Source organism: Pteronotus mesoamericanus, unplaced genomic scaffold, assembly GCF_021234165.1.
Source record: "Pteronotus mesoamericanus isolate MK-2021 breed Mesoamerican mustached bat unplaced genomic scaffold, CSHL_Meso_final contig_61, whole genome shotgun sequence".
In the NCBI taxonomy this organism is placed as follows: Eukaryota; Metazoa; Chordata; class Mammalia; order Chiroptera; family Mormoopidae; genus Pteronotus; species Pteronotus mesoamericanus.
In genome coordinates, this window is record NW_026555217.1 from 139,090 (window position 1) to 283,268 (window position 144,179).

Genomic DNA, 144,179 nt, shown 5'->3' on the forward strand with positions numbered 1-144,179 from the left:
GGCAGAAGCATAAAATTGAGTAAAAATTACCTCTTCAAAAAATGGCCTTGGAAGAGCTGGACATATACATGAAAAAAAAAAAAACCCTGAAATTTGACCACCACCTGATACCATACACAAAAATAAACACAAGATGGATAAAAGACAAATATAAGTCACAACACAATAAAAGTCCTAGAAGAAAACATAGGCAGGGAACTCTCAGACATCCCATACAGCAATATTTTCACCAATATTTCTGCTAGATCAAGGGACATAAAGAAAAAATAAACAAATGGTATTTCATCAAAATAATAAACTTTTGAATGGCTAAAGGAAACATCTGCGGAATGAAAAGGGAACCAATTGTATGGGGAAATATATTTGCCAATAATACAGCAGACAGGGGTTTGATCAACAAAATATAGAAAAAACTCACACAACTCCAATCTTGGAAGGCACAAAGTCCAATTAAAAAATGGACAAAGGACCTGAACAGGCACTTCCACAAGGAGGACATGCATCAGGCCCAGAGACATATGAAAGGATGCTCATCATCACTAGCCACCAGTAGAGAGATGCAAATGAAAACCACAATGAGCTATCACTTCCCATCAGGCAGCATGGCCATCATAAACAGATCAACAAACAACAGGTGCTTTCAAGGTTGTGGAGAAAAGGGAACCCTAGTCTACTGTGTGTGAGAATGCAGACTGATGCAGCCACTGTGGAGAGCCGTTTGGAATTTCCTCAAAAAGCTAAAGATGGAACTGCCTTTTCACACAGTGATTCCACTGCTGGAATTATACACTATGAACCTCAAACAACAATTCAAAAGAATGTATATGCCCCAATGTTCATAACAGCACAATTTACAATAGCCAAGTGCTGGAAGCAACCTAAGTGTCCATCACTAAATCAGTGGATTAAAAAATCATCATATATTTACACAATGGAATATTATGCAGCAGAGAGACAGAAATAGCTATTACCCCTTGCTACAGCAAGGATGTAACTGGAGAGCATTGTTATAAGTGAAATAAACTGGGCAGTGAAAAGCAAATACCATATGGTCTCACCTGTAAGTGGAACCTAATCAGCAAAGCAAACAGGCAAGGGAAATATGACCAGCCACATTGAAAGAAAGAGGAAACCAATTGAGATGGGAGGGAGGCAAGGAGGGAGGAGGATAGCGAGCAGGGTAAGGGGAGGGACAGATCAAGAAACAGGTGTGAAGGACACTTGGAGGAAGCCAAGTTGGGGAAGGATTGAATGGGGTAAGTGAGGTGGGAGGGGCAGGGGAAATGGTGGTGGGTAAACGTAGACTAATGTATCTTAAAAATATTAAAAAAGGAATAAATTTAAAAATAAGTAAATTAAACATTAACTGTGACTTTATTAAAAAAGAAAAATAAAAAAAAACAATGTTCCATTTTTACACATTTTATTGTTACATTGGATGTTTACAGATATATAGAAATCTTCAAGACTGTATAAAATTTGGATATAATTTTTTGTAATGTTAACATTTATAGCATTAACATTTGTAATGTTAAGATTTCTTGAAGTGCTGCTACAGAGAGGAAAGTTTCTTTGCCAATCACATAATAATCAGTTCTATAACCATGCCATTTCAAGTTTCTTTTCCATTGCTTAGGGACAGTTATTATTTGATCTTGAAATTGCAAATCTATTATATCTTCAGAGAGAGTCAAGGAAAGGATATGACATATTCTAAACACTTTAACTTTGGTAATAAATATTCAGATCACAGATTTTGAATGAAATAGTGATTACTAAAACTTCATGGGATAACTGAACTTATAGAAATATTGGCATATAGTTAACACAATCAAAATGGGTTATGGGACAGAATGAACCAAAGATTACTGTAGTTGTGTTACTATTGATGAAAGCATTGCTAATTTTTAATACTTTTGATTTTCAGACAGAAGAAAACTTGCATTTTATTTAATCAGTTTTGTAAATGATACTTAAATAAACAATATTGAGACATTTTTATTTTTCTCCTAGTTTGGTCTCTCTGGAATTGAGAAAAAGCCTGGTCACTTGTTTATTCAGAATGTTCGTCGACGTGTTCCTAGGCAAAGAGTTCAGATCGCTTTCCTGAGAGATAGCAAGTAAGAACCAAACTTTAGGAGGACCTCAAGAAGTTAATGAACTCACCCCAAAGTAATAGGCATTGTAGGTAAAGCCTAATAGCTAAGAGGTGGCTTGGTCTCTGTGCCCTGAGGAGTAACTGAAGCCCCATCTTGCATTTCTTTTCAACATTCCAGCATAGCATATTAAAGAGAGCCTCCACAATCAATTGGTTTTCTTATTACGTTTATGTAATAAGTAACCTGGCTAAAACAGAAACTAAACTTAATGCAGTAAATGGATTAGTATTAGTTTGGCTTTTTGATAAAAATTAGGGTGATTCTCCATACAGAAATTATGTTTCAGTAGACTGTGTACTACAGAGTTACAGACATTAAACTCTACTTCAGTGAAATGCCCTTAATGTTTTACTTTTTCTCATATGAACAGAAGTAGGTCCTAAAATTTTCTGGCTCCTTCTTCTATTATATTGACATTAATACTATAATCTGACTCCTCCAGGTTACAAGCTACTCTTAATCAAGGAACACTAACTTTAGACACCATTGCAACCTGCTTCCGTGCCCAGGCCTCATCTCTCATGCAGCTGAGAACAAGGGGCTCTTGGCTCTGAAGGAATATGATATCCCTCTACAGCAGGAAGCAGTTGCAGAAAACATCTAACACCATTTCCCCCAAAAGGAGTCAGAACCAAAACTCTTGTGTGGGATATAGTCAAAATCAAAGCAAGAGAAAGAAGAGAGATACAGAATTCTTCCATGGGAGAATGCTCTTGTGCCTAACCGCAAGCATAAGAAAAAAAAATGAATATAAAAAGGCACATAGGCAGATGGTAAACAGGAATGAAGACTCAGATGACGAGGGAGGCTGCCCCTTGGGCTCCTCTGAACGTCTCACAAACCATTAGTATTTCTCCACAGGAGCCTCAGATATACTTAGGACACACGTATTACCTATCAAAAACCAAATTGTATATAAAAACAGACTTGGTCATATCAGTAATGAGACAAATGCAGCAAAATGCCTATCTCAAACCATTAAGATGATATATCAGAGATTTAAAATTATCACAGAGCTTTCTCTACTTGCCTGATATACCATCCCTCTGCTGTAACAGGGCTTGAATTTTAAATTGCCTACCAAGTAACATGTTTCCTCAAAGGCAATAGCTTTCCCTCAGGTCCCACTGCCACATGCACTTGAACTCCAGTTGTTTGTAACCTGTTCAGGGAAACCAAGAGGAGACCAGTTTTCTCCTGAGAACCACAAGGAAGCAATTAAAACAGTTTTGGCAGATGGCACTTCAGGGCCATCGATTAACATTCATCCAAATGGCATGAGACCTCCCCCCCTCAAAATACCAGCTCCCTCTTATGTGATGACTGTTAGTCTACCCCAGGGATAGGAACAGGTGTGAGTCTGTGATCTTAGGGGATGGGACTCCTTAGTGTCTCTCCCTGAATGAGCACTTAAGGAACGTTGTGATGTCATAGACTGTGCTGGAACCTGGAACACCTGTCAGCTCTTGACTTTGCTGCCAGAATGTCATCTGTGTGATGATTGACCAGAGACAAAGACATAAAATTTCATTCTTGACTCCCATGGGTTCAGACTTCTCAGAGCTCACTTCCATTGTTCAGGCATATGGGATGTCTTAAGCCTTTCTGGGCACCCACTAGAGTCTGAATCCCAAAACCTGAACATCTACAGCATTCCCTGATGGTGCCTCCATGAATATGCCTCATTCAGATGACAAGGAGACTCCCAATGTGCCCCTTGCAGAAATCACAGTAAATAGCAGGGATCCTTCCAGGAGCATCTCGCCTGCCCCTTCCTTGCAGTGCATCTGGTCTCTTGAAACTTTTCCCTGGATTTCTGATGTGCCCCTCGCAACATCAGTCCGGGTCTATGTTCCTTGATTGAGTGTGAGGAAGTTAGTGGAACCATCACCCTGACTTATCCTCATCCCAGTCTACCCAACACACATCTAGGGTTTCTGACACACTCAGGTACAGATTAAACACACTGAGCCTCTTGCACAGTAATACAAGGCTGTGTCCTAGGACATCAGATCATTAATCTGCAGATATGCCATGGTGACAGGGGTGCCCATGAAGTAGAACGAGCATTCTGAGAAGCCCTGGGCTACATGGGTTTTCCAGTGTTTAGGCTGATAAAGCCCATGTACTTCAAACCAACTCCAGGGGCCTGCCACAGAACATAACTTCTGGGTATGTACCCAGAACCTTTACAGGAGACCTTCACTGAGGCCCAAGGATTCCTCCCCTCAGACTCCAACTATTCCAGACACACATGGGAGAGGGCAAGTGTGCAGAGGAGGTAGGGGTGGGTGGGAAGACCTCTTGACTGTCCCATGTCCCCTCCACAACCCCGGAACAGAGAAACCCCTTACCTGTAGCAATTGGCACCAGAAGGAGGGCACTAGTCCATGGTGAGGGGCTGTGCCTTGAGGACTCTGTAAGGGAGGGTTAGCTGTGGGTGATGCTTTCAGGGCACAGACAGGCCCATATTTAGCCTAGTCTACCTCTTCCCATTGGCATAGTCATGAGGAAAATTACTTCATACATGATTATCAACATCCATCAGAGAGAAGGTAGAAGACACAGGGAACATGATCAATGGGATGATCAGTGTTCAAGTCTGAATCTGTTATCTGATATGTTTCCCAAGCCAGGCCCCTGAGCTCTGTGCAAACAAAGCTCCTCCTACAGAACAACAAGCCCCATAGGAGAAGCTCTTCACTGAGAACCCACCTCAGTGGCACACAGACCACCTGGACCAGTTCTGGGCTTTAATATGTGTAGGTATTTTCTCCTGGATCAGGGTCACCAACTTCTTAACTTTCATATATAAAGAAGCCATAGATATACACTCACTGACTGTGGCCTCCTCTTGTAATTCAGTTTTGTAAATGCTCTAATAAGATTAGATATTTAGTCACATAATGTCCAGACCTTTTTTAGATGTTTTAATGAAATGAAGAATCCCCAGTCCCTCAAGGGAAATGCCTCCCCAGTTTCCTCTCCACCTGCTCCTGAGGCAGCCACTCTAAGATCAAGGGACCTGTTTGCACCCTGCTGCCCAACCCCTGCCCTGCGAAGGGAAGGACTTGCCTGGGCTGTCAGGGCATGGATTTCTCAGTGTCTGTCATCCTGAAGAAAAAACTGAACCCTGATTTCAGGATGCTCCCTCAGGGACACCATGTGTTTAGACAACTCAGGATGAAGAGAACTGTTCTCATTAAACCCCAGTGACTCTGAAGGGAGCCCCATCCCTGGACACTGTGCAGCCACCAGGGATCCAGTTTTCTGGAGCTGCCAGGTGCACTGCCTCACTGATATCCCTGAGTCCAGAAGCTCTCAGTAGCCTTGACCGACACTGACGCCCTCAGCTTCATCTGCTCGCAAGTCTCAGAGAAAAAAACACGCACACACAGTCACACACACACAGACATGGAAATTTTTCATTGTAGTGACCTCAGGTCCCCTTATCCCCAGTTCCTAGCACAGGGGCAGGGTCCTGACTCATCCTCAAATGAGGGTCTTACTTTGATGACAGAAATAGAGCAAACAGATTGATGTGAGGACTGGAGAGTGCCCACCCTTGTGGTTTCCTATCCAACCAGTACCAGGAACTCGCAGACACCATGGTGAGAAGGTCCAGGATTTCTTGGGGAGGTTCAGACCCAGGGTTTCCTTTCGCACTCACTGTAGCCAATACTGACATAATTTTTAGGTGTAGGGTCTCCGTGACATACAGTGTACAGGTCCCCATTCTCAGAGGGCACTGGCTGAAGCCTCAAGGGCAGTGACACAGTGGACACTGGACCAGGGTCGCCCCAGGAGCAGAAGCAGGTGCTGATGCAGGAATAGTGAAGGAAGAACATTGGTCCTGGCCTGTCAGATTCTGTGGGTAAATGTCAGTGTTGTTTTCCAAGGCTTCCTCTGGTGTCCCGAGAGCCCCCTGCAGCCCAGCCTCCATGTTTCCTGCAGGGAGGTTTGTGTTTGGTCTCTTGCTGACTTCCCCTCACTGTGTCTCTTGCACAGTAATACACGGCTGAGTCCTCGGTGCTCACAGAGCTCAGCTGCAGGGAGAACTGGGTCTTGGACATGTCTCTGGAGATGGAGATGTGGCTCTTGAAGGACAGGTTGTAGTTAGTGCTTCCACTATAACCTATGTACCTGATCTACTCCAGCCCCTTCCCTGGGGGCTGACGGATCCAGTGCCAGTAGGTATAAGTGCTTGTGATGGATTCACCAGAGACAATGAAGGTGAGGGAGAGGGTCTGTGAGGGCTTCACCAGTCCTGGGCCCGACTCCTGCAGCTGCACCTGGGACCTGACACCTTTGGACAAAGATCATCAATACCCTCAGTCACGTGCAGTCACCACCATCTCATAGACCTGTTTATGATGTTGGAGACACTCACCCTGTAGGGGCTGTCAGCAGGCACAGAAGGAGACCCAGCAGTCTCATCTTATACACACAGGTCAGCCTTCCCCAGAGGTTCAGTTCTGTGTGAGGCGAGAGCTGTGATTGCTCACAGCCCAGGAGAGGATTTAAGCTGGAGCTGAGACAGAAATTTGCATGTGGCAGACCTTCTTCTCATAAGTGGGGAGATTCTGAGGCCACTGTCCTTCTGTGATCTGAGAACATTTCTTTTTTTGTACTTGATGCTGTCGCTCAGGAATGTGAGAGCCTTGGATTATGAGTCAACTTTGATTCATGCTAATCAACATCCCTCTTTTCTAATTTTAGCAATTAGAACAGGACTGGATGAGGGAATTACACAGTTTTAATTCCTTAGATTATTCAAGTGGACATTAAATCAGTTTAACATTATGCCCAAACATACTTCAACATCCAAGGAAACACATGAAGTAGACACATCTTTCCCAAATCGGACAATGATAATTCCATATGAAAAAGATCTTTATGTAAATTTTCAAATAAATATATTGCAAAATAAAGAACACCTTCTCCCTTTCCCTGGCTGTGGCCCTCTGTGTGCACTGAAAGAAGTACAACCCTGTGAACAAGTCAATAATATTGTAATAACTATGTGTGTAGCCAGGTGGGAAATGAAAATATAAGGCAACCACATCATAAATTATATAAATGTCTGAGAACTCTGCTGTTGGCTAGAAACTCCTATAAACTATTATTGAATGTCACCTGGGATTTTAGAATAAAAAGGGAACTTACCCAAGTGCCATAGAGCCTAAGACAAGTGAGTGGGGCAGAGTTCCAAAGGCAGGAGGCATGACTGAGTTGAGGACTGTGCTCACACATTTCATCTTTATAGGGAAAACAGAATATCCTGTAGGTTTATTAGAGACTCCCATTAAGAACCTTGACTTTGTATTATTTCCTGGTGGTTAAAACTCTAGTAAGCAAACAGGAGGATGCTGTGACTCTTTATTATAAAAATCTGACTTGATGTATGACCTCTTCTGTTCCTTCCATTGATTTTATCCTCTTTGTGATAAATATTTATGTCCTCATTGTGTGTGTGTTTGTTGTCAACTGGGACACCCACATGAAGGTGTTGTGGGTTTCTCTGACTTGTGTGGTGTCATCTATACTATTCTGTGAGGGTTACATCAGGTTAATGACCATCACCAACAGTCCTTCCTCCTCTGGCTTTGGGTTCATGAGCCTCAGTTGCCAGCTGTCCAGTGTGTACATGCCCTACTGCTGGTTGCCTTGGACCCAGAACTGTGTGGGGCTGGGTCACACTGTTTGCTCCAGAAGAGCCTCCGCCTTGTGTTCACATGGGAATATTTTCTTCTTGACAATAGACATGTCTAACTGAGAGGATTCAGAGGTGAGCACAGAATCAGGCATCCAGAGAGGTTCCCTGTGGAAAACTGTTTCAAGCAGAGGAAACCACAGAGGAATCCAGCCCAAACTTCCGGCTGCCCCTGCTCCTAGGACGGTACTTCTCTTCAGCGACAATGAAGGGCCCCCAGGGGTCACAGCCTTGCCTGCAGGAGGGACTGTGTCTGAGCTCACACTGACCTTCCCTCACTGGATGTCTCACACTATGACTCGTCCATGTCCCTGGCACTCAGGCTGCTCAGTGTTAAATAAACTTGGTTTTTGTAGGCATACCTGCTGATGCTGGGTTAGGATTTCAGTGTTGTGTTGGAGTCTCTGCTTCCAGCACCCCTTAGAGCACTGACCACTGTGGTCATTTCCCTGAAAAGTGATGGGTCGAATGCACATCATTGCTCATTACAGAGAATCCAGAGACAGCCCAAGTGAGGGAGAGGGTCTTTGAGGGGTCCTGCAGGATGAGCCTGACTCCTGCAGCTGCATATCTGATGGGGCAGCACAGGCCAAGGCACCTCAGTCCCTGTCAGTCCTGTGCAATTAAAATACCCCAAGCACCTATCTGAAATCTAGGACACTCACATTGGGAAGCTGTCACCAGACACAGGATGAGACCAAGGGGTCTTATCAGCCTCTAGAGCACAGCTCTGCCTTCACTGGAGACCTCAGTGCCACATGAGGGGAGAGCCGGGATCCCACTCAGCATAGGGGAAGGTAGACCATGGAGCTAGAAGAGATACTTGTCTGTGGGTCAGCCTTTCTAGTACAAGTGGTAAGAGAAAGACGTGGGGCACCCCGGTCAGTCTGGGACCTCTGTGGGGATGCCTCTCCTCTTGAACTCACTCACCATGTGTGTCAGGGACAGGGGGTCAGCTGGTTTATAAGACACATTGGAATGAGGTCAAGAGTCATTCTCACTTTTCTGGGACTAAGAAGAAACACTACATTGATAACTAGATGACACTATGAAATCCTCATACACATTCCACACAGATTCAATGGGATTATCACTTATTCAGACAGTTTCTGCAACACAACACCTAAGGATGTCTAAAATTACCAAACTTTTATTGTAATTTTATATGGAAATAATGTATGCAATGGTGAAAAATAGTAAAAAATAAAACAGTCCACTTTCACCATCACCTTTTCTTTATTTATGACGTTATTTTTATCTGAGTAACTTCACACCACGCGCAGGCTAAAGTCGTGAATTTTTATTTTTGTAAAATGTTGTTACTGTCTACAGCTCCCATAGTAATCTCTTACCTTATGCACAACCATACATCTTAGCTAATTATGCTTCTGCACCACTGAGAACACGTTACATGTTCAAATAACCATGGCAGTAGCTTCACTGAGCTGTTCTCTCAGTATAGTGTCGTTAGTGTGGTTGGGATTTGGAGAGAGGGAAATGAGAATAATTCCTAGCATAGGTTTGTTCACAGGAAATTGAACACTTTATCCTGATAGGAAATCTTCATTCCCAGCCTCCTCTAGTCCTGCTTCTGGGGATGGTCACTGTGCTCAGAGGGTGCTGGGCCCTCCCTCAAAACACATAATGTTGTTAATGTATAATGGGTACATTCTTCCATTAGACTTATGATTGGGAAACTATTCTTTGTGCAGGCTTGTCTCTTAGCTTCTTAATGTAATTTGTAGAGGTTTGGTGACACATGCATTTTTAATTTTATTAAATGTCAATTCATCACTATTTTAATAGCTTATTTACTGCATGTTTTTAAGAAATGTCCTTAGATATCAATCAGCCTCCACGTCCATGCTGATTGGTTTACAGCAGCATAACGTCTAGAACATGCTGTGTTTCCAGGAGTGGATGTTGCTGGAAAATTACCCACAAATCTGGGAGGAACTTTGGAACTGGTTTTGGGAAGGGTACTGGACTTAGTTTGATTCACATGACAGAAGTGTTCCTGAATTCCATGTTTCACAGAGTGGTACTAGCCATATGGGTTTAAAGGCTTCCCCAGGAAGTACTGGCAATGAATGAGACAAAATATATCATCTTAGAAAATATCTAAATATTTATGAACAAGGATATCATTGCATTGTAGACCTTCAAGGAGAAAGAACAAACTGAGCAGTGAGGTGATGTTCTATCACTGGGTCTCAGAGACACTGCGGAGTTACAGATTCATGGAGCAGGTGGAGAAACTGTTGGTTTACAACTACCTGAAAGTCCATTTATACAGTTTCTCTCCACATAGACATTAATAAAAAAACATATAAAAGTATATATTAGAATACAAGAAAATAATTAGTGAAATAAATATTATGTATAATAACTCTAATTAATTAGGATGTCTCTGGTTGTTTGAACTATGGTTGGTAACTAAATTTTTATGGTACAGTGACTTTGTCTTGCTTGATTAATTTAGAGATCTTGGGATCCAATGATTTTCCGGGGTCATATGCGAGTCTTACTATGATAAGTGCTTATTTCATGGGAGGCAGAGGGAGATGTGACTCCAGGAGATGAAAGAAGGGATGTGACCACTGATGTCAATTGATTACGTGAGGTTGTGGATTAAAGAGGAACAGGTCATGGGATAAGGGAACAGTTCTAGAATCTGGAGAAGACAATCAGATCCCTGTCTGAGTTTGTTCTGGCTGTTGTAAATGCACATCATGGACTGGGAAGGAAAGAAAAAACAGCATGTGTGGTCCTCAGACCTGCAGGCTGGAAGTCCACCGTCCAGGAGCCAGCATAACAGGGACTAAAATCTTATACCACTTGACTTACACCCCTAAACCACTGATAAAAAAGAAAACAAAAGCACGTGCTGACAGGTTCTTTGTAACCGTATCACAAGCACCAGAGTTCTGAGTCCTGCGTTTAGAGGATACGACCTTGTCAAACACTTTGCATGATACTGATTGCACAGCTGCAAGATTTTGGCTGCAGTGATCACCTTCAGGGCAGTCTGATTATAGATGCATGCCAGGACCAGCAAGGGCACTGCCTGCACATCCATAGCCTCTTCCCTGATCTCTTTGTTCTCCTTGTCTCTTCCCCTCCTTATAAACCATTCTGCCTGCAATGAGATGTTAAGAAGGGACTTCAAACAAAATATGCCTTTCATTACAGCTTTTAGTGAAAATACAGTCCAGTATGTTTCACAAGCAAGGCCTGTGTTGTGCTGGCTGAGTTCCAGCTGCTTGTGACAGGTTGGCCCAAAGACAAAGATTGCAGGGAGTTAGGGTTACAGGAATTTACCCAGAAACTGTCTAGAGCTCCTTATCCCACTGACTCTCCCTGCTGTCCATCTCCTGGAAGCAGGTGTCTTTAAATACTTTGCTGTAGAAAATAAATAAACCTCTGAGAGTTGAAGGACACTCAACTGTGTAAAGTCCCTTGTTTTCAAAATCATGAATCCCCCGAACCACCACTTCAATTCTTTAAAACATCCGTGAATCAATAGGAATCAATAGGTGCGGCATGGCAGTAAGCATGGCTCGGTGAGATTTCAGAAAATTCCCAGATCTTCAGTGTGGTATTGGGAGGGCACTTTATTGTTCTGGATTATGGATTTCTGAATTATGATTATTTGTTGTGTTTGAAAGTCACTTCGGTTCTGTTTGGGTGTTCTGAGTGAGTTACTGTCTGTCTAATGCAAAACTTTAGGTACAGTTGTTCTCTGTTTGCTTTCCTATTTTTCAAGGACTTGTCTTGTTCTTGCTGTTTTGTTCCCCATGAGAATCCTCTCTTCTTGTCATCAGGGATTTTGTGCCATTTAAAATTTGTGAAAGCCATTCATGTTAAGGTCCTACCCCACCTTTTAAGAGGAAGTACTTTGTGAGTTCATTTTGCAGGAGGTTTACCTTTGCATAAAGTGCTGAATTTCAGTTTGTAAATGGGTGGCTGGTCTGAATCCCATCCGAGAAGTCATTAGGTCACCTTTTAGCTGACTGGTCAGCTTACAGCTGTAACTCAATGACCAATTAGAATTTCTTTGTCGAAGGTCTGATAAATGGAATAAGATATATTTGGTGGAAGCTTTCATGGAGTTACATCATAAGGATGCTACTCAGAGAGTATGTAATTTGATGGCTCAAAGGGTGAGGGGAATCACTACCTTCCCAGACTGTAGGCTCAGGTAAAAGAAAATAAATCTTTTAAACATTCTGAACCATCCCCCTGGAAGGGTGGGAGCTGCTGTGATCTTGGGGACAATGAAAATTATTGCCACCCCCTAAAATCTGTGCAGGTGCAGAACCAGATGGGACAACTGACCCATTTCCCCTTGGAGAGGAGAAAAGGCACTTTTTGTGTGTGAAATCAATGCCCACTAGGGCCTAATATATTTCCCCCTCTCCTCCAGCCTCCTTAAAGTTGTCAAAGAAATAAAAGAAGAATATCTGGTAGTTGCTACTAGTGTTAATAATACTGTTGATATGTAAGGTAAAAAGGGAACTATCTAAAATGTTGGTTTTCATTATCGCTGGGTTACAAAATAATTTATATTAAGGAATACATTTGTTTCAAAGGGCAAGTTGGTGGAGAAGTGAATGGATCACATTGACCTCCTCGCAGGACCAATATGGAATTACAAGTAAATACTGCAAAAATCACATGGAACTAACAACTGAACAAAAGCAAGAGAGGAGCCTTATAACCTCAGACAGACAGACAGAAGAATCAGCTTTAGCACAACCTAATTGGTAAGAAGTGTGGTAGAGACTCAAGAAGGTTGATGGGGTGTCCACATGCAACAGTGCCAGAAGGACATTTAAATGGCCAGTTGGATCCTCCTGAGATGAGTGGGTGTAAACCATAAGCAGTGACCCCTAGCCTACAATACCAGCGCCCAAGGAGTACAGAGAAAACAGCCATCTGTGAATAGTGACAGTTTTGCTCTCTGCCAGAGATGGTCATCTGGAAATGCAAAGAGTAGTTTAAAGGGCCAAGACATAAGCTTTAAATTGTAGGCATTTATCATGGTCCCCAGCAAATTCAGGGGCAGAGTGGGCTATAGTGGCCTGAGGAAAAACTGGGGAACTAGGCATTGGGGAGAGACCTGAGGGAGTAGCTGGTGAGATCCTGGTGTTGACTCATCCCCATAGGGCAGCTGTAATCTAGCTCAGACAGGCCACTCTCTTGAGTGACAGCAGCATGAGAGGACACACTAACCCCACCCCATGGAGGGACTCTTTCCTCCATTGTGATGACTAAGCATGACTGCTGAGTGCAGAGTGACTAGATGATCAACTGGAGGAAACAGCCCAAGACAGTAGATTACTGTCTGCCTGGATCAGGTGGGGTCAACATCTGACATCATAAGAGACAGATCCGGTGGAAGGGGGGCAGCTATCTCCTAACATAGAAGTTCACATGGAATAGTCTGGAACTCAAGACAGATCAATTTAAGAAGAATTTAATAAAAGAAGATTATCAAAAATAATGGTAGTAAAAAGAAACACCACCCGATCAAAAGGAAAGGAGGCATTCCCAGAAGAGAAATAAAATAAATATAAAGAAGTAAACCATCAGATCTGAGATCAGAACAATGACTCTAGAAAAGCTCAATGAACTCAGTGATCTCAGGGAGAATTACAAAACTACAGAGATGCTGTGAGGAACTTACTGCAAACTATATCAGCATGAAAAAGTACATAGATACTATCAATAAGAGTCAACAGGAAATGAAGAATACAATTTCTGACTGAAAGAACAGAGTAGAAGGAATAAAAAGCAGGCTAGATAAAACACAGGATCAAATCAGTGAGTTGGAGGAAAATGTAAAAAACGTTCCCAGAAAGAGCAAGAAAATGTAAGGAGACTCAGAAAGAATGAAGAGGCATTGAGGGAAATGCAGGACAACCTGAAACATAAAAATATCCGTATGATAGCAATACCAGAATAAAAAGAGGATGAGGAAGGGATAGAGAACCTGTTTGAAAAAGCAATGATGGGAAACTTCCTTAATTGTAGGAGAGAAAAAATTACACAATTCCAGGAAACATTGAGGGTCTCATTCAAGAGGAACCCACTGAGGCCCACTTCCAGACACATCATCATTAAAATGGCACATATGAAAGGCAAACAGAGAACCCTAAAATAAGCAAAGGGCAAAAAGGTAGTAACAAGTAAGGGAGCCCCAATATGGATAGCATCTGACTTCTCAACAGATACACTGCAAGCCAGAAGGAAATGGCAAGAAATATTTCAAATACTGAGACAGAAAGGCCTGCAACCAAGACTGCTCTACCCAGCAAGGCTCTCAATTAAAATGGAAGGCAAAATAAGGACTTTCCAGGACAGAAGAAGGCTAAAAGGATACACCTCCACCAAAATAGCATTGCAAAATATGCTAAAGGGACTGCTTTAAGATGAAGAAAAAGAGTCTACGAATACCCAGTTCCTTTCAGAGTTGGCAATACTTGATATTACCAATATTTTAAATATTTATTGATCTGATTGTGACAATGATGTATTCTTTTAACTGCGCCTTTATTATTTGTTGAAATTAAACCAATTTTTGTATATTTCTTGCTTATTTCTATTATTTTTAAAAAGCTCTAAATGACTTTTTGGTATTCTTCATCCATGTTTTAATTCAATGTTTATATAATCTTTTCCCTAAAAAAAAAATCTCAACAAAACACAACAAAAAACAAACTATTAAACTTTTTTTGGATGTGTTGCAAATACTTTCCTATTCCATTACTTGTCATTTAACTTTTTTTATATGTATATTACTCTATAGTCTGAAGTTTAATATAGTCATACTGTCAATATTTTACTTCATATTTTCTGAGTTTGAATATATTACTTCACGATAAGAAAAATATTAATTTGTATCTTCTAAAATTACACAGATTTTATATATTGATTTTAACCCACCTAAACACTTCTTGTATAATGTTTGAAACTGGGCTCTATATTTGTTTTAATTCAAGTAATAATGGTCCATAAATCTTTTTTTGTTGAATAAGTCTTATTTTCCTCATTAATTTGAAATATCATTTTTAGAGAGATATATACATTTACTTCTACTATGATCCTTATATTTCATGGATCTACTTGATTATTATTTTACTTGCTGAGAATGTATAATGGATTTAATTTTTAAAATATTTTAATGGATTTTGACATTTATAATATAAATAAAATCAATGTGAAAGGAAAGAAGGAAGGAAGGAAAGAAGAAATAAAGGAAGAGAGAAAGAAAGAAAGAAAGAAAGAAAGAAAGAAAGAAAGAAAGAAAGAAAGAAAGAAAGGAAGGAAGGAAGGAAGGAAGGAAGGAAAGAAAGAAAGAAAGGAAGGAAAGAGTCCTACCTTTTGCTACAGCATGGATGGAACTGGAGAATATCATCTTAAGTGAAATAAGCTAGTCAATGAAAGACAAATACCATATGATCTCACCTATAAGTGGTATCTATTAAACAAAATAAGCTAAAGAACAAATTAATCCACAGACAGGGAACCATGGAGCAGATTGAACGTTACCAGTGGAGATTGGGAAAGAGGACAATGGTGTAAAGAAGGGGAAGGGGCTAGACAAAGAACATGTATGAATGAATAGTGGACATGGACAACAGAGTGGGAATTGACTGTGGGAGTGGGGAGTGGGGTTAGGATGGATGGAGGGGAACAATGGGGAAAAACTGAGACAACTGTAATAGAACACACGAGTTAAAAAAATTTTAAAGAGAAATCAAAAATAAAAGAAAAAGAAAAAATATTCATAAATCGATAAACGATATGCATCACATAAACAAAGGGTAGACAGAATCTTGTTATAATTTCAATAGATGTGAAAAATCATTTTTTAAGGTACGACATTCATATGTGAGAAAAACACTCAGCAAAGTGCTTGTAAAGGGGGCTTACCTCAACATAATAAAGGCTATATATGGAAAACCTACATCCAGCATAACACTCAATGGACAACACCTAAAAGCTTTCCCAGTAAGATCAGGAACAAGACAAGGGTATCTGTTTTCACCACTTCTTTTCAACATAGTATTGGAAATCCTAGACACAAAGATCATACAACTAAAGAAATAAAAGACACCTAAATTGGAAATGAGGAAGTAAATATGTTACTGTTTGCAGATGACATGATAGTGTACCTAGAAAACCCCATTGATTCCACCAAAAAACTTCTCAATCTAATAAGTAAATTTGGCAAAAAAGCAAGATACAAAGTCAAGATTCAGAAATTGAAGGTATTGTTGTACACTAACAATGAATTATCAGAATCAGAAATCAATAAAAAAGTCCTCTTTGTTATAGCAACAAGAAAAATAAAGTACCTAGGAATAAATTTAGCCAAAGAGGTATAAGATCTGTACTCAGAAAACTACACAACAATGAAGAAAGAAAATAAGGAAGAAAAAATAAAAGGAAGCATACAGTGTATTCATATATTGGTAGAATTAACATCATCCAAAGGCCCATACTACCCAGAGGAGTTTATACATTCAATGCAATCCTTATTAAAATACCAAGAACATATTTCACAGATATATGACAAACATTTCACAAATGTATATGGAATCATAAATGACCCCAAATAGCTTCAGCAATTTTTAGAAATGGGAACAAAGTAGGAAGGATCACAAAATCTGTCTTTAAAATATATTCCAAAGCCCTTGTAATCAAAACAGTCTGGTACTTGCATCAGAACCGACACATAGACCAATGGAACAGAATAGAGAGCCCAGAAATGAATCCATGTCTCTATGGTCAACTGAATTTGACAAGGGGGGGGGGTTATTAAATGGAGTGAAAATAGCCTCTTCAGCACATTGTATTAGGAGATCTGGACAGCTATATTTAAAAAAAAATGAACCTAGACAATCAACTTACACCATACAAAATAATAAACTTAAGTTGGATAAAAGACCTGAAGGTAGTTTGCTTCATCAGAAAAGTCCTAGAGGAAAACAGGCAAGAAACTCTCAGATATTCCATGCAGGAGTATTTTCAACAATATGTCCCCCAGAACAAGAAAAATAAAGGAACAAATAAACAAGTGGACTTTCATCAAAATAAGAAGCTTCTGCACAGCTTAAGATAATATCAGCAAAATGAAAAGGGAGCCAAAGCTATAAGAAAATATATTTACCAGTGATACTGAGACCAGTGTTTGATCTTCTTAATATATGAAGAATTCACATGACTCCACTCCAGGAAGACAAACCATCCAATTAAAAAATGGGCAAAAGCCCTGAACAGACACTTCTCCAAGGAGGGCATATGCAGGGCCCTGAGAAATATGAAAAGATGCTCATCACTAGCCATCAGAGAAATTAAACTTAAAGCCACAATAAGATACCACTTCATACTGGTCTGAATGACCATCATAAAGAAATCAACAAACAGCTGCTGATGAGGTTGTGGATAAAAGGGAACTCTAGTCCACTCTTGGTGGGAATGCAGACTTGTGCAGCCACTGTGGAAAACAATTTGGAGTTCCCTCAAAGAACTAGAAATGGAGCTGACTTTTGACCCAGCAATTCCATTGCTGCAATTATACCCTAAGGATCAGAAAACATCCATTCCAAAGAACCTATGCACCACAATGTTCATAGCAGAATCATTTACAATAGCCAAGTGCTGGAAGCAACTCAGTGCCCATCAATAAATGAGTGGATCAAAAAGCTATGGTACATTCACAGAATGGAATACTAAGCAGCAGAAAGAAAGAACCGCTACCCTTCGTGATAGCATGGATGGAACTAGTCAGCATCATGCTCAGCAAAATGAGCCAATCAGAGAAAGACAAATGTGATCTGATCTGACCTCTAGGTGGAATGCAATGAACAAAACAAGTAAGTAAGAAAAATATAATGAGCATCAGTGAAAGAAAAAAACAACACGGCAGTAATGAGAAGGAAGGAATAATGGCTGGTAATTGGAAAAAGTGGGGGAATGGTCCAGATAATTTGAAGGAATAGAATACTAAAATGTCCATAGATCTGAGTTTCTTAGTTCAGCTTCTTAATCCAAAGGACCTGGAATATGAGTTTGAATCTGTTAATAAATAGATCTAGTACTTTATTTGAAATATGTCTCTTGAAAATAGGAGTGTGTTTGCCAGTAGGAGAAAAACAGTTTCTAAAAGTTATGTAATGTTTATAAAAGGATCATTAAAGAATGGTAATTATTTTTAGTTGTCAATAGAAATCATGGTTTCCAGGATTTAATAATTCAAATTAAGTTAGATAGAAATTGTATGATTTGATAATAGACGATACAAGGTATGAACACACTTCTTGAAGAAATAGAAGACGATGACTTGTTTTATTGTTGGTTATTTGTAAGTGAATTTTTAAAAGCAAGTTTAAAGGGAATATGTACAACACAGAAAGTCTGTGCACATCACATAGAGTTTATGAAATTAAAGGTCTGTAAAGGGGATCATGGAAGGAAATTAAATAATTCAGCTGTAACATGAATTGTATTAGGTAAGTGAATATAAACTACAAAACTAAGCTTTTTTTTTTTTTTTTGCTTAGTCCTTCTTCAGTCTGTTACAAAGAAAAAAACTTTTTCACTTTTATAGAGAAAGGATATATTCTATACTTGTTGAAGAAATGTATGTGTTATGTTAACCAAGTACTTGATTATTTAAAAACACATTTTGTAACAAGAAAAGTTGTGCTATCTTGTTTTTATCTTTGATACCTTTATTTTAACAGTTTGTAAATATTTTATAAATTAATATTTTCATAATAATATATAATATTTTCATCAAATGCGTTTGACAGACTTGCCACATTTTAGTTTTATTTTGAAGTTAATAAATTTTTATTTAAGGAATTTCATGTTCCGAGTCCTTGGTTCCATATGTGGTTGAGTCTTAATCCTTTTTTTGTTTAATCTAGTTGGTTGCCATGACAGTTGGTCCCCAATTTTTTTAGTTGAGGTTCTTTGATCTCCACTTGTACATGGACATACTGCAAAAATCTATGTCCATGTACAAGTGGAGATCAAGGAACATATAGCAAGGACTCATGGACAAAACCAAAGAGGAAGAGCTGAGAGAGGGAAAGAGGGAGGGGGCAAGGGAAAGTGGTGGGGGGAGGCAGAGACAAATGTATTTAAAAATAAATAAACAAAGAAAGAAAAAAAATTAAAAGAAAAACTAATGATGAATTAGGGCAACTGTTTGTCTTTAACATAGTGTGATTGGGGAGAAGTTTCTTCATGCCTTTGTCCTGAGGTCTTAAATTGTTACATTGAGAAGTTGAATAAAATAGTTCTATGTGGTTAAAAAAAAAATTCCCACCTGTAATTGTTGGGGCCAAATTTCCTCAAGCAACTTACTTTAGGACCACAGTCAGAGCAGATGGGCCTTCCAGGTTTCTCAATTTCAGACGCTCTAAACGTGAGTAAGTTCTTGCCACATTCAGTCCTGAGCTACCACTCCCTAAAATAGTACAGATCTCCAGGATGTACAAAAACATCTAAGTCCAAATGTTGTGTTTTCAACATAAAGCCCTTGATATTCATATTCCTATCTCCTTTTGAGGCTGTTCTGTCTTCTGTCCAGTGTTTTTGCACTTTGATACTCTCTTCTTAGACAAAGCAGCTTCTTCAGTATATTCTTGTTCTAAATATACATTCTTCTTTGGTAATTCAGAGCTCAGTATGAAGTCATTATTCACCAATTTGATATCACATTCATCATGTTCAAGGTTTGCTGCAACCTCATCCTCTCCTACTGGGTCTTCAATAAGAGAGATCCGCTGTCATCCAAGTATCTATACCTACGGCTACTAAGGTCATCTTTTTCTAAATCTTCAACAACGTTCATCTGCTTCAAGAATTCTTTGAGGTGGTATTCATACTTCAGTTTTTCAAGATGGTTGAAAAATCCTTTTGCCACTGCTTGCTCAAATGTTAAAATTTTTTTCGAAGGTAATGGTTTTCTTCCATTCTCTGATTCTAAAAACAGAACCTGGGGTCTGTTATCTTTAAAGTGTTTCTTACTTATTTGTGACATAGTGTTTTTACTTCCTTCTGGTCTTCCCCTTGTTCTCCCTGTTGGCTTATATTTCCTCTTTTTATGTTTCTTTTTCTTGAATCTTTCAAAAATAGCTTTCAAAGTCAATGGTCTTGCTTCTAAAGATGAGTCACATAAAGATGAATCTCTTGCTTGAACACTATCAAGTGAACTAACAGTTTTTAACAGGATTTATTTGCTTCCATTTAGGTGAGTAAGGAACACATTGAGTTAAATAAGCTGCTACCAGAGAAAGAATTATCACTTTGATTTTCAACTTCCATAGCTGGATCAGATGCTGTTATATAGTCCAGAGAATCCACTGCTGATAGGTATTCTCCCAGTCCTTTTTAAAACTTTTCTGTCACTTGTTCTTTGCTTTCACCAAATTTATCTACAACTGCGCTGAAGAAAAATGCATATTTTAGTTTTTAAGAAATTTTTATTGACCTAAAATTGATGTTCGGTCATTCTAATGAGTTTTTGGAATGTCACACATATTTGTACTTTTATGAAGAAGAATTTTTGAACCAATTAGGCTTCTTTGATATGCTTAGCATACATGAGAACTTTTGTCAAATACAGAAATAGTAACTATGTTCTATTTATACACACATATTTTATTATTAAAATGGATGTTTAGGTTATATAAAAATTTCTAAGAGTCTACAAAGTTCTGATATAATATAATTTGTGGAGTTATCTCAAAATGTTGCTACAGAAATTAAAATTTCTTTGTTCATCACATAATAATCAGATCTATAACCATGCCAGGTTTCTTTTTCTGTCACTTATGGACAGTCACTCTTTGATCTTGATGTATTTTAAAATATGTTACATCTTCAGGGAGATCCATGGAAAGGATATGACATATTCAACATCCTGCATTTCTAAGAATATATCTTCAGGTCACATTGTTTGAGTAAGATAAAGATTACTAGAACTTCATGGAATAACTGGATTTACAGAAGTATTGGCAAATACTCAACACAATCAAAATTGATTATGGAAGAGAATGAACTGAAGATGATGGCAGTTTTGTCACTTTTGGTGAAAATATTGCTAATTTTTAATACTTTTGATTTTCAGATACAAGAAAACTTGCATTTTTAAAAAGCAGTATGGTAAATTATACTCTAATAAGCAATATGGAGGCAATATTATACTCAGGTCTCGCTGCCAGATGCACAACAACTCTAAATGGTTTTAATCTGTTCAGGGGGGCACAGAGGAGACCAATTTCCTCCTGAGATCTACATGCAAGTATTTATATTTTGCTTCTAGTTTGATCTCTTTGGAATTGGGTAATGGCCTGGTGACTTGCTTATTCTGAATGTTCATGGAAGACTTGCCAGGCAAGGAGTGGAGGTTGCTTTCCTGACAGATGACAAGGGAGAACCTCAAGGAAATTTGGAGGGCCATAAGAACTTAGGCAACTCACCCAAAGTTCTAAGTATTCTAGGTAAAGTCTAATAGTGAACAGCTGGCTTGGTTCCTGTGCCCCATGGTCTAATTAAAGCTCCATCTTGTAATTTCTTCTAAGAATCCAATCAAGCACATTGAGAGAGCCTACAGGAATCACGTGTTGTTCCTGTTGTGTTTATGCCAATAACCCAGACAAATGGAAACTGAACTTAATGTAGTAAATAAATGAGTCTTAGTTTGGCTTCTTGATAAAAATGATGTTGAATCCACATAGAGACATTATGTTTCAACAGATTCTGTAGTACACAGTTAAAAACATTTAACTCTAACTCAGTGAAATGTCTTCAATGTTTTAGTTTTCACTTATGAACAGAACAGGATCCTAAGTTATTCTGACCTCTATTTCTTTAATATTGATATTAGCAACAGAATGTGACTCCTCCCAGTTACAATCCCTACTCCTAATCAGAGATTACCAATCCTAGGCACCACTGCAATTCAGAGCATGAACGAAAGCCCAGGTACAGACTTTCACCAAGGCAGAACACTCAGGTGCCTAGAAATAGGCACATTAAAAAGAAATGAATATTAAAAGGCACATAGGCAGATGTTGAACAGTGATGGAGACTCAGACAATGAAGAAGGGGCCCCAGGGCTCCTCTACACACCTCACAACATATCAGTATTTCTTGACAGGAGCATCACATACAGTTGGGACACAGTATTCCCTATCAAACCCAAAGCTGTGTATGAAAACAGACTTGGACATAGGGGTAATGAGACAAATGCAGCGAAAAGCTTATCACAAACATTAAATTGCCACATCAGAGACTTAACATTCTCACAGAGCTTACTCTGCTTGCATGCATGTGCCATCCTTCTGCTGGAACTGGGCTTGCCCTGTAAATTGCCTACCAAGTAACACATTTCCCTAAAAGCAGCAGCCTTCTCTCAGATCTCACTGCCACATGTACAACAACTCTAAATGGTTTTAATCTGTTCAGGGGGGCACAGAGGAGACCAGTTTCCTCCTGAGATCTACATGCAAGTAATTAAAACAGTTGTGGCAGATGGCACTCCAGGACAATCAATGTTCACACAAATGGCATGAGACCTCCTTGGAGAAATCCCAGACAATGAATACATCTTTACATGGACTCTATTACTCTGGTGGGGAGAAGCTGCACATCAGCATGTACTTCAGAATCTCTGCAAGACTTTAATCATCATAGCCAATAAAATGGACACCTCACCTGCTCATGGTAAGAAATGATGGGACTCTCTAGATAAGTTGTCTTAGATAATGAATTTGCCTTAGAATCCATACCAGCAGAACGAGCAGGAGTTTCTGTGATCATCAACGCCTCTGGTTGTTCTTCCATTAGCACATCAACCTAGACGGAAACGAGCATCTCCAGAATTGTACTTGCTTTCTGGCATCAACAAACAGTGGATCACTGCATCCATCTCTTTGAATGAACTCCAGGTTAGATTATGAGTCTATTTTTATAGATGTTCCAGGGATTCAGGTCCAAAAAGGAGGAATATTTAATTTAGGTTTACCCATTTTTCTCTTTATAATGTTTGTTTGTATTGTTTCCCAGATCCCTATAACTTGTTTTGCCCATGTCAAAAATGTAGTATCTGATCCACAGTGGCCTCTAAATAATGCATTTGCTTTTGGCTCACATAATTTTGATTTCCAATAGACTCAGGTTTTTCATTCTTCCAGAAGAATCAAAGGACATCGATAGCTCTATATATATGAAGGAAAATTTGACAATGGGAAATTGTAACATGGAATGAAAACTTTTAAACTGCCAAAACTTACCATGAAGTATGATTAAATTAAGATGTACCAACCAAATTATAAAAACTCACTTATTGACAGTATTTGCAAGCTTATAGCAAGTGCTACCAGTTCAAGCCCTGCTGTAAATGATACAACTTGACCACAGATTTGAGTGACACAGATGGCACACTACAAAAATTTACCTCGCACCAAACAGTTCTGGAATGATGGCAGTAAAGGTCCTTATTGAGACAAGCAAAGCACTAATTGCACATCCACAGCCTCACCCCCATGATCCCTTTAAGCTTTTTGTCACTCTAGATCCCTATAAAAACTGTACCTGCAGTGAGTGATGTTAATGGGCTTTGAGATGTGCTATTCCATCTTCCTAATTGCCAGCATCTGAATAAAACTCTCCCTTAAATCAGCTCCTGACACTCAAGTATGGCCTTTTGAAGTGTCAGGTATGTGGGTCTGCATTTGATTACATTTCATCGTGCCTTCTGGTGAGGGCCCCCATCCTGGATCACATCAGGCATTTCCAGCTTGATCAACACATGGAGAAAGGGGCACACATCCCCTGGGCTCCTTGAGAAATACAGAAACCTCTTCATGGGACACACTCCTGACCTAATAATCCACTAAAGCCTCACTTTTTAATATTTTTCTCTACTAGGATGTGGAACTAAACATATAAACTTGAGGGAGGCAACACATGTAGTCATGTGACAGTACTGACCTAGCGCCTCTGGGTTAAGGGTCATCCTGCCATCACCTTGATGTCTGTCCATTGAAGAAATTTCATGATTAACCTTGCAGGTCACACAGGAATAAATGTGACTTTATTGTAGCCTCTGGTCTGCCATGTGTGATTCCACTGTCACAGGAATACTGAATGCACAGGATGTGGTCTCCCTTTGTCAAAGACGTCCCCAGCCTACTGCCTTTTATGTGATGACCATTAGTACTAACTTAGGGACAGGGACACATGGGGGGCTGTGCTCTCAGGTGAGGAGACTCCTTAGAGTTTCTCCCTGAGTGAGGACTGAATGGATTCTGTGCTGTCATAGACAGAGCTGGATCCTGGACCATCTGTCAACACTCAACTTTTTGGTCACAATGTCATGTATGCAATGATTGGCCAGTGACAATGACATAGAATTTCATCCATGACTTTCATGTATTTACATTTATCTGAGGTCACTTCCAGTGCTCAGAAATAAGGAAGCCTTAGACCTTTCTGGGGAGTCAATGCAGTCCAAATTCCAAATCCTGCCCCCACCATCATTACTAGATGGTGCCTCCAAGAACATCTCTCATTCAGAAGACAAGAAATCTCCCATTGTGCCCTTTGCACAAATCACAGTAAATAACAAGGGTCCTTCCAGGAACATCTTCCCTGCTTATTCTGTGTTATGCATCTGGTCACTTGAAACTTTTTCCCTGGATTTACGATGTGCCCCTGGCAGCATCAGTCCTGGTCTCAGTTTCTTGACTGTGTGTGAGGAAGTCAGGGGGACCATCACCCGGTCATCTCCTCAGCCAAGTCCACCCATCCCTCTTCTTAGGGTTTGCGACACACTCAGGAAGTGGGTCATCACACTGAGTCTCTTGCACAGAAATACAATGTTGTGTCAGAAGACTCCAGACCATAATTCTGCAGATATGCCATGGTAATAGGGGTGTCCATGAGGAAGAAATATTCTGAGAATCTCTGGGATGTGTGGGTTTTCCAGTGTCTGTTGATCCAAGCCATGCATTGTGGGCCCTCTCCTGGGGACTTTACTACCCAGAATACAGTGCAACTTATGGGTATGTGTCCAGAAGCCTTGTAGGAGACCTTCACTGAGGCCCCAGCATTCCTCCTCTCAGCCTCCAACTGCACTGCACCAGATGCACCTGGTAGTGGACAAATTTGGAGAAGAGGGAGGAGTCGGTGGAAAGTCTTCTTGATTTTCCCTTGTCCCTCCTCAAACCAGAAGCAAAAGGACCCCTTGTCTGTAGTAAATGGCACCAGCAGGAGGGCTCTCTAGCATTAGCCCATGGTGAGGGGCTTTACATTCATGACTTCTGTAGGGAAGCATGTGGCTGTGGGTGATGCTCTCAGGGCACAGAGAGACCCATATTTCACCTAATCTACCTCTTCACATTTGAGGAAAAATACTTCATATGTGATTACCTGAATCCATCTGGGAGAGGGTAGAGGGCCCAGGGAACAGGATCAATGGGAACATCAGAGTTCAAGTTTGAATCAATGTTATCTTATATGTGTCTCCTTCCAGGTCCTTGAGCTCTGTACACACAAAGCTCCTCCCACAGAACAATGAACCCCACAGGAGAAGCTCCTCACTGAGAACCTAACTTAGAATCACACAGTGACCATCTGGACCTGTTCTGGGCTTTAATGCTTTTAGATTTCATTTCCTAGATCAGGGCCTCCAGTTCCTTAACATTCCAATATAAAAAAGTGTGGGAATACCCTGACTGTGGTTCCCTGGTCTTATTCAGTTTGGTAAATGCTCTGATAGAGACAGATATTTGGAGTCACACCCTTTACAGACTTTATTTTAGATTTTTTTTTGAAAGATGAAGACCCAGATCCTCAGGGGACATGCCTCCTCAGTTCTCTTTCCAAGTGCTCCTGAACCGTCTGCCATGAAGTCATGAGCCCTACATGCCACCTGCTGCCAATCCCATGCCCTGCAAGGGAAGGTCTTGTCTGGGATGACAGGGCATGGAGTTCTCAGTGCCTGGAACCCAGAAGTGAAAACTGAGCCCTGACTTCAGGATGTTTTCTCAGGGATATCATATGTTTAGACAACTCAAGATAAAGATAATTGTCCTTAGCGAACAGCAGTGACTGCAGGGAGCCCAACCCAGGGCACTTTGCAGCACCAGGGAGCCCCTTTGCTGGAGCTGCAAGATGCACTGGCTCGGCTGACACCCCTGAGTCCAGAAGCTTTCTGAGTGTTTAAGGAATACTGATGTCATCATGTTCAACTACTTGCAGGTTCCGTAAAAAAAAAAAAAAAAAAAAAAAAAAAAAAAAAAAAAAAAAATATATATATATCCCTGCACTTGGCCCTTATGTCAATGCGCCTCTACTGTTCATTAATCGCCCACACAATTTTTATGGTGATTAACCCAGGTCCCCCTTCTCCTCTGTTCCTAGCACAGAGGTAGAATCTCATTCTCTTCCGAACTAATGGAGGGCGTGCCTATTTTGATGGCAGAACAAAAGCAAACACAATTGATGTGAAGAGTGGAGAGTGCCCACCCTTGTGGGTTCCTGTTCACCAAGCAACTGGAACCAGCAGAGGCCATGGTGAGAAGGCCCTGGTTTGTCCTGGGGAGATTCAGACCCAGAGTTCCCTTGTCCACTCATTATATCCAATACTGACTTGATTTTTGTTTGGAGGGTCTCTGTAACCTATAGGGTACAGGTCCCCATTCTCAGACTGCACTACCTTAAGCCTTGTGGGTAGTGGCACAGTGGACACTAGACTAGAGTCTCCCCAAAATAGAACCAGGTGCTGAGGTGGGAATAGTGCAGGCAGAACATTGGTCCTGGCCTGTCAGAGACTGTGGGCCAGTGTCAATGTTGTTAACTACGACTTCCTCTGGTGGCCTGAGCCCCCGCTGCAGCCCAGACTTCCTGTTTCCTGCAGGGAGGTTTGTGTCTGCGCTCTTGCTGACTTCCCCTCACTGTGCCTCTTGCACAATAATACACAGCCGTGTCCTCGGTGCTTATGGAGCTCAGCTGCAGGGAGAAATGGTTCTTGGACCTGTCTCTGGAGATGGAGGTTCGGCTCTTGAAGGACCGGCTGTAGTGAGTGCTTCCAACATAATTTATGTGCCCGATCCACTCCAGCTCCTTCCCTGGGGGCTGACGGATCCATCTCCAGTCATAACCACTGGTGATGGAGTAACCAGAGACAGTGCAGGTGAGGGAGAGGGTCTGTGAGGGCTTTACAAGTCCTGAGCCTGACTCCTGCAACTGCACCTGGGACCAGACACCTGGGAACAAAGAGCATAATTTCTTGTGAGCCATGTGCAGTCACCACCATCGCATAGACCCGTGTCTGACTCCTGAGACACTCACCCTGGGGGGCTGTCAGCAGGCACATGAAGAGACCCAGCAGTTTCATCTTCTATACACAGGTCTGCCTTCACCACAGTCTCAGCCCTGTGTCAGGAGAGCTGTGAGCCCCCACAACCCAGGAAAGGATTTAATCTGGAGCTGAAACAGAAATTTGCATGTTGGTATCTCTATTCACATAAGTAGGGGAAGACTGAGGCCACTCTTCTTCAGTGTCCTTAGCACATTTCTTTTCTTAGACTGGTTGGTGTAGGTCAGGTATGGGAGAGTAGTTGGGTTATGTGTCAACTTTGAAACATGCCCATGAACTGCCATTCTTTCTATGTTGAACATTTAAAGCTAGACTGATGAAGGATCACATTATTTTAATTTCATAAATCATTCACATGGATCTTAATATAGATTAACACTATACCCCTAAACATTTTTCCAAGTCCAAAGAAACACATAAAGTATACACAGACTTTCCAGATTAAATAATCATAATTTCTTATGAAAAAGAATTTGATGTGAATTTTCATGTATTAACATTTGAAAGTAAACAACAGTCTTTCCCTTGCCCTGGCTGAGGCCCCTGTGCCTGCAGGTGGCAGAGCAGGTGCAGCTTCTGTCCCAGTGCACTCCAGGGAATGGGCCATGCAGTTAGAACCTGCTTCCCAGAGTACAGCTGAGACCCTGCAGCTGACACAGGTGTTCCACAAGATGTGTCCTTCCTTTGGTCTCAGCTTCCCCAGGACAGTGCAACCTGTTCCCTCAGGTGAGCTGCTCTGGACACCTGCCAGATTCCTAGACCACAAGGGGCCCTGAGATCTGGAGTCAGCTTCTTCCAGAGAAACACAGACACCGACTCTGGGCCAGCAGGTGTCCTGAGGTGCTTGAGGAAGATGGGACCTGCTTCCTGGTCACAGAGGTCAGTTTGGAATCTGCCATTTTCGTATTCACCTGAAAGCCTGGAGACAGATTTGGAGATGTCCTGGGAAGGTGGATCATAAAGGCCAAGGTAACAGATGAAGGGAAACCAAAGTGCAAACTAGCTATACCTTTTATTCAAACATTTAAGAGAAGTGAAACTCATGATGGGACTTAACAGCCTGGTAAACGCTTAAAACCAGCTTTGCTTGCCTGAGTGCTCAACACTCTCCATCCACAGAAACTCCCCACTGCAGTGACTGTCATTTAACAATGTAAAGCAAGGCCTGGTGCACATTTGACAGATTGAGGGCATCTAAGGATCATCTGAGAGATTTCCTCAGGTGACAAATGTTTCAAAAGATCCCCCCTTTGTCGGCAGGAGTGGTGAGAGTGATGAGTGGTTGTAACCTCGTAAGATCGAGGTAGCATCTGTGAAGGAGATGGCAATGCTGTCCTCTAGGAGCTAGGGGATCTGCCAGGAGGGATGTGGCCAAGCTGTTGTAACCATATGATGGAAGGGGAGGTGGAAGCCAAGGGAGAGAAGCTGTGACAACACCTCCTCCAGTGACAGCACACCTGTGCCCCTGTGTACACCTGGGTTCTGTAAATAATTCCTGTCCCCTCCCCAACATGGAGGAGAACTGAACCCCTATTTAGGACCCTGGTGAGCCCCGTGTGTCCTCACCTGCCCCAGGAGCCCTGAGAAGGGACATGTCCTTCCCCAACACCTTTCCCTGTGATGCTGCCCAGAGACACATTTCAGGTGGGCACCTGGGTATCTCTGTTTCAGTTTTCTAGGAGCTTTAAAGACTGAGACCCAGGTAAGTGAACCTCTTGAATATCTTGTCATTTTTCTCACTGACTTTCCAGGTAAAGTGCTCAGAGGATGGTGCAAAGTGAAAATTCATGAGGACAAAGTGTCTCCTGAGAAAGTTGGGTCCATTCTGTGTGACATGGTCCTGTGTGTGGTGAGTGTCCTGGACTGTCGTGCATCCTGATGACTCACACTGCTGAGTCTGTAAGTAAGAAAGTGCTGGGCACTAGTGACATGACACCCCCATCACATCTCCCTCAATGAGGCCCCAGGTCCTTGTCATCTCCTGCACCCTTTCAGGATGTGTTTCACCCATTGTCCTTTGTCCCACACCTACACTTCTCACACACCTCTCAACCCAAGGACCCCTGTAGCCCAGAGTCCTGGACCAGGCTCCCCCTCTCCCCAGGTTACATTTTCCTGGAAACATTCATAGAACAGTCCTACCACTTCTGAGGATTTTACTCCAAACATTCACCAGACTAATTAATTTTAAGTGCACAGAGTGATGTTAAACACATTCAAAAGATTCTGCAACCTGTCACCTTACCAATCGAGAATTTTTCACCATCCCAAACTGACCCAGTGGCCTTTAAATAATAACTCCCCATCTCCTGACCTCCAGCCCAGTTACCATTTCCACGTTCTGCCTCCACACACTTGACCCTCCATCTCTCACAAACCTGGAAACACACGGCCACTGTGGTGCTGAGAGTGGCCTCTTCCCCAGACATTGTGTCCCCAAGTCTCATCTGTGCTCTTGTATTTGTCTGTGTTCTCTTCTTTTGAAGGGGACATGGTATTTTGTGGTGAGTACAGAGCACATCTTGCTATTGAGTTTCCTCTATTTGCTTGTAAACAGGTGATTTTCCTATTTCCCTGATCAGAGAGTAAGATGTATGGCAGAAGGAAAGCTGACAACAAACTCAAGTGAAAGGGGTCAACATGTGATCACCTGAAATGGACAGAAAGCTCCTGTGACCAGAGGCTTTGCTGAGGTAGGTCAAACAGTAGCAATTTTCATAATGAGCTCAGGGTATTCTGTCATGGTTTCCAAACCACCTTGGTAGCAGCAGAATGAGGACAAAGGGAGGGAGGGACACAGCCTTAGTGACAAGGCAGGGCTGATGGACCCTTCATCTGACAGGAACCGTGTCCACCTTTAGGTCACATCTGACTCAGCCTGGGGTCCCTGGGAGGGAAACACATCCTGCCCCTGCCCAGTGTCTCTGAGGAAATAGGAGACTGAAAGAAAAGAGGTTCAGGGTAAATGGAGGAGAAATGGTATGTGAGGGTCACAGAGGAGTCTCAAGGTTAGTTCCAGACCAGGGACATAGACCTGAGATGCAGGAGGTGCCCATGTGTCCTGGGAGCTGGAGACAGGACCAAAGCTCATGTGGGATCTCCAGTTCCAAGGCCCTCAAGCAGGAGGGTTCCATTTGTCCCCTGAAGCTCTTCAGTTGCCAGTCAAGGTCTCACACATTAGGAAGGGTGACGAGTCTCGCCCAGTTCACTGATATAAAATAGAGTCACAGAGTCTCAGCTGGTGTGACCATTTTGATTCCGTCAGGGCACATGCTGAGGTTGCTGCCACATCTGTAGCAGGGAACATGCAAGAAGCAGTCATTCATTGCTTAATGTCCAACCATGTCGGGGAGAGGAAAGTGGCTCACTGCTCCCCAACAGTCAGGGGTCGTGGCAGCACTGATCATTCACACATGTGATGGTGTGTGCCGTGTGGGGAAGATGGTGTGACTCAGCACATGGATTCAGAACTGCAGGCTTAAAGCTGCACTGTAGCAGGGGAATAATCCTCAGTTGGGGCTTAGTGTGAATTTGTAACTGTTTTGTTTGTCAACACAAAAGTACAGACAGTACAGAGTTAGGGACAAAATAAGACCCTGGATGAGAAAGTGACCTTATCTGCTTTTAAGTACTTTAGCCCCTTCCCTGGTTCCTGGCAGTCTCAGTGCACATGGGAGCTACTGAATATGAATCCAGAGGCTGGGCAGGAGAGTCTCAGAGACGCCCCAGTTTAAAGTGTCTCTCTGACTTTATCAGCTGCACCTCACACTGAAAACCTCAAACACCAAGACATCTTTGTCAATTCCTGCTTTCCTCCTTTTTTTTTTTTTTTTTGGATGAGGGAGGGTAAGAAATTCAAGACACATAAAAGGAAGCAGGAATGGCCCCAAGGGACAAAAGGAAGTGAAGAAATGAAGGACCTTAAGGGAAGCCCTTCCTCAAATCCCCTGGGAACCAGCTTCTGAGCTGAACCCCTCCTTTTAATTGCACTGACACCCCTGGTGTCCTGATCCCCCCGTGGTGACATTGATGTCCCTTGTGCTCATTACCAAGCCCAATGGCTCTGATGTCCTCTTCTCTCATGAGCACTCCCTGGTGGTATCGATGTCCCTGGTGCCCGCAAGGCTCCATGGTGACAGTGCTGTACCTTGTGCACATGAACGACCCTGAGTGTCACTGATTCCCCCGTGTACTGAGCAGCCCCTGCATCTCCACTGTCTTGTATCCCTCCATATCTAAAGGTTTTCCCACATAAAAGTATTTTGGCCCTGAATGGCGGGGCTCATGATGACATGTAAACCATAAGGTCACAGGTCAGGGCACATGTCTGGGATTACATCCAGGTTCCAGTTGCTGATGAGCTAGAGGCAATATCTCACATGTGGACATTTCTCTTCTTGTCCTCCCTTCTGTCACTTTCTTGACACAATATATAAATAGGCAGATAGAAACCCCCTGGTTCTCCTGAGCAACCCTGGTGTCATGAGCACCCCCTGCATCCCAGCCCCCATCTCTGTCAGGGTGGTTTGTGCCTGGGCTCACACTAACCTCCCAGCTGACCTCAAGTTCCTTGGCCACACCCTGTCACTGTTGCCTAGTCCCCTCAGCTGCCTCACCCAAGGTAGGTTTTCTCACTGTCTCCTGGCAGCGACTGGCCAGGGCAGATGGTTGGGCCCTGGCTTCTCTGAGGATCCTCCTTTTTTCCATTCCTACTGACATTTATCCCCAAGAGGGGACATGAGGCTGGCAAAGGTATTGGTCACTCTGAGGATGCCCTTCTTGCCTCTTGGGCTCTGGGTGGCATGGACCCTGTCCAGAATTCTCAAGGCTGTCCCTTATGAAGCTCCATCTTCTCCAAGGTAGTTAGACCAGGAAGGAGCTGCTCCATGACAAAGGTCTTCAGACAGTGGGCTGGCTCTCCTACAGCCTGAGTTTTGGGGGCCAGAGACACGTCATCCACAAGTAGAGCAGGATACTGGTTTGGCCACAACATCTCGTGATGATGAGTCAGGCTGACCAGGGAACCTTGCAGGTGGATGACCCCTTTGTTACTCTCGACTGTTACTACTTCAGCTCCTCAAAGATGTTCTTCTCTCCGTGGTCACCATGGACACCTATAGGGCTCTAAAATGTACATTGATGGTGGGTGACCTGACCTATGATATCCAGACCCAAAGGATTCCAGAAGTTTGGACATGTGGATTCTCAGATAGTGGCTGACACCACCCAACAGGACCCATGTATACATTGGGGGAAAAAAAAAAAAAAAAAAAAAAGAGGCCTCCCTTGTTCTCTCAAGTGACTGCCAGTCAAGCATCCAGGCTCAGCAATGGCATCTATACAAGCCACCCAGGAAGTATGAGAGGATGTCTCCTGAGTTTCTACTCTGTACAGCAGTGTGTTATAATGCAAAAATCTTGGTAAGTCTAGATAGGTTATTTGAGTCCATGTTCCAAAGTATTGCTCTAAGGCACTACATCAGTCAGCATCCTAATCATGTGTAATGTGAGGAGTCCAACCACTGTGGGTAACTAAGTGGTGCCAGGGATCATCTAGCCTAGAGTACAGTGGTCAGACATTTATACAAGTTGTGATATGAGGTAATTCCGTGCACTCCTTGCAGCCCAACCCTCCTGTCTCCCACAAGGAAGATTTCTGGGCTCACATTGACTCCCCCTCAGCTTCTCTCACAAAGTAATGCATGACTCTGTCCTTGGTCCAGGATGCCCATTTGCAGGGACAGCACGTGCTTGACATTGTCCCCGAGAAGTTAAATTGGCCTTTCACAGAGTTGGCATATTGTGTGGTACTTCCATCCCCATTAATCCCTGAGCCTCACTCCAGCCCCTTACCTGGTTCCTGGCAGTCTCAGTGCACATGGGAGCTACTGAATATGAATCCAGAGGTTGGGCAAGAGAGTGTCAGAGACGCCCCAGTTTGAAGCATCTCCCAGACTTCATCAGCTGCATCTCACACTGGAAACCTCAAACACAAAGACATTTTTGTCAATAAACTGTCCCCTGTCCACTATTTCTCCCAGTCACATCCACTCACATATTCAGTGTTTCTCATTCTCCATAAATTACCTGTTAAAATAGGGACAAGTAATACCCAGCTGAGGCCAAGTACCATGGTGAGTGGTCTATGTCCTGTCCTCAACATGGACTGGGGACACCCTGATATCCTGGGCTGGGTTCCTGTCCCAGAGCTGCAGGTTTGGGGCTGGTCTGCTTTACCTCAGTAGAGGGACCCTATCTCCATGTCCTCCTACTATATAGAAAGCTGTGACATTGGCTAAAGAAATGACGACAAGGCCTTAGTGTGTGACTTGCCCAAGGGTATATGTTTGTTAAGAATTACTCCCCAGCTTTGGGCAGTTTGGCTCAGTAGGTTGTATGTCCTTCTGTTACTGAAGGTTGCATATTTGTTCCCAGATCTGGAGACATATGATACACTGTCTAGGCCTGAATGGGAGACAATCTCTCTCTCTCTCTCTCTCTCTCTCTCTCTCTCTCTCTCTCTCTCTCTCTCTCTCTCTCTCATAACCATTTCTATCTCTTCTCTCTGATAGCATTAAAAAAAAACTTCTATTGAAGAGAAAAAGTAACATATGAAAATAAAAGAATTACTTTCTACACATGTTTCTGTTCTCTCCACAGTGACCCAACTGCTCCAGGGGACTTTGTCTTGCTTGATTGACTTAGAGATCTTGGGATCCAATGATTTTCCAGGGTCATCTGTGAGTCTGATTATGATAAGTGCTTATTTCAGGAGAGGCAGAGGAAGGTATGGCTACAGAACAAGAAGTGATGTGACTATTGATGCCAGGTGGCCTATTCTAGGCTGTGGATAAGGAAGAAGAGATCATGGGACAAGGAAAGTGGATCTAGATGCTGAAGGAGACTATCAGACTCCCTGTCTGAGACTCTTCAGCTTGCTATAAATGTGTGTCATGAAATGGGATGCAAATAAACAATGATGTTTACGTTCCACAGTCATGTAGACTGGAAGTCCACAGTCCAAGAGCCAGTATAACAAGGAATTACATAGTATATTCATCTGACTTAAATATGAAGTAGATTTACAATGAGATGTACTAAACCACTGATAAAAATAGTTCATATCCTGACTGTTTCTTTGTGAGCATATTGCAAGCACCAGCATACCTTGTCCTGCTTCTACAAGATATGGTCTTGACCACAACTTTGGGTGATGTTGAATGTCCGGCGGCAAGAATTTGGCTGCCACCAAACACCTCCAAGACACTCTAGTCATAGATCCATGTCTGGACCAGCAAGGACACTGCCTGCACATCCACAGCATCTCTCCTGATCTCTTTGTTTTCCTTGTCTCTCTCTCTTCTTTTAAAACCTCCTGCCTGCAATAAGATTTTGAAAAGGGCCTTGAGACAAAACCTGCCTTTTGGTAACATTTTTGGTGAAATAAAAAGAAGAATATGTCCCACTCAGCAAGGCCTGGGATGCCCTGGCTGAGGATCCAGCTGCTTGTGACAGGATGGCCCCAAAGTAAGGATTGCAGAGTGTTACCCAGGAATGTCTACAGCTGTATATGATAGTGACTCCCTGATGTGCCTCTCCAGGAATCAGCTGCCTTAAAACACTTTACTAAAATAGAAAATGGGATACTTGGGAGTTGAAGTACTCCAAAATGGGTAAAGTCCCTCGTGTGCAAGAGCATGAGCTCCCAGGAACACCACTTGTGTTCTTTGTAATATGTGTGACTACATAGGAATCGATAGGTGCCACATGGCAGTAGGCATGATTCAAATAAATTTAAGAAAAATCTCAGTTCCCCAGGGTGGGATTTGGAGGGTACTTTTGATGTTCTGAATTATTCATCCATGGGTTATGATTGGAAGCACTCACCTGTTCTGTTTGGGAGCTCTGTGTGAGCTAGAGTCTCTGTAATGAAACATTTTAGCTCCAGGTGTTCTCTGTTTACTTTCTTATCTTTCAAGGGCTTGGCCTGTTCTTTGCTGTTTTGTTCACCAAGAGAATCCTCTCTTTGTTATCTGGCTGTTGTGCCATTTAAGAATTTTGAAGAACATTCGTGCTAATGTCTTAGTCCTTCCTTTTAGAGGATTTATTTTGACAATACTTTCTATTGGAGTTTTAGTTTTGCCTAAGATGTTGTTTTTGATATAGTTTGGAAATGGGAAACTAAGTCTGGATCCCACCAAAGAGGTCATTAGGTCACATTTCAGCTCTGTGGTCAACTTAGAGATGTCCATCAATGACTAATGACAATTACTTTGCCAAAAGTCTGATAATTAGAATAAGATCTCTTTGATGCAGGCTTTCATGCTGTTACATCATAAGGATCCTACACAGAGAAGATGTAAATTAATGGCTCAAAGTGGGTAAAGGACTCTCTCCCTTCACAAAGTTTAAGTTCAGAAAGAAGAAAACAAGTTAAGTCTTTTAAACTCCGTGAATCATCTTCCTGGATGGGTGGGAGCTGTAGTGGTCATGGAGCAATGAGAAAATTAATGCCACCCCCTAAATCCTGTGACATGTCCTTGAGCTCTGTGAAGACAACAGTCCTCCCACAGAAGATCAAATCCCACAGGACAAGCTCCTCTTTGAAAACCCGCATTTGAGTGACACAGAGACAACATGGACAATTCTAGGCTTTAATACCTGCAGGTTTAATTTCTCGGATCAAGGTCTCCAGCTTTTTATCATTCAGATATGAAGAAGCCATTAGAATTCTCCCACTGACTGTGGTTTCCTTGTCTTATTTAGTTTGGTAAATGCTCTGATAAGGTTAGATTATTACAGTCACACCATACCCCACCCTTATTTTAGATATATATTTTTTCTTATGAAAAGAGGAAGACACAGGTCCTCAGGGGACATAACTCCCCAGTTCTCTCTTCATCTGCTCCTGCAGCAGCATCCCTGAGATCATGGGCCCTACATGCCACCTGCTGCCCAAACCCTGCCCTGCAAGGGAGGGTGTTGTCTGGTCTGACAGAGCATGGACTTCTCAGTGTCTCTTGTCCAGAAGCCAACACTGAGCCCTGACTTCAGGATTCTCTCTCAGGGAAACCATGTGTTGAGGCAAGTCAAGATAAATAGAATTTTCTTTAGTAATCCCCAGTGACTCAGCAGGGAGCCCCAACTCATGGCACTGTGCTGCCACCAGGGAGCCCCTTTGCTGGAGCTGCCAGAAGCACTGACTCACTCAGAGCCCTGAGTCCAGAAGCTCTTGGTGGCTTTCAGAATACTCATGACCTCAGGGCATCTGCTTGCAGGATCCACATAAGTATCCCCTGAACATAGCCCCAGGGTCAATGTACTTCTGTTGTTCAATAAATCACAAATAAACAAACACTGTGATAAGTTTCATGGTAATGACCCCAGGTTCCACTTCTCCCTAGTTCCTAGCACATGGGCAAGATCCCAAATCTCATCCATGCAAATGAGGGACCTTTTGTGAAGACAGAAAGAAAGCAAATAATATTGACATGAAGACTGGAGCATGCCCACCCTTGCGGTTTCCTGTTCCACCAGTACCTGGAACCTGCAGAGTCCATGACGAGAAGGTCCATGCATGTCCTGGGGAGGTTCAGGCACAGGGTGAATTAGTCCACTTATTGTAGGCAATACTTGCCTGGAGGGTAGTGGCAGAGTGGACACTGGACTAGAGTCTCCCCAGGAGCAGAAGCAGATGCTGATACAAGAATAGTTATTCACAAGGTTGATCTTGCTTGGCATGTCAGAGACTGTGGACCTGTGTCAGTGTATGTTTCCACTGTATCCTCTGGTGTCCTGAGGGACCCCTGCAGACCAGCCTCCCGGTTTCCTGCAGGGAGGTTTGTGTCTGGGCTCTTGCTGACTTCCCCTCATTGTGTCTCTTGCACAGTAATACACAGCTGTGTCCTCGGTGCTCATGGAGCTCAGCTGCAGGGAGATCTGGTTCTTGGAGGTGTCTCTGGAGATGGAGGCTCGGCTCTTGAAGGACGGGCTGTAGTAAGAGCTTCCACTACTAGTTATATACCCGATATGCTCCAGTCCCTTCCCTGGGGCCTGGCGGATCCAGCTCCAGTAGTAACTGGTGATGGAGGATCCAGAGATTGTGCAGGTGAGGGAGAGGGTCTGTGAGGGCTTCACCAGTCCTGGGCCTGACTCCTTCAGCTGCACTTGGGACCAGACACCTGGAGACAAAGATCATCAGTCCCGGTCAGTCACGTGCAGTCACCACCATCCCATAGACTTTTGTCCAGCTCTGACATACTCACCCTGGGGGGTTGTCAGCAGGCACAGGAGGAGACCCAGCAGCCTCATCTTCTACACACAGGTCTGCCTTCCCTAGAGACTGAGCCCTGTGTGAGGAGAGAACTTTGAGCCTTCATAGCCCAGGGGAGGATTTAACCTGGAACTGAGACAGAAATTTGCATGTGGTGGACTCTAGTCTTATAGGTGGAGATATACTAAGGCCACTGTCCTTCTGTGCCCTGAGCATATTTCTTCTCTTGGACCTGATGACATAAGTTATGTGTTGGTGACTAATTGGGTTATGAGTCAACTTTGAATCATGCCAATGGATAGCAATTCTTTCTTTGTTTAACAGTTAAATGTGGAGAGAGTGAGGGATCAAATTATTTCTTTTTCATAGACTATTCAAGTGGATATTAAAAACAGATTAATATTATGGCCAAACATCTTCCCAAGTCCAAAGGAATACATGAAGTAGAGACACACCCTTTCCAGATGGGATAATCATAATATCATATGAAAAATAACATAATGTAAATTTTCATGTAAAAATGTTGTAAAGTAAAGAACCATCTTTCCCTTGCCCTGGCTGAGGCCCCTGTGCCTGCAGGTGGCAGAGCAGGTGCAGCCTCTGTCTCAGTCTAGCTCCAGGGAATGGGCCACGCAGGTTAGGACCTGCTGCCCAAATCCAGCTCAGACTCAGCAGCTGAAACAAGTGTTACACATGCTGTGTCCTTCCTTTCATGTCAGTTTCCCCAGGGTAGTGCAGACCTTTCCCAAAGGGGAGCCTCTCAGAAGGCCTCCCAGGTTCCTAGACAACACGGAGCCCCGAGCCCTGGATTCACATTCTCCCAGAGACACACAGGAACTGACTCTGGACCAGCAGGTGTCCTGAGACATGTGAGGAGGACAAGACCTGCTTCCTGGTCACAGAGGATCAGGTTGGAACTTTCCATCCCCGTGTTCACCTGAAACCCTGAGGAGTGATCTGGAGGCTGATGTCCTAGGAACGGGACTGGGAGCTGATGAATGTCCAGGTGACAGGTGGAGGGAAGCCAAGGTGTCGAGTAGATGTATCTTTCATTCTATCACTAATGTGAGCTGGAATACATTATGGGATTTGACAGCCTGGCTAATTCTTAAAATCAGGTATTGCACAATCTTCATCCACAGAAACTTCCCACTGGAGTGCCCACTATTTAATAGTGCATGGAGAGGCCTAGGGCACATCTGATGGACTCAGAACTCACTTGGGCCAGACGTGACTTTTTCTCAGGTGACAAATTACTCAGGAGATTCCCCATTTGTCAACAAGAGAGCTGAGAGTGACCAGCATGAAGGAAAATGAGGTGGGTTCTGAAGGAGAGAATCACTGAGAGCAGCTCCAATGAGCAGCACACCATTGCTCCCGGTGACACCTGTGCTCTGCAACCCACTCCATCTTCCATGAATGTGGAGGAGGGGAACTCAGTCCCAACCATGCCCCTGGCCATCCCAGTGATGTGTGTCGTCACCTGCCCCAGAGGGACCTCAGCCTGGGCATGGCATCCCCTCCCTCACATGTCCCTGTGAAGCTGCCAAGAAACACATTTCAGGTGAGCACCTGGGTGTCTCCATGTCCCAGTCTCCAAGGGGCTTTAGAGACCATGATCCCAGATAAGTGGAACCTGTTGAATGTCTTGTTTTTCTCGCTTCCATGTCAGGTGAGAGCAGAGGGAAGTGTTAGGTACCTGACTGGGGGACACTGAAAAGCAAAAATTCATGAGGACAAAGTGTTTCCAGAGAAGGGAGGGTCCATTATGTGCAGCATAATCCTGTGTGTGCTGAGCATCATGGTCAGTCATGTGTCCCCACTGCCATCTTACTGACACCATGGCACAGAGTGTGCTGGGCCCTAATGAAATGCCACCCACATGACATCACCTTCTAAAAGACACCTGGGCACATGTAATGCCTAGTACCACATCAAGACTTGACTTACCCACTGTCCTTGTCCCCACACCTCCGACTCACACACTGCTCTCACACCACGGACCCCCATGGACCAGAATTCTGGATGAGCCTCCCTCTCTTCCCAGATTCTATTTCTCTGGAAAGACCCATAGGAAAGCCTCACCCCTTCTGAGATTCTTGCCCCAAAGTGAGCTCCTCTGAAAGCCTTTTATGTCATCCCTGGTGTCACTAATGCATCTCATTCTCTCAAGGCCCTCTGGTGACAGTGATATTCCTGGTGCTCTTAGTGTATCATGGTGACACCAATATCCCCTTGTGCCCTGAGTGGCCCCTACATTCCAGCTGTCCTGTCTCCCTCAGGGAGGTTTGTGTCTGGAGGGCAAGAGAGCCGGTCTCCCTCAGTATCTATAGAGTTACCCACAGAAATTTACTTTAGCCCTGGCTGGTGTGTCTCACAAGGGCGCAAAAACTGAAAGGTCACCAGTCAGGGCACATGGCTGGGGTTACATCCAGGCTCCAGTTAGGGGTGTGTGAGCCCCAACATCTTGCACATGTATATTTCCATCCCTCTCTTTCTCCTTCTCTCCCATTCTCCCTAAAAAACACAATCTAAAAATATTATTTTACAATGTAATATAAAATTAATGAAAGTAAAGTTTTTATTTCATATTGTTTAGAATTCCATATTTCTTCCACTCAAGATAGGCAACTCCTATAGATTTTACAACCAAAATTTCCCACAAATGCAATATCCAGAGGAAACCTTGATGGATCAACACAGTGAGGGGACATGAGGAGATAAAGTTGGGGCAGGTGACTGTGCACAATCTTACTCAACCTCCCTGCTAGGACTGGTCATGAAAGTTGAGTGGGGAAGAGTGAGCAGGGCCCAGGCCCATGGAGCTCAGGGTCTAGGTCAGATTTAGAAAGAATTGGGCCTGGACCTGGCAGTGGGTCATGTTAAGGGTCATTTCCACAACCATCCAGTGAATGAGGGGCAGGATGATAACATGGGCAGGAAAGGCAGAGGCTGAGGGGGAAAGGTCCTGGGGGATGATCACAGCCCTGTAGTTGAGGCGTGCCTATAGAAAGAAGAAGATGGATGAATGCATTGTGTGCATGTTGGCGGCAGGAGCCTGAGCTCATCACACAGGGGCCTGGATGGGGATGGACCCCACTCTGTGGGAAACATTTCCAACCATGGGGAAGACAAGAGCATTCAGGTGGTTCTTTGTCATTAAAGGAAAAAGGTACAAGGGATCTCGGTGAAGGAAAGGTCCCAGGCCCAGGATGGACTCTCATCTGCAAACAGACAGCATCATATCTTCCTTTGGTATATGAGTGAGAATGTGGAAAATGAGAGTCACAAAGGCAGAAAAAGTGTCCCTGATGCAGCTGAGAATTTTGACAGGAAATCCCGCTCCCAAGGGGAAGCCCCTCCCTTCCCCACCAGGCCCAAACCTGTTCCTTGGGGATGGCTTTTGTGTTGCAGGTAGTGCCAAGAGATACTCTGTGCCCTGAGCACCCCCCAGTGTCCTGAGCACTCCCTGCAGCCCAGCCCTCCTGTCTCCCACAGGGAAGTCTCTCTGGGCTCACATTGATCTCCCTCAGTTTCTCTCACACAGTCATACACGGCTGTGTCCTTGGGTCCCAGGTTGTTCATTTGCAGGGACAGCACATTTTTTTAATTGTCCCTGGAGAAAGTGAATTTTCCCCTCACAGAGTTGGCATATGATGTGGTACTTCCATCCCCATTAATGTCTGAGACCCACTCCGGCCCCTTCCCTGGATCCTGACAGACCCTGTGCAAGCGGGAGCTACTGAGGATGCATCAAGAGGCTGCGCAAGAGAGTCTCAGAGATGCTCCAGTCTGATGCCTCCCCAACTCCACCAGCTGCACCTCACACTGGACCCAGAAAAACACAAAGACGTCCTGGTCAGTAATCTATCATCTACCCACTGTGTCTCTAAGTCATATCCACTCACATACTCAGTATTTCTAATTCTCCATAATTACTTCTTAAAATAGAAACAAGGAAAACCCAGCTCAGCCCAAACTCCATGGTGAGCTGTCTGTGCCTTGTCCTGAACAGAGACCGAGGACACCTGGGAATCCCAGGCTGAACTCCTGTTGCAGAGCTGCAGAGCTGGGGCTGGGGTGCTTCCCATCGTAGAGAGACTCTATTTCCATGTCCTTCTACTATATAGGGAACTGTGTGTCTGGCCAGTGACATGAAGGACATAGCCCCAGTGTGTGACTTGCCCAAGGGCACATGCCTGTTAAGAATTACTCCCCAGCCTGGACAGTTTGGCTCAGAATGTTAGACTCTAATCCTGTTACTGAAAGTTGAAGGTTCAATCCCAGATCTGGACACATATGGCCCTCTGTTTAGGCCTGTGTGGGAGACAACCAACCTCTCTCTCTCTCTCTCTCTCTCTCTCTCTCTCTCGCTCTCTCTCTCTCTGATTCTGTCCCTTCCTTTCTCTGTGATAGTAGTGAAATAAGCCCTCTTTTGAAGAGAAAAAAATAATAAAATAAAAATAAAACATTGCTCCTACATATATGTTTCTGTTCTCCACAGCTGCCCAACTGTTCCAGGAGATGGGTGCACGACCTAAGGGAGTAAACTGTCATGAATGGAGAGAGAATTAAGATGAGAGGTGTTTTTGAGTGTCCCCAGTAGTGAATATACCATAGAAATCAACCCTCATGACTAGAGGAGGCAGGAATTTCCATCTGACCCTATTTCCCCTACAAAGCTATCAGACTATGAACTAAGAACAGAGTGTGGCCCTAGAGCACAGGAACCAGTGTTGGAGGAGGTGAAGCAGCTGTGTGGATCACTGGGGACAGAAGTATGAATGCCACAGGGAAGCAGGCAGTGCTCCTGTATCATTCCTTCAGTGGAGTTTTGTTCTGAATGTGCAGTAGTCTCACTGTCTCACTTTTGTTTTTATTTTCTACACTCTGTGGAAGAATCAGTTTCAAACCTCCTTCATTCATTTTCATGTGTGCACATGCCACTGGGAAAGGCTGTCATCTGGTTCACTCGAGACGGGTGTCACCTAGGCATGAAACCCATGTTGCATGGATCAGTGTGCAGAACTGGGAAGAGATCCTCCAGGTACATGGATGGTGGGATAAAGCAAGCCTAGGGCCAACCCTGCAGCGCTCTTGTTGTTTTTTTTTTTTTTTTTATGTTGTGATTTTCCTCCTCATGGAAGTAGTTCAAATTGTCTTCTTTCACTCTCTTCAAAAATAGCTTCACATAGTCATCTAGTCATTGATATATTGGATTGGCCAAAAGTGTGTTTTATCTGTAACATGCCTCATGTAGTGCTTAATTGTCTTTAACTTCATTTGAAGTAATTTTGTTAGATTGTGTTGCGACAGCTGTCATATAAGCATGTATTTGGGGAAAAAAACATCAAAATTGGTGAATTTTTGTGTAGTCACTTTCATAATGAAAATGAAGAAAAATGATACATTTCCAGCAGGGTGTGCTACATCATTTCAAGGAAAACAAAAATGCAAAAAAAAAAAAAATTCTAAAAGCAAAAAAAAAAAAAAAAAATTACCATGTATGGAGGAAGTGCTGTGACTGATTATATGTATCAAAAGGGTTTTAGAAATTTCTGGTGGAGATTTCTCACTGAATGATTCTCCACTGTTCCATTGACCAGGGAAGGTTGATAGCAATCAAATCAAGACATAAATTGAGAACAATCAATGTTATACCATGCAGGATATAGCCAGCATAAAAGAGTGCATTTTATTTTATAGAAAAAACAACTAAATTGACTTTTTTGCCAACCCACTAATTTGAACATTATCTCATCTTCTGTACTAGGCAACAAAAAAGGAACACAATCTTATGATTTGGGGCAATTTGGATGGACCTAGAGGGTGTTATGCTGAGGAAAACAAGTCAGACACAGGAAAACAAACACCATGTGGTCTCTCTTATATGTGGGATCTATAGACCAAAAGAAAGGAACAGCTTCATAGAACCAGATAACAGACCCGTGGTTTCTAAGTGGGAGGGAGCTGGGAGCCTGGTGAAAAAAAGTAAAGGGACTAAGAAAGGACACATTGGCAGTTACAGATACCACCGAGGGATGTAAAGTACAGCACAGTTAATAAAGTCCATAATATTGTAACTCTGAGTGGTTCCATGTGGGGACTGTATATATTGGACAATCACAACAAGCTGTATAAATGTCTGGGAAATCTGCTATAGAATAGAGACTCCTATAATATCATACAGAATGTCAGCGGGAATTTAAAAATAAAAAAGTGAATTAAGTGAAATGCCATGGAGTCCAAGGCAAGGGCATGGGACAGAGTACAAAAGGCAGGAGACATGGCTGAATCCAGGACTGTGCTCACACATTTCATCTTTATGGGGGAAATTCAGAGCACCTTGTAGGTTTTTTAGAGACTCTACTGAGGACCTTGACCTAGTATTACTCACTGGTGGTTCATAACTCAGTAAACAAACTGGGGGATGTTATAAGGACTTACTGTAAAAATCTGACTTGGGGAGGGCCCTTTCTGTTCCTCCCAGTGATTCCAACTCTGTGCATGATAAATACTCCCTGTCCTCTTCGTGTGTGTGTTTGCCTTCAGCCTTTGACATACACATGAAGCTGTTGTAAGTTCCTCTGCCTCAGTGTAGTGCCACATACACTAGGAGCTGTGAGTGTGATGCCAAGTTCCTGGTCGTCACCACCAGGGGTCTTTTTTCTCTGGCTTTGGGTTCATGAGCCTCTGTTGCTGGCTGTCCTGCACACTGACCTATGTGAGGTTGGGCCACACTCTTTGCTCCAGAAGAGTCTGGCCTTTTGGTCACATGAGAATATTTTCTTCTATGCAAAAGACATGTCTAACTCAGAGAATTCAGAGGTAAGCACAGAATCAGGAATCCAGAGAGATTCCTTGAGGTAAACTATTTCAGGCAGAGGAAACCACACATGAAAGCAGCCCAAACCTTCAGCTGCACCTGCTTCTGGGATGGTCCTTGTGTTCAGGGCCACCAAAGGGTCACCAGCAGCCACAGCCCTTCCTGCAGGGAGGATTGTGTCTGGGCTCACACTCCCCTCCCCTCACTCTATGTCTCACACAGTATGTCACGGCCCTGTCCTCGGTTCTCAGGCTGCTCATTTTTAAATAAACTAGGCTCTTGGAGGTGTCACGGGTGATGCAGAGGCAGGATTTCAGTGTTGGGCTGTAGTCTCAGCTTCCTCAGTTCCATGGAGCACTGACCCACTGCAGCCTTTTCCCTGGAACCTCACAGGCCAGTGAAAACCATAGCTCGTTAAAGAGAAGCCAGAGACAGTGCAGGCGAGGGAGGGAGTCTTTGAGGGCTTCTTCCCATGCTGAGCCTGAGTCCTGCAGCTGCACCAGGGACAGGGCATGGGGACGGTGAGCATTTGTCCTTTTAAGTCACTTGTTGTCACCACCACCCCATATACCTATATCTGATGTCTGAGAAGCTCACCTTGGAAGGCTGTCACCAGGCACTTGTTCAGACCCACCAGTCTCCTCTTCTTCTAGAGCACAGCTCTGTCTTCCCCAGAGACCTCAACCTCATATGAGTAGAGAACCAGGAACCCCCACTGCCTGGGGGAGGGTTTGCCCTGGATCACAAGGAGGGATCTGCATGTGGGGCCACATTTCCCATGTAATTGTGGGAGGACTGAGGTCAGGAACCTGGGTCATTCTGGGTCCTCTATGTGGATGCTTCTTCTCTAGAACTCAGTGAATATATGTGTCAGAGACAAGGTATCTCCTGGTTTATGAGACATTGGAATTACATCAGAGGAAGGCCTCACCTTTCTGAGCATAAGAAGCTGTACTGGACTAGATGAGCACAGGACACTATTAAAGTCTTATGCATCTTTCTTCAAATTCAAAAAGTATTACCGTTTGGTCTGACAGTGTCTGTAACCCAACACTTAAAATCATCTAAAATTACCAAATTTACATCACTCTAATTTTATATGGAAATGATGTATACCTTGCTATAAAACAAAGTTTCCCCCTCCCTTCCCCCTTTTTTTTTTTTTCTTTTAATATTTTTTCTTTAAATTAATCTTTTTTTAAAAATAAAACAATCTAGTTTCAATATCATTGTTTCTTTATTTATGGCATTATTTTTTATCTGAGTAGTTTTACCCCAAGCACAGGCTACTGGGAGTCCTTTTTTTTTTTTTTTTCTTTAAAGATTTGATTGGGGCTATAGCTCCCAGTGCAAGCTCTTCACTTATACATGTCCATGGCATAATATAGAGACACTAAAACCATTCGCATGTGTACACTGATCATTATTTTTAACTTATAAATAATGTGTATTCTATTACAGTTGTCTCAGTTTTTACCCCTTTACCCCCATCCAGCCATTCCACCCCCACCCCCAACACCCATAGTCAATTCCCACCCTGTTGTCCATGTCCATGGGTCATTCATACATGTTCTTTGTCTAGCCCCTTCTCCTTCTTTCCACCATTGTGTTCTTTCCCCATCCTCTCTGGTCACTTTCAGTCTGCTCCATGTTTCTGTGCATGTGGTTTATTTTGTTCATTAGTTTATTTTGTTGAATAGAGTCCACTTATAAGTGAGCTCATATGGTATTTGTCCTTCATCAACTGGCTTATTTCACTTAATATTCTCCAGTTCCATCCATGTTGTCACAAAAGGTAGGAGTTCCATCTCTCTCTCTCTCTCTTTCTTTCTTAAAAGCAGATTGATTTTATTTATTTTTAGATGTCAAAGTTAATTATGAAATATTAAAAAAAATTAAAACCACTATAAAATCTCAGCAATTAAACCATCATAACATCAGCACGGAAATAATCAAATAGATCAATGAAATATAATGAGCATTCTACAGACAAACATAGATATCTAACAACATAATATATGATTAAGTTGATATTTCAAATCACTTGGAAAAATAAGTCTTATTCAACAAATAAGGTGCACGGACCACTATTACTTGAAATAAAACAAGAGCCTTATTTCACACATTATACAAGAAATATTCAGGTGGGTTGAAACTCAATATGTAGAATCTAAGGAGTTTTAGAAGAAAATAGAACTAATAATTTTTATGACCTCAAGTAAAATATTTAACCCCAGAAACTATAAGTTAAATATTGACAATATGACTATATTAAACATTTAACTCTATAATAACATACATATAAAACATGTTAAAGGACAAGGAATAGAATAAAGAAGTATTTGCAACACATCTAATACACGGTTAATAGGCCCCCCCTCCCCAGGATAAAAGTTCTACAAACCTTTAATCAATAAATGGACAAAACATACCAAAAAGTCATTTAAATATTTTTAAAAATAATAGAAATAGACAAGAAATATACTAGAACAAGTTTAGTTTCAGCAAATAGTAAAGGAACGATTAAAATAACATCATCACAATCAGATTAATGAGTATTAAAAAGTTGGTAATATCAAGTATTGGCAACTGTGAAAGGAACTGGGTATTCATAGAAACATTTTCTTCATAATCTTCATTTTCTTCATAAAGCAGTCCTTTTAGCAAATTTTGCACTGCTGGTCTATTGGAGGTGTACTCTTTCAGTCTTCTTTTGTCTGGGAAATTCCTTAGTTCGTCTTCCATTTTAATTTAGAGCCTTGCTGGATAGAGCAGTCTTGGTTGGAGGCCTTTGCTTCTCCTGACTTGAAATATTTCTTGACATTCCCTTCTTGCTTGCAGTGTTTCTGCTGAGAAGTCAGCTGCTAGTTGTATTGGGGCTCCCTTATATGTTACTACCTCTCTCTCCCTTGCTTGTTTAGGTTGTTGTTTGTCTTTGATATTTGTCATTGTAATGATAATGTGTCTTGGAGTAGGCCTCATTGGGATCCTTTTGAATGGGACCCTCTCTGCTTCCTGGATGTGTGTGCCTTTTTGTCTCCTCCCATTAGGAAAGTTTTACATCATTACTTTTTTCCAACAGGTTGTCTATCCCTTCCTCATTCTCTTCTCCTTCTGGTATCCCTGTTATATAGATATTATCATGATTCAGGTTGTCCTGCATTTACCTCAATGCCTTTTCATTCTTTTTGAATCTTTTTTCATTTTCTTGCTCTTTCTGGGAGCTTTTTTCTACCTTACCCTCTAGCTAGCTGATTCAGTCATCAGCTTCATCTAGCGTACTTTTGATTCCTTCTACTGTGTTCTTCAATTCAGAAATTGTATTCTTCATTTCCTCTTGTCTCTTATTGATAATTTCTATGTCCTTTTCCATACAGATATAGTTTGCATTAAGTTCCTCATAGTTTCCCTGTAGTTTTTTGTAATTCTCTCTGAGCTCACTGAATTCATTGAGTTTTCTTAGAACCATTGTATAGAACTCAATATCTGATAGTTTGCTTTCCTCTATCTCATTCAGTTCTGTTTCTGGAGATTGCTCCTTTCCCTTAGAGTGGGGCATATTTCTTTGTCTTCCCATTATTTGTGAGATTCTTTTCTTTTGCTTCTGATTATTATGTTTATCTATCTTGGTTTCCTGACTTTGTGGTGTGAACTTCTATGGTTGGAGACCGCTGTTTTTACTTTCTGGATCTGCCTCTGATGATGTCAGATGTTGACCCTGTCTGACCTTAGACAGTCTCTTGGAGACTTCCAAGAACCTTCTGTTTTTGGCTGTTTCCTTCAGCTGTTAATATAGTCACTCTGCACTCAGCAGGCTGCCTTATACAGTTAAGGGTGGGGCAGAGTGCCTCCTGGGAGTGAGGTTATTGGGTCCTCTCCTGCTGCTGCCATATGGGGGAGGAGCCTGTACTGAAATACCACTGGCTACTCTCTCTGTTCTCTGCCCAAAGCCTCCACCCCCATTTTCCCCTCAAGTATCTCCAGACCACTCTGTACCCCCTTTAGCCAGGGATCTACCGCCTGCGGCTGCCACTCTACATTCAGCAGGCAGCTTAGGCCACACAGGGCAGGATGGAATCATGCCTGTGGGTGAGGCTATTGATTTTTTTGATGCTGGTGTCATTCATTGGGAGTTGTCTATGCCTGAGAAAGATGCTGCTGCTTCATGGGGGATGAATCAGCACGAATGTTCCACCAGTTACTTTCTCAGTTCTCTCCCCAAAGCCTCCTTACCCATTATCTTCTCATGTGTCTCTAGCCCACTCTGCCCCCGCCTTTGCTGGAGAGCACATGTTAAGTGGCTGCAAATAACAATTTATATGTTGGTCCTTTAAACAGTTCTTTGGGTCTCCAGCTGCCCATCTCTGGCAGAGAACAACCCTACTGCTTTTTGCAGCTGGCTCTTTTCTCTGTACTTTTTGGGCTCTGGTATTGCAGGCTAGAGATCCTCACATTTGGTTTAGACTCCGCTCTTCTCAGGGGGATCCAACTGGCTATTTCAATATCCTTCTGATGCTGCCACCCATGAGTGCCCTGCCCACCTTCTCAGGTCTGTACCACTCTCCTTACCAGTTAGGTTGTGCTAAAGACAATTCTTATGTCTCCAAGGTTAAAAGGCTCCTCTCTTGCTATTGTTCAGTTGTTTGTTTCAGGTGATTTCTCCCTAAGTTAGTTGTAATTCCAGGTTGTTCCTGGGAGGAGGTCAGTATAACTTCCACTTACTCCTCTGCCATCTTGAAAATAAATCCACTCCTGTTGTTTTCCATGCCCTGTAAGTGGCATCAGTCAGTGTATTCCAAGTGTCACAGAGTAAATTGGTCTGGTGTGTGAACAGTTCTACCCAGAGCAATCCAGTCATAAGGGGCCATTCGATAGCCATCACTGATGGCAGAGATAAGCCCTAAAGTATAGGGTGACTGAAGTCCATTGTCTTTGATGTTCTTATTTAAATCTTTATATATTGTAAAAGGCAACAGCTCATGGGCAGGCTCTCCAGGTTTCTTAGTGACAACAGGAATAGCTGACAAAACCTTTCAATCTCCTGCTTATGTAGGTTCCTTAAGACACTGCTGCATCATAGTCATAGTCTGTGTAAATGTCAGAGGAGAATCTGAGGGAGGAGGAGGCAGAGGTGGTAAATCTTCCTGCATGTTGTCCCAAAGCAGGGCAGAAGGAGGGCTAAGAGAGGAGTTATCCTTCTCTGTTCACTGCAGTGGGTCCCTGCAATTAGACTCTGTGCTCATGCCTGTATCTGTCCTATGGGCCCGTTACTTTAAGTCTAAGCTTTCCAGATGACAAGGATTTTAGTGTGAATAAGGGTGAGAGCCATTCTGTCTAGGTTCCAAGTTAATCAATTCTGATGTCCTATAGAGGTCCTATGTACCTAGATCCATTTCAGTTTCTGCCTGGCTTTTTCCAATACATCTAAATATAGAGAACATTTCTCTCGAAACCAAGGGCAGCATTTCTTTACTGTCTCCAATATGCTGATTGAATTTTCACTTTAATTTGTCATCCTGCTGCCTTAAGAAGCTACTGATGCAGTTGAAAGTCCATCTTCTGCTCCCTAGATAGCCTGGAGCTCATTATTGCATCTGAGATGCTTTTATTTTCATTTTTACTTTCACCTTATTTTGTCTCCACCCCACCTTATCTAATTTTTAAGCACTTTCTGACTAATTGCTAGGGAATGAGATAAGTGTAGTGTGTCAAAATATAGTGCTGGTGAGGAGAACTTTCAAGAGTTTAACCCCTTGGTTATCCATAACCCTCTAACGTGCCTTGGTTTCTCCCCTGACTGTCTAAAACAGCTAGGGAGACTCAGGGTACTGAGTGAACAAGTCTTATATCCCATGTCCCCAGATGATCCAGAAGCTAAATACTATGGAATTCTCTGTGATGCCCCTGTACATCTTAGAAATTGATCATAGACATCCCCATGCAGCTCCTACTCATGTAGGGGCACCCAAGAACCTCCAGACCAGGGGGAGGATTTGCCGCTTATCTTTGAAGTTGGGCTGGGACCAAAACACTCATTCAATTCATGACTATTCAAATACTTCATTGCTGGAAACTTCCAAATTATATTTGAAAGCAGAGGGAGAATAGAGAAAAGGTCTAGAAAAAACAGCACTTTTGATCCAAGCTAGATTCTTGCTTTTTCATCTCTAGAACTAAACCTAGGTAGGGAATGTGCCACAGGGGTAGGATTGAGAATTCCTTTACACTGTGCCTATTTTTGCATGAAGTTTTGCTTGCAGCTGGTGAGAAACCTAGTGTTCTTTCCTGGTCAACATCCAGCTTATTCTTCCATGGGTATCTTTATTGCAGTGAGCATCCTTGTGGCTTTTAAAAACTCAACCCGTGCCTGCAAAGTGTGGCAACTTCTTGAGGGAGAAAGAGCAAAATCTTGCAAAGAGTATTTGAATTAAATTTGAATTGAAAGATGTTACCTGAGGCAGAGAAAAAGAAGGGCAGAAAGACTGAAAACACACAGACACAAGAGATGGCCCTGGAAGAAAACCCCCTTCTCCTTCATCTTACATGCACCTGCAGCATAACAAACAAGTGATGATCCCACTGGGTCCCTTACGGGGGATGAAAGCTATGCTGAAACACCATTCCAGGGAATTTGTGGTCCACAAATATGGTTCATATCCTCTTAGGCAGGTCCAGATATTGTGGGTCCCTGTTTGGGTGCCAGATAGGGGAGGATCTGTCCTTCAGGGTATCTCCAAATGCAGTGGATGAAGAAATAAACTCTACTAGACACAATTTGCCTTTCAGGAGAGGGGACGGTGTTTTCTTTCAGTGGACAATACCCTGAGCCCTTCTCTTGAAGTGGTTTTATTGAGTTTAATTCACATATGGATTCATAGCATGTTCATAGTGCTTATCAAACAATGTTAAAAAGTAATGATTAAAGGAAGGAGATATGGTTTAAGGATAACAGTAAAGGGATTACAAAGCCTTTCTGAGTCAGGGTCTGGTAGACAGGGTGACACCCATTCAGCCCTAAAACCTGAGAAAATAAACTCATTGTATGCCCAGACCCCAAACACCAGTACTGATTAATTTGAGAGCACTCTTACCAAAACAGGTTTCAAAGATTTTAATGCATTCATTTCTCAGGCCTAATTGCCCCCAGGAACCACTCAATCAAGTTGAAGACTGTACCTGCCTCTCATATTGTTTCAAGCCTGAGTCAGACTATGGGAACAGAGCAGCCAAGAAATAAGTATACCTCTTTCAGAAAGAATGAGAACTCCAGCCATGACAAAGCTGAGGGCTGAGGGTTTTTTTGTTTCTTCTCTGTGTCCCCCAAGTCCTTCCCTGATGGCTCCTATGTGACTGTGCCTGTCTTAGGTTGTCCTGTCATCAAGGAGTCTTAGACATTATTGACTCACCAGCCATTCTCTTGGGCCAAGCAGGATGAAGTGAAAGAGGCAGAGGCTGCACCTCTGCCAGGGGAACTGGTTTTCTCTCCCCAGTGGCCTGTGTTCCCAAGACCTCTTTGCTCAGCTCCAGCCTTGGGGTCCTCTTGCCTGTCATCCAGGCTACTGTCCCTGAAACAAAAGGGATGATTCCTAACAAGTCTGTTATCATCTCTCCATCAGTGCCACAGATTTTCTTCACTGTGGGTGTTTACATGTGTCCTACAGTTTGCACAGCGTCCTCAATTATATGTGAAAATACTAAAGTGTGAGATGAGAAGGATTTCTGGAGATCCTTGAAAAAGTTTTCAAATAGAATGTGCATCTGCCTCACATCGTCCTCATAAGTCTCAGACACACACACCCTGTTTAAGGGGGATAATCCTCTTCATACATTGCATTACCAATGGGAATGCAAGCTGGGTCACAGACCTCAGGAGTCAGAGATACTGTCGACATGGGTATGAGATGAACACATCTCATAGGTCTCTGCTTCACACTCACTCTGGGCCATCCTGTTGTCCATAGAGATCTCTAATGCCAAGATGAAATGTCCATGTGCCAAGAGCACCATTGAGTAGACAAAAAGACAGTTCACTGTAGGACAGATCTGACCTTCTTCTTGGATACCCACTCAAGAGGAGCCTACAGTCAATGCTATTATTGCTCTGACTGGAGGCTGCACCTTCTCGCCTTGTTGTAACGAGGCTCTGAGGGAGATAAGAATAACAGTAAATGTGATTTGTGTGAGCATAGGAAGGCAGATTTTCTGTTCACTGTGTAACATGTGGATGATTCTGTAACATGCAAATGAAGAGCAAATATTTCAGTTCAATATGAAGGATTTCCAAACATTTTTATTTTTATAACCTATAAATAATACCCTTTCATTATTTTCTTATCCACAAACAAAAATATTTTTAAGTAATTGTCATTCAGAGGTTGTGTAAGGAAGCAAAGGATATCTACCTACACCTCCATACTGGCCAGAACTCCAGAACCATTACAGACATGAAATATTTTTGAAGTGAACAAAAATGTTTTCAACTAGGTAGTGATGATAGTTTTAGAGCCATAGAACTACACTAAAGAATCCTGAATTGTACAATTTAAAATGTTTAAAACAGTGCATTTCATGTTGTGTTAACTTCAAATGTATATAAAATAATATAATTTAACATCTCTTCTAAATTTTAACCTGGAAGGCAAAAGAAGATAAGGAGTTGGAAATAAAGAAAATTTTCTGAGTAAGACTTGCTGAGCAGGGAAAGGAAACACCAAAATGTAAAACAAAACTAAACAAACCTAAATAGCACCTTTATTTCCTCTTGGGCTAGATGCTCTCCTCTTTGGGTCCTCAGCACCCCCTGGTGCCCTGGGTGCCCTCTGCACCCAAGCCTCCTCTCTCCTGCAGGGAGGTTTTTGTCTGGGATCACACTGAGTTCCCCTCGCTGTGTGTCTAGCACAGTAATACATGGCTGTGTCTTCAGGTTTCAGGTTGGTCATTTTGAGAGAAACTGTGTTGGTCGGGTTGTCTCTGGAGATTGTGAATCTTCCTTGAACTGATGGAGCGTACCACTGGTTTGATCCAGATGGACTGCTCACTTCTGCCACCCACTCCAGCCCCTTCCCTGCAGCCTGGCGGACCCAGTTCATGTTGTAGTCAGTGAAGGTAAATCCAGAGGCTTTGCAGGAGAGGGTCAGAGATCCTCCAGGTTGCACCAAGCCTCCCCCAGACTCCATTAGCTGAACTTGGCACAAGGCACCTGTAAAAAGAAAAAAAAAAGAGTGTGAGAACAGTCCCTGAGGAACAGTCTCCACTGAACCTCCTGCAAAAGGACGCACCATTGACAGCAATGAGAACGGAAGCCCAAAGGAGTGCGGACCCCATGGTGTGGATTCTGAAGATGGGCTCACACTGGAGGCTCCCCCCAGGGTTGTGCAGGGACAGGAGGTGAGCTAGTTTTCATGAGCTGGGGAGGGACCCCATTTGCATGCCTGTGCTCTGCGGTCATGTCTTAACAGCCCAGCGGAGGTCCTCTTCCCTGTCTTGAATGTCCCTGGCAGGACAGGTGGACAAGAGTGTCTCTGCCTGGATGCAGGGGTACTCGACAGGTCTGGATATGCCAGCAGATTTTCTATAATAGTGAGAGACATACTACAGAATGATGAAAATGGGATATTAAATTCTCGAGTGCAGGTTGCAAGCATAACCACTCAGGAGATGTGCTAAGACCGGTTTGTGATGACAATAGAGCCCCCTAATGGTGGCCCTGTGCCACACAGATTGTGAACTTTGCGCAGACCAGCATCTTGCTAGGCCCAATATCTGCTGCGGGGCAGTTGTCCCTAGCATGTTTGTCATGGTGGCAACCCAATTCCTGCTTCTTTGTTGTCCACAAGTGAGTCTCCACAAGGACATCATCAGTCTATGGACTCCAACTTTAGGTGAGAACCTGAGGGACATAAGCCCTTCTCAGCACCTGGAGCACAGACATCCCAAGCTGGGTCTTGGGCTTGCAAGTTGATGATGCCTGTCACCTGCTCTACTGACCACAATCACACATCCCAGTGTCCATGATGTAACACACCAGAAACATTTGAACTCTTTGGGGTGACCCTTCATGACTCTTGTTTCTAGAGCTGAGGAGAGATTGCTGAGCACAGAGCACATACTCACCATCTACAGGGGAAGTTCCCTGCCCAGGCACCAGGCCCTGTTACTAGGGCCGCTGGGGCTGCTCTGCAGTTACTGTGGTAACTGAGTTACACGATGTGCCTGAGGGCATGTGAGTAAGTACAGTGGAGAGGACAGCACGGCCCTGTCCTCAGGCTGGGGCATGGGACATTTGACCTCATCATTTGTGTTTTCTTCTGACACATAGATTTGGGATTGCAGTGGCAACTTGACATGTAAACGCCATAAAAGGATGTCAACTCCATTAGACGTGTTCAACACTGTTATTAGTATCATTATCTGCCTTGAAGTTAGGAAGCTGCTCTCTGAGGTTGCACCTCTGCTTACATGATGAATACCTTCTCCAGTTCTGGCAGGCCACGCCTGGGACAGGTCACCCACTATAACTCCACTACCCTCATCTCTTCATTGAATGATTTAGATCAATTTGCTTTAAATTCAAAAGGCACTTCGTTCCATTTCCTTACATGAATAATTCCTTGAATACTAAATATTCAACCTGGGTTTTCAATATTTTTGGATGAATTACATAATAACTTCTATGTACCAGGATGCAGGTTATTGAAGAGTCACCAGAAGTTGGAGGATGCATCTCAAGAAGAACATCCATGCCCTATTGCTAGAACCTGAACATGTGGACTGGCCTGTTACAGGCTAGCAGTAGGGAGAAGACAGACACTTACATCCAGAACCAGGTGAGTCCCATATTCGTCAGGTGGTCTCTGGCCCCTTCGTTTGAGCAGATGTAAGTGGATCAGTCTTTACTATAGGGAGAATATGAGTCTCTATGGAAACTGGTGCACATTGCTGCTCATCCATAAAATATATAATAGGTGTGCAAACATTTCTGTGGGTTTGGATGGTCTACTTAGTTGCGACAATCCCTGGAAAGAAAGAATTAGGTCTATTGGAATCAAAAACAGTTGTGATGTTGTGGATATTAATAAACTGTAGTGGGACACCAGATCAGGTCACACTGACAGTAGGTAGGCATGGTAGAAAAAAAATCACAATTGTCATATAGAAAATAAAGGTAAAGATGGAATGAGATGCCTTTGAAGGTTATGAATAAGGTGCCCAACAAGGGGAACAAACTCTCAAAACCTGAGGGAGAATTAAAAGTGCAGGAGGCTTGTGCTCAGGAGAAATGGGTAGTTCCATTTGACACCATCTCCTCTACAAAATGATCAGAGCATGAACTTAGAACAGAGTGTGTCCCTAGAGCACATAGACCCAGAGTTGGAGGAGGTGGAGCATCTGTGTTAATCATTCACTGGGAGACAGAAATGTGAACTCCACAGAGAGGCAGACAGCGCTCCTGGGTCGTGTTATTTCAGTGAAGTTTGCTGTGGAATCTGCAGTAGATTCACTGCCTATATCTGTTTTTATTCTCTCGACTGATGTAAAACCATGCTGACACATTGGGGACACAAATATAAGTCAATCTTGACTATATATGTTTAGTTAACGATGTAGATATAGATAAGTAAATTATTTTTATTAAATTATTGTTAATTAAATTTATATTATAAAATTTTAATTACAATTTTAAGTATATAGCATTGTGTAAACTTAATGTGAACACCATGATAATTTGATACATGCCTTTCTTTTATTTTTTATAGACTTCATCTATTTAGTTTTAGAGAAAGGAAGGGAAGGAGAAAGAAAGGGAGAGAAATATCAACATGTAATTGTCTCTCACAGGCCCCTTACCAAACGCCTAGCCTGAAACCCAAGCAAGTGCCCTGACTGGGAATCCAACCCATGGCCCTTTTGTCCACAGGCTGACATTCAACACACTGAGTCACACTAGCCAGGGTAATTTGATATATTTATTTATTTATTTTTACCTCTTTTTAAATTTTTAAATCATGTTTATTGCAGTTGTCACAATTTCCCCCCTTTGCCCCACTCCACCAATCCTACCTTGCCCCTTCTCCTGCAGTCAATTCCCATGCTCTTCTCCATGTCCATGGGCAATTCATACATGTTCTTTCTCTAGCCTTTTCTTCTTTCTACTATTGTCCTCCTTCCTCACCCCCTCTGGTCACTTTCAACCTGCTCCATGTTTTTCTCCCTGTGGTTTATTTTCTTCATTACTTTATTTTGTTGAATAGATTCCACTTACAAGTGAGATCATGTGGTATTTGTCTTTCACTGGCTGGCTTATTTCACTTAACATAATATTCTCCACTTCCATCCATGCTGTTGCAAAAGGTAGGAGTCCCTTCATTCTCTTTCTTTTCTTAAATACTGATTGATTTATTTTTTTAAATGTCAAGGTCCACTATAAAATATTAAAACATTTAAATCCATTATAAAGTCTCAGCCATGCTGCCAGCACAGAAATAATCAAGTAGATTAATGAAATAATGAATGCAGGTCAGTGTGATCAAACATCACCAGAGGGTGGTGGTGGGTGGGGAAACCGATTAGGTATCAAACGTGATCAAATATTTATGGTGCGAGATTCTCTACCAAGCAACTTAAGAGGATTGATGCCAACATCGTACTATGCAAAAATAGACCTTAAAGACACAAACTGGCAGCTTCCTGGGGAAAATAGAGAGAATAACCTGACTGAATATGGTTGAAGATAAGACTTTCTTCCAAGGCTGTATCAGCGTTGGTGGTAGGCAGCCCTGGTCTGACTCCAAGGTCAGTGCTGGGGAACACTCACTGTGAACTCTCTGGGCACTACAATGTGTAGAGCAATCCTGACTGTTCTCTAAGGATCACTGCTTTCCTGGACTTTCTGATGCAACTGAACACATTTCCCGAGCATGACAGTGAGGCTCATTTAATGGATTAATACATTGGCTTGTACTTTGCAGTGTAAATCATATTGCCAGATTTTAAAACAGATGATGAATGAAATTTATATTGTAACATTAAACGTCAGGAAATTGTGAGGACACATTTAAAAGTATGAATAAATGTACCAGGCAGATGAGCCAGACTAAAGGGGAAGAGACTATTTCCAGAAGACAAATGTGTCCACCAATGTCTAAGACTACAAAATGCTTGTTCACAGTGTGCTGTGCAGCAGTGTGTGGGTTGACATGGCCAGGAGACCAGCAACAGGGTTTGTATGAAGAACAGGAAATAAAATGAACTAAAGTGCAAATGAAACTTTCAAGAACTCACACAGACGTGCATTCGACCTTCAGTTTGTCCAGGAAGAATGATGAGTGAGCTCCATCTGAGTGGTGGTGGGATTTTTAAAGAAGATTTTTCAGTGAAGATGCCAATAAATCACCAGGAGATGTCCCAGGACAGGACTGTAGAGGCCACTGGGCCCTTAATGGTTACCCTGAGCATCTGAGGCAGCCTGACTCTCATGCCTTTCAGTCCAGGAAAAGATTGAGCTGGGAAGGTCTCAGCTGTAAGTTTATGGCTAGTCTCAGAAGAGAAGAGGGACATGAGGACACAAAACCTGACAATTTCTTGCAGATTTATATATTATTTTTTATTAATTGCAACATGGGACTCTATCTTCTGAATTTGATATTTCAATTTTTGTGCTCATTAATTTCAGAGTGAAAAATGTCAGTTGGTATTTTGAGACAGTGAGTGAGTGTAAAGAAAAGCCAGGGAATCATTCGTTTTTATGCATGTTGAGTTGCACTCAATTGAATTTCACATGTTTTGCCTCCTTTGCAATTACTTAGGAAAACCCTTCTGTTACTATCATTTACTAAACTGGGTTCCTCTTGAATGGGACCCTCTGTGCTTACTGGACTTGTGTGACTTTATCTATTCTCAAATTAGGGAAGTTTTCCATCATTACTTTTTCAAACAGTTTCTCTATCCCTTATTCCTCTTCTTGTCCTTCTTGTATCCCTAGTATATGGATATTGTTAAGTTTCAGGTGGTCCTACATTTCTATAAATGCCTCTTCATTCTTTTTGAGTCTTTTTTCATGTTCTTGTTCTTTCAGGGAGCTATTTTCTACCTTGCCTTCCATATCACTGAATCAGTCCTTGGTTTCACTTATCATGGTCTTAATTAATTCTAATGAGTTCTTCAATTCAGAAATTGTATTTTTCATTTCCTCTTGTCTCTACTGATCATTCCTATGTCTTTTTTCATGATGATATTATTTGCAGTAAGTTCCTCAAAATTTCCCTGCATTATTATATATACATATATTTTTTTATTTCTCTCTGACCTCACTTGGCTCATTTATCTTCCTTATGGTCATTGTTTGGAACTCAATATCTGATAGTTTACTTGCCTATTCTTTACTTAGTTCTCATTCTGGGGATTCCTTCTTTCCCTTCAACTGGAAGATATTTCTTTGTATTACCATTATTTTTGAGGCTCATTTTTTGCTTCTGCTTCTTAAATTGATCTTTATTGATTCCCTGACTTTGTGGTATGAACTTCTATGTTAGGAGCCTGCTGAATTTGCTTTCTGGACCTGTCTCTGATGATGCCAGATGTTTTCCCTGTCTGACCTTTGGCAGTCTGTTCAAGAATTCCCAGAATCTACTGTCTGTGTCTGTCTCCTTCAGCTATTAGTCTAGTCACTGTGCACTAGAGAGCTCAAGGAGGGGAGGAGTACCTCCTGAGGGCAGGGTTATTGGGTCGTCTCATGATACTGGTCACTCATAAGAGTGGCCTGCCTGCGCAAGATGGAGACTGCTTTCTGGGGGATGAATCAGCACCAAGATCCAACCAGCAACTCTCTCAGTTCTCTCCCCAAAGCCTCCTTCCCCAGTCTCTCCTCAGGCATCTGCAGCCCACTCTGCCCCGACCTTTGACAGAGAGCAGGGTAAGTGGCTGTAAATAAAATTTATGCATTGACCCTTTAAATGGCTCTTTGAGTCTCCAGCTCCCTGTCTCTGGCAGAGAGCAACCCTGCTGCATTTTGGAGCTGGCTATTTTCAGTGTATTTTTCCGGCTCTGGTGCAGCTGCCTGTAGGTGCCCTGCCCACTTTCTCGAGCCTCTACCACAGCCTTTACCAGTTAGATTGTGCTAACGCCAATTCTTCTGTCTTATAGGTTACAATGTTCCTCTCTCGCTGTTGTTCAATTGTTCCAGGTGATTTCTCTAAAATTTAGTTGTAATTCCAGATTGGTCCTGGGAGGAGGTCAGTATGACTTCCACTCACTCCTCTGCCATCTTGATTCCTTATGGCATCATTTTCATCTGAGTATCTCCCTCCAGAAAACAGGCAGGAGTGACACCCTGTATTCTTGTAACTGGAAGTTTTGATTGTGTCTCAACTTCCTGTGAAAACTCTCTCCTTACCTGAGGACCTGAGCACCTGAATAACCTGAGGACACATTGCTGAAACACAAAACTAATCACATGAGTAATAAATCATGTTTTTACATGAATACAAAACTAGAAATGGAAAATAGATTATTATGTATGTGACGAGGTCACAATCCTTCATATGTTAAAATTACAATGGCAGCAGTTTAACAGACTTGTTTTATGAGTCTAGTATTGCCAGTGATATTGGGGTTTAGTGAGAGGGAAACAAAGAGTTGCTAGAATAGATCTGTTCACAGTAAAAGGGACAGCTACCCTATCAGGAAGTATCAATTTTCATATACCATTGGCCCTGTCCTCAGGATGGTGACTGAATTCAGATGATTCTATTTTTTTTCCACACAACATATAACCTTCTTAATATATAATAAACACTTTATTCCATCACGCTTACAATTTGGAATTATATTCTCATGTTCACATTTGTCCATTTAGAGAATTAATTTGTCTTTGTTGGGACAAATTAATTTAACTTCAACAAAGTCTAATGCATCAATATTTTAGTAGATCTCTTTTTGGGTGTTTTATTCCACAAAGAACTCCCAAGAAAATGGTAGCCTCCATTTTACATGTTGACTGGTTAAAGCAGAACCAGGGACTAGAACAGACTCTTTGGAACTGGGTAAGGGGAGAATGCTGGGCTTAATTTTACTCACATACAGAAATATGACTTATTTTCATAAGCTCAATTTTACTAGGCATACAAGATTAAATATTTTTAAGAGGAGACGTGAAGGTAAGTACAAGGCATGGTAGAGATAGATTATGTCATCTTTAGAAAATACCTAGAAATTTATGGACAGGAGTTTGTTAAAAATGGAAATATTTATGTTTCTGCAAGTAAAGATAAAGGAAAATAAGAGACATGTAATTGCAAATGGATGGGCAAGGGATAGCTTATAAACTGTATTCATACAATGGCACATACCCAGGGCATTGGAATTGGACACGTGTGAGACCATTACTCCTCTGGACACACCAAGACTCACCAGAGCTTCATAACTCATTGGGGCTCCATTTATGGAATATCTCAACATTTACAGGGAACGGAGGGCGTGTCTTACTGGGAGAGTCCTTGGTGAGGGTGCTCAGGGATGAGAAGCCATAGTTTCTTTGCACCAGACACCTGATTCCGTCCATTGCATGGTCATCATGATCATGATCATCAACATCATCATCATGATAATTTGCTTACTCACATTTGTTTGTCTTCTCATATTCTCTAGATATAGTTGATATCCACACATAATAATTCTTTATATCATTTTCTGCTCATTTACTTGGTTGCTAGGTGAAATACGCAGTCAGACATTTTATTTTATGCTTTACTGCTGATAAGTGACAGCTCATTCCTGCCTCTTCTCCATCTGCCCCATACAGGAAATCTGATAAGAAAAGTTGGGTCTCCTCTTTAAATATATATATATATATATATATATATATATATATATATATATATATATATATATATATATATATATATATATATATGAATATATATATATATTCATATATATTTATATATATTTTTATATATTTATATATACACACACACGCGCATATGTGTGTGTGTGTATGTGTGTGTGTGTTTAGTTTTACAAAGGAGGAAGTGAGGGAGAAAGAGAGGGAGAGAAACATCAGTGTGTTCAGAAACACAGGGGACTTGTACGTCCCCTACTGGGGACCTGGCCAACAACCCAGACGTGTTCCCTGACTGGGAATCGAACCAACAATCTTTTGGTTCACAGACCAACATTCAATTCACTGAGCCATACCAGGCAAGATAGGTCTCCTCTTTAAATATCCTAGGAGATAGAAACCATACAAGCCCCTTTAAGCAAAATGCCCCTTCCCAAAAACCTCAACAAAGGAAAAGCTGTGAGCCAGTCTCTTTTTTTGGGGGGGAGGGGAGGAGGGGTTATTAAACAATGTCTGACTTGCTGAAGGGCCTTTCCTGTCCTCCATACTTTCACTCCATATGTGATAAATGCAACATGCCCCCTTGGTATGTGTGTGTCTGTTGTGAGCCTGGGCATCCACACCAGTTTGTTGTTTGTTCCTGTACCTCTGTGTTTCTGTGTAGTGTCACCTACTCTTTGTCCACTGAGCATGAATCCAAGACAATGGCCATCACCACTGCAGGTCTTTGTCCTTTGGTGTTGGATTTATATGTCTCTGGTGCTCACTAACTAGCATGCACATACCAGGGTGCTGGCCAGCTTGGATCATGTGCTGTGTGTGTTGGGGCTACACTGCTGGGTCAGGCATAGCCTCTGGTTAGATTTAGCTGATGTGGGCCAGAGGGTATGATGATTCATTGGAATTGGGCATAAGAGTGTCTTAAAGGGGATATGCTTTATGTCCATGTTAGAATGTTGTCTTTCTCTGCAACAGAATCGTCTAACTCATATTTCAGATGTGAGGGCAGAATCAGGAATCCAGAGAGATTCCCTGAGACAAACTGTTACAAGAAGACGAAACAACACAGGAAACCAGCCCAAATCCCCAACTGCACCTGCTTCTGGGATCGTCTTTGAGTTCAGGAACCATGAACTCCCCTTGATGATCAGAGCCCCTCCTTCAGGGAAGTTTGTGCCTGGGCTCAAGCCACATTGTGTCTCTAGTACAGCAATAAATGGCTGTGTCTTCACCTCTCAGGTTGGTCATTTCCAACTACAGCATGTTTTTTGCCATTGTTTCTGGAGATGGTGAATTGGCCCTTCACAAATTCGGCATACTTCGTGGTACCACCATTACTATTAATATGTGAGACCCATTCAAGCCCCTTCCCTGAAGACTGTTGGACCCATTGCATTCCATAGCCCCTGAAGCTGAATCTGGAGGCAACACAGGAGAGTCTCAGAGACCCCCCGGGCTGCACCAAGCCTCCCCGACTCTAGCAGCTGCACGTTACACTGGATACCTGCCAATACAAAGGAATCAGGTCAGGAAACTGTCTTGCATTCACCATTTCTCTCTGTCATATCCACTCACATACTCAGTTTCTCTCATTCTCAATAAATTCCTCTTACAATTGTAAATAGAAAAACCCAGCTGAGCCCAAATTTCATGGTGGATGGTCTGTGTTCTGTCCTGACCAGGGACTGAGAAAACCTGGGAATACTAAGCTGAGCTCCTATCCCTGAGCTATAGAGCTGAAGTTGGGCTGTTTTTCAGGAGCAGAGGGGCCCCATTTGCATGCCCCTTTACTATATGGGGAGATCTGGGTTTGGGCCATGACATGAAGGACAGGGTCCCATAGTGTGACTAGTCCAAGGAACCATACCTGTTTAGAATTTCTCCTCACATCTGAGCCTGTTGCTCCCTGCTGACACACATGCTCCAGAAATGGGTCCATGACCTAGGATAGTAAATTTTCATTAAAAAATTGAGGGATTTAACATTTTACATAATTTTGAAAGTCACCAGTAATGAACACATCAAGGAAATCAACTCCCATGACCAGAAGGAAAATTAAAAGTGCAGGAGGTTAATGTTCAGGAGATGTGAAGTTTCATCATCCTATTTCTATTACAAAGCTATCAGAGTAGTAAGTAAAAACAGAGTGTGAACCTAGATCTCATATACTCAGTGTTGGAAGAGTTAGAATATCTGTGTGGATCATTGGAGACAGAAGTGTGAACTCCATGGAGAAGCAGACAGTGCTCCTAGGTCACATTCCTTCAGTTAAGTTTGGTGCTGAATGTGCAGCAGCCTCAGTGGCTAACTTTTGTTTTTATTCTCTAGACACTGCGGTAATCCCAGGTTTGAACTTTAGGGACAATGAAGAAAGTATGTTATGACAAGATCTACTTAGTTGAGGATGTAGGTTGATAATTAGGGGTGCATTCTTAAATTATGGAAATTGATGTTGAGAAATCTTGATACCAATCACTAACATGAAATAATAGATATAACTAAACTCTTATTTATATGAAAACAATATTTTTTTTATTTTTCCAATGATTATACAAAATAAATTAATCATTCAAATAACCTCCCATTACTTGAGCTGGTAGATGCAACTTTATATAAACTGTTCATCTTTGGAGGTTCAGTCTTATGTATCAGTACACACTTAAGTATCTGTGCATCAGTATCTGTGACTATGTGAACATGTGACATAGTTCTAATCATGAGCAGAAGATTACATCTGTTGTACCCCCCTTTGTTCATCAATAATGTTAGAAGAACCATCTCCTCTCTCACAGAGTCCCTATTCATGTTTACATGGGACTCTTGATAGTGCTGCCTCCACAGCTAAACATGATGGGTGTGACTGAACTTGAACCAGAAGCACTGAGCACATGCATTAATGCGCAAAATGTGAAAACAAACTCCATCCAAAGGGATGAATTAACATGGGTGAAGAATTAACCCCGTCTGAGCTGACACACATTCAGGATTGTCATTTCATTATGTTATGATTGTTCTCATTGTTTAATCAATATAATCAATGCAACTTGACTCTATTTTTCCTGAAACATCCACACATAATATCTGGAGTCACTCAGATAGAAAGCACTGACTTTATAATTTACCCATGTCCTGGGTTCCAGGTGAGATCGACACACCTGTATGGTGCACCTTGGAGATGGGTGTCATTTCCATCAGGGGAAATTCAGTACTGAGTGTCAATTTGTTAGAGACTCTCATGGAGAACCTGAACCTGATGTTATTTTTTGATGGATCGAATATCAATATTAAACCAGGAGGCTGGTAACCAGGGCATTGTATGATAATAGAACTTTCCACCAGCATCTATTCCTTTATGTGACGTAAAATCAGCAGAAATATTAGAAGACACTGCAATTCCTAGGGTTTATCAACCAGGAAAAAAATCAGAAAAGAAACAGAGGTCTGGGGATCAGTGTATGACTTGGGATTCTTTACAAACCTACTGGGCTCTCATATCTCCTGGTAATTCCATCACAGGGATAGTTGAGAAACTCTGGAAACACCCATACATCCTGGGGACTGGAATAATGTGAGGGTGCAATTTAACACAAAAAAATATATAGTACAAAAGATTTAAAAATGCTATCATATATCATTATGCCAAAATGAGCATAGTTAACCTAATTGATATCCCATCTGAACCCTCAATGAATAAATCTAAAGAGGAATCCAAAACAGTTGTTATAATATGCCCATGTTGAGGTTATGGTTTTACATTAAAAATATATATGGAAAACTGTATAATGTCTACTTCACTCAGATATTTGCTGTCTCAAGACAGCTGCATGTTGACATCAGATACTTTCAAATGAATCTTGTTACATTTTGGTATTAAACTGCATACATGGGATAGACACACTGGTATCATCTTAAGCCAACACTGCTATGAAAACTTCCAGAGACAGCAGAGGTTGTTTCCTGCTCTTGTATCACCAAAAAGAGTAGAAAGTGGGCCAGCTGTGAAAGTGGGGCTCAATCCAGGACAATCCTAAAGGTCTCCTCAACAAGAAGAATTCTGGGCCTTGTTGACATAACATTTTAGATGGGTTTATCTAGCTTTACCATCCTGGAGTGTGAATAGTTTGCATTTCTTGTGCGTGTGTCCCCGTGATGTTTTAAGGTCATTCCCTGACAAAACCTATGGTCCGTTCAGCTGATGGAATCTGCTTGAGTTCATATTTCCCCTTCTGTATGTGCAGTGAAGGATGTGCTCACTGTGCTACATCCTTTCAAAACAGCACTGTGACATTTGGTAAGGAATGCCACACCTAATGGTCACCACCACCCACAACAGCTGCAGAGATTAAAAAATGGCATTTTTACATAAAGTAATTCAAAGTTTCAGAAACCCTTAAATGCTAGGTCCTGAAATCCTTCAACTAACATTGCTAGCCCATCATTCTCTCTTCAGGACACATCAGTCATCTCCTGTAACATGGGAATGGGAAGAACAGTGCAGTCAGCAACTTGAAATATATCCCAGGGAATTTCCCTTGTCAACAAGATAGCTGACAGTGAGGGGTTGAGCAGCCATGCAGGGTCGAGGTGGCTTCTCTGACAGAGATGGCACCACAGGCTTGCAGGTGCTGGGAGACATGGGTGAGGAGCCCTGGGCACCAACCATCCATGACCAGTATGATGGAAATAAAGGTGGACCCCAAGGGAGAGAAGTAGTGAGAATGTCTATTTTAATCAGCAGACAGCTGTGCTGTAACCCACTTCTGTCCCCTCCACCAATTTGGAGAAGAAGAACTCACAGCCTGTCCATGGCCCTGGTGAGCCCAGTGTCATGTGTCCTCACCTGCAGTAGAAGGCCCTCAGACTGGACATGCCCTTTCCTCCTGAACCTGTCCCTGTGAGGCTGCCCAGGATGCATTTCAGGTGAGTACCTCTGTGTGTGTGTCCCAGTTTTCCAGAAGCTTTAGTGATCATTAGACCAAATTAAGTGGGACTGTTGAAGGTCTTGTTATTTTTCTCACTCCCATTGCAGGTGAGAGCAGAGGGATTGTTGATTGCCTGCTCAGAGGACTCTACAATGTGAAAATCCATGGGGACAAAGTGCCTTCTATGAATGGAGGTTCAATCTAGGAAGCACATTTCTGTGTGTGGGGAGCATCATGGGCATTCTTGTGACCCTGCACATCATCCTTGGGGCACAGTGAATTAGAAAATTCTGGGTCTTGATGACATGACAGCCACATCGCATGTTCCTTGATGAGTAACCCAGCTCCTTGTAATGCCCTGCACCCTCTCAGGATGTGAGTCACCAGCTGTCCTTTTCCCACGCATTCACCTCTCACACTGCTCTCATCCCAGAGAACTCTGTGTCCTCAAATCCTGAACTGGGCTCCCCTATTCTGGTGTCCCAAATCCCTGGAAATGCCCATGGTTCACTAACACCCCTTCTGAGGATCCTGCCCAAAATTAAGTTCCTCAGAATGAAATTCCATGTCAGTCTCTGCCTGCAGGACTGACTCTGTTCCAGCTCTACAGGGCAGGAGCCACCACCTCTCTTGGAAAACATGTGCACATCTATCATCAGTGCTGGTGTGACATTTGTGTTAAAATATACAGTAACTAACATTCCCTGTGCCAATCAATTTTAAATGAACAGAGTGACATTAAGTACATTCACACGGTTCTGCAACTATTGTCACTATCCTTATCTAGGAATTTTCACTTTCCCAAAATAATAGACTTGGTGCCTATTAAATAATAAGCTCCTGTCTCCTTCTCTTGCCCCAGCCACCCCTTGCTTTACTCTGCCTCCAGGACCTGGAACAACCTATCTCTCCCAGGCATGAAAGCACACAGCCATTGTGATTCTGAAGGTGATTGATTTCTCTGGGGATTGTGGCTCCAAAGTTCATCCATGACATTGCCTCCACCCACTGTCTTTGTTTTGTATTTTGTTTTAACAAATATCTTATTTATTTTCAGACAGATGGGAAGGGAGGGAGAAAGAGAGGGAGAGTAACAACATGTGGTTGCTTCGAATAATGCCCTCACTGAGAACCTGGCCTGCAACACAGGCATGTGCCCTGAACAGAAATCAAACCTGAGGCTCTTTAGTTTACAAGCAAGCACTCAGTCCACAAAACCACAACAGCCAGAGACACTTTCTCTTGTTTTTTAAGGGAGAATGATATTTTGTGGTGAGAACAGAACACCTCTGGCTAATTCAATTTCCTACTTCATCTCTTGTTTTCAAAATAATTCAGTGGCTTTTAAACAGATGTTTCATTATTTTCTTGATCAAGAAGGAGGGGACACAGAAAACAGAAAGTGTACACTAAACTCAGGTGGAGAAGTCAACATGTGATCACATGAAATGGACATTAATCACCAGTGACAAGAGGCTGTGCTGAGTTAGGACAAACAGTAATAGTTTTCATAGCATGCTTGTGGTCCTCTGACACAGTGTCCTGTCCATCTTGGCAGCAACAGGACAAGAAGAAAGTGTTAGGCAGAGACAAAGCTTATGTTAAGTGGCAGACTCATGAGGCCCTGGGTCTGTTGGGGACCTAGCCCACATCCAGATCACATCTACATCATCGTGGTCTTCCTGGTACAGAGGCAAACAGCACACTGCTGCACTGTCCCTCTTAGAAAATGAGGGATGATGACAGAAAGATTCAAGGGAATTTGAGAAGCCAGGGTGACATGAAGGTCCAAGATGCATCTTAAGGTTAATTTCACTGCAAGGAATCAGGCCTGATACTCTGGAGGAGTACGTGTGCTATGGGTACTGGAGGCAGGGTCAAAGCTCATGTGGATGCTCCAGTTCCAAGTCCATGAGCAAAAAGGGTCATACTTGTCCCTTGCAGGACATCAACAGTCAGGAAAGGCATCTCGTACTGGAAAGGGTGATCTGACTCAGCAAGTTAAGTGATTTTAAACTCCATCATAGAAATGCCCTGATAATGTGGGGGTTCCAAATCCTATCAAGAAGCAAACTCAAATTAATTGTAATATGACTTAGTTATCTCACTTTCTCAACATATTCTGACAGCCTTCCTACATGTCATCGTCAATAGCATCTCATAATCTACCACTGGGAGATTTATTAGTTGCATGAAGAATCAGGGAAAGTGGCTCTGAAACACACAAATGAGAGCTTATCATGTAAATTAACAAAAAAAAAAATGCTGTAGTAAAATTCCAGAAAAGTCTATGGGTTCACAGTTCACAGCTCATGGAGAAAATGTGAGCTTCATACCTTTGAGAATGGCTCCAGTGCAGGATGTCTAAGTCAGGGTTTTCAGACCCTCCAGAAGCTATAATCCTTAGAAGAAGGCAGCTGATCATGACCTTTAATACAATGGGAACAATCTCAGCCATTTGAAACTGCTACTCAAGGTGCCCCACCAAGGTCCCTGCCTAATCCGTGGTCTGTTCTCATCGGCTTGTTCATAATCCCGGACTGTGGTGCATCCCAATGCATGGTTATCTCCCTTTCTTATATTGTTGCATTCATTAGGAGACTCAGTTGTCTGAACTCAGGTTTTGATGCTGGATCTGGGAATTTTCAAACCTCACCCTCTTTATCCACATTTGCCCTCATCTGGACACACTGCTAAGAAAGCCTGTGTTATCACACTGTTACCCATGGTGAGACAGTTCATCCAACAGTTCCCTGACCATTAAACACCAACTGGCCCTCACCCTGTGACCACAAATAACCCAGCTCCAGGCTTCTGGCCCAAGTCTTAGAAGCTACTTCACTGCATCTGAAGAATCCTGCCTGGTCCTCCCAATATCTCAGTAATGTCAGAATGAGATCCATCCATTTCCTTGTTGTGTGGGAATCATCAAATTTAACATTTGAAACTACTTTGGATGAGAACTTGCTGGATTGCACAGGTGCTATAGACACCTATGATGACTCCTGGTGCTGGAATAGTGACCACCACAAATGGTCTTTTCTTCTCCCTCAGGATTGACTACAGACAGTGGGGAAGAAGATGGCAGCAAATTAGGTGGAAGGTGAGCCCACTTGCTCATGTCCCTCACTGGGACACTTAGCTGATCTTCCAAAATACAAGGTGAACAGTCAACAGAATCTAAGCTGAATTGAAGTTCAGAAACCAAAGTGTTCAGGGGATGCCTCAAAATGTGCGGTAAGGAGATTTTATAGGCAGACAGGGAAAGTCCTTGGGTGTGGCTACAGATAATGGAATTGCCATAGGGACATCATCAAAGAAGTGCTGGGGCAGGGGTAGCAGTCTAGTGGCTCCCTTTCCTCACAGTGTGAGGAAACCACAGACCTGTGCAAGGGGTAACTTGATTGTGAAAAGTTGCCAAGTAGAAAGAAACTGCACACTCACACACAGCTTGCAGTGCAGCCAAGTGTGAATGGGAGTCACCAGCCTGGTCAGTGCCAGATATTGAGGATATTCTGGTGGCACCTGGGTCTGGGAGAAGAAAGCGTTGTGGGAAACTATCACTCAGGTAGACTCTTGACTTGCCTGAGAGATGGAGTGTATGGAAAGCCAGACAGTGGCTCAGAGTGGCAGCAACATCCACAGAGACACTTTCTAAAGGGGAACTGAGGTGTGGTGGGAAGGATTTTCCTATGCAGAGCTGCCTGGCCCAAAAAGAGGGAGGGTTGTATGTTCATTTTGTTCCCATTTGGTGCACAAAGACAAAAATCAATTTTCCCCAGAAATGAGAAAAATAAAGTGCCTAGGAATACACTTAACCAAGGAGGGAAAAAAAAAAACTGTATTCAGAAAACTCTGAATAAAGAAATTAAGGAAAACACAAATGGAAGCGTATTCTGTGTTTTCATGGGTTGGGAGACTTAACATCATCCACATGCCCATACTACCCAAAACAATTTATAGATTCAGTGCAATCCCTATTAAAATGCCAATGTCATATTTCAAGGATATAGAAAAACATTTCAAAAGCTCATGTGGAACTATAAATGACCCCAAAGGGCTGCAGCAATTTTGAGAAAGAAGAACAAAGTAGGAGGTATCACAGTATCTGATATCAACCAATATTACAAGACCACTGTAATAAAAAAAAAGTCTGGTACTGGCCTGAGAACAGACACATATATCAATGAAGCAGAATAGAAATATCAGAAATAATCTCGTGTCAATGGTCAATTAATACATGAAAAAGAGGGGCAGAGTCATAAAATGGAATCAAAATATCATCTTCAATATATCTTACTGTGAGATCTGTACAACTACATGCAAAACATGAAATTAGACCACCCACTTACACTATCCATCAAAATAAATTTGATGTGGATATAAGACTTAAATATAAAAGTTGTAACACCATAAATGTTCTAGAGTGGAACATAGGTGGAGAATTTTTAGCTATCCCTCCCAGAAATATTTTCATCAATGCATCCCTTAGGCAAGGGATATAAAGGAAAGAATAAATACATGGGGCTGCATCAATCTAAAAAGCTTCTGCATCGTTACAGAAACTATCAAGAAAATTAAAAAGGAACAAACTGTGTTGTTGACTGTAGTAGTAAAAAATACCATGGACGAGGGTTAGATCTCCAAAATATAAAAAGAACTCACACAACTCCACACAGGGAAGACAAATAATCCAATTAAAAATGTGCCAAGGGCCTGAACAGACACTTTTCTAAGGACATACAGAGGGGCCCATAGAGGAGAAAAAATGCTCAACATCACTAGCCATTATTGAGATGAAAATTAGAACCACAATGAGATGTCATTTCACACCATGCAGAATGACCATTATTAAAAATAATCAAAAACAAGTGCTGATGAGGTTCTGGAGAAAAGGGAACCCTAGTACAATGTTGGTGGGATCACAGACCAGTGTATCCACTGTTGAAAACATTATGTAGTTTCCTGAAGAAGATAAAGATAGAATTGCCTTGAATCCACAGATCCTCCTGCTGGGGTTACACCTTAAGAATTCTATATCACAATTTCAAAACAACCTGTGCACTCCAATATTTATAGCAGAGCTTTTACAATAACCAAGTGTTGGATACAACTTTGGTGCCCAGCAGTAAACAAGTTGGTCAAATAATGGTGGCATATTTACACAATGGAATTCTTCCCAGCAGAGAAAAAGAAGAAATTCCTACCCTTTGAGACAGTATTTATGGAACTGGAGAACAGTATGCTAAGTGAAATAAGCCAGGCTGTGAAAGACAAATACCATATGATCTCAGCTATAAGTGCAACCTAACCAAGAAAACAAACAAGAGATCAATCAGAATGAGACACAAGGAAATAGAGAACAAGCTGACAGTGAACAGAGGGGAGGGGAAAGGGGGACAATAAGGGAAAGAGAGAGGTGCAACCCAAAGAACATGAATAAATGACTCATGGGCATGGAAGGTGATCGACTGGGAGAATGAAGGGGACAATGCAGGGGAAAGCAATGGGGAAAAATGTAGGACAATTATAACTAAACAGGAATAGAAATTCATCTCACAGAGGCTATATCCTGTATTTACCTGACATTTTGATGAAGAACAATGTGGTCCTGTGTTTTTGAAGAGGAATAGCAATGCTGATTCACAAACAGTAAGAGTCACATGCAGAGTAGAAGCTCTCTGCCTGACACATGACTTACAGAGACCAGTAAGGTCTTCCTCCAGAGTGAGGACCCCCAGGGTTCCCTGCTCTGTGATCATAACAATAAATGTCAAAGAAGATGCACCAGTCTCTATTATTCCATTCTATGGATCTTTTAAGTTGCTTTGATACAGGATGAACATTTTCTCCATAAATGATTTTAAATCTGAAGCATCACATTAAACCTATATGACATTCTATGGTCAATTTCTTTGAGCATAATTTCCTGTACAGACATATGCACTCATGGCTTTGTGGTCAAGAAGAGACCTCATATCCAGCAGTGTTCCCATAAGTTCCAAATGGGACTCAAGTATCTCTCTTACCGGGGGACATCGTCAGTGCTGTAATACCACAGGGCCTCATGTTGCTGATACTGTGTGCACTGATAGTCATGGCAATCATCTTAGTATCCAGATAGCCATGTAAAAGGACAGCTTCTATGGTCACAGTGTTGGCTGAACCCTCTTAGTGTGTGTAATTACATTGTGAGTTTCACACAGGAGAAAATGGACAAGTGATGTCTTTTTCACACCCTATTCTACTCTTAGCTGCACAGGTGTGTAAAACAATTTGCGACATCAGCCTTGCTGAAACAATAACTCTATATAAAAATAGCCATTCATGAACTGCCATTTATTTTGCTTTAATTATGATATTCTATTTAATTGAGCACCTGCATATAAATTGTAGGGAGGCTCAGAGTCCCTGAGTCTTGATGTTGAAAGTTTTATCATTCTGGCACTCATTAATATTGTGTAGTAAATGCTTGTTATATCTTCTGTTCCCACTACTGGGTAAAATATACTTTTTAATTATACTTCTATATTGTGTACTTTTCCCTGAATGTTCTTAAATGAATATTTCAAATCTGAAAATTAAAACTTGGGTGGGAAGCAATACATTGACTTTCTCAGTCTGCATTTTCTGGGTGAGAACATGTTCATATTGCCCTTCTCCAAAGACACACAGCCAGGTTCCACTGGTCTGTGAATGAGGTTCTGTCCTACAGATTCTCCCCAGACACTGCAGATGAATAAATAAACTATACCAGATAGGACTTGCCTGCCGGGGGAAGAGGTGGCTATTCCTTCCAGTGGAAAATGCACCAAACCCTTTTCTTGATGTAACCTTGTTGACTTTAGCTCACATATGGATACATAGTATGTGCACACAGCTTATCAATCAATGTTAAACAGCAATCATTCAAGGAAGAAGATATAGTTTAAGGGTAACTGCAAAGAGATTACAACAGTCTTTCTGAGTCAGAGTCTAGTAAGGAGGGTGACACCCATTCAGTCCTAAAACCTGTGAAAATAAACTCAACCCTTTACCAAACAAATGGACCCATGGGGGAGCTGTCCAGATGTTGTTACTAAAACAAAGACTCCCCCCTTCTCCGGGCTCTCTCAGTTGTAGGCCCTTTGTCCATGGCCCTTGGCTCTGAATGGGAGAGTTTGGTGAAAGAGAAAGGAACTACTTATTCAAAAGTTATACAGGTTTGTTTAATGGCTAAATGTTGCTTGTAAATCTCAAAATCCATTTAACACACCCACCAATTCACCCAGTCCTGCCTTCCTGTAATGGGGCATAGCCAGTGAACCCCCCCCAGACATATTTATGACAGGGTCTGGAGATAGGGGTTTCTAAGAAAAATATATTTTCCCCACCACAGGGCAGGCTGCCATGAGGGATGGGAGGTTTGGGCAGGGCCACTGATAGTCACTTTGTTTGTCAGTAACAGAATAGCTTCATTCCTCATATGCAAAGAGGTTTATTTTGCACATCACCAAGGTTAATCAAGAAGGTTTGAAAGACTTATTAGAGAATATAACTGAGAAAAGAAGAGGAGAGACAGGGTCTGTGGGAGAGACAATGGGACACAGATTCTGGGGGACAGCGTGAAGACCATATGGGAAGAAAGGGGGGAGAAAGGGCTCTGGCTTGTGGGCCATGACAAGGTGCTACATGGTTATAGATTAAGAGCTGGAGATCATGATGAAGCATTGGATGGTGCTGAGAACCTCAAGAGTCCTGCTAGCCAAACACTGGACTTCTATTCTTTTTCTTCTGAAGGATGGTACCCCTGACTGGCCTGACTGGACAAAAGGGGAAGGCAGGACTGTGTGTGTGCAGGTGGTTGTTTTAAGGGGATTTTGAGATTTAACAGCGACATTTAACCATTAATCAAACCTGTATAACTTTTGAATAAATAGTTCCTTTTCTTTTCACCAAACTCTGCCATAGACAGCCATAATTCCAAGGGCAGTGGGCAAAGGACCTAAAACCAAGGGATGCCGGGGAAGTGGGGGGTCATTGTTTTGATAATAGCATATGGGCACCCTTGCCATGGGTCTATTTGTTTGGTAATATTCCACATTTAGCCTGGTCAGGCCTGTCAGGGGTACCGTCCCTCAAGAGAAAAACAACAGAAGCTGGGGGCTCAGCTAGGCAGCCCTCTCATGGTTCTCAGCACCATCTGCTGAGTCACCGCAATCTCCAGCTCTTAATCCATAACCATGTGATGCCTTCTCATGGCCCACTAGCAGGAGTCCTTTCTCTCCACTTTCTTCCAATGTGGTCTTCTTACTGGTCCCCAGAGTCTGTGTCCCTTTGTTTCTCCTGCAGGCCCCTATGTCTCCTCTTTCCTCTCCAAGTTACAGTCTGTATTAAGTCTTTTACGCCTTCCTCATTAGCCTTGGTGATATGCAAAATAACTCTTTGCATATGAGGAGTGAAGCTATTCTGTTATTGACATACAAAATGATTCTCAATGGCCCTGCTCTACTTCATGTAAGAAGCTGACCTGTTACTGATAAAGTAACTCTCAATGACCCTGCTCAAGACTCCCATCCCTCATGGTGATCTTCCCTGGGGTGGGGAGATTATATTTTTCTTGGACCCCCTAATTTCTGGACCCCATTACACATCTCTTTTGGAGAGAGCCCTGGTTGTATCCCATTACAATCCTATGCTCGGAACCCACGCAATAGTACTCATTAACTCGAGTGAATTCTTAACAAAGCAAGTTTTATATAATTTAATGCATACCTTTTCCAGGCCTAATTGCCCCTGGGAACTGCCTAATCCAGTTTATGGTTGTGCCTGTCTCTTGTATTGTTTCAAGACTGAGTAGGGCAGGCATGGGGAGCAGAGCAGCCAAGATAAGGAGACTTCTTTCAGGTAGAATGAGGACTCCCACTATGACAAAGCCAATATGTGAGGGTCTTTTTCACCTTCTCTGTGTCCCCCAAGTTCTTTCCTGATGGCCACTAGGTGACTGTACCTATCTTAGGTCGCCTGTGGCTCCAAGGGGTCTTAGCCATCATTGACTAACCAGCCATCTTTCAGGGCCAAGCAGGGTGAAGGGAGAAGCGGGGGCTGAACCCCTACCTGGGGGACAGATTTTGCCTTCTTACTGGCCTACTTTCCCAAAGCCTCCTTGTTTAGCTCCAGCCTTGAAGCCCTTGCACTTGTCAACAAGGCAACAGTCCCAGAAACCAGGTGGGATAGTTCCCAACGTCTCCTGCTTTTTTGTTTGTGAATGTATTTGTTTTCGGTAGAAATCTACTATCTGCTGCTCTCTAATGCAGTCTTGAATAAACAATCTCCATATATATCGCATTAGACACAGGAGGATCAAGGATGCAACCCCAGTAAATATGTTGAACATCATCCGCAATGCTAAATCCCTCAAAACAAGCCAACAGGACAAGAGTTACTATAATTTCGGTGGAATTATAAGATGCTACTGATAAGTAGGCTAAAAATGGATTCTCAGGGGCACCTTGGACCCCTACACCCTTCATAAATATTTCAGCCCTAAAAATTAGATTTTTTATGATTCCCTAAGCTACTCTTTTTGGATTAGGGGTTGGGAGAGCCTAAGTTGTTGGTGTCTCTGGCTTCTGATAGCAGGCCCACACCATTCGTTGTCCCTCGGTTATGATTATATAGGATAGCTGATCTGTCAGGTCCTCCAGACAGTGGATCCTTTCCAATTGGTTGTAGCGCATCAGGCGAAGGATCCAGTCTCCCATGCTATAGCTTTATTCTCCTGGCAGGCAGCCACAAAGGACCTGTAGGTAATAAAAGACAAGCATATCTTCTTCCCCATGTCAACAATTCAACTGGTCCCTCCCATTTTCCTTCTCCTAAGGGATCTCTATATAATACTAAAGTATGGGGTCCCTTATTGCCAGCCTCTTGGGGAATGAAATGTTTTTCTACTGGTGTGTTAAGAGAATTGTCACAATTAAGAAAATGGTTAGTATATATGGCCAGCATTAAACAATTTTTGGTAGAGATCTACCGGGTCCCCCCCTTTTTTTTTATTTGTTAATTAAGTTTAAAAAGTATGATGAGCATGTTGAACAATTGATTGGTCTATGACATTATAAGGGATACATGTTTTATGTTGAATTCCCCACCTTTGTAGGATGTCCTAAGTGGATCAAGCCATATATCCTGGTCCATTGTCAGTTTTAATTTGCTGTGCATGGCCTAAATGAATGAAGCCTCAGAACAGTGTGCTTGTATGTTCTTTGCTGATTTGTAAGGGAAGAATCATGCAATGCCCTGGAGAATATCTCAATAGAGACATGAATAAATTTAAACTTCCCCAAAAGGGCTTAATGAGTGACATCTGTCTGACAAATTACTTGTGGCTCTAGATTCCTGGGATTAATTCCGAGAGAGAAATACTTTACCTGAGGCCTGGCAATCTGGACATTCTTTAATAATTTGATTAGCATGAGAACATGGGAATTTAAACTCCTTGTGAAGTGCATGGCTATTTTGATGAAAAATTGATGAGAGGCAACAGCTTTCTGAAAGTTGTCTGTTATGCCAACTAGAGTGTCAGCTTGGTCATTGTCTCAGAAAAAGGACAAGACAGACCTGTATTGGAACACATGTTACAGATATGTTCCCTTTTATCTGGTAACATTTGCAAGGTTAAAAATAGGCTGAGTGGAGAAGGGTCAATAGGCACCTTAAGGAGAGAATGACTTATATGAAGGAGAGTATATACACTATAACCAGAATCACAAACTAAATTCAAGGGCTTGTGACGCCATCACTGGTAAGTCATAATGGTTCTTTGGAGCTCAGCTCATCTGGTAGAAGCATGACCATAGGAAACAATGCTTCTGTTCCTCATCCTCCTGCCAGATGATGGCAGCTTTCCCTGTTTTTCCTGAACTGTCAGTAAAAACAGTCCTAACTTTAGGGACGGGGTCTCACTACTTTTTTCTTTCAGGGGAACGTTAAGGATTGGGATGTCTTGTAATAATTTAACTGAGGGCAGGCTGTGTTTCAGAGGACAGAGCAGTAATTAAAATGCCATCTGCATAATGATATTATGGTATTATAATTAGAAAATGATTCTAACACAGGCTGTAAAGTTTAGTGAATTAAATTTTGGCAAATAAGCTATTTAATGTGTCTTGAGATAGAACTTTCCATTAAAATCAAAATGGTTGAGAATTGTCAAAAACAGGGACAGAGGAAGTAAATTGTACTCTGTCTTTTTCAACAAAAGGAATTATGAAAAAAGAAACTTTTCAAGCAATGGCTAACAACAGCCATTTCTTAGGTAGACAAGCTGGATTGGGAACTCTGGGTTGAAGATCTCCGATGGCTGGAATACCTCATTCACTTTCTTAAGATCATGTATAAGTCTCCACTTCCATGATTCTAAGGAACTACAAAAATCAGAGTATTCCACAGACAGCCAGAGGTTTCAATATGCCGTGCCTTTAATTGCAGTTGTACTAATTCATGTTTTGTTTCGTTTTTTCAAAGCTCTCTCCATTCAGCGGCCACTTACTGACCTACACAGGCATATCTGAAATCCATGTGAGGTGTAGGGGAGTCATTTGAACAGTGGCCATTAGTAAAAAGGTGGGAGGATGATTTTCATTCCCCATTGGGTAAGAAAGTCTCATCTCCAAATATTAAGTGGGGCTGGAAAGATAAAAAGTTAAGTCTGCCCAACCTGTTCTTCATGGCCACAGCTCCTGAGAAACAAGACGCTACTACATGGCTGAACGTTGCCTCATATGCAAGTTACAGACATGTCGGCCTCCGCTAGCAGCCAGTCTGAAGGCCAGTATTGACTAGACATTATAGAGACATCTGCACCTGTATCTAGCAGGCCATGGAGATGTCTGCTTTTGTCACTTCTAAAAGGTGTTTAGTTAATTTAATGGAAGTGGCTCAAAAAACAAAATGGTTATTAGTACTGCCGAAACCTCCTTTTCCTCTCTTAATATATTTGTCATTTGGTACTATACAGGGAAGAAGATGAAGTTTGGACATATGAGCTGGGGCAGGAATGACATGATTCCAGAGGCTCTAATCATAATTTCAATTTCTCTCCAATAGAAACAATGATTCTAGGCTGGACTAGGATTCCACTGACAGTAAAACTAGATTATCCTAATATCAACCCAACTGTGCCTTCATGCAACAGCCCCCACTCTCCTGTAAAAGCTGTGAGGACTTTGTCCTGTTCCTTTAAGATGAGTTTATGGGTAGTGACCAAGTTCAATCCTGCACCCCCCAACTTGAGGCAGTGCCGAAGTAAGTGATTTGACATATTCCCGATTTCAAAACAACTGATTGAGGTTGTCTGGAGAACTCCTTTTGGGGTTCATGATGCCAAAGATCTTGCCTCTCTGTCAGTTTCCCTGAGGGGGAAGTGGTTTTCCATCCTGGTCATATTTAGATCTACATTGATTATTCCAATATCTGCCCTTATGACAACCTGGACCAACTTTATTTTGTCACTTCCCTGAATTAGCTCATGGTGGGGCTTGGCAGTCCCTGCAAATTTGACCTGCCTTGCCACAGCCAAAACATGTAACCTCTCCTTTTAGAACATCTGTTAATAATGAGGTTCCTTGTTGCTCCATGCCTATATTCTGGCAGGCCTTAATTAACTGACTGATATTAGTGGTGGTTCACTCAAGGGAATTGAGAACAGCTGTAAAGTCATCATTGGCATTCTCATAGGCTCACTGTAGTAGAAGAGTTTCAGCTGCTTCCGGATTTTCAACCTTCTTCAATATTGTCTCCTGCAGTATTTCAGCAAATTCGAAATAGGTTTCTATGGCTGCTTGTCAAACATTAATAAAGAAGCTGGGCTGTTGGACTTTAACTTCCATTTATCTTACCATTTTAAGGGTGTTAAAAGCTGCCTGGGAGCATGGGGTAAAAACCCATAGATCCATTCTGGCCTGTTCTTCAGGATGTTTGTACTGACCAGTCTTAAGCAGCATATCAAGCCACACTGGGTTGTTGCTCCTGTTGTGTTCTGTGGCCTGTGGGTGGCAGTGGTCACCATATTCTGAATGCCACAGAATAATATGGCCTGGTATAAGAATAGTTCTACCAAGAGTAATCCAGTCACAGGAGGCCATTTTATAGTCATCAGTGATGACAGAGATAAACCCTGCAGTATAGGGTGACTGAAACCCATTTTCCTTTATGCTCTTCTTTAAATCTTAATATATTGTAAAATGCAACAGGTCATGGATAAGCTGTCCATTTTGCTTAGAGACAATTGGAAAATCTGACAAAGCTTTCCAATCTCCTGCCTCTACAGCTTCTTTAAGACACTGATGCATCAGAGTCATGGTCTGAGTAAATGATAGAGGAGAATCTGAGGGAGGAGGAGGCAAGGTGATGAATCTTCTGACACATTGTCCCAAAGAAGTGCAGAAGGGGGACTAAGAGAGGGACTATCCTCTGTCCGTGGCAGCGGGTTCCTGCAATTACACTCAGTACATGCCTGCATCTGAGGTCTGGGACCTTTAAGTCTAAGCTTTCCTGATGACAAAGACTTCTAGTTTGAATAAGGGCAAATAAAGAGCTGTTCTACCTAGGTTCCAAGTTAATCAGTTATGATGTCCTATAGGGGTCCAATTTTCCTGGAGCCATTTCAGTTGCTGTCTGTCTCTTTCTCATACTTCTAAATCTAGAGAACCTTTCTCTGTAAACTTATCCCTTTCCTGTCTGAAGTAAGTTGATTAAATTTTATCTTAGCCTGCTCATCCTGCAGCCATAAGAAGCTGCTGACACAGTTAAGAGTCCATCTCCTGCTCCCTAGTTAGTCTGGAGCCCATTACTGCAGCTGAGATACTTTTGTTTTCATTTTTACTTTCTTTAGTCTCCACGCTGCATTATCTAATCTTCTAAGTCCTTTCTGATTAATTGCTGGGAAATTAGATAAGTGTAGTGGGTCAAACTGTACTGCTTGTGAGAAGGGCTTCCAAGGGTTTAACCCCTTGGTTATCCCTAACTCTCTTATGTGTCACAGTTTCTCCCCTGACTATCTAAAACAACTAAGGGGACTCAGGGCACTAGGTGACCAGCTGTTATATCACATGTACCCAGATGAACTTAAAGTTAAATATTGTTAATGGGATTCCCTGTGAGTCCCTTGCATGTCTTAGGGATTGATCCTAGACACCCACCTGGAGCTCCTACACACATAGGGACAGCCAAAAACACCCAGGGCATGAGGAAAATTTGCCTCCTGTATTCAAGTCCTGACTATTTAATTACCTAACTGCTGGAAACTTCTTAACATATTTTTAAAGTGGAGGGAGAAGTGAGAAAAAGGTTTGGAAAAATGAACACTTTTTGCTCCAAGATAAAATATTGCTTTCTTGTCTTGAGAACTAAACCTAGGAGAGAAACGTGTCACAGGGATGGGACTGTGAACATTTTTACAGTGTACCTCTTGTTGTGTGGACTTTTGCTTGCAGCTGGCATGCAACCTAGTGTTCTGTCCCAGTCCATGTCCAGCTTTCTTTTATGGGAATCTTTGTTGCAATGAGCACCCTTGTGGTTTTTAAATACTCAATGCCTGCCTGTAAGGTGTGGCAGCTTCTCAAGGGAGAGAGATCAAAATCCTGCAAAGAGTGTTTGAATTAAAATTGAACTGTCAGATGTTACCTGAGGCATAGAAAAAAAAGGGCAGAAAAACTGAAAACAAATGGACACAAGAGATGGCCCTGAAAGAAATTCCCCTTCTCCTTTATCGTCCACACAACTGTGCCAGAACAAACAATTTATGGTCCAGCTTGGTCCCTTACTAGGGGTTAAAGACACACAAGAACTGCCACCTCATAGCTGTGTGGTTGCGATGATGACTCATACCCTCTTAGGCAGATCTAGGTCACAAGTGTCTCTGTTTGGATGCCAGAAGATGAGGCTCTATCCTACAGAATCTCCCAAATTTCCATAGATGAAGAAATAAACTCTACCTGATGCAATTTGCCTGTCCAGATTCCCTCCAGTAGACAAGTCCCTGAGCCCTTCTCTTGAAGTAACTTTTATTGAGTTTAACTCGTCTATGGATTAGTAGCATGTGTATAAATATTATCAATCAATGTAAGAGTAATGATTAAAACAGGGACATATGGTTTAAGGATAATAGTAAAGGGGTTACAAGTGTGTTTCTGAGTCAGGGTCTGGTAGACAGGGTTACACCAATTCAGCCCTAAAACCTGAGAAAATAACCTCATCCTATGATCAGACCCTAAATACTAGTACTCATTAACTTGAGGGCATTCTTAGCAAAATAGGTTTCATAGGATTTACTGTATTCCTTTTCCAGACCTAATGGTCCTCTGGAACCACCTGATTGAGTTCAGGGCTGTATCTGCCTATAGTATTGTTTGGAGTCTGAGTCAGGCAAGGGTGTGAAGCAGAGGAGCCAAGAGATAAGGAGACCTCTTTCAGATACAATGGGGGCTCTGGTCATGACAAAGCCAATGGGTGAGGGTCTTTAATTCCTTCTCTGTGTTTCCCAAGTCCTTCCCTGATGGCTCCTATGTGACTGTGCCTATATTAGGTTGGCATTCAGGGGCCTTACCCACCATGGACTAACCAACCATCCTTCAGGGCCAAACAGGGTGATGTGAAGGAGGCAGGGGTTGTGCCCCTTCCAAGGAGACAGGTTTTGTCTCCTAATTGGCCTGTTTCCCCAAGGCCCCCTTGCTCACCTCTACCTTGGAGCCCTCTTGCTAGCAACCAGACTAAAGTCCCTGAAACCAAGCCAGATGGTTCCTGACAGGCCAATAATCATCTCTCCAGCAATGCCACACTGCTTCACTTTGTGTTGACCTGTCTCTCCCAACAGGCACAGAGTCCTTAATAACATGTGAAAATAGTAAAGTGTATGATGAGGTAGATTTCTGGAGATCCTTGAAAAGAGCTTCAGACAGAATTTGCATCTGTCTCAGATCATCCTTGTAAGTCTCAGGCACACATATCTGGGTTAAAGGGGATAATCCTCTTCATACATTGCATTACCAATGGAAACACAAGCCAAGTCACAGAACTCAGGAGTCAGAGTCACTGTGGACATGGGTATGAGATGAGCACATCTCATGGGTCTCTGCTTCACACTCACTCTGTACCATCCTTTTGTCCATAGAGATCCCCAGTGACAGGATGGAATGACCACTGGCAAAAGACACCATTGAGTGGATAAAAGGACAGTTAACAGTAGGACAGAACTGACCTTCTTCTTTGATCTCCATTCAGGAGGATCCTAGATTCAATGTTATTGCCCTGATGGGTGTTTCACCCTCTCTGAATTGTTAAAATGAGGCCTGAGGGAGATAGGAGTAGAAGTAAGTGCGATTTGTGTGAGCAGAAAAAGCAGATTTCATGTTCACTCTGAAATATGTAAATCACTCTGGAACATAGAAATGAAGAGGAAATATTTCGGTTCAACACAGAGGATTTTTATTTTTATTTTTATTTTCAGAACCTGGAAAAAAATAATTGTTCATTTTTCTATCATCTTTTAGGAGGTTGTGCATGGAAGCAAAGCATATCTACCTATGCCTCCATCTTGGCCAGAAGTCCAGAACTATCACAAACATGAACATTTTTTCAGGAAAAAAATGTTTGCAACTAGATAATGATAATAGTGTTAGAGCCATGGAACTATACAAGGGGATACTGAATTGTATATATTGAAATACTTAAAACAGTGAATTTCATGTTATGTTAACTTCAAATATATAAAAATAATATAATTTAACATATGTTCTAAATTTTAACCTGAAACACAAAAGAAGATAAGGAGCTGGAAATAAAGAAAAAAAAATAGAGTAAGATTTGTTGAGCAGGGAGAGGAAACACCAAAATGTAAAACAAAACTAAACAAACAAACAAAATTAGCACCTTTAGTTCCTCTTGGGTTTCACGCTCTCCATTTTGGGTCCTGAGTGCCCCCTGGTGCCCTGGGTGCCCTCTGCAGCCCAGACTTCTTGTCTCCTGTAGGAGATTTTTGCCTGGGCTCACAATGAGTTCCCCTCGCTGTGTCTCTGGTACAGTAACACACGGCCGTGTCTTCAGGTTTCAGGTTGGTCATTTTGAGAGAGACTGTGTTGGTCGGGTTGTCTCTGGAGATTGTGAATCTTCCTTGAACTAATGGAGCATACCATTGACTTGATCCAGTTGTTTGACACTGTTGCCACCCACTCCAGCCCCTTCCCTGCAGCCTGGCGGACCCAGTCCATGCTGTAGTCAGTGAAGGTGAGTCCAGAGGCTTTACAGGAGAGGGTCAGGTGCCCTCCAGGCTGCACCAAGCCTCCTCCAGACTCCACCAGCTGAACTTGGCACAGGGAACCTACAAAGAGAGAAACAGACTGTGAGAACAGTCCCTGAGGAGCACTCTCCACTGACCCTCCTGCAAAAGGACGTACAGTTGACAGCAATGAGAAGGGAAGCCCAAAAGAGTGCAGACCCCATGGTGTGAACTCTGAGGATGGGCTCACACAGAAGGCTCCTCCCAGTGTTGTTCAGAGACAGGAGGTGAGCTGGTTTTCATGGGATGGGGAGGGGCTGCACTTGCATGCCTTCCTTTTGGGTCAAGTCTTAGCTGCTCAGCAGAGCTCCTCTTCCCTGTCTTGGATGCTCATGGGAGGGCAGGTGGAAAGAATATATGTGCCTGGATGCAGGGGGACTCTGCAGGCCTATATATGCCAGTAGTTTTTTCTATACATAATGATAGACACACAATAAATAGATGAAAATTGGGATATTAAAATATCCAGTGCATGTTGCAAGTAAAACCACTCAGGAGATCTTGAGACAGGTTTGTGATGGCAATAGATCCCCCTAGTGGTGGGTGTGTGCCACACAGGTTTTGAACCTTGTCCAGACCAGCATCTTGCCAGGCCCACCCTCTGCAGGACAGTCGTCTCTAGCACGTTTGAAGTGGTGACAACCCCAATCCTGTTTCTTTGTTGTCTACAAATGAGTCTCTGCAAGGGCACCCTCAGCCTAAGTACTCCAACCTTGGGGGCAAACCTACAGGATTTAAGCCCTCCTCAGTGCTGGAGGACAGACTTCCCGTGCCATGTCCTGGGCTCGCAGGTTGATGATGCTTGTCACCTGGTCTGCTGTCCACACTCACACATCTTGGCGTCCATTGTGTGACACACCAGGGACATTTGAACTCTGTGGTGGGGACCCTTCAGGATTGTTGTCTGTAGAGCTGTAGAGGGAATGCTGACCACAGGGCACACACTCACTATCTACAAGGTGTGCTCACACCCAGACACCAGGCAGGCCCTGTTAAGACAGCCCCTGGGAGCTCCTCTGCTGAGACTGCGAGTCACTGAGTTACAGGACAATATCTGAGGGCATATGAGTAAGTACAGTGGAGAGGACAGCACATGCTGCACTGTGCGGTGGCTATAGGGACGTGCCTCTGTGGGGGGCACCACAGACAATGCAGCACCTTCTGAAACCTAAGGGAAACCAGCTGAGTCCAGCAGAGATTGGATCAGGGATCTAAAACCCAGAGCCCATCCAGGGGCTGTCACGGATGCGGGGGATAAAACACAAAATGTCTCAAACACTTCTCTGTTTACCAGGAGAGCCTACAAGGGCACTTCCCTCTCACGGGATAAGGCCGTGGTACATTCCTCTCGTGGGGAAAGCCCTGGCACATCCCCCTAGTGGGGAAGGCCGTCTAGTGGGGAAGCCTGTTGCCCCTTGTTCCAAGGCTTATATTGAAAAACTTATCAGTGGCCTAGGTAAAAGGAATGCGTATGTTACTCATTACACCAGTATGGTTTCAAAGAGAATAGATACTTTTAAGAAAACAAGTGACAGGGATTCACTGATATACAAGGGTCTGAGAGGAGATTATAATCAACAATAAAGACTATAGATAAGGGGGAAGAAGACTTAAAGGTACCTTAAAGATATAGAGTAAAAAGTGTAAATAAAATAAATGGCTTAACAATACCAGGTAAGGGGTGTAAACAAGGGTCCTTCACAGCATGAGCTGACCAGAGATTTGAGGAATGAACAGAGCATGCTCCAAAGAATTTATCTCTAGGCCTGATTACCTTGGGACCCACCAGATATGATTGAGGGCTATTTTTCCGGCATTGTTTATGCCTGAGCCAGGCAGGAGGAGAGAACCACCAAAAGATAAGGAGACTGCTTCTCAGCTGCAATGAGGACTCTGGCCGTGTCCAAGCCAAGTTGAGAGGTGCAAGGGACTGTTTGTTCCTTCTCCATGTCCTCCAATTTCTTGTCTGCTGCCCACATCGGTCAATGCATGTCTTAGGTTCCCCCTCCCCCGAGGGGTCTTACCTGTCCTATGCAGGGACTATCACAAGAAAAAGCAGAGGGGCAGGGTTAATGCCCCTGCTAAGGGGGGACAGGCCAAGTCACCTCAGGAGCCTGTTTCTCCAAGGCTTCCTGATTATTTCCAGCCTTGGGGCCCTCCAGCCTATTGTCAGGATTACAGTTTCTGAATCCAAGCTGGGCGTTTCCCAACAAGCACAGCCCTGTCCTCCTCAGGCTGGGCCATTGGAGATGTGGCCTCAACATTGGTGTTTCCATCTGAAAAATAGCTTTGCGATTGCAGTGGTAACTTGATATGCAAACTCCATAAAAGGATGACAACTCCATTAGGTGTGTTCAACACTGTTGTTAATATCATTACCTACCTAGAAGGTAGGAAGCTCCTCTGTGAGGTCTCACCTCCGATTGCATGAAGAACACCTTCCCCAGTTCTGGAAGGTCACATCTGTGACAGGTCACTCACAATCACCCAAGTGTCCTCACCACTGCATTGAGTCATACAGATCCATTTGTTTTAAGTGCAAAAGGCACCTTTTTTCCATTTCTTTGCATGAACCAAGCCTTGAGTGCAAAATAATGTCACCTGGGCTTTCAATAATATTTTGGATAATTTAAGTAATAACTTCTATGAACCTGGATGTAGGTTATTGAAGAGTCATCAGAAGTTGGAGGATTCATCTCCAGAAGAGAAATCTGAGACCCTTTACTAGAACCTGAATATGTGGACTGACCCATTACAGGCCAGTAGATGGCAAGAGACAGACCCTGACATTCAGAACCAGGTGCATCCCGCTTAAATAAATTTTGCCTGCTGGTGTGGGTCAGTCAGTCAGGCTGTTTTTGATTTTGAGTAGATTCCCTGTCCCCTAGAGATAATCTCAGGAGTGTAAAATGACAGTCATGTTTAACAAGGTCATGGGACTGCTTGGCAAGTGGTGCCATGATAGCAAATGACACCAGCTTTGCACTTTCAGTTTTATCAGTGATGTTAGGATTCAGAGTGAGGAAAATAAGCAGAATTCCTAGAATAGATTTGCTTACAGGACAGGGAACTTCTACCCTGATCAGAAACCCTCATTCCCAGCCTCCCTCAGCTCTGACCTTGGAATAGCCACTTTGGCCAGAGGTTGCTGGGCTCTCTGATATAGCATATAACCTTCTTAATGTCCAATAAACACTCTCTTCCTTCAGATAGATGATGTTGAAATATAGTCTTCATTTCACACTAGTTTTTTCATTGGCTAAAGGGATCTTGGGCCAAAATTATTTAATATTAGCAAAGTCCAGTTATCAATGCTTTAATTTATTTTCTATAGCTAAGTTTTCCAAAAATGCTCCCCAGAAACTGGCCAGCCTCCATTGCTCATGCTCATTGGTTACAGCAGCCATGCAGCCTAGAAACTGGTTTGGTACCAGGAGTGGAGCACAGCTGTACAAATTACCCACAAATATGGGAGTGCTTGGGAACTGGATCAGGGCAGGATGCTGGATTTAGTTCGAGTCACATTACATAAATATACCTATTTTCACCTTAGCCAGAGTGACTCAGTGGAATGAACAAAGGTTTGCTAGTTGGATTCCCAGAGCAGGGCACATGCCTGGGTTTCAGGCTAGGTCCCCAGCAGAGGGCATGTGTGATGCAACCTCACATTTATGTTTCTCTGTCTCTTTCTCCCCCCTTTCCCTTCTCTAAAGTTAATAAATGAATAAATAATATATTTTTTAAAATATCTTTATTTATTGAACAGTGTCACACCACATAGGAAGGTGAAGACTTTTTAAGTGGACACCTAGATGAAAATAGAGAGCATGGTAGAGACAGCTTATATCATCTTAGAAAATACTAAAATCATTATAGACACATATTTGTTAGAAAAGGAAACTTTAACAAATATGCAGGTAGGTATCAAGGGAAAGAAGGAACATATCATTGCATACAAGTGTGAAAGTGACTCCTTGTTACATGCATATACATTTTCAGTGTCTCTGTTATATAGCACAACAATGTCACAGACCTAGAGACTCAGACTTGACCACTTTTGTGGTCACACTATGCATCAGCCAAACTCCATAACTCATTGGGGCCCCATTTATGAAACCTCTTACCAATTACTGAGAAGAGAGGACACCCCTGCCTGGAGGAGCTCTGGTGATGAAGTGCTTGTGTGAGGAGCTATTGTTAAATGGAAACAATATCCCTGTCTCAACTCACCATCAACTGCATCACCACTCTCATCATTGTCATCATCATTTTCCTGTTATCATCATTGGCCTATGATAATCATACTTTTATTTTTCCATGTGCATGGTTGTTGTGCACACATAATGACTCCTTATCTCATCTTTACTCATTTATTTTGTTTAGGGGAATGGTGTCAAACTCTGTTTTATTTTATGTTAGACTGCTAGCAGCTGATGTCTCATTCCTGCCTCTTCCCCATCTGCCCCATATGGGAAATCTTGTGAGAAAGGCCAGGTCTCCTCTTTAGATATCATTGGGACACGAAGCCTAACCAAGCCTCGGTGGCAGGATTCCTCTCCTCCACCACCACCTTTCCACATTGTATCAAAACATGCCAGACTTTCTGAAGGGCCTTTCCTGTTCCTCCCAGAAATTTCAACCTGGTGTGTGATAAACACTCCATGTCCCATTGGTGTTCTTGTTAGCCTGAGCCTCCGCACCATGCTGCCATGGCTCCCTCTGCCCTTGCAGAGTCACCTACTCTTACTGTTGTGAGAATGAAGCCCAGTCAATGACTGTCACCACCAGGGACCTTTCTCTTTTGGTGTTTGATTCATATACCTCTGGTGCCTGCTGTCCAGCCTGTAGGTGTCCGGCTGCTGGCTGGCTTGTAACTGAGCTCTGTGGGGCTGGGCTGCACTGTGGGACCCAGCTGAGGCTCTGGTTATTTTCAGGTGGCATGGGTCAGAATACTAGATGTTTCATTGAAATTAGGTCCAAGAGTGTCTGAAAGAGACTCTGTCTATTGTCCCTGTGAGAATATTGTCTTTGCAACAGACTTTTCTAACTCAGAGACTCCATAATTGAGTACAGAATCAGGAATTCAGAGAAGCTCCCTAATGAAAACTGTTACATGTGTAGAATCCAGAAATAAAACCATCCCAAACCTGAAATTGAATCTGTTCCAGGTATGATCTTTATGTCCAGAAACACAGTGCACTCCCTAGTGGTTACAGCTCTTCCTGCATGAAGGTTTCTGTGTGGGCTCACACTGAATTCCCCTCACTGTGTCACTTGCACAGTAATACACAACTGTGTATTTGGCTCTCAGGCTACTCATTTACAGGTACTGTATATTATTGCCAATGTCTCTTGAAGTTGTGAATTTGCCTCTCACAGTTGCCATAGTGTGTTGTATCACCACTCCAACTGATGTATGAAACCCACTTGAGCCCCTTTCCAGGAGCCTAGTGTAACCAATGCATATAGTAGTCATCACACTTGAAAGCAGAGAACATGAAGGAGAGTCTCAGAGATGCTGCAGGTGATATTAAGCCTCCCCCAGACTGCACCAGGTGCATCTCACACTGGACACCTTCAAACACAAGGACATCACCCCAGGAAACTCTCTCCTGTTCCCTGTTTCTGTCAGTCATATCCACTCACATACTCTGTGTCTCTCATTCTCCATAAATTGCCTAAATTCCATCCCACACTGTGAGGAATAGGTTTATGTGCATGGCCTGTTTTTTAGAAATACCTGGACTCAGAGCACACAGTGGCTGTTGGCTTTGATCTCCTGGCTTCCATCAGGTTTTGAATGATGGAAGTTTCCTTCTTCCTGTAGAAGGTAATTAGAGAGAGGGGTAGATTCTGCATGGCCAGACCAACAACTCTCTTCCTGCTGAGAGCTACAACACAATCTGAAAAAGGGAACAGTGTGAAAAGCCACAACCTGCAAATAAACTTTTGTTCTACTGCTGGCCCAGAGCTGTGAGGACTCCCATAAAAAAGGCAGCAGTCAAAGCCTCAATTTAATTGATCCCTAATTGTACCAACTAGGGATGAATCTCTCTCTGAAAATCAAGAGCTCTCACCCAGTTCAGGCTATGACTGTTGAGATTAAATTACACATTCTGCAAGTTGTATCCAAAAATGTGGTGGGGCAATCGCCCTGCTGAACACCCTGTGCCAGCGAACATGCTATATAGCTCTTGGTTCACTGTGGTTTGCATGGAGAGTTTCTTTTGTGAATAGTGTCTACACCATGGACTTAGTAAGGACATATAGTGTCTCCTGAAAGGTTCTTCCATGAGTTCTGTTGCATTAAATGCAATGGAGGACCCAGTCCAGAGCATGAACTCCACCCTCCAAAGTTTTGCCAGCTTGTCTGTTCCTGGGATATCTACATAACACAGTATGACTGTGTCCTATGGCCTTGTTCCCATTGTGATTTTCTTATCCTTCAGTTACTATGAGGTCCACTGGCCCTTGGGGACATCACATAGAATCTCATGAGTAGATATCAGACATCAGTGTCATGGAAACGTTTTATAACAGAAACCGTTAGATAGCAAAATCACACTTGTGTGTAAACTAGGTCCATTCAGGTAAGGAGTAATTTCTAAAACTCCATGGTGGGCTGGGCCTGAATTAATTGGCTCACCTTGTAATGAGTAGTGGGTGCCCACAGGATGAGAACACAGTGAGTAGTGGGGGTGGTATTGATTCCCTGTCATTTCAAGTGATCAGAGGGAGGAAGACCTGATGTGAACAGAGTAGGGCCAAGGAACACTGGAGCAGTATGGGAAGTACAACATCAGATCCCTGAGCTCTGATCTCCCTTTACTATTGACCCAGCAGAGCAGCCTTACTTAGCTTGGTCTGTGGGCACATTCTAACATTAATGTAATTGCGTTGGAATTTACAATGTTAATCACTTTAGAATGTTGCCAGGGACAGTCATAATGTGCTTTTCCCCCTGTAGGATGACTCTTGTAACATATAGCTGTCTTTAACTTCATTCAAAACAATTCTGTTAGATTTTATTATGACAGTTGTCATAACAGTGTGCATTTGAAAAATAGCTTGTCAAAACTTGTGGATTTTTGTGTATCTATTTTAATATTAAAGATGAGAGAATATAAGCACTAGTTTTACATATTATGCTTATTATTTAAAGAATGTAAGGGAAAAAACAATTGGAGCACACACAAAAAGATTTTTGCAGTGTACGGAGAAGGACCTGTGAGAACCTGCATGTGTCAGAAGTGGTTTGTGATATTTCTTGCTGGAGATCTGTCACTGGGTAATGCCTCACTGGATCATGCTCCATGAATGAGCAAACCAGTTAAAGTTGAGAATGATCAAATTGAGACATTATTTGAGAACCACCAATGCTGTACCACGAGTGAGATAGCAGGCATAATAAAATATCTAAATAAAGTTTTAAAAACCATTTGCACTATCTTGATTATGTTAATAACGTTTATGTTTGGGTGTCACATCAGTTAAGGGAAAAAAATGAACAGAAGAAAAACACACATTCAACTGCATTTTTACATAGAATTATTTACTTAAATGTAATGAAAACAGTCTGTGTTAAAAAAAAATGTGATAGAAGATAAGGGTTAACACCTTACTATATTGTGGAACAGAAGGCATCATGGGACAAGTGAAATGAGCCACTACTAGCCACACCAAAGGCCGATCTTCATCCAAAGAAGGCGAACTTGTTCATATGGTGGGATGGGACAAGAGTCCGCTATGATTAGCTCCTTTTGGAAAACCAAGTGATTAATTCCATAAAGGACTTCCCCCAATGAGACCAACTGAGGCCAGCACTCAGTGAAAAGTGCCCAGATTTCTTTACATAAAACACAGATTCTTCTATCAGGAAAATGTAAGACTGCATGTTACTTTGATGACCAGGCAAAAACTATCACAGCCTGGCTGGGAAGCTCACATTCATTGGCTGCGTTCATCAGATATTGCACCTCCGGATTTTCACTCATTTAGATCTTTACAAAATTATCCTAGTGCAAAAAAAATTCAATTTTCTGGAAGACTGCAGAGGGCACCTGAAACAGTTCTTAGCTGAAAAAAAAAATAAATAAATAACAAGCATTAGGAAGACAAAATTATGCAGTGCCTGAGATATTGTAGGACATAGCGGTACAGAGAAGTGACTAGGCTGTTCAATGAAGTAACTGGTGCAAAGAAAAAAAAAGTCTAATTTACCTAAAAACTGAATGAAACTTTTAATCAACCAAATAGCTTGAGCTCTTAGAACATATAACATAAAATACAGTCAAAATAAAGGAACGGGAAATAGAGCATGATAGAGATACACGGAAGAATGTCCTGAGACAGCGAATGGAAGACATTAACTACAGAAATGGAAAGTGTTCAGTGTGACTGAAGCTTTGAGGAGGCTGCACAGAATGAAACTCATGGCAAAGATGGAACACCCTCTGGTCCATTTGAGATTTTATTTTTATTTCTGATCCTTAATGAAACCAGCAACTGAACTGACAATGTTAGAGTTGGAGAGGATCTACCAAAGCACAAGATCACCCTTTCAAACATGCACTGTTATTATTATTTCAACCACATGTTCACTTTCTCCAGCTTCTTCAATGCAACTCTTTACTACTGATATTCTGTATTTATCAATGTTCCCATTAAAGCATTTCTGGACATGGATTCATCTTCTGATCCTCCTATGTGTCTATTCCATGATGCTGGCTCACACATATTGACAGTATTATTTGGGTTTTCCCTTGACCTGGTTGAGGTGCCCTGGCCTTGCAGGTTACAGATTCTTGCAGGTGCAGAATCTGTCTCAGTGCAGATCCAGGGAAAGATCCACACTGGTTAAGAACTGTTATCCACAGTATAGCCCATTCTCTGTAGCTGACAAGGGTGTTAGACACACTGTATCCTTTCTTTTCTTTCACTTCCCACAAAACAGGTAGTCCCTTCCCATGGGTGAGCCACTGAAGAGGCCTCCCAGTTTCCTAGAACACAAGAGGTGCTCAGACCCTGGAGTCAGCTTCTCCCAGGGAGAAATGGACACTGACTCTGGGTCAGCAGGTGTTCTGAGAATTGTGTGAACCATGGAATTTTTATCCTCATCAAAGAGTGTTCTTTTGGAACCTGTCATCTCTGGGTGCACCTGAGACCCTAGAAGTGGGCCAGATTTGGGGGCTGTTGTCTGGGGGAGTGGCTGGGAGCTCATGAAGGCCAAGGTCATTGATGGAGAGAAACCAAAGTGCAGAGTCGATGTGTCATTTATTGAAACACTAAACTGAAGTTAAAACAGTTGATGGGATTGAGCCACCTGGTATATACGGAAAGCCAGGTTTGCTTGGCCAAGTCTCAGATGCCCTCCATATGCAAAATTGTCCCACTGCTGGCCCTATTATTAAAGAGTGCACAGGGAAACCTGGGGCGCATCTGACAGACTGAGGACACCCTAGAGCCAAGGGAAAGATTTCCTCATGTGAAATATATCTCAGGAAATCCACTTGTCAACAAGATAGCTGACAGTGAGGAGTTGGATTGCCATGTGGAGCTGAGGTGGCTTCTCTGACAGAGATGGCACCCCAGGCTTTCAGGTTCTGGGGGACATGGGTGAGGAGCCCTGGGCACCAACCCCCCATGACCAGCATGATGGAAAAGGAGGTGGACCCCAAGGGAGAGAAGCAGTGATAATGTCTGTTTTAACAAGCAGACAACTGTGCTGTAACCCATTTCTGTCCCCTCCACCAATTTGGAGAAGAAGAACTCACAGCCTGTCCATGGCCCTTGTGAACCCAGTGTTGTGTGTCCTCACCTGTAGTAGAAGGCCCTCAGACTGGACATGCCCTTTCCTCCTGAACCTGTCCCTGTGAGGTTGCCCAGGATGCATTTCAGGTTAGTATCTCTGTGTGTGTGTCCCAGTTTTCCAGGAGCATTAGTGAATATTAGACCAAATTAACTGGAACTGTTGAAGGTCTCATCATTTTTCTCACTGCCTTTCCATGTGAGAGCAGAGAGAATTTTGGTTGGTTACTGGCTCAAGGGACTCTACAATGTGAAAATTCATGGGGACAAAGTGTCTTCCAAGAAGGGAAGGCTCAATCTAGGCAGGACCATCTTGTGTTGGTGAGTGTCATGGATAGCCTTGTGTCTCCACACATCATCTTTGTGTCACAGTTCTAGTGAATCCTGGACCTTGTTGACATGACAGCCACAGTGCACCTCCCTTGATGAGAAAACTAGTTCCTTGCAATTCCCTGCACCCTCTCAGGATGTGACTCACCAGCTGTCCTTCTCCCACACATCCACCTCTCACACTGCTCTCAAGCCAGAAAGTCCGTGCCACAGAATCCTGGACTGATATCCCCTCTTCCCAGATTTCATTTCCCTGGAAAAATCCATGGGACAGTCACATGTTTTCTCACGTTCCTGCTCAGAAGCAAGCACCTCAGAAAGACCTTTCATACCAGCCCCTGCCTGAAGGACTGACTCCATTCTGACCCTGCAGTTTCAGGAGGCACCATCTCTCCTGGAAAACACGTGCAAACCTCTCATTCTTATGAGTGCGATATTTGTAATAAAATATACATTAACTGATACTCACCGTGATAAACAATTTTAAATGGACAGAGTGACATTAAGTTTATTCATACTGCTGTGCAACCGTTGTCACAATCTCTATCCAGAAATTTTCACTTTCCCAAACTGACTTGGTGCCCATTAAATAATAAGCTCCTGTCTCCCGCCCTTGACCCAGGAACGCTTTTCAGCCCACTGGTTCCATGGCCTTGAAAAGTCTATCTTTAAGAGACACTGAAGCATAGAGGAAATTTGATTCTGAGAGTTATGGATTTCTCTAGGCATTGGGGCTCCAAAGCTCATCTGCTTTCTTGCTTCTGTCCACTTTCACTTCTTTTGTTATTTAAAGAGTTATTTATTTATTTTCTACATAGTGGAAGGGAGGGAGAAAGAAAGGGAGAGAAACATCAATGTGTGGTTGCCTCTCATGCATCCCTCACTGAGGACCTCACTGAGCAACCCAGGCAATTGTTCTGACTAGGAACCAAACTTGCAGACCTTTGATTGACAGGGCAGCACTCAATCTTCTGAACCACACAAGCCAAGGCCAGTTTCTCTTGTTATTAAGAGAGAAAGATATTGTGTATTGAGAATAGAACACATCTTTCTTATTCAATTTCATATTTCATCTCTTGTTTTCAAAATAATTCAGTTGTTTTAAACAGGCGTTTTATTATTTTTCTGATCAAGGAGGGGACACAGCAAAGGGAAAGTGTACACCGAGTGCAGGTGGAGTCAACATGTGAGCACATGAAATGGACATAAAACACTGGTGACCAGAGGCTGTGCTGAGTTAAGAAAAACAGTACTATTTTCCAAAGTGTTCTTCTGGTCCTTTGACACAGTCTCCTCTCCATCTTGGCAGGAACAGGACAAGCAGAAAGTGTTAGGAAGAGACACGGCCTGTGTGATGGGGCAGACTGATGGGACCCTGGGTCTGATTAGGGACCTGCTCACCTCTGGGTCAAACCTACCTCATCCTGGACTTCCAGGGGCATGGGTACACATCGCACTCCTGCACTGTGGCTCTGAGCAAATAACAGATCATGATACAAAGATTCAGGGGAATTCGAGGAGGTAGGTGATATGAGAGTCACAGAGACATCATAAGGTTAATTACAGTGAAATAACTCAGGCCTGATACTCAGGAGAAGCACTTGGACCATGGGTACTAGAGGCAGAGCCAAAGCTAATGTTTATGCTCCAGTTCCAAAGCCATGCAGAAAGAGGGTCATACAGGTTCCTTGCAGGACATCAAGAGTCAGACGAGGCACCTCCTACTGGGAAGGGTGATCTGACTCAACAAGTTCAGTGACTTTTAAACTCCATCACAGAAATGCCCTGATAATGTGGGGGTGCCCAATCCTATCAAGTACAACCGTAAATTAATTGTCATATGACTTAAGTATCTCACTCCCAACAGATTCTGAAAGCCTTCCTACACATCATCCTCTATAGCGTCTCATAACCTACCTCTGGGGGATTTACCTGCTGCAAGAGGAATTGGAGGAAATGGATCTGAACCTCACCAATGAGCCTTTAACATGTGTATTAACAAAAAACACTGCAGAAAAACTCCAGGAAAGTTCAAGGGTTCACACCTAACAGCTCATGGAGAAAATGTGAGCTCTATGCCTTTGAGAATGGCTCCAGTGCAGGGCATCTAAGTCAGGGTATTTTTACCCTCAATAAGCTATAATCCTTAGAAAAAGGCAGCTGATCATGACCTTTATAACAATGAGAACAATTTCAGACATTTTAAACTGTCACTCAAGTTGTCCCACCAAGACCCCTGTCTAATCCCTAGTATTTTCTCATCTGCTTGCTCATAATCCCAGACTGTAATGTACCCCAATGTGTGGCTCTCTTTCTTTCTTATATTATTGCATTTGTTAAGTGACTAAATTGTCTGAAGTCAGGTTTTGATGTTTCTGTGAGCTTTCAAGCTTCACCCTCTATCCACATTTGCTGTCATCTGGACACACTGATAAAAAAGCCTGGGTAATCACACTGTTACCCATGGTGGGGTAGTTCATCCACCAATTCCCTGCCCATAAGAACACTCACTGGACCTCATCCTGTGACCACAACAAACCCAGAGCCAGTCTCCTGTCCCAGGTCTCAGAAGCTACTTCACCACTCTGGAGAAGCCTACCTGGCCCTTCCGAGATTTCAGTGATGTCACAACTCAGATCCATCTGATATTTTGCTGTGTGGGAATCTGAAGATTTAATGTCTGAAACTACTTTGGGTGGGAGTCTCTCTGGGGTAGCACAGGGGCAGTAGCCACCGATGATGTGTCCAGGTTGCTGGGACAATGACCACCACCAATAGGCCTTTATTTTCCACCAAAAGTGACACCAAATAGGGGGGCATAAGATGGTGGCAAAGTAGGTGGGAGCTGAGCCCACTTGCTTATGCACCCCACTGAAACAATTAGAGGATCTTCCAAAATACAAAGTGAACAGTCAACAGAATATAAGCTGAAATGAAGTTCAAACTCCGAAGTGTGCAGAAGATGTTTCAAAAGGTGCAGTGCAGAGGTTTTATAGGCAGTGAGGGAAAGTCCTTGGGCATGGCTCCAGATAACACAGCTGCCCTAGGGACTTCACCAAAGGAGTTCTGGGTCAGGGGTAGCAACCTAGTAGCTAACCTCACAGGGTGAGGGAACCATAGACATGTACAAGGAGCAACTTGATTATGAAAATTTGCAAAGGGAAAAAGATGACACACATACACAGCTCTTAGCACACCCAAGTGTGGGCACCAGTTACCAGCCTGGACAGTGCCAGAGATTGAGAATATTCTGGTGGCACCTGGGTCTGGGAGAAGAAAGGGCCATGGCTTACCATCACTGAGGGAGACTCTTGACTTGCCAGAGAGTTGGAGTGTGTGGAAAACCAGACAGTGGTTCAGAGTGACAGTGGCATCCACAGAGATGTTTTCAAAAGGGGGACTGATGTGTGCTGGGACGGGCTTGCTTGTTCACAGCTCCTGGGACAAAAATGAGGGAGTGTTGTTTGTTCATTATTCTTCCACTCAGTGCACCAGTCACAAGTTCCTTTTACACTAGCAAGAAGAAAAACAAAGTACCTAGGAATAAACCTAACCGATAAGGTAAAATACCTGTACTGAGAAAACTGCACAACCCTGAAGGAAGAAATTAAGGAGAGGTGAACAAATGGAAGCACATTCTATGATCATGGATTGAAGGAATTAACATCATCCAAATGCCCATATTACCCAAAGCAATTTAGATATTCAATGCAATCCCTATTAAAATATCAATGGCACATTTTAAAGATATAGAACAAACATTTCAAAAATTTATATGGAAGCACAAATGACCCCAAATAGCTGCATCAATTTTGAGAAAGAACAAAGTAGGAGGGATCACAATATCTGATATTGAACCATATTGCAAGGCCACTGTAATCAATAGTCTGGTACTGGCCTGGGAACATATAGATCAATGGAAGAGAATAGAGAGACCAGAAATAACCCCATGTCTCTGTGGTCAAATAATATCTGACAAAGGAGGGTAGAGTCATAAAATGGAGTCAAAATTGCCTCCTCAATAAGTGGCACTGTGAGATCTGAACACGTACATGCCAAAAATGACTCTAGACCCCCCACTTAGACAATACACCAAAATAAATTTGATGTGGATATAAGACTTAAATGTAAAAGTTGTGCCACCATAAATATCCTAGAGGTGAACATCTGTGGGAAAGTTTTAGTATCGCTTGCAGAAATATTTTCATCAATACATTCCTAGGGCAAGGGATATAAAGGAAAGAAAAAAATGCAGGAGACTATATGAAGCCAAAAACTTCTGTACTGTTAAAGAAACCATCAACAATATTAAAAAGGAACCAACCATATAGGAAGGCATATTTGTGAAAAATACTATGGACTAGTGTTATATCTCTGAAATATAAAAATAACTCACTCAATTCCACACCAGGAAGACAAATTATTCAATTAAATAATGTGCAAAAGGCCTGAATAGGCACTTTTCTAAGGAGGACATACAGAGGGTCCATAGAGAGGAAAAACTGCTCAAAATCACTAGTCATAATTGAGATGAAAATTAGAATCACAATGAGATACGACTTCACATCAGTCAGAATAGCAATCATTAACAAATCACCAAAAACAAGTGCTGGTGAGGTTCTGGAGAAAAGATAACACTAGTACAGTGTTGGTGGGAATACAGACTAGTGTAGCCACTGTTGAAAACAGTTTGAAATTTCCTCAAAAAGCTAAAAGTGGAACTACCTTCTGACTCAGTAATTCCACTGCTGGGATTATATCCTCAGAATTCCAGGACACCAATTCAATAGAACCTATGCATCCCAATGTTCATAGCAGCACAATTTACAATAAACAAGTGTTGGAAACAGCTTTGGCACTCATCAGTCAATGAGGGGGTTAAAAAATAGTGGTATATTTTCACAATGGTATACTTTATGGCAGAGAGAAAGAAGAAATTCCTACTTAGGACAGCATTGATGGAACTTGAGAGCATTATGCAAAGTGAGATAAGCCAGGTGGTGAAAGACAAATACCATACAATCTCAGCTACAAGTGCAACCTAATCAAGAAAACAAACAAGTGAGCAAACAGAATGAGACACATGGAAATAGAGTATCTAGCAATCATCCAGGGCCAGGCAGGGTGAAGTGAGAGAGGCAGGGGCTACAATCTTGCCAGGGAGATAGGTTTTGTCTCCTCAGTGACTGATTTTCCCAAGGCCTCCCTGTGCAGCTCCAGTCTTGGAGCCCTGTCACCTGTCGGTGAGGCAACCATCCATGAAACCAGGAGGGATGGTTCCCAGCTTCTCCTCATTTTTTATTGGTGAATATATTTGTTGTGGAGAGAACTATGAAACTTAGTACATGCTTCTCTTGAGTGCAGTTTCAAGAAAACACCCTCCATATACTTTGCCTTAGACATGTGAAGATCAAAGATCGTATTACCCCAGTAAATATGTTGAACAGTGGCAGCAATGGCAAATCCCCCAGATCAAGCCAACAGGACAGGTATTACTATAATTTCAGTAGAGTTAGAAGACACTACTGATAAGTAGGCTAAAAATCGATCCTCAGGGGTGTGTTAGACCCCACATCGATCATAAGTTTTTCAGCCCTACGACTGAGGTTTTTATGTCTACCCAAATCACTACTTTGAATTAGGGGTTCAAAGGTATGTCTACCCAAATCACTACTTTGAATTAGGGGTTGAAAGGGTCTGAGATGTTTGTGTCCCTGGCTTCTGACAGTAGGCCTGCATCATTCGTCATCACTCATTTACAACCATCTGGGACAGCTGATCAGTCAGATCCTCCAGACAGTGAATCTTGTCTCATTTGTTGTAGCACATTGAGTGCGGGATCTGGTCTCCCCATGCTATGGCTTTATTCCCTTGGTAGGCAGCCACAAATGACCTGTAGGTACTAAAACACAAGCATACTCTCTTCCCCATATTAACAATTTAACTGGCCCCTCTTATTTTCCTTCTCCTAAGAAATTTCTATATAATATTAAAGGACTGGGTGCCTTATTGTCTATCTTTTGGAGATTGAAATATTTTTTCAATTGGTGTGTTAAGAGAATTGTCACAATTGAGAAAATTGTAAGTATACATGGCTGTCATTAACAAATTTTGGGGAGAGATTTTCTGGCTCCCCCATTTTTATTTTTTAAGTAAAGTTTTGAAAGTATGATGAGCACATTTAACAACTGTTTGGCCTGTGGCATTATAAGGGATACCTGTATTATGTTGAATTCCCCTCCTTTGTAGGACATCCTGAGTGGATCAGGCCATAGATTCTGGTCCACTGTCAGTTATAATTTGCTGTGGACAGCCTAAATGGCTGAAAACCTCAAGCCAGTTTGATTGTATGTTATTCACTGATTTGCCTGTAAGGGCAGAATCATGTAATGCCCTGGAGAAGGTATCTACAGAGACCTGAATAAATTTAAATTTTCCAAAAAAGGAATAATGGGTGACATCAGTCTGCCAAAGTACTTGTGGCTCTAGGTACCTGGGATTAATTCCAAGAGAGAGCAATGCTTTACCTAAGGCTTGGCAATCTGGACATTTTCATATATATTTATCCTGAGAATGAGGGAGTTTCAACTCTTTGCAAAGTGCATGGCTATTTGATGAAAAATTGATGAGAGGCAACAGTTTTTTGAAAGATGTCTATTATGCTCTCTAGGGTGCCAGCTTGGGCATTGCCTTCAGACCAGGAAGACCTATATGGAAACACATGTCAAAAACAGGAAATGTTCCCTTTTATCTAGTAAAGTTTGAAAGGTTAAAGATATGCTGAGCAGAGAAAGGTCAATAGGCTCCTTATGAAGAGCTTGATTTATATGAGGGAGAGTGTATACAGTATAACCAGAACCACAAACTAAATTCAAAAGCTTGTCAGACCATTGCTAGAAAGCCATAATAGCTCCTGGGAGCTCAGCACATTGAGTAGAAACATGGACATTGGAAACAACACTTCCATTCTTCATCCTCCTACCAGGTGGTAGAGCAGTTTTCCCTGTTTTTCCTAAACTGTTAATAAAAACAGTCCTTGCTTTGAGGATGGGGTCTCACTACTTTTTACTTTTTTTCTTTCAAGTGAATGTTAAGTTTTGGGATGTTTATAGTAATTTATCTGAGGGCAGACAAATTTCTATTTTGCTTAAAAGTTTGTGATAGTGCATTGAAATTCTAGAGATTGACCAGACAGCTGTTGTAAGTAAATTTGAATAATTGGGACATGAATGACAGTTGGATCATGGCTAAAATTTTTTTAGTTCTCTCATGTCCTCTAAGAGTGAGATGGCATAAAGCTTTAATATAAGTACTATGAGTACATCGAGGTTGGTGGGAAATAACCTTTATCTCAGGCCTAGCTAAGGCAGCTATTGACCTATTAACCCCACAGGGGTGCCTAGAGTTGAAAAACAGAGCAGGATAACTGGGTATTCACAGTTTATTCCCATGAGCTGTCTCTCACTGATACGTTGATTGACAAAGTCTAATTCTTGGAGAGACTGCGGGGGGGAAATCCTGGGGGAATTTATGTCACAGACACCTTTTAAGGTATTGAATAAATGAGTCTACTGGTAGATGGTAATTCCTAGGCTAGGTCAAATCCAGTTAATAACACCTAACAGTTGTTGGAGGTTATTAAGAGTTAGCAGTTCAGGTGGACTGATTTGGGGTATTTGAGGCTGAATTCTCCAGTGGAAAATAATGTGCCCTAGATAATTCCAGGGCTCAGCTTGATGGACCTTTTCAGGGGCAATAATTCACCTGGCATGAGAGACTGCCTCCTTTAAGTAAACATAGGTTTTTTTCTGGTGTTTCAGAGGACGGGGAAGCAATCAAAATGTCATCCACATAATGATATATTATTGAATTAGAACACAATCCCCACATAGGTTGTAAGGGTTAGTGAATTAAATGTTGGTTAATAACCAGGCTATTAAATGTGCCTTGAGGTATAACTTTCCATTAAAATGGTAATGTTTGAGAATTTTAAAAACTGGGACAGGGAAAGTAAATTGTACCCTGTCCTTTTCAGCCAAAGAAATTGGGAAAAAAGAAATCTTTTAAAACAATGGTTAAAATCAGCCACTTCTTAGGTAGGCAAGCTGGATTGGAAACTGTGGGTTGAAGAGTAACCCTGTGCTGGATCATTCTTTTTTCAAAGATCGTGTATAAGTTTCTATTTCCTCATCTTTTAGGAACTACAAAAATCAGAGTATTCCACAGACTGCCAGGGGTTCAATATGCCGTGCTTCTAATTGCTGTTGTACTAATTCATGTTTTTTTTTTCAAACTTCTCCCCATTCAGTGGCCACTTATTGACCACACAGGCATATCTGAAGGCCATATGAGAGACAGAGGAGACATTTGAACAGTAGACATTAGTGGAAAGCCAGGAGAGTGATTTTCATTTCTCATTGGGTAAAAAGTTCTCTTCCCCAAATATTAAGTGGGGCTGAAAGGACATAAGTCTGAATCTGTCTACCTTTACATTAGGACAAAAGCTCTGGAGGGACAAGACACTTCTGTATGGCTGAACACTATCTCCTATTCCAGCCATGTATATGTAGGCCTCTGCTAGCACCCAGTCTGGAGGCCAGTATTGGCTAGACATTATTGAGACATTCACACCAGAGTCTAGCATATCATGGAATGTCCTGTCTTTACTTGTGACTTCTAAAACAGGTTTATTTAATTGATTGGAAGTGGTCCAGAAAACATACTGGTGATTAGTACTGCCAGAATCTCACTTTCCTCTCTTAATATCTGTGCATTTGATACTATATGGGGAAGAAGAAGAAGGTGGGCTATATGAGTCTGGGCAGAAATATCATGATATCCAGAGGCTTTAATCATAATTTTAGTTTCTCTCTGATAGAATCAATGACTTCAGGGTGGACTAGGATTCCATTGACTGTAAAACTAGATCTTCCTAAAATCAATCCAACTCTGCCTGCAGGCAACAGCTCTCACACTCCTGTAGGAGATATGAGGGTTTTGTCCTGTTTCTTCAAGATGGGTTCCGGGGTAGTGACCAAGTCCAATCCTGCTCTCCCCAAGGTGGCAGCACAGAAGTCAGTGACTGGGCATGTTCCTGATTCCAAAACAAATGAGTGCGGTTGTCTGGAGAACTCCTGTTGGGATTCAGGGCACCATAGCTTACACATCTCTGTCCTTTTCCCTGAGGGGGAAGTGGTTTAACATCCTTGTCATATTTAGATCTACATTGATTAGCCCAGTGTCTACCCTTATGCCACATGGGGCAACTTTATTCAGTGGCTTCCCTTAATTAACTCACGGTGGGGCTCGACAGTCCCTGAAAGTTTGACCTGGCTTCCCATGGCCAAGACATTTAGCTTCTCCTCTTAGAGTAGCTGCTAATAATGAGGCACAGTGTTGCTTTGTGCCTATATTCTGGCAAGGCTTATGAACTGACTGATATTAGTGGTGGTTCACTCAATAGGATTGAGAACATCTTTACAATAATCTTTTGCATTCTCATAGGCTAACTAAAATAGAAGGGTTTCACCCACTTCTGGATTTTCAAACTTCTGGATTCTCTCCTGCAGCATGACAGCAAACTCAAAATAAGCTTCTGTGGCTCTTTGTCAAATGTTAATAAAGGAGTTGAGCCCCCAGACTTTAGCTTCCTGGGCCATATTTAGGGGGCAAGCATTGGGTAAAGACCCAGGGATCCATTCTGGCCTGCTCTTCAGCAGGTCCATACTGACTGGACCCAAGCAGCATATCAAGCCACACTGGTTTGTCACTCCTGTTGTTTTATATGGCCTGTGGTTGGCAGTGGTCATCGTATTCTGAATGTCTCAGAGTAAACTGGGCTGGTATAAGAACAGTTCTACCCAAAGTAATTCAGTCACAATGGGAAATTTGATAGCCTTGAGTGATGATGGAGATAAGCCCTAAAGTATAGGGTGACTGAAACCCATTGTCTTTGATGCTCTTCTTTAAATCTTTATATATTGTAAAATGCAACAGCTAATCGAGAGTCTATCCACACTGCTTAGTAACAATAGGAAAAGCTGACAAAGCTTTCCATTCTCCTGCCTCTGCAGCTTCTTTAAGACACTGCTGCATCACAGTCGTGGTCTGAGTAAATGTCGGAGGAGAATCTGAGGAAAGAGGAGGAAGAGGTGACAAATCTTCTGGAACATTGTCCCAACTTGGGGCAGAAGGAAGGTTAAGAGATAAACTGTCCTCTGTTAGTGACAGTGTGTCCCTGGAATTAGACTCAGTGCTCACACCTGCTTCTCCTCTATGGGCCCCTACCTTTAAGTCTAAGCTTTCCTGATGACAACGATTTCTAGTGTTAATAGGAGGAAGAGCTGTTCTTCCTAGGCTCCAAGTTAATCAATTCTGATGTTCTATAGAGGTCCCATTGTGCTGGAGCCATTTTAATTTATGCCTGGCTTTTTCTCATTCTTCTAAATCTAGAGAACATTTCTCTGGAAACCAAAGACAGTATCTCTTTAATGTCTGCAATAAGTTGATTAAATTTTATCTTAACATGCCCATCCTGTTGACTTAAGAAGCTGCTGAAGCAGTTAATAGTCCATCTTCTGCTCCCTAGAGAGTCTAGGGTCCATTATTACAGCTGAAATGCTTTTGTTTTCATTTTTACTTCCTTTGGCTCCACTCCACTTTATCTAATCTTGCAAGCCTCTTCTGACTAATTGCTAGGAAATGAGATAAGTATAGTGTGTCAAATGTACTGTTTGTGAGAAAGGCTTCCAAAAGTTTAACCCCTTAGTTATCCCTAATTCTCCTATGTGTCACTGTTTCTCCCCTGATTGTCTAAAACAGCTAGGGGGGCTCAGGGTACTGGGTGACCAACTCATATATCACATGTTCCCAGGTGAGCTGAAAGTTAAATATTGTGATTGGAATTCTCTGTGAGTCCCTTGCATAACTTAGAGATTGATCCCAAACACCCCCATGGAGCTCCTACTCACATAGGCAATGTCAAAAAACCCAGGGCACAGGGAAGATTTGCCTCATGTCTTCAAAATCCAGTTGGGACCAAAAGAGTCATTCAAATCCTGACTATTTAACTACTTAACTGCTTGAAATGTCTTAATACCTTTTGAAAGTGGAGGGAGAAGAGAGGAAAGGTTTGGAAAAACAAGCACTTTCTGTTCCAAGCTAGATTCTTGCTTTCTTGCTTTGAGAACTAAACCTAGGTGGGAAAGTGCTACAAGGATGGGACTGTTAATGCTTTTACAGTCTACCTCTTGTTGTGTGGACATTTGCTTGCAGCTGGCAAGAAAACTAGTGTTCTGACCCAGTCTATGTACAGCTTATTCTTTCATGAGAATCTTTATTGCAGTGAGTGCCCTTGTGGCTTTTAAATACTAAACCCCTGACCATGAGCTGTGGCAACTCACTAAGGTTAAGAAAGCAAAATCCTGTAAAGAGTGTTCGAATTAAATTGAAATGCCAGATGTTGCCTGAGGCATAGAAAAAGGACAGAAAAACTGCAAACAAAGAGACACAATAATGGCCCTAGAAAAAAATCCCTCTTCTCCTTTATCTTCCACACACCCACAATATAACACACAAGAGAATTTCCAGCTTGGTCTTTTCCTGGGATTGAAAGGCACACCAAAACTTTCACCTAGTACATGTGTGGCCCATGATGATGACTTGCATATTCTTAGGCAGATCGAGATGCTGAGTGTCCCTGTTTGGGTGCCAGATGAGGGAGACTGTATCCCACAGAACCTTCCCGAATGCTTGGGCAGAGAAATAAACTGTACCTGACATGATTCGCCTGTCAGCATATGGTGTAGTGATTCCTTCCAGTGGACAAAGCCCTGAGCCTTTCTCTTGAAGTGACTTTTATTTAGTTTGGCTCATTTATGAATTAATAGTATGTGCATAAAGCTTAACAATCAGTGTTAAAGAGTAATGATTAAAAGAGGTAAATATGGTTTAAGGATAACAGTAAAGGAATTACAAGGGTCTTCCTGAGTCAAGATCTGGTAGAGAGGGTGACGCACATTCACTCCAAGATCTGAGAAAATAACCTCATTCTACATGCAGGCCCAGAACACGAGTACTCATTACCCTGAAGGAATTCTTAGCAAAGCAGGTTTCATAGGATTTAGTGTATTTTTTCCAAGGCCTAATTGCCCCCTAGTTTAGGGCTGTATCTGCCTCTGGTATTTTTTCAAGCCTGAGTCAGGCATGGGTGGGAAGCAGAGCAGCCAAAAAATAAAATGTCTTCTTTCAGATAGAATGAAGACTCTGACCATGACAAAGCCGAGGGGTAAGGGTATTTTGTTCCTTCTCTGTGTTCCTGAAGTCCTTCCCTGATGGCTCCTATGTAATTGTGCCTATCTTTGGTTGTCCCTGGTATCAAGGAGTCTTACTCATCATGGACTAACCAGCCATCCTTCAGGGCCAAGCAGGGTGATGTAAGGGAAGCAGGAGCTGCACCCCTGCTTGGGGGACAGGTTTTGTCTGCTCAGTGACTTATTTTCCCAAAGCTTCCTTGCTCAGCTCCACCTTGGGGCCCTTTTGCCTTTAAACAAGGCTTCAGTCCCTGAAACCAAGCCAGATAGTTCCCTACAGGTCAGTGATCATTTCTCCAGCAATGCCACAAAGTCTTCTTCACTGTTGGTGTTGACATGTCACCCCTATGTGAAAAGAGTCCTCAACTATATGTGAAAATGCTAAAATGTGTGATTGTTGGATCCAAATAAGTTGAATTTGGAGATCCTTGAAAAAAGCCTCAGACAGAATTTGCATCTGTGTCAGATCACCTTCTTAAGTCTCTGGCACACAACCCTGGTTAAAGGGGAAAAACCTCTCCATACACTGTTACCAGTGGAAATGCAAGCTGAGTCACAGACCTCATGAGTCAGAGATACTATGGACCTGGGTATGAGATCGAGCACTTCTCATGGATCTCTGCTTCACACTCACTGTGCACCATCCTGTTTTCTATAGAGATCCCCAGTGCCGGGATGGAATGCCCACGGGCCAAGGACAACATGGAGTGGGTGAAGGGACAGTTCACTGAAGGACATACCTGACCTACTTCTTGGGTTTCCTCTTAGGAGGAACCTACAGTCAATGCTGTTGCCCTAACTGGGGACTGCACCCTCTCTGCTCTGTTGTAACAAGACCCAGAGCGAGATAACAGTAGAAGTAAGTGTGATTTGTGTGAGCAATGGAAGGTAGATTTTATGTTCACTGTGTAACATGTGGATGACTATGGAACATGCAAATGAAGAGCAAGTATTTCAGTTCAACCAAAGGATTTTCACCCATTTTTATTTTTATAACTTATAAATAACAACCTTTCATTGTTTTCTTATCCACAAACCAAAATATTTTTTAAGTAATTGTTGTCCTTCTGAGGTTATTCAAGGAAGCAAAACATGTCTATGCCTCCATCTTTGCCTGAAGTCTGGAACCATCACAAACGTTAACATTTTTTTGTGGTGAACGAAAACGTTTGCAACAACATAATGATGATAGTGTCAGAACCATGGGATTATCAAAAGGGATACTGAATTGCATAATTTAAAAAGCTTAAAACAGTGAATTTCATGCTGTGTTAACTTCATAGATAGATAGATAGATAGATAGATAGATAGATAGATAGATAGATATAGATATAGCAGCATCTGTTCTATATTTTAATATGGAAAGCAAAAGAAGATAAGGAGCTGAAAAGGAAGAAAAAAATTTCAGATCTGGAACAGAAGATGGCGGAAGAGTGAATGGGAGTCAAGTTGACTTCCTCCCAAGACCAAACTGGAATTGTGACTAAATAGTGGAGAAATCACCTGGAAAACAACAGAACAATAGAGGGAGAGGAGCCTTGGAGCAACAGACAGGCAGTTGAACCAACTTTCACACAACCTAATGAGTGAAAAATGTGGTGGAGTCTCGAGAGGGCAGGCTGAGAGCACACAAGCACCAGCACCAGCCCTTTTGATCCTCCTGAGAAGAACAGGGTCTGAATCATAAACAGGGACCCCTAGACTGCAGCAGCTGAAACCGAGAAAACACACAGACAAAACACAACCCCGAAAAGCTTAGGGATGCTCTCTGACAGAGACAAGCGGCTGGAGACACAAAGAGAAATTTAAACAGCCACCACAAAAATTTGCAGTGGCAGCCGCCTTCCTTAATCTCTGGGTAGAGGGAGCAGCAGAGTGGGCTGGTACCTGAGGAAAGATTGGTGAGGAAAACTTTGTGAAGAGAACTGAGATGGTGGCCAGGAAAACCCCAGTGATAATTTACCTCCCACTCTGCCCCTACCATCTCGCTCAGGCATAAATGAATCAATAAACCTGTCTTCTGTATGCTCCACCCAGAGCTTGCACATGCGTAGGCTGGGGTGCTGGCTGCAGAGCAGCCAGAAGAAATAGAAGATCCCTGGCCAAAGGGGACATAGAGCTGCCCAGAGACCCTCAAAGAGAGACTGGAGACAGAGGCATTTGGGAAAGAACTGGAGGAGTAATCAGAGAGCCCTGGAGCTGACTCCTTCCCCTTTACATAGTCTCCATTTTGTGAAGGCAGAACATGCCCCAAAGAGGCAATAGCAGGAAAGGAAATAATAGCCATGTTCTCAGGAAAGTCCAGCTCAGATAGGAGTTGCATGCTGGCTTTGATGTTGAGTGCAAAGCTGCCTTCATAGATAGTAGACCCCCGGCTAAAGGGGACATGGAGATGCCTAAAGACTCGTGAGGAGAGAATGAAGGAAGAGACATTGGGGAGAGGACTAAGGGAGTAGCCAGGGGGGTATCCTAGTGCTGACTCCTTCTCCAGTCCACATTCTCTACCTTGCTCAGGAGGACTACTCCCTTGAGTGACAGAAGCCTATAAGGACAAAATAGTCTAACCATCTGGAGGCACTGCTCCATCCTGAGGCATCTAAGCCTGACATATGAGGACAGAGTGACCAGATTAACAATTGCAGGAGACAGACAGAAACAGTAGATTCCTGGAAGGTTGAAACAAATGGTCCAAGGTCAGACAGGGTCAAAAGCATCATCAGAAGCAGACCCAGAAAAAATAAATAAATAAAAAGACCTGCCTACTACCATAGAAGTTTGATCCACAAAGTCGGGAAATCTAGACGAATCAATTGAAGCAGAAGCAAAAAAAAAAAAAGACTCTCACAAATAATGGAAAGGAAAAAAAAATCCCCCCAAATGAGGGGAAAGGAGGAATCCCCACAGAGAACTAAATGAAATAGAGGCAGGTAAAATATCAGATATTGAATTCAAAACAATGTCTCTAAGGAATCTCAATAAGCTCAGCCAGCTCAAAGAGAACTATGAGAAACTGCAGGGAAACTATCAGGAACTTATGGCAAACTATATCAAACTGGAAAAGGACATAGAAACTATCAAGAATACACTAAAGTGAATGAAGACTACCATATCTGAGTTGAAGAACACGGTAGATGGACTCAAAAGCAGACTACATGAACCAGAGGATGGAATCAGTGACCTGGCAGACAAGTAGGAAAAAAAAAAAAAAACTCCCAGAAAGAACAAGAAATGGGGGGGGGGAGACTCAAAAAGAGCGAAGAGGCATTTAGGGAAATTCAGGACAACCTGAAATGCAATAATATCTGCATAATAGGGATACCAGAAGGAGAAGAAGAGGAGCAAGTGATAGAGAACCTGTTTGAAAAAGACATGATGGGAAACTTTCTCAATTTAGGAGAGAAAAGTTCTCATGGGTCCAGGAAACAAAAGGGCCCTATCAAGAGAAACCCAATTAGGTCCACTCCAAGACACATCATCATTAAAATGGCAAATATCAAAGACAAAGAAAGAATCCTAAAGGCAGCAAGGGAGAAACAGGTAGTAACATACAAGGGAGCCCTGATATGGCTAGCAACTGACTTCTCAACAGAAACACTGCAAGCCAGAAGGGAATGGCAAGAAATATCCCAAGTAATGAAAAGCAAGGGTCTACAACCAAGGCTGCTCTGCCCAGAAAGGCTCTCAATTAAAATAGAAGAGGAAATAAGGAGTTTCCCAGACAAAAGAAAACTAAAAAATATATCACCACCACTACAAGACATGCTAAAGGAACTGGTTTAAGAAGATGAAGGAAAAGAGTAAGAATGAAAAAAAAAACACACAAGTACAAAGAGAAAAATGAATATTTTTATCAATAATAACTCTCAATGTAAACGGACTAAATATCCCAATCAAAAGACACAGGAGAGCTCAGTGGATAAGAAAACATGACCCACACATATGCTGCCTACAAGAGACCCACCTCAGAGCAAAAAACCTACACAGATTGAAAATAAAGGGATGGAAAAAAAAAATTACAAGCAAATGGGCAAGAAAAGAAATCAGGTGTAGCAATACTTATATCGGACAAAATATATTTCAAAACCAAGACCATAAAAAGAGACCCAGAGGGACACTTTATACTTAAAGGAATAATCCTTAAATAAGACATAAACATTATAATCTTATATGCACACAATGTAGGACACAAAGCGAGCCTCAGCAAGTTCAGGACAATTGAAATAATACCAAGCATTTTCTGAGACCACAAGGGCTTGAAACTGGAAATCAATTTAAAAGAGAAACCTCAAACTTGCAAACTCATGGAGACTGAAGAGTACACTATTAAACAATGAATTGGTCAATAATGAGATAAGAGAAGAAATCAAAAAGTTTCTGGAAACAAAGAAAAATGAACATACAACAGTCTAAAACATATAGGGCACAGCAAAAGCAGTCCTGAGAGGAAAGTTTATAGTAATACAGACCTACCTAATAAAGATAGAAACATTTCAAATAAAAGACCTAACACTACAACTTTAAGAACTGGAGAAAAAATAACAAATAAATTCCACAGGAAGTAGAAGGAAGGAAATAATCCAGATCAGAGCAGAAATGAATGACATAGAGACTGAAAGAACAATTCAAAGGATCAATAAATCCAAGAGCTGGTTCTCTGAAAAGATAAATGAAATTCACAAGCCTTTAAGTAGACTCATCAAGAAAAAAAAAAAAAAAAAAAGGAGAGGGCCCAAATAAATAATATCAGAAATGAAAGAGGAGAGATTTATAATTAAAACTCTGAGAAAAATGGCAATAAATGAGACATACCTTAATGTGATAAAGGTCATATATGGAAAACCTAAAGCCAATATCATAACAGGCAAAAACAAAAAGCTTTCCCACTAAGATAGGGAACACAAGAATGTCCACTTTCACCACTTTTATTCAACATGTTATTGAAAGTCTTAGCCACAGTGACCAGACAAGAAAAAGAAATAAAAATCATCCAAATAAGAAAGGAGGAAGTAAAACTATCATCATTGGCAGACGACATGGTAGTGTACATACAAAACTCTGTAGACTCCACCAAAAAACTCCTCAACTTAATAAGTGAATTTGGCAAAACAGCAGGATACAAAGTCAATATTCACAAATCAAAGGTATTTTTGTACACCAGCAATGAAATAGAAGAAGAAATCAGAAAAATAAAAAAATCATTTGATATAGCAAGAAGAAAAATAAAGTGCGTAGAAATAAATTTAATCGAGGTAAAAGACCTGTATGCAGAAAACTATACAACATTGAAGAAAGAAATGAAGGAAGACACAAATAAATGGAAGCATATACCATACTCATAGATTGGAACAATTATCATCAAAATGTCTATACTACCCAAAGCAATTTATAGATTCAATGCAATCCCTATTAAAGTACCAATGACATATTTCACAGAAACAGAACAGACATTTCACAAATTTGTATGGAACTATAAATGACCCCGGATAGCAGCAGCAATTTTTAGAAAGAAAAACAAAGTAGGAGAGATCACAATACTGGACATAAAACTACATTACAAAGCCACTATACTGAAAACAATCTTGTACTGGCAGAAGAACAAATACATAGACCAGTGGAACAAAATAGAAAGCCCAGAAACCAGCCTAGGTCTACATGGTCAATTAATATTTGACAGAAGGAGCAGAAGCATAAAGTGGAGTAATAATAGCCTCTTCAACAAATGGTATTGGGACAACTGGACAGCTACATGCAAAAAAGTTGAAATTTCATCATCATCTAACACCATGCATAAAAATAAACTCAAGATGGATAAAAAACTTAAACATAAGTCACAACACGATAAAATTCCTAGAGGAAAACATTGGCAGGAAACCCTCAGATATCCCATGCAACGTTTTTTTTTTTTTTTCACTGATATATCCCCTAAAGCAAGGGACATAAAAGAAAGTATAAACAAGTGGGACCTCATCAAAATAAGCAGCTTCTGCACGGCTAAAGAAAACATCAGCAAAATGAAAAGGGAGCCAACTGTATGGGAAATATATATTTGCTAATGATACATCAGCTTGAGGTTTGATCTCCAAAATATATAAAGAACTCACATGACTCCACTTCAAGAAGACAAATCATCCAATCAAAAAATGTACAAAGGACCTGGTCAGATGCTTTTCTAAGGAAGAGATACAGAGAGTCCAGAGACATTTTAAATAATGATCAGTATCACTAGCTATTTGAGAAATGCAGATCAAAGCCACAATGAGATACCACATCACGCTGATCAGAATGGCCATCACAAACAGATCAACAAACAACAGGTGCTGGCGAGGCTGTGGAGAAAAGGGAATACTAGGCCACTGCTGGTGAGAATGCAGACTGGTGCAGCCATTGTGGAAAGCAGTGTGGAATTTCCTCAAAAAGCTGAAAATGGAAGTGCCTTTTGATCCAGTGATTCCCCTGCTGGGACTATACCCTAAGAACACCAAAACGCCAATGCAAAAGAACCTATGCACCCCAATGTTCATAACAGCACAAATTACAATAGCCAAGTGTTGGAAGCAACCTAAGTGTCCATCAGTAGATGATCGGATCAAAAAACTATGATACATTTACTCAATGGAATGCTATGCAGCAGAAAGAAAAAAAAAGAACTACTATACTGTATGACAACATGGATGGAACTAGAGAACATTATGGTAATCGAAATAAGCCAGGAGCAAAAGACAAATACCATATGACCTCACCTATAAGCAGAACTTAACCAACAAAACAAAGAGTCAAGGAAAATTAGACCCACAACACTGAGAGAGAAAAAAAAATAAAACAAGAGAGACAAGAAGAAAGGAGGAAGAGGTGGACAGGGAAATGGTAGGGAAGGGTCAAGTCAAGGAACATATAGCAAGGACTCATGGACAATGCCAAAGTGTGGGAGGAAGACAGAGAGGGGGAGGAGGGCATGGGAAAGTGATGGGGAGAAGGCAGAGGCAAATATATTTGAAAAATAAATAAACACATAAATTTAAAAAATCAGAGTAAGATTTGCTGAAGAGAGAGAGGAAAAACCAAAATGAAAAACAAAACTAAACAAACAAAAATAACACCTTTAGTTCCTCTTGGGTTTCACGCTCTCCATTTTGGGTCCTGAGCTCCCCCTGGTGTCCTGGGTGCCCTCTATATCCCAGACTCCTGGCTCCTGCAGGAAGGTTTCTGTCTGGGCTCACAATGAGTTCCCCTCGCTGTGTCTCTAGTACAGTAATACACGGCCGTGTCTTCCGGTTTCAGGTTGGTCATTTTGAGAGAAACTGTGTTGGTCGGGTTGTCTCTGGAGATTGTGAATCTTCCTTGAACTGATGGAGCATACCATTGACTTGATCCAGTTGGTTGACTCACTGTTGCCACCCACTCCAGCCCCTTCCCTGCAGCCTGGCGGACCCAGTTCATGCTGTAGTCAGTGAAGGTGAATCCAGAGGCTTTACAGGAGAGGGTCAGTTGCCCTCCAGGCTTCACCAAGCCTCCTCCAGACTCCACCAGCTGAACTTGGGACAGGGAACCTACAAAGAGAGAAAGAGACTGTGAGAACAGTCCCTGAGAAGCACTCTCCACTGACCCTCCTGAAAAAGGACTCACCGTTGACAGCGATGAGAAGAAAAGCCCAAAAGAGTGCGGACCCCATGGTGTGGGCTCTGAGGACTGACGTGCTCACACGAGAGACTCCTCCCAGTGTTGTGCAGGGACAGAAAGTGAGCTGGTTTTCTTGGGTAGGGGAGGGGCTGCATTTGCATGTCTTTCCTTTGGGGTCAAGTCTTAGCCTCACAGCAGGGTTCCTCCTCCCTTTCTTGGATGCCCATGGGAGGGCAGGCGGAAAGGAATGTTTGTGCCTGGACACGGGGACTCTGTGGGTCTGGGTGTCCAAGCAGATATTTTGTAAATAGCGATAGACACACAACAAAGGAATTAAAATTCTATATTAAAATCTCCAGCGCAGGTTACAAGTAAAACCACCCACCAGATCTTGACACAGGTTTGTGAAGGCAATAGAGCCCTCTAGTGGTGAGTCAGTTCCACAGGGGTTTTGAACCTTGTCCAGACCAGCATCTTGCCAGGCCCACTTTCTGTAGCAGGACAGTTGTCCCTAACATGTTTGAAGTGGTGGTAGCCCCAATCTTGTTTCTTTGTTATACACAGGTGAGTCTCCACAGGGACACCCTCATTTTAAAGACTCTAACCTTGGGAGAAAACCTATGATGTATAAGTCCTTCTCAGCACCTGGAGTAGAGACATACTGTGCCAGGTCCTGGGCTCACAGGTTGATGATGTCTATCACCTGCTCTACTGACCACAATCACACATCCCAGCGTCCATCATGTAACATACCAGGGACAATTGAACTCTGTGGGGCGACCCTTCATGACTGTCATCAGTTGAGGTGCAGAGAGAATACTGAGCACAGGCACACACTCACAATCTACAAGAGAAGTTCCCTGCCCAGGCACCAGGCCCTGTTACTGCAGCCACTGGGAGCTGCTCTGCTGAGATCCATGGTCGCTGAGTTACAGGACTGTGCCTGTGGTCATGTGAATAAGTACAATGAAGAGAACAACACAGCCCTGTCCTCCTCAGGCTGGGGCATGGAAGATATGGCTTCACCAGTTGTGTTACTATCTGAGAAATAGATGGGATTGCAGGGGCAGCTTGACATGTAAACTCCATAGAAGGGTGGCAACTCCATTAGATGTGTTCAACACTGTTGTTAATATCATTACCTGCCTTGAAGGTTTGAAACTCCTCTGCGAGGTCTCATATCTGTTTACATGATGAACGCCTTCTCCAGTTCTGGCATGTCTTACCTGGGACAGATCACCCACCATAACCCCAGCATCCTCACTACTACATTGAGTAATTTAAATCCATTTGTTTTATGTCCAAAGACACTTTTTCCCATTTCCTTTAATGAACCAAGCCTTGAATACAAAATAATGCCACCTGGGCTTTCAATAATATTTTGGATGAATTAAATCATAACTCTTACTTACCTGGCTGTAGGTTATTGAAGAGTCACCAGAAGTTGGAGGAATATCTCCAGAACCAAAATCTGAGCCCCTTTTCTAGAATCTTAAAATGTGGCCTGACCTGTTACAGGCCAGCAGAGAGGAAGAGACAGACCCTGACATTCAGAACCAGGTGAGTTCCACATTCATCAGGTGGTCTCTGGCTCCTTGGTTTGGGCAGATGTACATGGGCCCATCCTAGTAATAGGGAGAATATGAGCCTGGAATGGAAGCTGGTCCACATTGTAGCTCATCCTGGAGCAAATATATTACGTGTGCATATGTGTAAGTGGCTTTAGATAGGTTACTCAGTTGTGCTGATGCCTAGGATAGAAAAAGTTAGGTCTACCTGTAGAAAAACAGCTATGACATTTTGGACAGTAAAAACAACCAGAGGGAAATTAAAAGTGTAGGAGGTTAAAGTTCATTAGATGGGAAGTTCTATCTGACACTATTGACCATACAAAGTGATCAGAGTAAGAACTAAGAGCAGAGTGTGACCCTAGAGCACATTGATTCATTGATAAGGAAGTTGAACGGCTCTGTGGATCCTTGGGAGGCAGAAGTGTGAACTCTGCAGACAGGCAGTAAGAACTCACAGATTATGCTTTCTCAGCGGAGTTTCGTGCTGAATTTTCAGCAAATTCATTACCTCATATGTGTTTTAATACTTTAGGCTCTGTGTAAAAACAACTTCAAACATTGTTGAAACAGAAGAAACTCAGATGTGGGTAGAGATCAAGGAGTAAGCATCTTTAAATGACAGACTTGATTCTGAAAAATCTTGATACAGATCACCAACATAAAATAACAGACGAAAATTAAATCATTATTGATATGAAAGGCATTATGTTTTATCAATTGATTAAACAGGATGAATAATCATTCACATAGTCTCCCTATTACCAGAGCTGGCTGATATAGCTTCATATAACACTGTTCATTCTTGGTAGTTCAGTCTTAGGTTCCACATCAGGATCTGGGTCTATGTGGATGTGTGGCAAAACTGTCATTAGAGAGCAGAGGAGAGAGTGTGCTGGGCTCCATGGTTTGTCATCAGTTAATTTCAAAAGAACCATCTCCTTACTCTCACAGCCCCTGTTCAGGTCTGCACTGGACACTTCAGAGTGTTGTCATGATGCCCCCCTCCACCATGATGGGCATCCACTGAACTGGGACCCGATGCATGGAATGTATCAATTTGCAAATATGAAAAGGACCTGTGTACACAGAGCTTTACCACACCTGAACTGACTCACATATAGGAGTGGATTACTGTGACCTGTTGTATGATCAGCCGCTTCCGGTCCTTAGTTCTGCTTGGCATCCTTGTCTCCCTGGGTGTGCCTAGCTGCCCTGGACTCCTGAGTACTCTTTCAGTCCTGAGCTCCCATGTCATTCTCAACACCCCGCATGTTTTTCATGACCCTGGTGTCCTAACCACCCCTAATTTCCTGAGTGCCTTCTTGTGTCCTGAGTGTCTGTTGTTGCCTGAGTGCCCAGCCTTCTTGTTTCCTGCAAAGAACTTTGTTTCTGGAATCATGCTGAGTTCTCTTATTTGTTTCTCTCTTGCAGTGATAAACAGGGGTGTCCTCGGTGGTCACAGAGCTGAGATGTACAGAGAGCTGGTTCTTGGATGTGTCTCTGAAGATGAAGGTGCAGTCTTGAAGGAAGGACTATAGAATTTGTTCCAGTTTCAATATATGCAGTCCATCCAATCCAGACGTTTCCTAGAGCCTGTCAGAGACAGTGAAAATTAAAGCTGGTGAAAGGGAACCCAGACACAGTTAAGGTGAGGGAGAAAAGTCTTAGAGGACTTCACTAGGCATGGGCCCAACTTCTGTGGCTGCACCTGAGACAGGACACCTGGGGAGAAGGAACATCCATCCCAGTCAGTCACATGCTATAACCTCTATCCCATACATACATGCCTGACACCTGAGACACTCAACTTGAGGGTGTGTCACAGGTCAGGAGGAGGCTCAGAGTATCATGTTTTTCTAGAGCACAACTCTGCCTTTCCCAGAGACCTCAGCCCTTTGTGGGGAGAAAGCTGTGTTCCCCTACTCCTCTGTGGATTTACCCTGGACCTGGGAGGGAAATCTGCATACGAGGCAGTCTTTCCCATAAAACTGGCACACACTAATGTTAGGAACCCTAGTAATTCTTGACCTCTGTGAGTAGATCTCTTCCCTTGACCTCAGTTGTCATGTAAGTCAGGGATAGGGGATCCCTTGGTTTATGGGGCATTTTGGAATCAGTTTAAAGGACGACCTCAACTTTCTGAGCATACGAAGAAATGGTGGGCTAGAGGAGTAGGTGACACTTTAAAATTCTCATGCATCTTTCAAAAAGATTTAAAATGGCTTATTGAAATTTTGTAGGCATTTCCTATATCACAAAACTGAAATATAGGCAGTTTCCTAAATTTGCATCATGATATAAATATAAATAATGTCTACTATGGCATAAAAAATGCAAGGCTAATTTCAATATAATTTTTAATATTTGTGTCATTATTTTGTTCTGAGAAATTTCTCCCAAGCACAGGGAGGTGGGGAACTATTGATCCATGATGTGGAAAGTTTCACAATTGTGTTTGCAGCTCCCTGTGCAAACTCCTCCCTTATGTGAACCCAGGGCACATTTCAGTTTCTCTGAAGTAATCACATCAGAGATGATCACATTTTACCATGGAGAAAAGACTAGAAATGTGAATAGTAATTATGTATGTGGACAACTCAAAGTCTTCATATGTTGAAATAATTATGGCAGTGGATTAACTGACTTGTTTTCTTAGTCTAGTGTTTGCTATGGTGGGCAGTACACAGGCTGTGAGGAATTTAAAAAGAGAAGAAAATCCAGACAGCAAATTATTCACTTTCCAAGTGAGCAGAGAGGCTTAATTGTGGAGAGATACACCAGAAGAAAGGTGTAATGGCCTGGAGTTTTTATTGGATTGTAAGAGAGTGGGGACAGCTGCATATATGTGGCCAGTGGGAGTGGGCTGTGAGGGGCATTGCAACACAGGAGGTGTTGCTTGGTTTTCAATAAGTTGAAGTTTGCTTGAACATTAAATTTTGTGTGTGGTTGTGGGTCAGTCAGTCAGGCTGTCTTTGATTTTCTAATAGATTCCAAGTTGTCGGGAGACAATTTCAGAGAGTAAAATGACAGTCATGTTTAACAAGATCATGGCCCTCTAGTCACAAGGTGCCATGATAACAAATGACATAATCTTCGTGCTTTCAGTTTTATCAGTGATGTTGGGGTTAAGAGTGAGGAAAATGAGTAGAATGCCTAGGATAGATTTGCTCACAAGACAGGGAACCTCAACCCTGATAGGAAAAATTCACTCCCAGCCTCCCTCATCCCTGTTCTGGGAATGGCCACTTTGGTCAGAAGATGCTGGGCTCTCTGATACAGCATATAACCATCTTAATATGTAGTAAACACCATCTCCCTTCAGATAGATGATGTGGAAATATAGTCATCATTTCACACTAGTTTTTTCAGTGGTTTAATTGATCTTTCTTGGGGCAGATTTATTTAATTTTAAAAAAAGTTTAAGGTATCAATGATTGAATTTATTGTCTATAGGTGGGTTTTACAAGAAACACTTCCCAGAAATTGGTCAGCCTCGATTGCCCATGCTCCTTGGTTAGAGAATCCATACAGATGAGATACAGGTCTGTTACCAGGAGTGCAGTTCTGCTGGGGAAAAAAAAATACCCACAAATCTTGAAGTGATTTTGGAACTGGATCAGGGGAGGATGCTGGACTTTGAGTCACATTACAGAAATGTGCCTTATTGCCACCCTAGCTGGTGTGGCTCATTGGATTGAGTGTAAGTCTGTGAACCAAAACGTCATGGGTTCAATTCCCAGTGCAGGGCACAGGCCTTGGTTTACACCAGGTCCCCAGCAGGGGGAGTGTGAGATGCAACCGCACATTGATGTTTCTCTCTTTCTCTTTCTCTTCCCCTATCAAAAAATAATAAATAAATAAAATATTTCTTAAAAAGGAAGTGTGCCTTATTTTCATGAACAGAGTGTCACACAACATATGGATATGAAGACTTTTTAACTGAAGACCAGATGAAAATAAAAAGCATAGTAGAGATAGCTTGTGTCATCTTAGAAAATGCTGAAATAATTACAAACACAGGTTGGTTCAAAAGAGAAACTTTAAAGAATCTGCAGATAGATATTGGGGTGGGGGGAGGACATGCCATTGTACAGGGGTGGAAAGGGGATTCCTTATAACTTGTATACACATTTTCACAGTGTCTCTGTTATATAAGGCAGCAATCCCAGAGGTCTGGAGACTCAGACTTGAACACTTTTATGACTTTTTCTGACTTTCTCACACTATGGACCAGTCAAGCTCCATAACTAATCGGGACCCCATTTATGGAATCTCTTACCAGTTACAAGGAAGAGAGGAAACTCCTGCCTGGAATAGCTCTGGTGATGGAGTGTTTGTGTGAGGAACTATCGTTTAATGGGACCAATATCCCTTTCTCAGCCCATCATCACCATCATTATCATCCTGATTGTCATCACTGGTCTAATCATAATGATATTTTCCATTTTCCACATATATGGTTGTTGTCCATACACAGTGACTCTTTCTTTCATCTTTATTCATTTATTATGGTCATTTAATGGAATGGTGTCAAACTCTGTTTCATTTTGTGTTTGACTGCTAAAAAGTGATGTCTCATTACTGCCTCTTCCCCATCTGCCCCACATGGGAAACCTCGTGAGAAAAGCTGGATCTCCTCTTTAGATGTCATTGGGAAACTAAGCCCACACAAGCCCCTGTCAGACAAATTCCTCTCCTCCACCACCTCCTTTTATCGTTCTATATAAACATGCCAGACTTTCTGAAGGGCCTTTCCTGTTCATCCCAGAGATTTCAACTCGGTGTGTGATAAACACTCCATGTCCCATTGGTGTTCTTGTTAGCCTGAGCCTCCACACCATGCTTCCATGGCTCCCTCTGCCCCTGCAGAGTCACCTACTCTTACTGCTGTGAGAGTGAAGCCCAGTCAATGACTGTCACCACCAGGGACCTTTCTCTTCTGGTGTTTAGTTCATACACCTCTGGTGCCTGCTGTCCAGCCTGCAGGTGTCCGGCTGCTGGCTGGCTTGTAACTGAGCTCTGTGGGGCTGGGCTGCACTGTGGGACCCAGTTGAGGCTCTGGTTATTTTCAGGTAGCACGGGTCAGAAGATTAGATGCTTAATTGTAATTAGGTCCAAGAGTGTCTGAAAGAGACTCTGTTTTTTTGTCCTTGTGAGAGTATTGGCTTCCTTTGCAACAGACTCTTCTAACATAGAGACTCCAGAGGTGAGCACAGAATCAGGAATCCAGAAAGGGTCCATGAGGGAAACTGTTACATGTGAAGAAACCAGACAGAATTCCATCCCAAACCTGAAATTGCACCTGCTCCTGGGATGATCCTTATGTCCTGGGACACTATGCACTCTCTAGAGGTAAAAACCATTCCTGCAGGGAGGTTTGTTTCTGGGATCACCCTGACTTCCCCTCATTGTGTCACATGCATGGTAATACACAGCTGTGTTGTTGGCTCTCAGGCTGCTCATTTACAGGTGCAACATATTCTTGCCATTTTCTACTGAAGTGGATAATCGGCCTCTCAGAACTGCCATAGTGTGTATTACCACAACTCCAACTGATGTATGAGACCTACTCCAGCCTCTTTCCAGGAGGCTGGTGGGCCCAATGCATATAGTATTCATCACAATTGAATGCAGATGCCATATAGAAGAGTCTCAGAGATGTCACAGGCTGAACCAAACCTCCCTCTGTCTCCACTAGCTGCATCTCATACTGGACACCTGCAAACACGAGGATGTTACCACAGAAATCTTTCACCTGTTACCTGTTTCTATCAGTCATATCCACTCACATATTCAGTGTGTCTCATTCACCATAAATCATCTAATACCTTTCCACATTGTGATGAATAGGTTTCTGTGTGTGGTCTGTTTTTTAGGACGATACAGACCCAGAACACACAGGAACTGTTGGCCTTGAGCACCTGGCTTCCATCAGGTTTTGAATGATGAAAGTTTCCTTCCTCCTATTGAAGGTAATTAGAGAAGGGGAGAGACTCTCCATGGCCAGAAAGACACCTCTATGTCCCTGCTGGGAGCTGCAACAAAATCTGCAAAGGGAAACTGAAAAGCCACCATCAGCAATGGGACTTTTTGTTCTACAGCTGGTCCAGAGCTGTGAGGACTCCCATGGAAAAGGCAGTGGCCACCACCTTAACTTAAATGGTCCATAAATGTGCCAACTAAGGATAAATCTCTTTCTGAGAATCAGGACCTCTCACCCAGTTCAGGCTATGACTGTTGAGATTAAATAAATGTTCTGCAACTTCTCTCTACACATGTGGTAGGGCAATCACCCCGCTGAACACTCTGTGCCAGAAAATGTGATATAGCTCCTGGTTCTCTGTGGTTTGCATGGAGAGTTTCTTCAGGGAATGGTATCTACACCATGGACTTAATAAGGACATATCGTGTCTCCTGGAAGACATGGCCTGAGTCATCTTGTCCAAACCCAATGGAAGACCCAGTGCAGAGCCTGGAATCCACCCTCCAGAATTCTAATAGCCTCTATGCCCCATGCTTTTGTTCCCATTTGTGGGGAACTGCCTTGCCTAGTACTGGTGACTGTAGCCCCACATTAGCAAGGCTCAACTAGCAAACCTGGAATGTTGGCTGGAAGGCATGAACCAATGCAGGCTCAGGGGTGGGGTGCCCATGGAAATCAGGCCTGAAGAAAAATAATGCATTATTTCCTTTGAAGCTTGAACTGCTAAAAATAATGTCTTCAAGTTAATCAAGTTAATGTACACTAGGCATTTAGTTTCAAAGCACAAGGTGGTTCTGACCACCTAATGTCATACTAAGAGACCCTGATTTAAGGAGACCTCTATGTTCTTGCAATAGTTGTTTCTGAGCAATGTCTATTCTTCTTTGATCAACAGTATGTGACATTGATTGATGACGTATACATTCATGCCATGTGCTCTGTTACCTGCTGAACTCAATAAAAGCCTAGTGAAAAATGAGATCAGGGCCATTCTCTGAGGGATTGGCCAGCCTTTCCTCCCCATGCAGATCATGTGTTGGTAGATTTATTTCATCCGCAGCTCCAGGGGACCTCGTGGGTCAGGGTCCCCCAACACCCATTGTGCTCTTCTTATTCTTCAATGACTACCAGGTTCACTGGCCCTTGCAGACATCACATAGACCCACCATGTGTGGACATCAGACATTAACATCTTGGAAATTTCTTGTAACAAGCCATCCACTAGCAAAATCACACTCATGTGTAAATTTGGTCCATTCAGGTAAGGACTAATTTCTAAAACTCTATGGTGAACTGGGCCTGAATTAGTTGACTCACCTTGCAATGACTAGTGGGTAGCTCATGGGATGAGGACACAGTGACAAGTGTCTGTGATATTTACTTTGTGTCTGTTCAAGGGCTCCATGAGACTCCAGATATGAACAGAGTAGGGCTAAGAAACACTGGAGCAGTATTTTGAAGGACAATTTCAGATCCCTGAGCTCTGTTCTTCCTTGTTCTTTATTGGCTTGGGGCTGTGGGTTAACTCTAAAATTAATACAATTGCACTGGAATTTAAAATCTTAATTACTTAAAAGCATTGCCAGGCTTGACCATAAAGTATCCCCCCTCTCCATAGGATGACACTTGTAGCACTTAGTTTTCTTTAGCTTCATTCAGAACAATTTTATTAGATTTTACTATGACAGCTGGATAACAGTGTACATTTGAAAAATAACTTGTCAAAATTTGTGAATTTTTCCTTAGCTTTTTTAATACTAAAATGGGATAATATAAGCATGTTTTTTGGCATATTATGTTTTATTATTTAAAAAAACATAAAAAATGAAACACACACACTCAAAAGATTTGTACACTGTATGGAGAAGGTGTTGTGAGAGATTACATGTGTCAAAAGTGGTTTGTGATGTTTTTTCCAGGAGATTTGTCACTGGACGATGACTCGCTGCACAATGCTCCATGGATGAGAAGGCCAGTTGATGTTGATAGTGATCGAAATGAGACATTAATTGAGAATAACCAATGTCATACCACATGGGAGGTAGCTGACATACTAAAAATGTACAAATAAAGTTTCAAAAATCACTTCCACCATCTTGGTTATGTTGGTTTGATGTTTGTGTGCCACATCAGTTAAGCCACAAACAAACAAACAAACAAACATTCTTGGCTGTATATTCACATGCAATTATCTACTTAAATATAATGAAAACATTCTGTATTTAAAACACATTGGGTCAGGTGATGAGAGTGGACATTCCTCAATAACATGAAACAGAAAGAATCATGGGTCAAGTGAAATGAACCACTACCAGCCTCACCAGAGACCAATCTTCATACAAAGAAGGTGATGTTAAGCATATGGTGGGATTGGTAGGGAGCCCGCTATGATGAGCTCCTTCTGGAAAACCAAATGATTAATTCCTAAAAGGTCTTGCCCCAATTAGACCAACGAAGAACAGCACTCAATGAAAAGTGTCCAGATTTCTCAACAGAAAGCACGGATTCTCCCATCAAGAAAAGGCAAGACTGCATGTTACTTTGATGACTAGGGAAAAACTGTCACAGCCTGGCTGGAAAGTTCTCATTCATCTGCTGTATTCACCAGATATTGCACCTCTGGATTTCCACTTATTATGGTATTTACAAAGTTTTCTTATTAGAAAAAAAAATTCAATTTCCTGAAAGACTGCAGAGGGAACCTGAAACAGTTCTTAGCTAAAAATGATAAACATTGCTGGAAAGATGAGATTGTGAAGTTGCCTGAGACATTGCAGGAAGTAGCAGAAGAGAACAGTGAATAGGCTGCTCAATAAATTTATTGGTGCAAAAGAAAAATATGTCTAATTCACTTGAAAACTAAATGAACTTTTTAACCAACCAAATAGCTTAAGCTCCTAGAACATATACCATTAAATACAATCAAAATGGAGGAATGGTGAATAAGGGCATGACAGATACAGGGAAGAATTTCCTGGGAAAACAAATGGAAGATATTAATTCCAGAAACTGAAAGTGTTCAGTGTGGGCTGAAGCTTTGAGGAGGCCACACAGAATGAAACTCACAGCAAAGATGGAACTACCTCTGGTTCATTTGAGATTTGCCTTTTTATTGCTGATCTTTAATGGAACCAGCAACTGGACTGATACTGTTAGAGGCTGAGTGGATTTATCAAAGCACAGAATCATCCTGTCAAATATGAACTAAGAGTTATTGTTATTTCAATCACATGTTCACTTTCTCCAGCTTGTTCAATGCAACTCTTAGCAACTGACACTTGCTATTTATCACTGTGCCCATAAAAGTGTTTCTGGACATGAATCCATTTCTTCATCCAATTGCCAGACTATTCCATGACGTCGGGCTCACACACATTGACTGTATATCTGGGATGTTGTCACTGGGGACATTGGTGACATTGGGAGTGGCCAGCCCACCTCCATGTTCACCAGCTGTCATCTGTTAAGGCAACCCATGGGCTTGTCCATCACAGTGCCTTGCAGCTAGTCAGACTGCCCAGTTAACACAAAAGTAAAATGCATGGCTTCTTAGAGGTGTCCAGCAGTCATAAACTTGCTGGACTCAAACATGACACAGGTATGACTGGTACCAGGACCTGGGACACATGCCATCATAACTGATAACATGACAACCCTGATGAGTATTTATTTATTTATCCTCCCCCAGCATGCATTCATTCATTTATTTATTTATTTATTTATTTATTTATTTATTTTTTAAATGCATTTGTCTCTGCCTCCCCCCCACACACTTTCTTTTGCCCCCTCCCTCCTTCCCTCTCTCAGCTCTTCCCCTTTGGTTTTGTCCATGAGTCCTTGCTATATGTTCCTTGACTTTCCCCTTCCCTTCCCTTTCCCTGCCCCCCCTCCTTCCCTTTTGTCTCTGTTGATTTCTTTTCCTTTCAGTGTTGCTGGTCATATTTTCTTTGCATCTTTGTATTGTTGGTTAGGTTCTGTTTACAAGTGAGATCATATAGTATTTTTCTTTCACCCCCTGGCTTATTTCGCTTAGCATGATTTAAAGACAGGCCACACACTCAGAGGATATACATTCAAGTTGCATATTTGGTAAAGGTCTAGTGATTAACACACACTTATTCTGCAAAAAGAGAAGAAAACATATAGTCAATCTAAACCTAAACCATTCATCGAAATGGGCACCTGCGCAAATGATGAAGCCATTTGGAAAGCAGTGTGGTGTTTCACAAATTGTGAAAACAGATACTCCACGTGACCAGCAACCCAACGTCCAGTGCTCTCTTCCAATAGAATACAATCTGGGTTAGGAAAAGAGTGTCACCTCGTCATTGCCACTTTACCCACCATGGCCAAGACATGGGAACCATCTGATTACCAATCAAGGGATGAATAAATGAAGTGTGTTATATACTCATAATACAAACTTACTACTCAGCCTTAAAACAGAATGGGTACTGTCATAAACAACAATATGGATGACAGTACAGGATGCAGGGCCATGTGCACCAACCACCAGGAAGCACCAGCACTGGGCAGCCCTACAAAGATGAGGTCTCTGTGTCAATGCAGTTCATGGACACAGGTAGCAGGATGATTCTTGCAGTGCGAGAGAAGAAACTTGGGATGTAGGTGTTCTCTGACTGGACGTTTCCATCTTGAGATGGAGTCAATGTTGGGAATCTGCTCTACAGCTGGAGCCTGGAATGAGTCACACTGTGTTTTACCCCAAGGGACTTTATGTGCACATATCATCTTACTGTGAGAAGGTGACAGGATAGGAGCTGTGTTTAAATAGAGTACAGACAGCCATTCCAGAAAAAAAAAAAACCCACAAAAACAAACAAACAAAAAAACCATCTGTCACATATCTTCCTTCAACCTGTTCAGGATTTGGACTCATCACAGTGACCTTTGCACTGAGCCCCCAGTATTCTGTTCCAAACAACGTTTTGCACAGCTGACATCCCAACTATGGGACTGAAATTGCATACGATCTTCAAATTCACGCCTCCTCATGCTGCTAAAGACTATGTTAGCTTACCTGTAATGATAGAAGTTCCCCCTACCCTTGTGCCTGTATCCCTCCTATTCCCACAAATGCCCTGTCCCTTCACTCCTATTCTGTGCAGCTTAAGGGCTTCTGCCTGAATCCCTGCTTCTCAGATAGCATTCTTTTATTTTTTTTTATCTCAGATAAACACTGGTTGCTGCTCACTTTTCTTTTGTTATTTTTACAGAATCATTACAATAATTATAAGGAAGTCCTGCTATATGAAACTACAGAGATAAACTTTGAGGACATTGTGCTGAGTGAAGTGATGCAGAAACAGCCGAGCAAACACTAAATGGTCGGTCTTATGTTGGGACTCTCATACAGTTCAGATGCAGCAACAGAGGACAACATGGAGGTTCTCTGGAGCTGGTGGGAAGGGAACAGGTGGGCTGATTTTGCAGAGAAGAAGCATCCTGTTAAGCAGGATGGTGAGGTTCTAGAGGCTGCTTCCCAGCGCAGCACCTGGGGCTAAGAAGCATCTCATGCACTTGGTTTTGCCAAGGGTACATCTTATGTGAAGTTCTCACCACAACACCAACAGAGCAGACAGGATTTCAACTCCAGCATGAGGGCATGATGAACTGCAAGGCTTCAGTGCTCATCAGACTGCAGGCATTGTTTTTAAAAGTCCTTCCAGGACTGGTGGTGGTCCTACAGGAACACCAACAATGAAGAAGAATTTACTCCTGTCTAATGCTTATATTAGATGTTTTCATATAATAAGGAAACCCCAGGCCCTCAGAAGTAATCCCTCCCCAGTTCCCTCAGCACATGCTCCTGGGCAGCATCCTTGAGCTTGTAGGTCCCAGGCACCATCTGCTGTTCAATACATGTCCTGAAGGTGAGGATCCTCTCCTGGCTGACAGGACATGGGCTTCTGAGCACCTCTAGTCCAGAATTATAAGCTGTTCCCTGACTTTAAGGTGTTCTCTCAGGGACATCCTGTTCTTAGAGAACCAAGGATACATAGATTGGGTTGTACTAAACACCAGTGACTCTGCAGGGATCCTCCAAGCCAGGACGCTGTTAAACAACTGAGGCGTCCCTTCCCTGGAGCTGCAAGATGCACTGATTCAGCCAACACCCCTGAGCCCTGAAGCTCTCAGGGACTTTGGGACCTCTGATGTCCTCAGGTTCCTCTGCTCACAGGTCTTATCTTAGTAGCCCTGCATATGGCCCTAATCCCCCTGCACTTCTTCTGCTCAAAAAAGCACACACACAGCAATGATTTTCATGGTAATGAACTGTGCATCTCCCTTATCCCCTGTTCCTACCACACGGGCAGGGCCCCCATACTGACCCTAACCTAGTGAGTCATGTGATTTGACAACAGAACAGAAGCAAACATGACAGATGGGCAGAGTAGAGAGTGTATACTATTTGTGTTTTCATGTTTTTCCAGTACCTAGAACCCAAAATGTCTGTGGTGAGAAGAGTCCTAGCTTGTCCTCAGGAGAGTCAGATTCAGAGTACCTTTGTCTAATCAATGTAGCCAAAAATGAACTGGTATGTGTGGTGATCACATTGTTTACAGCCTACAGGTCCCCATTCTCAGAGCTCACAGGCAGGAGCCCTAAGAGCAGGTCCATGGGGGACATGAAATGGGTGTCTCCACAGGAGGAGAAGTAAGCGTTGATGCAGGAACATGGAATCCCCCAAATTGGCCCTGGATAGTTAGAGTCCTTGTAGTACAGTGAGTGGCCTTTCCCCACACTGTGCTCCCTGGTTTTCTGAGCACACCATGCAATTCAACCCTTTTGTCTTTCCACAGAGAGGTTTGTCTCTGGACTTTGAGTCTCTCACACAGTAATACTGGAAGCTGCCCACCTGCAGATTGTAAGTCCAAGAATAATTCTGCCCCAACCCACAACTACACCCACAACCATCTTGTAAGCATAAAGGTAGAATGCAGCTGGAAAAGCAGTAGAATAGAGATCCTCTGTGGGGAGATCTGGAGGTACTTACCCATGTCAAGAAAGGAAAACAATCAAAGAGTCACCTGAAGATTCGAATCCTCTGGAACCAATAGCAGAAACCAAGTTCTACAATGGTCTACAAAGATGAAGGTGAATATTGGTAACATCTTCACACAACCACATCAAAATTACAACTAAACTATACAACAACCATCACTCAGCACTATCAGACATTGAGTCTAGTGGACATTTGACAACTATGGTTTAAGAAAACCACATTCATCTAGACTAAAACGAAGGGTGTAGAAACAGAACAGGCTTCTCCCACATTTACAATGGTGGACAATTTTTTGAGACATATTTTGGGACAAGGATTCCCACTGCAACATCAGACCCACCATGTCAGGCTTCTACTCCTGGTAAGATAAGTCCCCATAACTTCTGGTTGCAAAAATCAGTAAGCATTGATTCAATGGAAGGCACTTCTGAAGTCCCAGGTAGTTCTTTGTAAAAAACCCACACACTGACTTACTCACAATCAATCCCTCTGAACTACAGCACCAGGGTAGCAGTTGGAAAGGCATCAGTGGCATACAGGGAGGAACTGAAGTGCATGGCATCTAGGAAAGGGCTCGGGGAGAGTTTTCTCCCAGACAGAAAGCTGGGCAAAAACCATTGTTGCTCTTCATATACCTACCTCCACAGAGCCACAGAGCCACAGATCCATCAGGAGGGTGTCGTATATGAGACTCCATCAACTAGGCTAACACTAGTTGCCTTGTCCTGGAGATCCCCTGAGGCTACATACCACCTAGTTTACAGGCTCACCCAAGATGTTACCAGTGGCTTTTCCATATAATGGATGATGTTGGCTCATGCCTAACAACTTCCTACACTTGCTAGGTGGCCAGAAGTCTGGTATTAGCAGTTGTAAGTCTGAGTTTGCATCTTGGTTTCTTCTGTGACTCTCCAAGACCAGCACAGGTAGCAGCCATATCCAGATTATGTATCATGTCAAGTGTCCTCAGGCAGAACACATGTGGGATCTGACCTTGGTCTGCATTACCCAGGAAACCCCAGAGACCACACCGAGTGAAGAGCTACAGACAGTCTAAGAGCACAAACACCTTGCCCTTGCACAGTTGATCCCCCAAGAAGTGCAGATGTTGGTGGTCAGTGGCAATAGCCAGTCATTGCAGCTTACTGGCAAAGGTAAATACCTCCCTTTGACCTTCCAACAATAATCATGGCTCAACTATGGGGGGGTGTACCTAGTACATCAATGGATGCAATTCAAATACCCAGCTTGGGTGATAGGGGAGGCTGTGCCAATGGACCTTACAGGGCATCTGCTACATTAGTCCACACTACCAAAACATGCAGTCAAAGCAGATCTACTTACTACTACATAAAAACTAACACAGGGAGGCTTCAAAAATTAGGACACAAGAAACATTGCCCAAATAAAAGAGCAGATCAAAACTCCAAAAAGAAGAGCTAAATGAAATGAAGGTAAGCAATCTCTCAAATGCAAAGGTCAAAACATTATTTATAAGGATGTTCAAGTAATTTAGTGAGGACTTCAACAGCACAGAAAAAGATCCAGCCAGAAATGAAAGATATACTAATGCAAATTTTTAAAAAAATCAGGAAAACAACAGTAGAGTGAATGAAGCCAAGGATCAAATCAATGATTTGGATCATAAGGAAAAACAAAACAAAACAAAACAAAACAAAACAACAACAAAAACAGCCAACAAGAACAATTAGAAAAAATAATCCAATAGTGATGATAGTGTAAGCAGTCTCTGGGGCAAGTTCAAGCATTCCAACATTTGCATCATAAGTTTGCTGTAAGGAGAAGAAAGAGAGCCAGAAATTGGAAATCTATTTTAAAAAAATGATGAAGGAAAACTTACCTAATTTGGTGAAGGATATACACATAGAATACCAGGAAGTACAGATAACCTAAACAGGATGGATGCAAAGTAGTCCACTCCAAGACACATCATAATTAAAATGTCAATGGTAAATGATTCAAGGATAATCTTAAAAGCAGCAAGTGAACAACAATTAGTTACCTACAGGGGAATTTCAATAAGAATGTCAACCTAATTCTCAAGGAAACTTTAGAGATCACACAATATTGGCAAATACTATTCAAACTCATGAAAAGCAGGGACCTGCACCCAAGATTGCCCTACCATGCAAAGTTATCACTTAAAATCATTGGAAAGATAAAGTACTTCCCTGACAAAAAAAAAAAAAAAAAAAAAAAAGCAAAAAGCAAACAAAAAAATAAAGGAATTCATCATCACCAAACCATTATTATATGAAATGTTAGGGTATTTATTTAAGAAAACGTTTTCCACATCAGCAAAATGAAAAGGAAACCACCCATATTGGAAAACACATTTGTCAATAATACCTCAGCCTAGAGTTTTATCTCCAAAATATATAAAGAACTCATATGACTCCACTCCAGGAAGACACACAATCTAACTAAAAATGGCAAAGGATCTGAACAAATATTTCTCCAAGGAAGACATAGAGAGGGCTCAGACACATATGAAATGATGCTCAATATCAGTAGCCATGAGGGAAATGAAAACTAAAACCAAAATGAGATGCCACTTTGCACTGGCCAGAATGGCCATCATAAAAAAAAATCAACAAATAATAAGTGTTGGGGAGGTAGTGGAGAAAAAGGAACCCTAGTACATTGTAGGTGGGAATGAAGACAGGTGCAGACACTGTGGAAAACACTATCTTTCCTAAAAACAAAAACAAACAAAAAAAAAACTAAAATTGTAACTGCCTTTTGACACAGCAATTTCACTTATGAGATTATACCCTAAGAATCTTGAAACACCAATTAAAAAGAAGCTATGTACTCCAATGTTCATAACAGCACATTTTACAATACCTAAGTGCTGGAAGCAAAATAAGTGCCCATCAGTAAATGAGTGGATAAAAAAACAAAAACAAACAAACAAAAAAAAACTATAGTGCACTTATACAATGAAATACTATGCAGCAGATAGGGAAAAGGAGCTCCTGCCCTTCATGACAGACTAAATGGAACTGGAGAGCATTATGCTAAGTGAAATAAGCCAGGCGGTGAAAGATAAATGCCATATGATCTCACCTATAAGTGGAACAGAATCAACAAAATAAACAAGCAAGCAAAATATAACCAGAGACATTGAAATAAAGAACAAACTGACAGTAACTAGAGAGGGGAGAAGGGTATAATGGGTGAAGGAAAAGGAAGAATCATCGAGGAACATGTATAAAGGACCCATGGACAAAGTCAAAGAGGGGTAGGATTGAGAGTAGGAGGTGGGGGTGGGTGGGGTGTGGAAAAGTGATGGTGGGAAAATGGAGAGAGCTGTAGTTGAATAACAACAAAAGAATATATTTTCCAGAGGGGATTATGGACACATAGATAGTTACAGAATAGTTATGGGGATGTAAGTACAGTATAGCAAATTGAGTAGCCAAATTGTGCGCATGACCCATGGACATGAACAATGGTGCAGAGATTGCCTAAGAGAGTGGGGTTGGTGGGTACAGGGGAGCTAAGAGGAAAATGGAGAAAAATGTAATTACATAATGAATAAAATATAATTTATTTTTAAAAAAGCAATGCTCTCCGTGGTAGCCAAAGTCTCCAGAAGAGGCTCTGACTGACTCACTGAGATACACACAGTGAAAGTCTAAATGGAGGAAGTGAGAGCTTGAGTCCCAGCTGAGTTAATTAGCAATGATCATAAAGTAATGCCATATAATACAACACAATAAGACACCCATAGCTACTGTACTTTCTAGCTGTCCTGGGTGCACCAGAAACCATGGGAATAACAAAGAACAAGGCCAGAGTCATAATGGACATACATTCAAATGACATTCACATAGGACTCAAGTATAGAAATTGTCAAACACTGAATTTAAAACAACTCTGATTATTTGTTAGAAGCTAATAGGAAATGTAAGTAGACTTCAGGATCATAAGAGCAACTTCAGGTGAGTGATGGGAACTAGAGGAAAGAATGAAATGGAGAAAATGACAAAGATACTGACTCAGAAATGAGCAAACTATGGACAGACCCAAAAAAGACTCCTTGTTAGTAACTCATTATAAAAGGACTCCTAGGGAATCACCTCATTCTGGCAAGGGGGGTATTGTAAAAGGACACATAATAAAAGTGAAAGGAATCAAGTACTGGTGAGAGTGTGGGAAAAGGGAGCCTTCACACTCTCTGGATGGGAAGGTAAGTATAATTTCTATTTTATGTATCTATGCTTTTGCCATTGTATAGTACATTTCTTATGTACTAGAATTTATATGGAATGTTTCTTTTACAATTAGAGAAAGCAACATCATTTTTAATTTGTCCAGTTTTTAAGGCATATAGACATACAGTAACAAAATTTATTTCTATAATCAGTGACACAATTAATAGGAACTTGTGTTCTGGTTTTCATGTCAGTAAGCAGTTATAATCAGAATAGATTTTTACTTTCAAGTAAAGACATGGAGTGCTAGAATATCTAATAAAGGAACAAATTAATAAGTACTTATTGAATGTCTCATGATAGCCCATACACTTCCTGTTACATCCTTTAGAGCCCCTAAAGGTACTAACTCAAGTGGTGATGACAAGGACTTTCTATTTGAACAAACTACAGTCAAGCTCCTCTAAGCCTTCTTCTCAACAATGTTTTGACCTTGAGCTTCAGTGTCCATTCTTGTTGCACCTGCGTTGCCCACTTTTAGCAACAATCCTGTTTAGAGAAAATTGTCCCTCCATCTTATTTGATCAGCGCGGTCTGCCTTTAACAAGAATCCTGTTAAGTTGCTTCAGCAACAATCCCCCTCCCCTAACCCTCATTAATTTCCACCCACTAATGTCTGCAACCTTATCCTTTCTTGAAAATTCCAACTTTCATTGTTGTATTCAAAATTGAGGCCAGTTCTATACAAAGGTCTCTTTTCCTCAATTGTTATAGTTCCTGATTTAAAAATGTCAAATGGAAAACAGTATGTTTGTTTTATCAAAAAACATTTTTTTTAAATCCTGCAGGATCAAGCCATGTAGCTTCCAGGTGTTCATTCAAATAAAAACCAAGACTTAGAAGAGGTACTTGCACTGTCCTGTTCATTGTAGCAGTATTTACTGCATCCAATATTTAAATAACAACCTCAGTGTCCATCAGTGGATGAATGTAAATAACATGTACTATATACTCACCACAGAGTATTACTCAGCCTTAAAACAGAGGACATCCTGCCACAAACCACAAAGTGGTTGACACTAGGAGACATTATGCTCTGTGAAATAAAGCCATAATGGAAAGGCAAATATTGTGTGACTCCACGTACACTATGAATTTAAGTTAGATATCATTTCCAGCACCATGTGATGGCACACAAGGCCTGGATGTAATGAAAGGCAACTGCAGGAGATGAGAAATCAGTGGGTTGTCTGCTGCCCTGGGTACCACAGCAGCGGGAAAGTCAAAGATGGAGAGTCTTAGAGGAGATAGCTGGTGTCAAGACAACGTGAGAAATAGGGATGGATGCTGTGCATTCACAGGAACCTGGAGGTGTTTGCTTCCATGTATGGAACTGTCCGTCACTCAGGACCTTGTTGAGAATGAGGGAACCTTCATTCTGCATGGAGTACAGCTTTCCATTTGGGAACAGGGAGAAGGGTAAAGAAAGCCCAGCCAGCCATGACTGTCCATTGATTACAGAGTGAAAAAAGTCTTTCAAAAATCATTCCCTTCTTGGGGCTGGTGGATCAAACTTTGGATGAAACTGATTACCCAGAGGGGTTCAGCCTATTTTCACCATCAGTATCTCTGGCTCTGTGCACATGTGATGTAATTCTAATCAGGAATGCAAGAGACTAGTTAATCAGAAGTAAACTTTAGAAACCTCTTCTCTGCTTTTCATCCACTTTCATAGATGCACTTTACCTGTGGGAATGCTGTCACCTCATCCACATGATATGGGAATCACCTGGGCATGAAGTCACATGCTGTGGGGATCAGTGAGAAGAAGTGGGAGGAGATAATCCCAAGTACATTGATGGTGGGATTAAGCAAGGCTGGAGCCAACACTTTATGGTTCTTATTCTTTATGTTGTGATTTTCATCTCCATGTAGCAATCTCAAGTTGTCCTATGTCACTTTCCTTAGAAATAGCCTCACATAGCCATCTAGTCATTACTATAGTGGTTGGCCAAAAAGTTCATTTTCTTTTCTGTAAGATGGCACTAGTAGTCCTTAGTTTACCTTCATTTAAAACAATTTTTGTTGTATTTTGACAGCTATCATATCAGCATGCATTTAAAGTTATCAGAGTTGGAGAAGTTTAATGTTGCCATTTTTATATTGAAGATGGAAAATATGCAACATTTTGGCATATTGTGTTTCATTATTCAAGAAATATAAAAACACAATGGAAATACAAAAAAAGATCACTCAGTGTATAGAGGGGGTTCTATGAGTGATCTATTGTGTCAAAAGTGGTTTTCAATGTTTCATGCAGGGGATTTCTCACTGGATGATACTATATGTGGGTTAGACCAGTTGAAGTTGATAACAATCAAACTGACATATTAATTAAAAACAATCAATGTTATAACATGTGGGTGTTAACCAACATGTTCAAAATATACAAATCAATAAATACATTGGATAAAAAGAAAAATGACTTTTTGGCCAGTACTGACTTTTTGATCTGGAAATAAATCCATCTTCTTTACTCTATCACAAAAAAAAAATGATTTTTTTTTCCATTTGTGACAATGTTGATGGACCTAGAGTGTATTATTCTGAGTGAAATAAGCCAGGGAGAGATACAATACACAATACAATGTTATCTCACTTATATTTGGAATCTAAAGAAGAAAATGAATAAACAGGAGAAAAACAAAGACACATAGACCCCAAGAACAGGCTGATGATTTCTAGGTAAGAGGATAGTTGGGTGTGTGGGAGGAAAAGGTAAAGAGGTTAAAAGTTACAGATGGAAATTACAGATTAAACAAAGGTATGTAAAATACAGCTCAGTCAATAGTAGTGTAAAAACTGTGTGATGTCAGGTGGGTAGCATATATATTGGGCCATCACACCACCAATTGTATAAAAGTCTAACCTCTCTGCTGTAGGCTAGAAGCTCATATAAAATAATGTATAGAATGTTAACAATAATTGAAAAGAAGAAAAATAATATTATTTCAAATTCCAGGGAGGCTAAGGCATGTGTGTTGGTCAGAGTGTTACAGGCAAGAGACATCACTGAATACCAGGACTGTGCACACACATTTCACTTTTACTGGGAAAAATCAGGATATTCTGTGGGTTTATTAGTGACTCCTATTGAGATCCTTGACCTAGTATTACTCGACTGTGGTTCATATCTCAGTAACAAACTGGATGTTTTTATCAGGACTTAATATAAAAATCTGACTTGCTGAAGGGCCTTTCCTGTTTCTCCCAGAGTGTTCAACTCTGTGTGTGATAAACATTCCATGTCCCCTTGGTGTGAGTGTGTTTGATGTCAACCTGGACACCCACACCAAGCTCTTGTGGGACCCTCAGGCCCTTGTGATGTCACTGATAATTGGTGCTGTGAGCATGATTCCAATTCAATGAGTGTCACCACCAGGGGCCTTTGTCCTCTGAAATGTTCATATGTCTCTGTTCATATGTGCCCACTGTGCAGGATGCATTTGTCTTTCTGTTGGCTGGCTTGGACACTGAACTGTGTGAGGCTTGGCTACACTTTAGCGTTAAGCAGAGCCTCTGGAGAAAGTCAGTTGATGTGGGTCATAAAGGTTAATGATTTATTGCAATTGAGCATGAGTGTCTGAAAGAGACTCTGCATTTCGTCTACATGAAATGATGTCTTCCTTTACAACAGACTTTTCTAACCCAGAGTTTTCAGAGGTGAGTGTAGAATCAGGAATCCAGAGAGGTTCCCTGAGAGGAACTGTTACAGGAAGAGGAAACCACACAGGAAACGAGCCCAAACCTCCATCTGCACCTGCTTCTGGCATAGTCTTTGTGTTCTGGGATGCTGAATGGCCCCTTGTGTTTGCAACCCCTCCTGCAGGAAAATTTATGTCTGGGTGCAAGCTGACTTCCCCTCACTGTACCTCTTTCACAGTACTATATGGCCATGTCCTCAGCTCTCAGGCTCTTCAGTGTCAAATAAACTTGGCTCTTGGAGGTGTTCCTGGTGATGTTGAGCTGTTATTTCAGTGTTGGGTTGTACTCTGTACTTCACCACCACATATAACACAAACCAGCTCTAGCCCCTTACCTAGAGAATGAGGGGTCCAATGTACACGATAACTCATTAAAGAGAATCTAGACACAGCAGAAGTGAGGGAGGGGGTCTGTGAAGGCTACATCAGACTGGGGATCAACTCCTGAAGCTGCACCTGGGACAGGACACCTGGGGACAGGGAGCATCAGTCCTTCTCAGTCACGTGCTGGCACAGTCCCATAGATCCATGTATGACATTTGATACTGTCACACGGCAGGGGGGGGGGGATCTGTCGCCAGGCACAGGAAAAGACCCAGCAGTCTCATCTTCTTCTACCTCACAGCTCTGACTTCCTAAGAGACTTCAGCCCCATGTGAATGAAAGCTGTGAGCTTCTAGAAGCCAGAGGAGTATTTACCCTGGAGCTGGAAGTGAAATTTGCATGTGGGTCAACCTTTCCCCTATGAGAGGAGAGTGACTAAGGTCAGGCACACTGGTCATTTCGGAACCTCTGTGGGGATGCCTTTCCTCTTGAATTCACTCACCATGTGTGTCAGTGATAGGAGATCACCTCGTTGGTGAAAGACATTGGCATGAAATCAAAAGATCACCTTACCTTCTAAGCATAAGAAGAAATGCACTACATGAGGTGGTGACACACTTAAATCCCCATGCATCTTTCAGACAGATTCAAAAGGGATTAACATTTGACCAGACAGTTTCCCTAACCCAACACTTAAAGTTGTCTGCAATGACTAATTTTTTATCATTGTAATTTTATATGGAAATAATGACTATCTTGGTATAAAAATTTAAAAAATTAAAAAATCAAACTTGCTTCAATATTATATTTTCTTTATGTATGACTTTTTTATGTAAATTCACCCTAAATACAGACTAGGTAGGCTGCATTTGTTTGTTTGTTTGTTTGTTTGTTTAATTTTTGGAAGACTTTAATTGTGGCTAAGATCTCTGTGCAATCCCTTCCCTTATGAATGTCTATGGACTATTTCAGGGTCCATAAAATAATTATGCCTGTGTCCCACTGATAATTCTTTACATGTTGAAATTATTATGGCAGTGGCTTAACTGATCAGTTTTCTCAGTCTAGGTTGTCAGTGAGGTTCAAGTTCAGAAGGATGGAAATGAGGAGAATGCCTAGCACAAATGACTTACAGGAAAGGAAACTTCTTCCTTGGCAGAAGACCCTCACTCCCAGACTCCATCAGCCTTGTTTCTGGGAATGGTCACTGTAGTAGATGGTACAGAGCCCTCCCTTACAACACATAACGTTAACATATAATGCAGTCATTCCTCTATCACTGTTATGATTTGGAAATATATTCTCTGTCTAGGCTTGTCTATTAATTCCCTTAATGTAATTGTGGTTGGTTTGGTGGGACATATATTTTTAACTTAATAATGGTCAATTCATCACTATTTTAATGGATTCTTTATTGCATGTTTTTATAAAATATCCTCAGAAGTTTGTCAGCTTCCATTGTCCATACTGATTAGTTACAGCAGCCATAGGAATTATAAGTGACTCTGGTGCCAGGAAGAAAGTGTTTCTGGAAATATTACCTACAATCTTGGAGTGACTTTGGAACAGGCTAAGGGGAAGTTGTTGAATTTAGTTTGAGTAATATGACAGAAATATTTCTGACTTTCGTGTTTCAAAGTGTTCTAGCCATAAGAGTTTGAAGACTTCCAGAAAGTGCAGGGCATGAATTAAAAAGGTAACAAAATCTTATAAAACACATAAATATTTATGAACCATAATGTCTCTGGCTTCCAAGCCTTCACAGAGATAAAGCAGACTGAGTGATGAGAAGATGCTTTTCTATCACTGGGACTAAGGCTCTGAGAAGTAGAGATGCATGGACTTGGTGGAAAACTGTTGGTTTATAACCACCTGAAGGTCCACTTGCAGAGGGTCTCTCTGTATAGACAGTGATATAAAACTTAAAGAAGATAATAAAATATAAAATAATAATTAGTGAAAGAAATGTGAATCATAATATCTGCAATGATGAAGTTGGCTGTAGTTGTCTGAGCTATGCTTGAACTGTGAATTTTCATGGCAAAGAGACTTAATCTTGTTTGACTAATTTAGAGATCTTAAGATCCAATTATTTTACAGAGTAATCTGTGTGAGTTCTAATATGATAAATGTTTATATCAGAAAGAGGTGGAGGGAAGTTAGACTCCAGGAGAAGAAGGAAGTAACATGCCCACTGATCAAGTGACCTGTTCCAGTCATCAGAAAAGGAAGAAATCATGGTACAAAGAAAGCAGTTCTGCAAGTTGGAAGAGACAAATAGACTCCCATGTCTGAAGCTTTTCAGGCTGCTATAACAGTATGCCATGGACTGGGAAGCTGCTAGACAATATTTATGTACCACAGGCCTCGAGGCTGGAAGTCCACAGTCAAGGTACCAGTATAGCAGAGTGTACACTTTATATGACACTGACTTACCACAAAATGGAATTGCAATAAGGTGTACTATCCTACTGATAAATAGAAATCACATATCGACAGTTTCTTTGTAAGTATATTGCTAGCACCAGCATTTCCAGTCCTGCTTTTACAATAAATTTCCTTGACCACAATTTTTGGTGATGCTTATTACCCCACTGCAAAAATTTGGCCAACACTAACCACTTCCAAGATGTTCTACTTTTAGATCCATATTGGGACCAGTGAGGTCACTATCTGCATGTATACAGCCTCTTTCCTTGAACTATGTTCTTCTTGTCTCTTTCCCTCCTCATAAACCTTCCTTCCTGCAGTGAAATGTTAAGAAGGGTCATGAACCTAGACCTGTCTTTTGTTACAGTTTTTGGCAAAGTAGATAGGTGAATGTGGTCTGCCCGTAAGGCCTAGATGCCCCAGACTGAGGTACCAGCTCTTTGTGGCAGGCAATCCCAATAAAAAGGGTTGCAGGAATTTCCCAGCAGCTGCTTAGAGTTCTTTATCTCAGTGACCACATGTGTTAGGGTGGTTGGTGATGTGGGCAGTGAAAGAATTCACAAAGAAAAGGAATTATGGGGAAAAATCAGATATTGAACTTAATATCCAAAAAAGGTAGAGGCAGAGTAGTAGGTGAGTTTTCTATGGCTCCCACAGCATCAGTAGTTCTCAATAAATCAAAGTCAAAGATTGAAAGAAAGAAATGAAACATTAACTTGGAATGAAACTAGGAAAACTAGGATTCAATCAGTTTGTGGGTGGCAATTGGACATTGTGATTTCCACTGAAACACAGTTTCTCTCCCTAAAATTACCTTCATTTTATCAAGGAGATTTCATTAAATCCAGTTTCAATTTGTCTTAATTATTTGTATGAACACAACAAGAATAACAATTAGTTATATAGGTTCTTTCAAATTTGCTTTGCTGGAATTTAATAGGAACCTTCAGATTGAGGTTTAGTCAGCCTCTTGCGGGGGGGGGGGGGGAAGCCAAGCCATAGAGTTGCCATCTGGCTTTGCCTGAAATACCTATTAGTTTGAGTGGATTCCTCAAGTTCTTGAGGTCTCCAAAATGTCTTGAGTTTCTTTTCTTACCATCTTTCAGGAAAGCAACTCTTGTTCTTTCACTGGAAATACTGCCCACAACCATGAGGCCAAGCAAGAGACCAGGCTGTTTCTCCAAAGGATTCTTATTGGCTTCAAAAGCCAATCTTAATTACTTAAGGCTTTCTGGTGACATCTAGAGTCCAGGCACGACTCTTTCAGTCATGACATTATAGACAGAGACTTGTTAATAAGCCACAGTTGGAATCTGGTGCTATGATAATGAGAACAGATTATTATTGGCTCTATGGAAACAAACATATGCCATGAATATAATACTCATTAAGAGTTGCCAAATTCTGGAGGAATTAAATAGGGAGAAAATATAAATGATTCAACATTGTTTATGAGGACATAATTTATAAATTGTCCTTGGAATAAAAGCTGCCTTATATCTTGAAAACAAAAAGATTTAAAATGAATAACATTTTGAATAAATCCATAAAAAGAACAGTTATCTTTAGTTAATTTAGTCCCATATAACCAATATTGTTTTTCTTGCTTATTTCCCAGTATTTCGATGAATTCAGTTATTGTAAGGGTTCAAAGATATGACCTACTTAGATACCTGTAATTTAGAGTTAGTTAGAGTCCTTTACTTGAATCTATTCAAGAATACATTTGCAAATACATTAGAGTAAAACAGTGAATATTTATAAATGACCACGTTTAAAATTATATGGTTGTTGATTAGATTAAAATGCAATTGATATTGTGAGAGCTAAGATGGCAGAGGAGTGAATGGAAGTCACACTGACCTCCTCTCAAGACCAAACTGGAATTGAGACTAAATAGTGGAGAAATCACCTGGAAAACAATGGAACGATAGAGGGAGAGGAGCCTTGGAGCCTCGGACAGACAGTGGAGTCAACTCTCACACATCCCAACAGATGAGAAGTGTGGTGGAGGCTCAAGAGGGCAGGCTGGGCACCCACGGGCACCAGCACCAGAGGGACATTGAAATGGCCAGTTGGATCCCCTTGAGAATAACAGGGTCTGAACCATAAACAGGAACCCCTAGACTACAGCAGCTGAACCAGGAAAATACACAGACAAAACGCAACCCTGAAAAACTTAGGGGTGCTCTCTGCCAGAGACAGGTGGATGGCCATGCAAAGAGACATTTAAAAGGCCAATGCAAAAATTTGCAGTGGCAGCCACCCTCCTTGATCTCTGGGTAGAGGCAACAGCAGAGTGGGCTGGTGACTGGGGAAAGATTGGTGAGGAAAACTTTGTGAAGAGAACTGAGATGGTGGCTGGTGGAACCCCAGTGATAACTCACCTCCCACTCTTCAGCTACCATCTCACTCAGGCATAAGGGAATCAATTAACCTGCCTTTTGTGCACTCCACACACAGCTTGAGTGTGTGTGAGCTGGGGGGCTAAGTGCAGACAAGCTGGAAGAAATAACAGATTCCTGGCCAAAGGGGTAACACAGCTGCATAGAGAGCCTTTAGGAGAGACTAGAGATAGAGGCATTGGGGAAAGAATGGGAGGAGGAACCGGACAGCCCCAACTCCAGTCCCACTCAGTAGTCTCCATTTTGTGCTGGAGAAGGGGCCCCCAAAGAGGCAGAAGCAGGGCAGATGAGCCAGATGGCCCTGATTTACAACATGGTCCCCCAAAATAGTGGATTCCTGGCCGAAGGGGTCACAGAACTGCCCAGAGACTCCTGAGGAGAGACTGGAGACAGAGGTGTTGGGGAAAGAACAAGAGGAGGAACCGGGGAGTCTGGATTCCCTCTCTCTTCTCCTTTCAATAGTCCACTGTTCGGGAACAGGCCACACCCCCAAAGAGCCAAAAGAAGAAAAACACACAATAGACAGCCCAAAACTAGCCAGTGCAGGTGTGCACACTCACGCTGAATGGTCGGCGAGGGTTAGTGAACCTGTGTGTGGACCCGCGCAGCCTGCTGAGGACTCCCGCAAGAGGGAGTGTGCAGATCAGTAGGGGCAGGCATAAACTAAACTGCATGGGCCCCCGAGTGCAGAGTGGTCTGCAGAAATAGTGGATCCTGGGCCAAAGGGGTCACAAAGCTGCCCAGAGTCCCTGGAGGAGACTGGAGACAGGATTAACTGGAGAATCCTGGAGCTGACTTCCTCCCATTTCCATAGTCTCCATTTGGCAAAAGTAGGCAACGCACCCAGTGTCAAAAGCTGGGAAAGGACACAATAGAAAACCCTAAACTGACCAGTGCTGGGGTGCCCGCCTGCCTAGGGGGCCAGATGAGTACACAAAGTTGTGAATAAACCCCGTTGGGCTGGGGCAAGCACACACAAGCCTAGGTGGGGGGGATCCTGACGGGCCGGGGAGCGTGCTCAAGGAGCCGGCATGAGAGTTCAGAGTGATCCACAGAAATAGTGGATCCCTGTCTAAAGGGGTCACAGAGCAGCCCGAAGCAGAAGTCAGATACAGACAGTAGACTTCTGGAATACTCAAACAAATGACCCAAGGTCATATAGCGTCAACAACTGACATCATTGAGGCAGGCCCAGAAAGAAAAGTAAAGGAAAAATAAATGAATAAATTCAAAACAATGGTTCTAAGGAAGCTCAATGAGCTCAGCCAGCTCAAAGATAACTTTTAGAAACTGCAGAGAAACAATCATGATCTTACAGCAAACTATATCAACCTGGAAAAGGACATAGAAACTATCAAGAAGACACAAGAGGATATGAAGAATACCATTTCTGAATTGAAGAACACAGTAGAAGGAATCCAAAGCAGGCGGTATGAAGCTGAGGATCAAATCAGTGAGATGGAGGATAAGGTAGAAAAAAGCTCCCAGAAGGAACAATAAATGGAAAAAAGACTCAAAAAGAATGAAGAGACATTTATGGAAATGCAGGACAACCTGAAACGCAATAATATCTGTATAATAAGGTTACCAGAGGAGAAGAGGATCAAGGGATAGAGAACCTCTTTGAAAAAGTAATGATGGAAAATTTCCCCAATTTGAGAAGAAGAAAGGTCTCATGGATCCAGGAGGCACAGAGGGCCTCACTCAAGAGGGACCCAAGGAGGTCCACTCCAAGACACATCATCATCAAAATGGCAACTATCAAAGACAAAGAGAGAATCTTCAAGGCAACAAGGGAGAAGGAGAAAGTAACATACAAGGGGGTCCGATACAGCTAGGAGCTGAATTCTCAGCAGAAACACTACAAGCCAGAAGGGAATGGCAACACATATTCCAAGTCATGAAAAGCAAGGGCCTACAACCAAAGCTGCTCTAACCAGCAAGGCTCTCAATTAAAATAGAAGGGGAAATAAGGCATTTCCCAGACAAAAGAAGGATAAAAGAATGCATCTCTACCAAACCAGCACTACAAGATAGGCTAAAGGGACTTGTTTAAGAAGATGAAGGAAAAGAGTGAGGAAGAGAAAAACCCAGGTACAAAGAGAAAAAATGAATAAGATTCTATCAGTAATAACTCAAGGTAAACAGACTAAGTGCCCCAATCAAAAGAGACAGGAAAGCTGAATGGATAAGAAAACTTGACCCACACATATGCACCTTACTAGACCCACCTCAGGGCAAAAGACCTACACAGATTGAAAATAAATAGATGGATAAAAATATTCCAAGTAAATGGGTCAGAGAAGAAAGCAGAAGCTGCTATACTTATATCAGAAAAAATAGATTTCAAAACAAAGGCCATAAAAAGAGACCAAGAGGGGCACTTTATAATACTTAAAGGAAGAATCTATCAAGAAGACATAAACATTATAAACTTATATGCAACGAACAGAGCAGCCCCCAAGTTTATAAGGAAAATTTTGGACAACTTCAAGAAAGATATAGACAGCAACACACTGATAGTAGGGGATTTCAACACCCCACTATCAAAAATGTACAGATCTTCCAAACAAAACATCCATATGGATATTGTGGAAGTGAATCATGCACTGAATCAAATATACTTAACTGACATATATAGAACCTTACATCCCAAAGAAGCAACATACACATTCTTTTCAAATGCTCATGGCAGTTTTTCAAAGATAGACCACATGATAGGACACAAAGCAAACCTCTGCAAATTCAGGAAAACTGAAATAATACCAAACATTTTCTCAGACCAAAAGGGCTTGAAACTGGAAATCAACCACAAAGAGAAACTTCAAAAAGTTGCAAACTCATGGAGACTGAACAGTAGACTATGAAACAATGAATGGGTCAATAATGAGATAGGATAATAAATCAAAGAATTTCTGGAAACGAATGAAAATGAACAGACAACAGTCCAAAACCTGTGGGACACAGCAAAGGCA

The 144,179-nt window shown here is 42.2% G+C and overlaps 1 pseudogene and 4 gene segments (V, D, J or C); all 5 read right to left on the reverse strand.

The window, feature by feature from the left end:
• Positions 1–19,402: 19,402 nt before the first annotated feature.
• On the reverse strand, positions 19,403–25,339 carry LOC129076566 (TATA box-binding protein-associated factor RNA polymerase I subunit D-like; annotated as a pseudogene).
• A 1,415-nt stretch (positions 25,340–26,754) lies between these two features.
• LOC129076572 (immunoglobulin heavy variable 4-38-2-like) lies at positions 26,755–27,298 on the reverse strand. The segment is given in 2 exon segments: positions 26,755–27,167; positions 27,253–27,298. Coding segments are annotated over 2 exon segments (459 nt in total).
• A 9,743-nt stretch (positions 27,299–37,041) lies between these two features.
• On the reverse strand, positions 37,042–37,624 carry LOC129076573 (immunoglobulin heavy variable 4-59-like). The segment is given in 2 exon segments: positions 37,042–37,460; positions 37,545–37,624. Coding segments are annotated over 2 exon segments (465 nt in total).
• A 15,373-nt stretch (positions 37,625–52,997) lies between these two features.
• On the reverse strand, positions 52,998–53,737 carry LOC129076574 (Ig heavy chain V region 914-like). The segment is given in 3 exon segments: positions 52,998–53,009; positions 53,264–53,577; positions 53,657–53,737. Coding segments are annotated over 3 exon segments (372 nt in total).
• Positions 53,738–53,822: 85 nt separating this feature from the next.
• LOC129076575 (immunoglobulin heavy variable 3-9-like) lies at positions 53,823–113,618 on the reverse strand. The segment is given in 4 exon segments: positions 53,823–53,969; positions 83,309–83,496; positions 113,120–113,449; positions 113,526–113,618. Coding segments are annotated over 4 exon segments (711 nt in total).
• Between the last annotated feature and the right edge of the window lie 30,561 nt (positions 113,619–144,179).